Here is a 121,117-nt window from a genome sequence, read left to right on the forward strand (position 1 = left end):
TAATTAACCGATCTTTTACTGAGCACAGGTGAGGATGTAAACTAGGATTGGGTGCATTATATGACCAGGCGACAAAACTTTTGTCTTGCCAAAATCTGACCATTCTGTGTCCATTAAATGATGAATATTTCTGCATTGATGCCAATTTATTTTCTTAACCTAAACCACATTTCGGAGGGTTTCGCCTTTCAAAAGAATAATTTATACAACCAATGGATGAATTTAACGTTAGGTTATAAGCTTTTATTTACATAACATGGATAAGCGACATAACTTCTGTCAGGGAGTGTACTGTACATTATAAGTAACTTTCTACTTTGTTTTCTGTCCCACATGTAGGGATAATATAGTATGAAAGACATCTAATGATGCACCTTAAGTGTAAAGGAAATAATTGCTGTGCAGTGGTTCTGATCCTTACTGCCCAAGAATCCCACCAACATAAACCAAAAAGAAGGAAATACAATTCAGTCTTTAAAATAAAGGTAGGCTTTTGTGTCAGCACAGTTTTAAAAATGAACAATAGTAGTAGATGAGGCAAAGGCTGAGAGAAACTGGGATTTGATCATGTATGTGTTTTACAAGCCATTACTGGGACTGAAATCATTTAACCTCCAGGAATCATTTTGCTTAATCCCCCCTTATTGTTCTGTTTTCTTATATATGTAACAGGAAGCAGTGATACCCCTGAAGAGCCCTTATGTAATATGACATTAGTGAGGAAAGACTGCCCTCTGCTGCAAAACCAGGTGGAACCATTTTGTACCAGAACAATTTCAGGGTAAACAAGTTCTTGTACTGGATCTAGTCAGGTATCTCGCATGAGTGAGTTTTTGGATATAAAAGCCCTGTGCCAAACCGCATAGGGATTTGGCGCCAAGAAAGAACGGAGCAGACGCGGACCAGAGATGGCACCAAGGCCAGCATGACAGGCCTCAGAACAGAAGCCTACGCCATTAAGGTGCTGGTTATCACCTGACAAGGTCCAGACCACACCAGGTGAGATCCAGAGTCCAAACTGCGCCAGTCAAGACCCAGAGCCCAGACTGCGCTGGTCGAGACCAAGACCTATGCCCTATACCAGTCAAGTTCCAGGGACCAGACAGCACTCGATAAGAGTCGAGACCCAGTCATTCCCACCCCAGGCATCAACAGCCGACGGTTTTCCAGTTATAACATATGGTATTGGGGTTTGCCTGGCCTAGGAGCTCAGGTGGGGAGGGGAGGGGACCAGTTGGTGCGTGGGAAGCTCAATGTGCTTTACTAGACAGAAAGACCTGCGGCAGAACTCAGTGACCCCCACTAGGGCCAGAATTGCAGGAAGAACTTAAGTGGTAACTCCCTTGAACGGGCGTAACCTTTTTGTAAAGTGAACATTAGTGTTATATACCAAACAGCTTTCATTTTTATTACAATTGCATCGTTATATGGTTCATTGTTCATATGCATTGTCTCATATCACCAATTGTCTTATAACTACTATAAATTACACCTTTCACTTACTGTTCTTACCTCGTGTCCTCAAATTGTATCCGGTCACCAGCATTACTTATATACCGTCTAAGATCTGTGTGTACATTTTATTGCATTATTTTTCATGTATTACTCTCTGTATGTGAATTTAGACCATTATAATGAGTTAAGTTCTTTCCTAGTCTGTGACTTTTTACCCTACATGTATAAATATGAATTGTATTTTTCTCTACTGGACCCGATCATGAAACATATTCTGGAATACGTATTTCATGCATCTTACTTTTTCTGGACGTTCCTGACTCTCCAGTGGCAGCGCATCCTATTCCAGTATGCTGTTACATCAATTTTATGCCCTGCCATTTTGGTGGACCTTACCTACTGACAATTGTCCGATTGCTGAGCAGATACCTTTACACTAGGAACGTTTAATACTGTTCATACTGTACTATCCTATGGTGCATCTTGTGTTTTATTTATAGCTTGACACAAAAAGGGTATAGAATATCCAAAATATTGTTGCTAATGTCCATTTTTGAAATTTGGTGACAAAATATCTACATGAGAAGTCTAAGTGTGGTTCTTTCTCTTTGGAATAGTATACTACGGATGCAGCTGCTGCTTAGACAGGAGGAAAGTTTCATTGAATCTTTTCATGTTTCTCGAATAGTGTTTGGGATACAATGTTGAATTCTAAAGCTTTGTAATAAAGATTAAGAGAGCCACAATTGCGATCTCAGTTTGCTGATAGCTATATACGCATGATAACATATGTTCTTTTATGTTTTATTTATTTCCAGATGATCGATAAAGGAATTGTATGAGTTGAAATAACAAAACACCGGTCACCTGAGATATTAAGGCCCCGTCTCACATAACAAGATCGTTAGCGAGATTGCTGAAATGTCACCAATTTTGTGACGCAACAGCGACCTCGCCAGCGATCTCGCTACGTGTGACACATAGCGGCGACCGGCCCCCCTGCTGGATATCGCTGATCGTGCTCGAATGTCCTGGGCCATTTTTTGATAGTTGGCGTCTCAGTGGCCAGCATGCATCGTTGTGTTTGACGCCGACGAGCGACCTCGTTGGCGACGCAGAACTCAGGGACGCAGGCGTGTGTCGTCAGATAAGCTGCTGTGTGACAAGGTACCAACGACCGCCGAGGTCGTTATACGGATCGCCGTATCGTTGAAGAGATCTGCCTGTTTGGCAGCTTACTAGCGACGCACCACTGATCCTTACCAGGTCGAATCGTTGTCGGGATCGCTGGTGCATCGCTATGTGAAACGGGACCCTTAGACTATGTATGGGCATTTTGTAAATAAATAAATCAAAATCATAAGTTAATAAAAAATTGTATTTATTTTATTTTGTTTTCAAAAACACATACAAGACATGCCTCATTTTAGAAGTTATCATTTGCATTAGACAGAAAAAATATATTATTAGAAGGAATCTATAAGCTCATTCTAATCCATCCAATGGTTAAACTCTATGGACCTGTGTATCTTTTCAAAGTATACAAGTATATATGTGTATGTTAAAAGAACACATGAATCTATAGCTCTATTATACAATAATACTGCTTTATTGCAGAAAAATCCACTTTAGAAGTGGTTTTCACGTGAGACAGAAAGTGCTCTGGGAGGACCAAAGCACTTCTACTGCCTTGGCTCCCCACTTCTGTTTTCAGCCTTACACTGCCTCCGCTAGTTGATTGACAGAATGCAGCATTGAAGGGCGGAACTAGGCTGAGAATGGAGCTGACTCCGTAGAAGTGCTCCATCCCGCCCAGAGCATTTCCAGGCCTAATTAGCATATCACTTCTAAAGTGGATTTCTCGTAACAGAGCAACGTTTTTGTTTAATAAAGTTATGGATTCACTTGTGTTCTTATAACCTACACACACATGTAATTGGCTTGAAGGGGGGTTACAATGAGCTGACAGATTATTTTTACATTTTTTTTATACAGCTCGATATGAAATTGATTGTTAGGAGAGTGAGAGGGGGTTAGTTTAATCAGAATTTTAGCACAGTGAGAATCAAATAACTTACGTATAATGTTATGTATGCAATTTCTCTCTTAATCACTTCTTTTTATCCTATTTTGATTAACTTTACAATTAAAATTGAGAAATATCTTAGAAAAACATGTTTTTTTCCCCAGGAGTTCAGTTTACAACCCTCCTCTACTTCAGTCCTGTGTCTGCCTACACAACTATTGGCTTCAGCAGGAGCCTCCCCCCTTTGCACTGTCTATAGTGGGACCACATAAATGCCAACCATGTCCTCTCAGCTGTTTCCAGCTGAAAATAGAACAGGTCAGCAGAGTAATCCCTGTATTCTCTGCAGGATTTCTAGAAGATGGTTTCAGGAGCTTGCAGAAAGTCCTCTGGCATACAGAGAGAACAAGTATGCTTCTTGGTTACCTTTATTATTCATTTCTAGGTTTAGTGTACCCTCATAGAGAACCCGTTTGCAAAAGAAATATATATGAAGATTGAAAACAAGGAGGAAAAGGAGTCCAAAGCTACATGAAAAATAATCATTTTATTAAGTATTCAAAAGCACAAGAGAACAGGGTAAGTTCAAGCAGAAAGACAGTCAAAAGAGGATGGTAACCAATGTACCCAGAACAATAGCAGCCTGATTGACAACAGAAGAGGTCACTCATATGTAACAGGTTGGGGATTGAGATAGCTAAAATAACAATATGTACCTGAGATATATAGCTTGTGTGATATACCAAGGTTACCACACTAAGAGTGCTGATTATGCTGAAGATCCCTCAATTCAGCATTCAGATAATTTTATAGAATGTTTTTTACTAAAAACATTCTATAAAATTATCTGAATGCTGAATTGTTCCGGTATCAATACATTTAACCAATGAATTATAACAGACTTGCTTTTATTTTTACTTCCCATTACATGGATTCAACATTCACTCTGCAATGGGTTTCCGCCTCCCCCCTGTGTTTCCCACAGCGCTTTTCGTCGCTATGTTGCAGCTAAGGCGCCGGCTGCTGCATTTGACTCCGCTCTGTGGGCGGATGGTGGGGTGGATGTGGTGCTCATTGCTCTATTGCGCATGTCTTGCCCACTCTCTTGCGATTGGCTGCCTGTGTGTGATGTCATTCTGTGGACAGGGGACAGAGCAGACACGATGCTCACTGTTTTTGTGCATGCGTCCCTCCCACCTTTCTCCTATTGGTCTGTCACCCTCACACCAGCTTAGCAATTGGGTACTTAATGAGGCAATGCACTGATGATAGCCACACCCCCGAGGAAGCGGACTTGCCGCGAAATGCGCTTTGGGGTCTCCTGATCCACACAAAACGAGGTCTGTCATGATGGGTACGATTGTGAGGCACTGAGCCTTTACCTTCTTTTATGTATCGGGTTAGTGTGCAATAATTTGGTCTCACTATTGTGCAGTGTGCTTGACGATCCCCTTGCTATTTCTGCTGCATGAGTGAGCTACAGTCATGGCCAAAAGTTTAGAGAATGACACAAATATTAATTTTTACAAAGTCTACTGCTTCATTTTTTCTAATGGCAATTTGCATATACTCCAGAATGTTATAAAGACTGATCAGCTTAACAGCAATTACTTGTAAAGTCAATATTTGCCTAGAAAATTAACTTTATCCCCCAAAACACATTTCAACATCATTGCAGCCCTGCCTTAAAAGGGTAAGCTAACATCGTTTCAGTGATTGCTCCATTAACACAGGTGTGGGTGTTGATGAGGACAGGGCTGGAGATCAACCTGTCATGATTAAGTAAGAATGACACCACTGGACACTTTAAATGGAGGCTGGTGCTTGGCATCTTTGTTTCTCTTCTGTTAACCATGGTTATCTCTAAAGAAACACATGCAGTCATCATTGCACTGCAGAAAAATGGCCTAACAGGGAAGAGTATTGCAGCTAGAAAGATTGCACCTCAGTCAACAATCTATCGCATCATCAAGAACTTCAAGGAGAGAGGTTCCCTTGTTGCCAAAAAGGCTCCAGGGCGCCCAAGAAAGACCAGCAAGCGCCAGGACCGTCTCTTAAAAGTGTTTCAGCTGCGGGATCGGGCTACCAGCAGTGCAGAGCTTGCTCAGGAATGGCAGCAGGCAGGTGTGAGTGCATCTGCACGCACTGTGAGGCGGAGACTCTTGGAGCAAGGCCTGGTCTCAAGGAGGGCAGCAAAGAAGCCATTTCTCTCCAGAAAAAGCATAATGGACAGACTGATATTCTGCAAGAGGTACAGGGAGTGGACTGCTGAGGACTGGGGTAAAGTCATTTTCTCTGATGAATCCCCTTTTCGATTGTTTGGGACATCTGGCAAACGACTTATTCGGAGAAGACCAGGTGAGCGCTACCACCAGTCTTGTCTCATGCCAACTGTCAAGCATCCTGAAACCATTCATGTGTGGGGTGGCTTCTCAGCCAAGGGAATGGGCTCTCTCTCAGTCTTGCCTAAAAACACAGCCATGAATAAAGAATGGTACCAGAATGTCCTCCAAGAGCAACTTCTCCCAACCGTCCAAGAGCAGTTTGGCGATCAACAATGCCTTTTTCAACATGATGGAGCACCTTGCCATAAAGCAAAGGTGATAACTACATGGCTCAGGGAACAAAACATAGAGATTTTGGGACCATGGCCTGGAAACTCCCCAGATCTTAATCCCATTGAGAACTTGTGGTCAATCATCAAGAGATGGGTGGACAAAGAAAAACCTTCAAATTCAGACAAAATAAAAGCATTGATTTTGCAAGAATGGACTGCTATCAGTCAGGATTTGATTCAGAAGTTGATTGAGAGCATGCCAGGGAGAATTGCTGAGGTCCTGAAGAAGAAGGGTCAACACTGCAAATATTGACTTGCTGCATTAACTCAGTCTGTCAATATAACCTTTTGTTACTCATAATATGATTGCAATTATATTTCTGTATGTGATAAAAACATCTGACAAACACACATAAAAACCAGAGGCCAGCAGATCATGTGAAAATATAATATTTGTGTCATTCTCTAAACATTTGGCCATGACTGTATATGGGCATCTTTTTTTTTTTTTAACCTTTTATTACTTCCATTTGGCTACTTCATGAGGGATCTTCAGCATAATCAGCACTATTAGTGTGGTAACCTTGGTATATCGCACAAGCTATATATCTCAGGTACATATTGTTATTTTAGCTATCCCCAACCTGTTACATATGAGTGACCTCTTCTGTTGTCAATCAGGCTGCTATTGTTCTGGGTACATTGGTTACCGTCCTCTTTTGACTGTCTTTCTGCTTGACCTTACCCTGTTCTCTTGTGCTTTTGAATACTTAATAAAATGATTATTTTTCATGCAGGTTTGGACTCCTTTTCCTCCTTGTTTTCAATTATCAAATGAGTCGGTCCTACTTTTTATATTATTGGGTGCTAATTGTGCATTGCACTGTTTTTTAAATCAACATGCTTGATTGGAGAATCTGTATTCTGTTAAAAGAAATGTATATACCTGCAGCCATAGTTCTAATTTGCAGGTAAATACTGCTTTAAGTCTGTGGCTTTCTAATCAGTAGTGCTGCTGCAGGGAGTAAATGGGGTAATAATACTCCTGCATCCACTCTCTTTTAATCATCGGGGTAGAGCAGAGGTTGTGAACAGTCAGGGTTCAGTATACAGTGAGGGCGCTGTAATTACGCCACTGCTTCTTGATGGACATCATGCTTAGCACACTGACACTGCAGAGCTGTCAGTCAAGGTGCACAGAAAGTGATCACCACAGGCTCACTGCATGCCGAGCATGGACTGTTCACTGCTCCAGCCCTGCCCTGATGACTTGAAAAATGCAGCTACAGGAGAATACAACTTCATTTTCTCAGCTGAGCTGTGTTTCCAGAGCTTTTTATTATTATTTATATAGCACCATTGATTCCATGGTGCTGTACATACCTTTAACATATAGGTACGTCAATGGTCGCGGCCCTGCCTTTGATGCGGCCCTCGACGCTGAGTCTGCATTTTTCCCCATACATAACAGCTGATCTGATCAGCAGCCATGTGCCTCTAACAGATGCGGGTGGATCCGAGTTCTACCCGCTGCTGTTAACCAGTTAAATGCAATCACTGACAGCGGCATTTAACACAAGTCCCGCCCAATCACGCCCCTGTCTTGTGACTCCGATGGATTGTCATGACTGCCTGGCACAGGCTCGGACTGGCCCATAGGGTAACCGGGGAATCTCCCGATGGGCCCCTGTGCAAATCCGGGTCCCCAACCCCACTGTGTGGGCAGTACTCAGCATACTTCACTTGATTCACGCTGTACAGAAAAAAATCAGCATTTTGTCATTCATTAACCAAACTACCCAGTTTATTACTATATAGAGATATAGGTAAATTTGTGAACAATGGTAATGTATTATTTGTATGCAGGTTAAATATTACTGGTGGGCACTTGGCACCTTCAGTCCGATACTGGCCTGGCGTTTGCAGAAGACCCTCGTGCCTGTCATTGTAAATCTCTTATGAATGCCAGCCCATGGCTGAAGTCCTGTTACGTGTAGATAATCACAGCTTCATGTCTCCCTAGGGGACACTATTAAAGCCAGTAAAAAGTTTAACAAAAAAAAAAAAAAGTTATAAAAAATATTTAAAAAAGGGCAAAAAATAAGCCATCACATCAGACCTATTTAAAGTGCATCAACAAAGTAAAAGACACATTTAAAATACATTCAAATTGTTTAGGTAGGAATTTGTTGGGGATATTCTTGAAATTCTTCTTAGGAACCTTAGCGTTGTTTTTCTGACTCACATATTATTTATCTGTGAGAACATCCATGCAATTGAAGATTAGAGTAAAAAGTAGCATTTGTATAATTTATCAATGATAAAGAATGTACTAGTAAAGTATTTTTGAGGATATATTAATATATTATTTAATTGAGAATACTTCTTACATTATTAAACAATATCTATTACACCTGAGGGAGCCAGTGTATTTGCTATTAAAATCAATGTTAGAATGAATGTCTAATCCACATTGAAAATTTAAACTCAATCTCCACCCACCTATCCAAATAGGCAAATGTCTCAATGTCCCTCAATTCTGCTACTGCTGAAGTCTCACACTGCTCAGTATAAGCTGCAGCTTGTCATTAAGGCTGGGTGGGCAGAGATTAATAGCCGCTGTAGGAAAAAAATCAATGTGGTTGGCCACATTAGTTTTAATTTAACAAATGTATTGAGGACATGATCCTCCTGCAATTAGAGAAGTTTTCCCTCGGTCTGCATAGAGCTCCTGTCCATACAATGTCTGGTGGTGGAACAGCGTATGACCAGACCTGTCCATCTGTCCTCCAAATGAAATCAGTTTTTCCCTGTGAACCTTTCAATTAAAGGAGGCTGATGGACTGGTCGGGTCACATGCTTGGCCATCATTAACCATATTTAGGCTAGATCATATATGCCGCCTTTATGGGAGGCAGCACTAACTGGGAGAACCAGTAATACATACTAGCAAGTGCCACAAATCATCTCCCCAATGTAATTCATGCAGTACATGGACGGCCTGGGGCGCCAGAGTGTGAGATGCTCCAACATGCTCAAGCAGATGCTCTAAGCAGCGCCTTTCTTTCTCATTCTGGGGGATCCCAGGAAGAAGTCCCCCTCTATGAAGTCTATATTCTTGTTTTGGTCATGATGGCAGAGGTCCATTATTTCAGAACTACAATTTCATCTTATTCTATATAAATGGGTTAAAAAGCATGCAGAGCGCAAAACTGTAGAAAAGGAAAAAAAAAATGTTCAGAAGCGCTTTCAATTTTTTTTCATCTTCTGGGCAGATTTCCAATTCCTTCTAGCTATTTTAATGTACAGACTGGTGGGAATCCTGATTACAGCCTAACAGAATAGTACACTGAAAAACATGCTCGCCTATGTGCGAGTCAGCTATGCCTTTTTCTTACTGTCGATCACAGCACTAGCAAGGAAAAATAACAATAACTTGTCCAGCGAGATGCTGATCCGATAGCCCTGTATACTGTTCACATTTTCTATAGGCAATCTCTCAGTAGTCCAGTATTGGACCTTATGGGCCAAGAAAACGAGGGTGGTCACCCATGCCAATGGTTTACAAGCCAAGTGGCTACCAGCCATTATTTTTAATGTGCATTACCAGCATGTTTGACTTGGAAAAGTCCATCTGTTGACTATACTGATTGATGTGTGGGAAAAGGCATTCAATTCCAGACACCAGAAGCAGGTCCAGAGACTCAGCTCTGGACCTGGGGACGGTGCATACTACCCCTTAGAGACTGCCCATTCAACAACAATGGTCTCCGTAACAGAGTAACTTCCACAGGTAATGTATGTATCTTACTATAGAGCTTCTCATTCTTGTGTTAGAGCCTCACCAGTCTGAATGTTGTTTTATTTTTACTTTATTTTCCTTTACTGACGATGCATAACGATTGTTTCCAGCCAATTTACTTGTGTTTGAGCAGTAGCCCTTCTAAGTAATAAATTGGTGGATTGATAATTGTATTTCTTTTTTGTTCATCTGCTATTTCAAGAAACTGTTTCAGACCGTACATCGCAAATTATTTTACGAAGCTGAACTCCCATGCCATCCAAGTATTATCTTTCCCAATTGGCATATTGTGGCATGAAACAGTTATCATTTTTACATGTTTGAATATCGGATGTTCCCACAGGAAAATAATTTGTGAGCAGAGTATTCTCTACTGAGTCATACTGGAGGATTAGTTTTACAGTAGAGCAGAAGAAATTGCATTTTTCTTGACTATTGACTGATATTCATTTTTTTTTTTAGAAAATGTCTCAAAGAGTTTCAAGCTTTAGGCCATGTGATTGATTTTTTTTTAATCGTTTTTTAGCTTACACTTATGGTTTATGCATTTTGAGATTCTTAGGCCTCTTTCACACATCAGGTTTTCGCCGTCAGGCGCGATCCGGCGCTTTTGACAGAAACCGGATCTGGCGAAATGCAATGCCGGATCCGGTTTCCCCCCCATTGACTTGCATTTGCGCCGGATCGCGCCAGATGGCCATGCGTTTCATCCGGTTTTCGCCGGATCCGGCAATGTGTCGCGATCCGGCGTCTGGAAAAAACGTCTACTGTAACGTTTTTTGTCTCCGGCGAAAAAGCCGGACACGCCGGATCCGGCGCGTCCGGCTTTTTCACACAATGAAAGCCTATGAGCGCCGCAATGCGCCGGATCCGTTTTTTTGTCTGAGCATGCTCAGTAGCTCTGCCCACAGGAGATATATAAAAGCAAGACAATGGGACCCTCAGCCACACCCAACATGCCACCCAAGCCAAGAACCAGGAGCAGGAGAAGGCAGCAGACATCTGCAGCAGCAGCACCATCAGCACCACCCCAAATGGAGCAGCAAATGGAACATGCTGAGGAGGGGAGTCCAGCAGCAGATGAGAGACGGTAATTATCAAATCCCCCATTCCTCCTAACTAGGGCCATGGAATATCAAGATCCATGGATATCATTGGCCCTTTGTTTCTCTTTATTCAACAGCCGCCAAAGAGATGCAGCAGCAGCAGCAGCAGCAGAAATGGCATCACTAGCAGCAGCAATACCCACAGCCATGGAGTCTGGCCATCAACAGGACAGCACATCTTCTTCTGGGAGCCCTCCCTCACATCGTCAGCGTTTGACGGTAAGTTTTTATTTCCAAAATCCATCATCTCTGTAATATATGTCTATTCATTGACTTTTATTTCAAAACAGGAATCACAAGATGAAGAGGAGCTCCCAGAAGAAGGAAGGGGTGGACAGACACCTGGAGTGGGCTCACAATTGGTAAGTTTTTTGCATCAAACGCAGAAACACAACATCACACTACACACAACACATTTAGAAAACAATGTTCTGCAGACCACACACAGCAAACAAATGCCTACATCCAAAGACATAACATTTTTTGTTTTCTTCTCTAGTCTTCCCAATCTGGTGCTCGGCCAAGAGGTCCTCGCAGTGCCTCCCAGGGTCGTCGGCGACAGCAACGCGGCGGTCACCAGCTTGTAAGTATAAATATTTTTGCTTTGTTTTTTTGCACTTTTTATTTCATTTCTTTTGTGGAGGCTAATTATGTTATTTTTGTCTTTTTCTTTAACAGCCTTCACAGCGTGCTCCCGACTCTGACGGTGAGGATGGAGGGATTGATGTGGACCGCCTCATCGATCTCGTCAGAGAAAGGGAGCCGCTCTGGAATATGGCTGACCGCCGCCACGCTGACCTGATCGTTACCCGACGACTCTGGGAGGAAATCTGTTCTCTCCTTGTGGGCCGCTGGGAGGACCTCGAAGCTCGGGCCCAGATTAAAGAGCGTAAGTATATACAGTACCGGTTGCTTGATGTAAACCAGTGTTTCCCGAACTCCAGTCCTCGTGGTCCCCACGGATCATGTGTTCAGGATTTCTATTTACTATGGAAATCCTGAAAACATGACCCCTGGGGACCATGAGGACTGGAGTTTGTGAAACACTGATGTTGTATACTAACCACTCCTTTCTCGTTTCAGGGAACAGAATTGTGAATCGGTGGCGGTCTGTGAGGGATCGTTTCAAGAAGGAGTTCAATAAAGAGATGCGGGCCCCGAGTGGATCTGGAGGACGCAGGAGCAAGTACAAGTACGCACAAGCCCTGTCGTTCCTCCGGGAAACAATGCTCACCAGAAGGTAAATATTACACACCACATGTGAAAAAAATGTTAGATGTAACTTTTTTTTTTCAGCCAGGGCCATACCATGTCAGTATTTTAATTGTTTTTTTTTCTCTTTATTACACAACACGGTGAGCAGCACTCGGGAGCCTGCACGATTGGACCCTTCTGAGGCGATCCCTGAGGAGACCGGCACCGAGGGACACTTCGACCGCCCCGGTACATCTGCACCTTCCCAGCCTTCCCACACATTCGACCCATCTGTCCCATCCACCAGCACAGGAGCATCGTGGCCGCCTACATTACATGAAGCTGCTGGTGAGGAGATCGCCTTCCCTTTACCCCACCCTTCTGCCCCTGCCACCTCTAGTACACCTGCGGGTACTGGGCGGCAGCGGCAGAGGGGTCAGGAAAAGAGTTATGCGCAAGAGTTCTTGCATCTGAATGCATCTTTCCAGAACTGTCTCAAAGTCTTGTCAGAGCAAATCTCCGCAGGCTTTCAGCAGATCAACTCCAGCATTCTGGAGGTGAAGACACTTCTGCAAACCATGCATTCAGAAGCAAGATTTTCGCCAAACCACACCTTTTTCAGGTCTGTTGTGGAGCGCATGGCAACACTATCTCCTACCCAGCAGATGCATGTAATGCATTCGTGCCACGGTGCTCTACAGCAGGTTACCTCCCAACCTCCACCTCCCACCACTGTAGTTCCTCCACCTGCACCCCCTCCAGCCACTTTCCATCCTCCCCCTCCTATTACATCTGCACCCCCTCCAGCCACTTTCCATCCTCCCCCTCCTACTACATACCAGCAACCTGCCCAGTACCAGCAACCTCCCCAGTACCAGCAACCTCCCCAGTACCAGACATCTCCCCACTTCCAGCAACCTGCCCCGTACCAAACTCCTTCCCCGTACCAAACTCCTTCCCCATACAACTTTCCATCAACATCATCTGCTCCTACAGTCCCTGCCCAACCCTCCACTCCACCGCCCACCACCTCTTCTGCCTCCCACATGTCCACCCATTCTGTAGCTTTTTCCACACCTTCACCTCTAACTGTTCCTTCCCCACCACGATCCCAGTCCTCTCTCCACACACCCAGTGTCGAAGTGTCCCGCAGCCCCTCCAGCAGTATTTCCACCCCACAGTACACAGAATTGTAATGTGTGTTTTTTGTAATAAAAATGCCCATTGGGTTTAAAACCTTTATTAAAAAAGTTTTTTGCACTTTAAAAACATTTTACAAAAAAAAATAAAAATTTAAATAAAAGTTAAATTATCGTTTCACAATGGTTGTCTGTCATTTCTTTCTGCGGCGAACTATGTTTTAAAAAAAGGTTAAATACAGGGTATTTCAAAGGTAAAAAGGTATTCAAAACCAGGTATAACTGTGGGTAAATTTTAGCTTTTTGCCACAGTTGTGTTCCTGGTTGTGTTTGAAGCAAAGTATTTCACCTAAAAAGTTGTGTTTATTGTTGGTGATTTCCTACCAATGTACACAACTTTTGTTAAAAGGTGAAATACTTTGCATAAAACACAACCAGGTACACACCTGTGGCCTAAAGGTAAAAATAGTAAGACCATGACAAGATAGCCAACTTTGGTTGGCAAAGGTATATACTGTTGGTCCAGAAGGTACACAAGTTTAGGGCACAAATCTTTCACACTCTGTCATCCCAGTGTACTCTGCCTTGAGGTGACATAAAGTATAGTGGAAAATTGTCCCTGAAACCGTCACAGAACTTCTAGTGGTAATATTTCCAATGACAACATCCATCTTCGCCAGTAACTTGCTCTTCTCTCCAACCTGCACTTTCTTCTCTACAACCTGTCAAAGAAGGGCTGTAGGAACATGCTATATCTAGTTTTCCAGTAGCCAATCCCGTTCGGAAGGCCACAAGGGTCAATTTTAAAAACCGGATCCGGCGTAATCCGTCGAAAAACGAATAGAAAAACGGATAGAAAAACGGATGAACCGGATGAGACGGATCCGGTTTTGTCTGTCAAGAACAAGACGGATCCGGCAGAAAACCGGATCCGGCACTTCAGGTTTTACAAAACATTTGCCGGATCCGGCATTCCAGCACGACGCCGGATCGCGCCTGACGCCGAAAACCTGATGTGTGAAAGTAGCCTAAGGAAAAACATCATTACCTTTCTTATGAAAGTTCGTTTAGGTATTATTATAATAAAACCTTAATTATTCATGGAGACAACTTGAATTGGTTCCACTTATCCAATAGCAAATTTGTGCATATTTAGGAGGAGTCAATCTGACTGCAACATTATATTCTTTAGGCTCTCCGGACACTTCAACCCACTGGTGTCCTGAGAAAACCCCAATAACTTTCCTTTCCCAGTGGTCACCATGACGTAGTCTTCCATAAACACCTGAACCACTGGCACCTGGGCGTGCATCACAGTGTTGATATAGCAAATGTAAAGTTTGCTGCTGCACTCTGCATGACCGGTAAACCAACTCTCCTGGTCGGTCACTGTCGAAGCCTGAGAAGTGCACTCTTCTTCCAGCCAAGCTCTCCAATGGTGGAGAGGCAGCAAGGTGCATATGAGGTTGGGATTGTGCCCGGCGTAGCTCCAGCAGTGCATAATCATAATCCATACTAAGTTCTGCTGGTGCTCCAATCCATCCTCGAGGTATCCTTGTGCTTTTAACACGTACCCAGCGCAAAGTGGGATGGGCTCCTGGCCTTAGAAAACCAACTCGTAGCTTCCGTGCTCCTTGAACATAGTCATGACCATCATGGATACAATGAGCAGCTGTTAATACATGACGTTCAGTTACCAACACACCTGTGCAACCTGTGGATAGCCGAACAGCAGCCGCAAAAGGGAAATCTGTAAGAAAGCGCTGACCTCTGATGGAAAAGCGGATATCTGGTCCATAGATTTGTCTTCGACCTCGCATGAATTTGACATTTTTCTGCTTTGTGCGCCTTCCATTATTCGGAGGTATTTTTACTGTTACTGTTGTAAGCGTACGGCTGCCATTTAAATATGCAGTCTCGTAGTCAAGGTGATTATCAACAACATCTTCAGGCTGAAACTCATGCCAGATGCACTGCTCTGTGCAGACTGTGCTGAGCTCTCTAGTACCATTGGCAGTAAATTGAGAAGGAGTTAAAGTTAATGTTTGTTGGGGCACAAACTCAATGACAGGGAGTTCAGAAGCAGTGAGTGAGATGTAAGCCAGATACATAATTAAATTTAACAAGTGTTCACCAGTCATCGTATTAATGTTACTGAAAAAGAAGGAGAAAAAATTAGTTTCACATAACAGTACAGCATATCTATGTGATTGTTAGGACAGAGGGACCACATGTGCCAAAGTAGAAAAATGGTTCTTGTTTCCCGTAAGCACCATAGTAAATGTTGGACACAGTCCTTTGTCTGCCCTTATTCACACAGGTAACTTCTAACATATGGTAAGGTTTTAATATTAGACATTGTAGGTGTAAGGAGGTGGCGGAGACCTCAGTGCTCCCTCTCTCTTATGTGCTGGGCAGGTGTGCCCCACGCGGTGCCCTGATAGTTTGGCTATCAATTACTATGTATTACTGTTATTCATGTGCTGTGTCTGTATTGCATTCATGTGCAGTATTTGTCTTGTCTTAATATGTTACTATTGTGCATTGTAATATATAACCTGATGCTAGATTAGGGCTAGTAAGAGGTTAATTAAGGGGGCTGGATCAGCCACCTCAAAGGAACAGGAAGTTCCTGTTTCGAGTTCCGTGCTCAAGGGCAGGACGCTCCTACGGTTAGAAGCAGAAGGTACCCCGGACGAAAGGACAAAGCTGCCGCAAACCTCTGCCTCAGTCTGCCGGGCAGTATAGACAGACCCCGGGACCGTCATCAGAAAGACTAATACTGACTGTCCTCAAGTAGCTGAAGGGACAGAGCAGGAAGCCCTATGTAAAGTTTTCCCTGTAAGATCAGAATTGTGCCTGACGTGTTTTGTTCCTGGATCCTCACCCTCAGTGGCTGCTGTGAGTGTGGAAAGGAGGTAACTGACTGTGCTGTAGGATTGGGACCGCATCTGTCTTTTTCATGTGCAAGGGGTCGGGGTGCTTATGGACTGTTGCTTATGGACTCGATCATGACTACCACCCTGTGCTACGTTGTTACATTTGGCATAGTCGGCAGGATGAACCCCAGCAGCCCTGCAACCCCAAGACTGATGGAAAAGATACCCGAGATTTGTGAGTTGTTGGCCGCCATGGGGGAGTTGGAGATGAGGGTCGATGGTGGCTCTGGGATGGTGCTGAACACTGACAAAAAGATAGTGGTCAGTGACACGAAAATGAAGGAGGGTGCCGCCTTTCATGGGTGTCATGTAAGAGATTTGGCGCCAAAGGAAAGAAGGCCGCATCTCCCTGTGAAGAATGCCCACACTAAATGGGTGCAGGCGAAGAGGAAGAAGCTGCCACCCTCCCAGTTTGACCAGAAGAAATGGGTGGAGCAGTAGAAAGTGACCCCAGCCATGGATAGGTGGAACCCAGAGGGAGAGATGCCATTACCTGATAAAATGCAGAGACGAAGCATGTCTTTCCACGGCGACATCGGGCCGCCAGGACTGGAGGCGATCTGTGGTCTGGGCGGAGACGGGCCTGCGTTTCGAGGCCTGGTGGTCCGAAGAGTTGAAAGAATGGCACCCATTCCGATGGTCAGACAAGTAGCCATTGAATATCGAGGAGTTCAAGGGATTGGCGGTGCCCTGACAGGAACCAGGAGGAGTCCGGAAGACCCTGTAGGCTGCCCTAAGGGGGACTGTTGCAGCCATGTATTGACTGACTCGGTCCCTTTAAAAGGAAAAAAAATGTGTTGTGCTAGTTGCACCTGAGAAAAAAAAAATGAAGAGACTGTTCTGTGTCTCTTAAAGGGCAAGGAGCCCAGTACAACACCAGGACTGAGGTGTCAAGAGTGGCCATCATGGTCACAGATAAAGAACTGTGTTTGTTTTCCCCCTCCTTCAAGTTTATTTGTGCACGTTTGCGCACCCCCTGCTGGTTCACGGGCCTGAAAACCCTATGAGGGTTGGCTGTCAGGATCTGGGCATGTAGCTGCTGCAAGGACTGACTTCTTTTAGCCCGGAACTTTACCCCATTTTAATCTCTGAGTAGCCCGTTAAGCACAGCACATGAATTTGTTAGTAAGCCCATGTCTGCTCCTACGGTTAGGAGCAGTAGGTATCCCGGATGACGGGACAAAGCTGCAGCAGTCCTCTGCCTTAGTCTGCCGAGCAGTGTAAACGGACCCCAGGACCATCATCAGAAATATTGATATTGACTGGCTTCAAGTAGTTGCAGGGACAGAGCAGGAAGCCCTATTTCATGCACAGTAAAGTTTTCCCTGTTGGATCAGAACTGTGTCTGACGTGTTTTGTTCATGGACCCTCACCCTCAGTGGCTGCCATGAGTGTGGAAAGGAGGTAACTGACTGTGCTGTAGGATTGGGACTGCATCTGTCTTTTTCATGTGCAAGGGACTGGGGTGCTTATGGACTGTTGCTTATGGACTTCAGTCATGACTACCACCCCATGCCACCTTGTTACATAGGACTGTCCCAAATAGGGTCACCATGATGCTGGTGGAATGGCTTTTTTTTGCTATTTTTGATCAAAAACAGTGGTCCTAAGAACGCTATGTTATTTAAATGCACTTTTGCTTTTTGCTTATTTAGTTACAGCAGGGTTTATGCTCATTTTGTTTCTTTTAGGTTTTGTCTGTTTAATGGCCAATGTGAACATGCATTTATATGTTGCATGTATACCAGCTCGAACTCCAGTAAGTGGAGTTTAATGTTGTAATAGGTCAACACTATCGGCTTAGAGGGGGACTAACACCCGATTCCCACAGATTAGCCGATGTAAACATTGAACTAGGCTGAACATTGTACAGTCTTGTTCAAAGTCTAATGGCATTGGACCTGTGAACTGTGAGGACTGTGTCTGCTGTTTTAGAAGTATACAAGCCTTTAAACACTTTTTTTTAATGTGGAAAACACCTTTAATAGTATAAGAATTGATATTTGAACATTTATATACAGTATAATAATGTTGAATGAAACTTGAAAAACTCACTTAGATTTGCATCATTCTCAGAATAATTTTTTACATATACTGATTAAAAAGTGTAAAGATACATTTTCTGAAATGTATTAAGGGATATTTATTTTAAATAATCAGTATATTACTTTGGATTTGAATAGTGTTATCGTGAGAAAACTTTGCATTTTAATAATGTTTTATTACAAAATCATACACAACCAACAGGATTACTTCCCATACCCTACAAATTCAACCCATGTATTACTTATGAAATATGCTGCTCAGTGTCTGTTTGAAGTTACTGCATTATTCACTCAATATATACATTACCGGTCAAAAGTTTAGACATACCAGTTCATGTAATGGTTTTCCTTGTTCATATTGGAAAGTGTGCATTGTAGATTCAGATTGGAGGCAACAAAACCACGAAGAAACACATATGGAAACAAGGAGAAAATAAATGTTAAAATTACATTCCTTAAAATACCCCCCTTTTATTTTTATGCTTACATTACACCCCTTTAGCATTATCTCATGCAGCTTCATCAAGTAGTCACCTAAAATGGCTACCAATGAACAGGAAGCCTCAACAAGAGTGAATTTGTGGAATCAAAAGCCCTCAGAAAATGTTTGCGACCATGTCTTAGTATAAAGTTCCTCACAGTGCTGCGCTCTATTCCACAAATGTTTTAAGCCAGAATATGGCAAGAACCACTCAATTAAAGAAAAACAACAATCCACCATTACTTTAAAACATGAAAGTTAGTCAATACAGAAAACTACTAGACTCTTGAAGTTACCTTCAAGTACAGGCTTGAAAACCATAAATCGCTACCACCCCAGGAAAGCTGACCAAGAATTACCACTGCTGCAGAGGATAAGTTCATGAGAGTTACTAGCCTCAGAAACCCAAGTTTACAGCACCTCAGATAACAGCTATTAACATCAACTTTCCATAGGAGACTGTGAGAAGCAGGTCCTTATGGTCAAATTATTTAAATAAAGCCACTACTCAGGACTGTAACAAGAAGAAGAGACTTGTTTGGGCCAAGTAACACAAGAACCAGACATTAGATCAGTATAAATTTGTATTCTAATCGGATGAGTTACAATTTGAGATTTTTTTGGTTCCAACAATCATGTCTTGTGAGAAACACAAAAAATAAGTTTCCTCATGTGTGGTGCCCACTGTGAAGCATGGAGGAGGTGGTATAACGGTTTGAGGGTGATTTGTTGGTGACATAGTTGGTGATTTATTCCAAATTCAAGGCACACTTATCCAACATGGCTACTACAGTATTCTGCAACAACATGCCATCCCTTCTGGTTTGCACTTGTGGGACGGGACCATAATTTGTGCAATTTGGCAATGACTCAAAACACAACTCCAAGCTATGTAATGGCTATGTGACCAAGAAGGAGAGGGATAGTTTGGGATGAGTAGGACGTAGAGTGAAGGCAAAGTTACCAACAAGTGCACAGTATCTGTGAGGACTCGTTCAAGTTTGTTGGGTAGCCATTCCAGGTGATGAGCCAATGAGGCTGCTTGAGAGAATGCCAAGGGTGGGTAAAACTTTCATCAGAGCAGTAGGTAGGTACTATGTAGCGCTATATAAAAATAAAGATTATTATTATGTCTGCACTAGAAAGAGGGGGGAGGAGAGCCTGCTCTATGGTCCGCCTGTAGAGTCCCAGGAAGGAAAAGTCTTACCCCTAGACAAGTATAATGTGCTATGAAAAGAGTGTGTGTTATATTTGTATTGTAATGTGTGTTATGTACATATGTTATGTATGAGATGTGTGTGTATATACTATATATATATATTTATTTAGTCTGAAGGTTAATAGCGTTATGATGCTGTCCGTCGCCAGCACACAGCTGAATGCAGAGGGGAGAAAATTAACTTTATTCTCCCAGCCAGCATTCGGCTTCAGTCATACGGGTGGTTCAGTATCCATTCAGTATCCGTGTAACCATGCCCCCGGCCCTGATGGACAGCTGGCCGATATGTACAGCTAGTGTCAATTAGGCCTGAGGGTGTTGTTACAACAGTCACTTTGTATACTCAGAGCGGTGACTGAACCAGGGCCGCCCCATGACTGAAACCGAAATGCTGAAGGGGAAACTAAAGTCAATTTTCTCCCCGCTGTGTCCTGGTACCGGACAGCATCTTAACACTGTTAACTTGCAGATTAACCCCATATCTGCAACTTAACAACATTATTTGTGGTGACATGTTCCCTTTAATTTTGTAGTACAATACTTCAGTAAAATGGATCAGGAGTCAGCGCGTTCGTATACTGTGCTATCTGGCTCCATTTTTTTAAGACACTGTCTGCAAATTCCTGGGTTTTTTTTAGTCAGTGCAATTTATTTGACAGTGGAATAAAATGGTGTCTCAATCATTTCTCACGCTCTCTGTCTCACTTTGCTGCTACAGCCGACATCTTGGAGATGATAACACCGTAGTGCAGCATGCGCTGACTCCTTTGCAGACACCAGAGGCTTCAGACAGAAGGATACATCTCCAGTTATATATAGATGTGTATATATTATATATACTGTAATATGTGAATATATAGATATGTGTGCGAGCGTGTGTCATTTATAGGTTCCATTGTTTGTGTTGTGTATATATATATATATATATACATATACACAGTGGGGCAAAAAAGTATTTAGTCAGTCAGCAATAGTGCAAGTTGCACCACTTAAAAAGATGAGAGGCGTCTGTAATTTACATCATAGGTAGACCTCAACTATGGGAGACAAACTGAGAAAAAAAAATCCAGAAAATCACATTGTCTGTTTTTTTTTCATTTTATTTGCATATTATGGTGGAAAATAAGTATTTGGTCAGAAACAAGCAATCAAGATTTCTGGCTCTCACAGACCTGTAACTTCTTCTTTAAGAGTCTCCTCTTTCCTCCACTCATTACCTGTAGTAATGGCACCTGTTTAAACTTGTTATCAGTATAAAAAGACACCTGTGCACACCCTCAAACAGTCTGACTCCAAACTCCACTATGGTGAAGACCAAAGAGCTTTCAAAGGACACCAGAAACAAAATTGTAGCCCTACACCAGGCTGGGAAGACTGAATCTGCAATAGCCAACCAGCTTGGAGTGAAGAAATCAACTGTGGGAGCAATAATTAGAAAATGGAAGACATACAAGACCACTGATAATCTCCCTCGATCTGGTGCTCCACACAAAATCCCACCCCGTGGGGTCAGAATGATCACAAGAACGGTGAGCAAAAATCCCAGAACCACGCGGGGGGACCTAGTGAATGAACTGCAGAGAGCTGGGACCAATGTAACAAGGCCTACCATAAGTAACACAGTACGCCACCATGGACTCAGATCCTGCAGTGCCAGACGTGTCCCACTGCTTAAGCCTGTCCGGGCCCGTCTGAAGTTTGCTAGAGAGCATTTGGATGATCCAGAGGAGTTTTGGGAGAATGTCCTATGATCTGATGAAACCAAACTGGAACTGTTTGGTAGAAACACAACTTGTCGTGTTTGGAGGAAAAAGAATATTGAGTTGCATCCATCAAAAACCATACCTACTGTAAAGCATGGTGGTGGAAACATCATGCTTTGGGGCTGTTTCTCTGCAAAGGGGCCAGGACGACTGATCCGGGTACATGAAAGAATGAATGGGGCCATGTATCGTGAGATTTTGAGTGCAAACCTCCTTCCATCAGCAAGGGCATTGAAGATGAAACGTGGCTGGGTCTTTCAACATGACAATGATCCAAAGCACACCGCCAGGGCAACGAAGGAGTGGCTTCGTAAGAAGCATTTCAAGGTCCTGGAGTGGCCTAGCCAGTCTCCAGATCTCAACCCTATAGAAAACCTTTGGAGGGAGTTGAAAGTCCGTGTTGCCAAGCGAAAAGCCAAAAACATCACTGCTCTAGAGGAGATCTGCATGGAGGAATGGGCCAACATACTAACAACAGTGTGTGGCAACCTTGTGAAGACTTACAGAAAACGTTTGACCTTTGTCATTCCCAACAAAGGATATATCACAAAGTATTGAGATGAAATTTTGTTTCTGACCAAATACTTATTTTCCACCATAATATGCAAATAAAATGGAAAAAAAAAAAACAGACAATGTGATTTTCTGGATTTTTTTTTCTCAGTTTGTCTCCCATAGTTGAGGTCTACCTATGATGTAAATTACAGACGCCTCTCATCTTTTTAAGTGGTGGAACTTGCACTATTGCTGACTAAATACTTTTTTGCCCCACTGTATACATTATATACATACATGTGTGCCATGTATAAGGTGCATTATATACATGTGTATGGGGTGTAAATGTGTGTGTGAATCATGTGTATGGTGTAATATATGCAGAGGCACAATGACAGGACAAATTACTATTTCCTCGGATGCATAAATCAGGCCCTAAGTTTATTACAGAAGATTTAGAACTCTTTAGCCTCAATTTAGTAAAGTGGTTGTTCCACCATAATATGTATGCCTTCCCTGTAGGAAGATCTGGCTAGTCCCGTGTTTGAGACTCTTAAATGAGGCTCCACGGACTTTATTTGCATATTCGTATTTCCCAGGGAGCATTGCACCTAGGATTTCACTGATTGTGCAGCCGGCAAAGGCGCTCAGTGTTTTCTGTGACTGGTCTCGCTGAGGTCAGTGATTGTTTCGTGATGTTGGTCTACTAGGCATTGCTCCCACCTAGCCAGAATCCTACTCCACACTGATGAGGGGCGACACCCTGAAACAGCTGTCTGTGGATGGATACCTGGCCTTGGTATTACCCTTGTCATATCTGCAAACTCGTAAAGAGCTGGATATTGACTTAAAGGGCCACTTAATATGGTGGTAATGGTGGTTTCCGAAAGGAGCCACCCCTTGGCTGGGTCCTTCCCTGAAGGAAGATCTGGCTAGTCCCATGTTTGAGACTCTTAAATGAGGCTCCATGGACTTTATTTGCATATTAATATAAATGCTTGTTATATAAATTTGCCCCAGTGCGCCCTGTATTGGTGCCCATTCTGTAATTGCATCCTATAAAGCAATTTTCTATTGAACTAGCGGATAACTTATAACACTGCAGTTTCTGTTTTGTGAGAGAGAATGAAATGTACTCTGCTATAAAGCAAGCAAGAAGTAACTTATTCTGCATGTGAGGCTAGTTTCACATTTGCGTGTCACGGCACAGCGACGGCCTGCGCACGGCCGCAGCTAAGCCCCGCTCCCTGCCGTGCCCCCTCCGATAGCTCCGCCTCCAGGCGCATGACGCTGCATGCGTCCCCTATCTATCACTGAGGACGCAGGCCGTGCGCAGTATGCATTTGGCGGCGCATGCGTCCTTTTGACGGTGAGCCGACCAGCGCCAAACGCAGCCTGTTGCAATTTAGATGCGCTTGGCGCAGTCAAAAGGACGCAGGCGCCGCCAAACGCATACTGCACACGGCCTGCGTCCTCAGTGATAAAGATAGGGGACGCATGACGCATGCAGCGTCATGCGCCTGGAGGCGGAGCTATTGGAGGGGGCGTGGCAGGGGCAGGGCTTAGTGGCAGCCATGCGCAGACCGTCACTGCGCCCTGACACGCAAATGTGAAACTAGCTTAATCCCAACGCTTGCTGGAGAACTAGTCTGCATAGAAATTACTAACACATAGACATCACTAACAATGGCTGTCCTGCCAAGGTATCCGACAGGTAATGCCTTGTTTAAAGGGAACTCACCACAATGTTTTTACATATGGAAATAAGAGAGTATGGCTGTAGAGGTGCTCATCCTCCAATAAAAACCTTGCTGTGTGATTGAGCCCCAGTAGAGGGGACCCCCAAGGTGGGTGGTCCTCACTAATGTAGATGGGACATTGCTAGAAAATATATCCACATTTATAGAATATATGGATTATATTGATTTCATGCTGCTCAGAAGTGCAAAAACTGAATACAGCGTAAACATTCTCTAGTCTTTGCCATCTAAGATCATTAATATAATTTTGTAAGCATTTATCATTTTAAAGGGGTTGTCCAGGGAAAACTTGCTGACATGTGAGACCTGCAGCAAGCAGCAGAACAGGGTATTTTTATCCCTAAGGTCGCATAGCAGAGGTTGGTCATACCCTTCATTCTCTATGAGGAAGCAGGAAAGAAAGAGGACTGCAGTGCTCCACAGCCCCATAGGGAGTGAATGGAGTGAGGTTCTGCAATCTGTCAATCAGCTCAGGCCCCATTGGTTGGACCTCCACCAATCAACAAGTTATCACTAGCTCATGTGCTAACCGAGTGTTAATAATACGTTCGAGTCCCCACGCCTGCATGTATTGTGACTGACAGCCGATACACATGCATGGATTGCCTGTTTGTTAGACAGCCACAACACATGGAGGGATTGTCTAACAGCCGCGAGACGTGCAGCTTCGGGGACTCAAACATATTTTTCGAGCACACCAAAGACACTCTATTAGTACCGGAGCATGACGGATAACACTTTATCAGAGCACATTCATTCATCACTAATTATCACCAATCTTCTTTAAAGACTAAAGGGGGCTTTACAAATAGCGATATTGCTAGCAATATCGATAAAGCGTCACCGATTTTGTGATGCAGCAGCAATATCGCTAGTGATATCGCTGTGTGTGATAATTACCTCCGACTGGCTCCCCCACTGTCTGACGCTGATCGTGCAGCTCCATTTCACATTGGGCGCTTCCTGGTGGCGCCGACGAGCGATGCGTGGACGCGGCCGGGAGGATGTCAGGATCGCCATGTCTGAATGGTAAGTAACGACCGCTAGATCGCTGCTGCATCACTGTGAGATCTGCCTGTGTGGCAGCTCACTAGCGATTATTTTGCGATGCACCAGCGATCTTGACTGGGTCGTGTCGTGGTCGGGATCGCTGGTGCATCGCTAAACGTAAAGGGGCCTTTACCGTCATTCTAACTTTTATTTCCTAAATCAATAGTTCACTTGAAAATAAGCCACTTTATAATATCTGATTCTCTTTTGTCCTGGACTGATCATTCACTCACAATTCATGGGTAAAATCAATAAAATCTGTATTCTGTGGAGACATTTTCCCACTATTGACATAGGTGAGTTAAGTGCTTTTAAAATTTTATGGAGAAAGGGTGGAGCAGGAGGCAGATACAGACACTGTGCTGCAAGTTCTCCATAGAAACTTATGAGCACCAGCTGTCATCTCCTATCTTAGTAATGGGAAAATTGTGTTAATTGAAGACAGATTTGAGAACTTTGATTATTAATAATCAGCTCAGGAGGGAAAAACGGCTTTCTCTGATAAGATGTATGAAAGTTTCTTATATGCCATCGATAAAACAATGGTTACGCTAAGTGTATAGACGTTGAATTTCTTGCTTAAAAAAGTAATTTAAGATCAATGGAAGAAACCATTTCTGAGCTAATACTTGCCACGTGACCCATTATAACCATGACAGAGCAGAGTATCCCATGCACCAGGCAGTAGAACAGAGCAGGCACTTGTTCTTGTAAACCAGATTTCACCTCTTTCCTTATTCCATTGCGCCTTTAATAAGGTTACCAGCCCTGTGTTGGCCCAAGAATTGTGTCCCATGTCTATACAAATGTAATCAGCCTGTGGTGCTGACGTGGAGCGATCAGATTGAGAACATGCGGCTTTAGTCCTGAGGATATGAGACGGGCTGATTATGGCACGGCAGGAATATGGCCAGTTCCTAGTTATCTCATTGTGTAAAGACATTTGATTCCTGCGCCGTTCACCGAGTAACAGAATCGCTTTAATTCACATGAAGTGAAATGATATCTGTCATCGCTAACCATCTTGGGAAGCATATCCGGGATGTAGCTTATCCTTGGACCGCTTATTGCATGATACACGGCTCGAGTCATCCATTATTTGTATCCATTTTTCTCCGAGCCTCCATTGTAGGGCAAAGAATGGAGATCATGCACAACACTTAATATATTAAGTACACTATTTTTGGAGTACAGACGCCCAAGGAAACCTTGATTAAACGTTTCACGTGACAGATTAGTTAATAAAGCATAACGAGGGTCTCGGCGCGTGCAGCCAGCAGCTGGTCACATCACTCTACACCCAAGCATCCTACACCAACCGGATTGTGCAGCTTACCTACCACTGACTTTGCTCCTTGAGTGAAGTTTTCATTCACCGAGGGTCTTGAAGAAAAAGTGGGACAACTATTTTCTTTGTCTCATGTCACCTACTTCCCGCCCCTCGCACACCTTCTAGTCTGTGCGCGTAGGAGGGGGGGCAAGCTTCTGCACGATTGGAATGTAGCAGCCGGGGAAATGGGGAGAGGGAGATCATCCACCTGTAGAACAAAACTCAATTGTCTACCACTTCGAGAGGAACAGCTTGATACAAATTGCAAGCTAAAATATTTAAAAAAAAAAACAACTAAAATACATTAGTGTTCAATACACCATAGTAATTTGGTTACATGACGGTAATAAAACTATGAGCAATATGGATGGCAAATAATTGCACCAGACCAGCAATATGCAGCTATCAATAAGAAAGATTTTTTTTTTTGTATATTAGCAACATTACACTTTTGCACTTCAATATTTAATTCACACATCAATTTTCGAGAAAAAACAATTTTACTTTTAGACTTCGGGTACAGAAAAATGTTGTACAATATTGTATTTTCAATGCCGTCACACATAACATTGAGGAATCATGAACACAGAATCCATTACAAGAAAAAAATGCTGTAAGAAGTCAGACACGTGGAAGTCTAGTATAGAGCTAGGGCCACCAGTCAGGACAACTCAAACCAAATATTGCCCCATGTTATGAAGACAGACTTCCACATTTTATTCATGTCCAGAAACACAACAAGTAGAAGTTTGCTTTGCAGAAATAGCAAAAAAAAAGAAAAAAAAAATAATTTGCCAGATAGTTTCAAACAAGGTGGCATTTTACCCAAATATTTTTTTCACCAAGGATCCAGTTTTGAAAAAAAAAAAAAAAAAAAAAAAAAAAACTTTGAATTTTTTTTTTTGAGAGATGTTTCAGTATCATGAAATTAGTTTCCCTTAGCTTAATTTTCAAAGAATAGCTATGTGTACTAGGAATCGTTTACATGGCAGCGCAGTCTCAGAATTTTCTCAGGCAGAGTCTCTTTAAGACAATGACCGCTGGTGGTTGTTTTCCTGAAGATGCTTCACCGTCATTCTGCAGAGAATGGAAGCCGCCCTAAGAATGAGCATGTCACTTCTTTTAGGGTGACTTCAGGGTTTCCCATCCTTAAAGCGGATAAAAAGTGACATGAGATGGAACGTGCACAGGATTGTCGATTTAACACTTTGTTCATTACATGAGGAACTTTTGTGGTGCAATCTGCCAGAAAAAGACATCATGCCCACATAGAACCAGAGATTGTAGGAGAGTTTTCTGGTACTACAACCACCAAGATGTAACCGTACCCTTTGCCGTGATGCCGATACCAAAAGGCAAGAAATGTCCAAGCAGAAATTGCTGCCAGCACAAATAATTCAGTTGCCATTTTCATTTTCCAAAAGGCTCTAAACATGGAGGTTTAATCTGTTTTATGCTGGGATAACTAATGTATCACCCAAAATGTTGAAACCTAGCATCAAATAGCATTTCTGCTTTTTATGGCCTGGTACACATTGTAGCGAGGGAACCTGTCATGTTGAAAAATGATACTTGATCTACTGTCAGGGTGATAAAGAGCAATAGGGCCAGGGGATTTGAGTGATGGGGTCATCCCTTACCACTCACTTATGCATTGGGAGGTAAGCGGTGCAAAAACTGTCTCCACATACTTGTCAATGGTGCTTTCTTGATTAACAAGTATCATGTACATGTCCTATTCTAATGACAAGGACTGGTGCATGATACTTGCCAGTCATTCACACATATACAACGAGAGAATTACAAAAAAATATGTTGCATTGCTTGAGTGTGCGTTTGGTACAGTAGCTGCAATTCTCAAGAATCTAATAGTGAATAGAACTATGGTAGATTAGCTGCAGTGGAGTTCAGCTGGTCAGTCCATTGTGTGGTCTTCCACTACTGGGCAACATTCAATCCCTCATTGCTTCTCCACCAATTGGCCTTATTTGGGGTCTAAAGTCCTACATTCGTGAAAGAGAAACCAGGCTGCCAAACTCTGAGACTTGGGCTGCATGAATCCGGTGACTGTTTCCTTTTATTAGCAAGTCATTGCATGAACAAGAAAGCTTTCTACTGTTGCAAGACAAGAACATTAAAGGGGTTGTCCATCAAAATGTTTGGCCCCATAAATAAAGCTTATACTCCTCTCCCGTGCCGGCCCTGCAGTTTCGGCAGCCGCTCTCGTGTAATTGCTGTGACACGGCGCCTAGTCAGCACTGGCACCACTGTCGCCTTCGGACAAATCAAACATGAAGAGGAAGTCCGGGCTGCAGCCGATCTCGGACTTCCTCTTCATGCTCAATTCGACAGGAGGTGGGGACAGTGATGCCAGTGCCCCAAACAAGAGCCCTGAGAGAGCGAGTGCCAACACTGCGGGTACGGCACCACCACGGTAGGAGAGTGTAGGCTTTATTATATGGGGGCCAAGCGAGGGGTATGAAAAGAAGTTGTCCAAGTAATAGACAACTTCTTTAATGAACCATCCACTACCAAAGCCTTGTTGAGAAAAAGAATATCAAGGAAGGGCTGCACATATACAAAGGGAAATTGATCTATGACTTAATTATAGACATCCAAGCGGTACGGTCCAAGTACTGACAAGGATATCAGACCCAGCTGCAGGTCCGCTGACCCAAACTCATCAGCCTCATGTATTTTTATAAGGCTTTCGAGTTTGGGTTGGTAGACCCACAGCCGCTCTGAACATCATAGTCTGTACTCTAGATCTCAATTCCAGCCTAGAGAGGGGTAGACTGGAGGGTTATTTAAAGAGACTGGCAGTGAATGTGATTTGGGTAACTACAGCTAGGGACCCTTCTTGTCTGGCACAACCACAAACATGGAGACAGCGGCATCAGTACACAAACTACTTCCCCATTACATAGAGGGAAAAAAACAAAACCGTGGAACACACTAAGGGCAGGAGCAGCCATTTTCCTCACATTTGAGAAAATTGGTTCAATTATGGTGATCAAAGTGGCAACAGAGTGTGATCAGATTCTCACATTTGGAGAAAAATTTTCTTTTTTGATCTGAATATGGTTTGATTTTTTTCAAAGACCCATAGACTTGAATTGCTGAGTAGTGCGATCCGATTATCAGAGGGAAATTATATCCATAGTGTGATTTTTTTTCCTCTGAGCACTTGGTCTGACAAAAAAAAAAAAAAAAAATTGTAAATGTGCATGACCTCATTGAATAACATTAGTGTGACTGCGATCTCTTGTTTTGATAGATCACACTCAGACTGAAACTATGGTCGTCTGCATGAAGCCACCGAGCCTTGAGGCTCATGTAAACTTTTCATTGCACAGAAATCCCAAATTCAGCCATGCATGACTGCAGCTGTCGCAGGCTTTATGAGTAACTTGCCCACATTCTCACTGTATGTTCTGTAACTTGCCATCCAGCCATCAGCAGACTGACTATTTACTTGTCTGACAGTACAGTAACCATTTAGTGGCTTAAAAAAAATAAATAAATTGAACAGTGACAAAAAGGACAAAAAAATTACTTTTTTATTTTCTACAAAAATACATCCGAATAGACATTTAAATCATTGAGGACACATTGTTGTGCATACAAATAAGAAAGACACAAGTTTTAATACCACAAACAATAGGAAGTTACAAATCTTTATCTGCAATATAAAAATGTACAGTTTAAATATAGGAAAAGTTTAGCACAATGAAGGCCGGACATACAACATCAAAACACTATAAAAACAATGTACTGCTGGATTGTAAAACTGTTAACCTAAAATATTTGGTCAAATGAAAAGTAATATCATAAAATACTTCACGCCTCATGAGATCAAAATGTTCAAAATTTCACTCGCACTGGTGTCAATATAATAAAAATAGCCATGAGTTGGCCCCCAGGAGCCGATTACAGTAATGCTCTTGTGCCATCTTCAGTAGTAAACTGGCTCCTATTCATTATACTTTTATCTACAGCCCAGAGATGAGCTAATAGATGAGGGTCACCCAGTTCTAATTTCTGGTCCAGCAACAGAGGATAAGACGTTGAAAGTGGTTTAAGGCGAAACGACGATGAATGCAGAGGAAGCATCACCCACTTCTGTTACATTTATGATTTTATTACCCACAGTATAGATTTACTAGGAGGAACCAGGGTGCTGGTATGTTCTCATTTCATATGTCAGGGGTGCACAACCTTTTTTGGTCCAAGGGTCAGATTGTCATAATGAAGCATGCTCAGGTGCTAACAGACTGTCTTCAGCAGGTTCGGAAAATATGTTAAGAGTTCCTGTGGCTCCATTTATCGTGGCTGTTGACAGCTGCAACACATGTAGGGATTGTCTGTTTGTTAGGAAATCCCTGCATGTGTTGCAGCTCTCTAACAGCCAAGTGACATGCAGCCACATGGACTCAAACATATTACTCGAGCACGCCGAAGTTACTTGGTTAGCACCCAAGCATGCTCAGATAACACCTTATCCCAGCCTGGTCGCTCATCACTACTAGCCACCCCAGGCACTGGACCTACTGATCACCCTGGTAAGAAAGGGTCCGTACAATAAAATGGATTTCTAACATAGGTCTGTATCAAAAATGTGACACTGATGGCCTAGAAATAAGAAAATGTACAACAAATATAAAAATTGGTGGTCAAAAATATATTTAAAAAAATGCTGGTTGTGCAGTAGATGGTAGAAGAAATACAAGAGACTAGGTTGCAATTTTAGATGGAGCGGGAGTATAAAAAGTAATAAAAATACAATAAATATTTACTCTGTAAACATAAAAAGTCAAGTATTGGAATTTCTAAATCATGCCCATCTGAGTACTTTTCTAAAATCTTTCCTTTACATTGAGCCACTTTAAAAGGAAACTTCCATTCAAAAATAATTCAATATATAAATAAACATGTTGGCAGCGCTCAGCCGGAGGATATGCCCAAATCTCAATACATTACAGTGATGAAGCCAAGGCCGAATAATATTTTCATTACAGCGGACAATAGAAGTTGATCGCAAAATTACAGAATAAGAACAAGAATAGAAAAAAAAAATGGAACAATTCGTGTTGGAAGTAGCAGGACCATTATCATACGCCAAGGAGAACGAAACACGCAAAGCTATGTATATTACTGTATTCAGTAAACTGGCTAAACATGGAGCGATCAAGAGAAAACTGCTTATTAACCGTTTGGCAATTCTGGTATTAATAAAGCATTTTCAAATGCTCAATGACCACAGGATTTGAAACTAACCGAGACTAATCAAAAGGAATCTGTCAGTAAGATTTTGCTACGTAGTCTGACAGCAACATGATGTAGGGGCAAAGAGCCTGATTCCAGCAATGTGTCAATAACTGGGCTGTTTGGTGTAGTTTGGATAGAATCCCTGTTTTCTCTGCTGTAAATGTAACAGTGGTCGGAATGCTGAGCTCTGTATAACCCCGCCCACAGCACTGATTGGCAGCTTCCTGTGTACACTGTCAGTTAGCTGCCAATCAGTGGTGGGGGCAGGGTTACACACATTAGCTGGACTGGTATGCACATAACACCTAGTCCTCTAGTGACTCTCTTGCTGAATAAACACTGGTTGTATACAAACTACAGCACACAGCCTAGTAAGTGACACATCTCTGGAATCAGAATCTTTTTCTATATACTGTGCTGCTCTCAGAATAAAAAGCAAAAACTTGGTGACAGATCCTGTTAAGTTGAAAGGACAAAATGAACTAGAGGTTAGTATTCTGTGGTACACATTTTACCTGCATAGGCACAATGTAAAATGATCTAAGTGCATGAATAAAACTAAATGGTTACTACAGAAGAATTGTCGAATGATCCTTGACAGCTGGACTGGATGAGTCAGGGTTTTTCCGATTGTCCTTTCCTTTTGAGCTCTGTTCTTCCGTACTGTTCCTAATGCCATAACTGAAATAGATGATGAAACCTAAAGCACAAAACAGGATCATTACTAAAAGATTATGTGGAGATATTGAGCATTCCATGGTGTTATAGCAGGAAAAACACTGAAAAAATTTGTGCGTCGACACTTTTTCCCCACATTCAATCCAATGATTGAAAAACGCTGCAACAATGCTGAAAAAAAAAAAAAAACACGCAGCAATGTTTCAAATCGGCGAGGAAAAATAAGCAGCATGTGCATGAGATTTGAGAAATCTCATTCACTTTGCTGGTACTTTATGCAGCGGTTTTTACCCTTGCAAAAGCATAGTGTGAACAAGACAAGTCCAAATAACTTTAGGAGTAAACTAAACTATGAATATGATAGAAACGATGATGATAGAAGTCGGGGCTGATTAAAACAAAAACTGAGGCATCATGAATGGAGCACCTGCCTGGATTCCATAAATCAAACAGGAGATGAGAAAATTTGCCTTCACAGCTCCTTTCTACACTGCAGGTGGCCCAGGCTCTCTGTATAATGCATAGTCAGACTAGGTCATTCACAGCCAAAGGCACTCTTCTTTTAAAGGTCCCCCATACATATCAGCTAGCCGAGGACCAATTGCTCTGCTGAACGGCCATCTGTCCCGGCTCACACCAGGAAAGCTTGGTTCACGTCTTGCTAATCGATGTGGGGGTCTGAACAGGGAAATCAACTCTATTCACTCAGAATTCCCCTATGGGTTTTATAAACCAGATAACACCTTTAAAATTTGTTAATAAAATCATAAATACACAAAACAATCCCTTTAAAATAATGCAAGTGATGAGAAATCTGCAGAATATGTTAGTGATATGAAAGAAATAGACTTTACCTAAAGCCATCCAAATAGCAAATCGAATCCAAGTCCCAGCGGTAAACTGGACCATGAAATAAAGGTTGACAAACACGCTGAACAGAGGCAACAGAGGGAGTGCGGGCACCTATTGCACAAAATCATTATCACATGTATTGAAGGGGATTTGCCTTATTTCAATAACTACATTGTAGCATTATGAAAACTTTTTCTTCCATGTAATAATCAGGTGATAACTTACTTTAAACGACAGATGGGTTTTACACTCTGGTTGTTTCCAGATCACAAAAGTAACAGCAGCAGACCCCACAGACAGAAGGATGAAGACAGCGATCCAGATGGGGCTCCCGGCAAGAATGTCATCGAGCTTCTGACCCAGGATCACTGACATGATGAAGAATAAGACGGCTGGAAAACGAGAAGAGAATGGGGTACATAAGTGAGCTGCTCTGATGATCCCTAATGAATATTGCCATCACTACTTACAAATTACTGAGACACAGCCATAAACTATGCGCCCTGAAGATTTGGTTGGGACATCACTTCCGGGAGACACAAGATGCCGGATGTTGAAGGAATCACACTGAGTAAAGGTGACCTGAACATCTGTGTGTGTCTTCTCACTGTCTGCCTTAGTCAGCTTCTCCATTTCAGTGGTCTTCAGGGGGCGGTTCAGCATCTCTGGTTGGTATCTACAAGCCCAAAGACAACTATTTATTGGGGTTTTTTTCAACCAACACATTTGACAAAAGCCTAACGAAGGTTAAATGACCTGCTGTATTTTTCAGACTACAAGATGAACTTTTTTTCCCAAAAAAATTGAGGGGAAAATGGGGGTGTGCATCTTATAGTGCGAACACAGGCTTACCGGGGTGTTGTGGCAGTGGTGTAGCGATGCTGCGGCGGTGCGGAGTGCCAACGGCAAAAATGTTTCCACGCCGAGCAGAGCCGAGTGCATCACCGGTTTCGCTGAGGCCATCTTCCTCAAGCTATGGGCCGCCGGAGGCTTCAGGAAAATGGCAGTGGGGGGCCACGCATGTGCAGATTGAGATCACAGCGGCACTCTGCTTCAGGAAAATGGCCACCGAGATATCAACCTGCGCACGCGCTGCCTCCAGCAGCCCACAGCTTCAGGAAAACCGGTGGGGCACCGGACCGCGGCGTGGGCACATTTCTGCCATCGGCATCCTGACGAAAGGACTCTGCCTCACCGCCGACACTGGACCAGCAGCATTGCACCCCGGGACTGCAGCATTGCCCCACTTCTGCCACCGCCGGCCTCCTGAGGAAGTGACCATGCCTCCTGTGACCTCACTCTACCACCGCTGGCCCTCAGGTAAGATACCTTAAAATCGGACAATAAGACGGATCCCCATCTCAAAAAAATAAAAAAATAAAAAAATTCGGCTATTTTCCACCCCAAAATTTGGGGTGTGTCATATGGTCCAGTGAGTCTTATAGTCTGAAAAATACGGCAAATTAATGCTGTAAGACAACAGGTAACTTTATAGAGAGATAGATTATAGAGATGTCACTATACAACTTGCCTAAGAATAACAACACAGGCAGCCACCAGGGAGTAAGCAAGTAAGGTACCGATGGACATCAGCTCCACAAGAACCGCCAGATCAAAAAGGAAGGCCATGATTGCTGCAAGCAAATATCAACATATTAATTACACCAGTCAAAAGAGCACAAAAAAGGTATAGAAACAGATGCCAGTACAGATTAAAAATGAATTTATTTTTTCTAGACAAAAATCAGTTTTTTTTTTTTTTTTTTTTTATACACTTGTGTGAACTTAGTCTTAGAATGTTAATATCCTAATTCCTTTATAGGAAGCTGTATATGTGCATAAGGCCTCATTTAGACATTCGATTCTTCACAGATCTTCAGTGATTTTCATGGACTTGTATGAGTAATTTTAATACGTAACTCAGATAAAAAAAAAAAAAAAAAAAATGGACAACATGTCCCAGTGATTTATTTCTGTGCACCAATTGATGCACATATTTAAAAAAAAAAAAAAAAAAAAAACACGGAAATGTCAACAGCCCCATAAACTATAATAGATGCGTGTTCTATCTGAAAAGAACACAGAACACAAAGAAGATAAACAGATATTGGAATATGGCGTTAGATAGATACAGAGTCTAACTGGCACAACCAGGTGCCTTTTTTTGCATGGAATCATCCCCGTTTATTCATACATACTCTACAGGAGCGTCAGGAACACTAAATGTATCGTAGAATAGCTCAGTGTGTAAAAGGACATTTACGCACAATGTGACCTGAACACATACAAGCTGTATTGTTAAAAATAAAACCAAAGAAATGAGCCAGACTATAAGCTGGTATACATGCAATATGTAAAAGCACGCTCACACTGTGGCCATTTCACAGACAAAACCCAAGAGGGGGGGGAAAAAAAAAAAAAAAAGGATATATATGAGCACATACCCTACAGCAAGTAAATATGAATAGTACATGTAAATAAGATTAGGTACTTAAAGGGAATTGGTCAGCAGATCTTTGTTAAGTACCTCATCTGAGAGCAGCCCAGGGAAAAGAGAAGCTGCGATGTATCACTTAGATTACCGGGTGCAGCCGTTCTGACACAGAACTTTTAGAAATAATAATAAATAATCTTTATTTATATAGCGCCAACATATTTCTCAGCGCTTTACAGAACAGTTTCAAAACACAAGTCATAAGTAACAACGTTAACCATACAATAATTAAAGCAAAATAAGACGACCCTGCTCGTGAGAGCTTACAATATACAATGAGGTGGGGGAGATACAAAGTACAGGTGTGTATTTACAATGGTGGTCCAGCCATCTTGAGAAGGTTGGGGATGGGGATAGAGATTTAGCATGAAGCAGGGCTGAGGAAGTTGCCCCTGCCCACAACAGGGTCTATATATGTACACAATGTCCGTAGACAGCAAGCTGCTTATCACAGGAGGGTTTTGCCAGACTAGTCTGGCAATGTTAATCTCTTAGTGATAAACCCTTCTAAGTTAGCACTTTGACAAGTGATACCTCCTTGAATTCTGTGTCTCAGCCTCTATCTCCCCTGCTGTCTTCAGATTACATAGCAAAAACCTGCTGACAGATTCCCTTAACATTATTTTGACAAAAAAAAAAAATGCCATCCCACCACGGCAATGTGTACCCATTGGGATGGTCCTAGCCTGTCCTAACTAAAAAATAAATCAGAACACAGCCATAAAGTGAATGCACAACAGATTGATGGCTATACGGGACCAATGAGCACCATGATTTTAAGAATATACACAATAGATGGTTATGAAGACATTCTCACCTGACACAATACCAGACACAATGGTTGCAATCAGTGGAGTCTTTGTCTTCTTATTGACACTAGCTAGGAACCTAAAGAGAAGTCCATCTTCAGCCATCGCGTAGATAACACGCGGCATCGGAAACATGGAACCCAATAAACTGTAGAAACAGTGAAATCAAAACACACTTAATACACCAAGTGCACTTCTACCTCATAACAGATAATCTCCAATGTTTTAATAACAGTTTCTATACAAGTAATATGGATACCAGAATTTATCTTAAAATAAAAAATTATTGGATATACAGTATAGCGAGATCTCCGTAAATACTGGGGATTTCCCCCACTCACATTTTCATAATTGAAGAGTCTCCCTAGACGCCTGAACAATTTTTTCCCTGGCGTTTTAACAGCACCTTGAATATATGTTAAAGAGAACCCTTCAACAGTTTGGACATGTTAATCTGGTCACATCAGGGAATAGTGGCTGCACAGCTGAGTAAAACATCTTTCTTATCTCCATTGCAGAGACATTAGCTTAAAAAGATTAGGGTATAATTTATAAGCCTAACATGGTGTTTCCAGAGATTTGTCTCTGGGGGAGTGAGCCATTATTCCCCTGCTTGGCGCTGCAAAATTATAAGTAGAAGGTCTAGTACAGAGGAAAAAAAGAATATTCTCCCAAAAGAACATACCTGGGAGATGTAATGATATACAGCCCTTCTCTCTGCACCTACTGCATGAGCCGATTACAAATACATTCACGTTTCATCTCATGGCAGTCAGTGAAAGGAGGGGAAGGGGATACCACTGGGCTGACAGTACTGTGACAAGAGAACACATTCAGCAGGGCTGTGGAGTCGGTAAGCCACAGTTGCGACTCCAACTCCTTGATTTTATCAGGCTCCGACTCCTTCATAAATGGCCAATTCATAACAACAAATTTACTGTTGTAAAATATTAAACATCGTGCTTATTCAGTTTCTCACCATCATATAAGTAATCAGACCACTTAGAGCAAAAACTACATTTATTAGAATACAGCAAATAACTTTTATAAACTTTTCTAAACTGTAAGTAAATATGCAATAAACACTTTTATGCAGTTAATAAGAAGAAATCTATAAATTTGTCCTCAGAAAAAGTATTGCCTCTGTCAGATCCTCCTTCATGGATGCCCTCAAATCTGATCTAATTATTTTGAGAGCAGAGAACAACCTCTCTACACTAACTTGTGTTGGTGGCAAAGCAGTAACCACTCGGGCAACATCTCTGACAATGTCAGGATACAGAGGAATCGCTTGTTGCACTGTTATTTTTGATGAACGGTCAAATTTCTCAATTTCTTTTAGTGCACATGAAAAATTCTGCTGAAATGTACTGGCTGTGTTCCTTGATGGGGATGACTCCTCTTCTATGCGGGAACGCTTTGCACGGTCCTTGTGATCCAAATATTTTTCGAAATTAAATTCTTCATCAGTTGACGATGAGGGTGAAGATGTGGCAGGACGACCAAATTCTTCTTGTTCCTCCTGACTGTTCTGCAACCCTTTCATCCTTACTGCTGTTTCAAACAGAGCTTCTTTTCCGTTACTTAGCTGTTGATCATCTAGAAGAATCCGATGCATTGGGTCTACATAAACAGCTGCCAAAAGAATGTTATTTTGTAATAGTAGCTCCTCTCTCCGTTTCATTGATGTAGCAATGCCACTTGCAATTAACCCTCCTCTTTGGGACAGGCGAAACGTCAGGTTCTTCCACTCCTTTAAGAAAATACCTGGAGTTAAGTCCTCTGCTTGTAATTTTTTAGTCACTGTAAATGGGTGCTCTAGCAATTTTTCCAGCTCAGTCACCTGATTCCACTGACTTTCATTTAGCGTCAGTTGAGGGTTAGCCATGTCTACAAGAAAGGTTTTCAGTTCAACCAAGCGCTGAATCATTAAGTAAGTACTGTCCCATCGTGTGGCTTGATCAATAATTGCCCCTTTTCCAGCACATCTCTTCAAAATTGAGTCAACTTTAGGGGTTCTGGCAACAGTAGCCAATTTTCTCACCTTGCCAATCAGTGCAGCAGCATGTCCTTCTTGCAGACTGTCTCTTATAGCCAGCTGTAGCTTATGCACAACACAGCGCATGTGATGAAGGAAAGAACATATTGACACAGTTTCAACAAGATCTAAACTATCATGTTGCTGTTCATCTGAAGCAACTTCAGTTTGCTCCTCAGTTACAATACTGTGTTCCTCTATTTCAAACATTTCTGTGTCTGTGGACCCAGAATGTTCTTCTAGCTGCTGGTCACCATCATTACTCTCACTCATTAGCTTAATAGTACTTATCATATTTGAAGCATTGTCAGTTACGACAGAAAGAACTTGCTCTTTTTTAAGTTCATAGTCTTGCAGAACCTTTTCCACCAAGACCTGGAGAAACTCACTGGTGTGATGAGCTTTGGTGTCTTTTACTGCCAATGTCTTGGTAACCATTTCATTTTTGTCACAAACAAATCGGACATTGATGGCAAAATAGTTCACTCTGTGACGTGAGCAGGCATCCATTTTAAGAAACAGAAAGCGTCCCTTGAGAGTTTTTTTAAGTTCTTCCTTTTGTTTAAAAGCTTCTTCGATTACTAATTTTCTAATACTCTCTCTCTCCAGAGAAACACCAAGCTTGCGGGCCATTTCCCCATTCAGACACATAAAAGCTGGTCGTGAAAATAATGAAATAGGCACACTATCCTTTACAACAAGCTCTATGATCTGTTTTTTAAATGTATCTACTGTCATTGTCACAGTAACTTTGTCACTGACAAAATATCTTGCAACTGATGGCTGCAAAGTTCTCTGCTCCTTTGTTTGGCTGGAAGAGCTGGGCACTGGTTCATTGGTTTGGATGCAGTCTTTCTCATCCACTGCTTTCAGTACTTCTGGATGAAAGCGCTGTAAATGTCTCTTTAGATTAGAAGATCTGGTAGGAGCATTTTTATCTTTGCCTGAATATGCACTCATCTTGGCTTCACAGCATTTGTTTTCGTCTGGATCATTTGTCATACACTGACAGTCATAATGTTTTCTATCTTGAGTGATGGTGAAATGTTCAAATACAGCTGATTTAATGTGATGCTTCTTTGACATTCTCAGGTTTTTAATTCTGCATTCACAATCCAAATGACAATTGTTTTTCCTAAAAACAATTGTACAAAATTATTGCCAGGTCGTACAACTGATATAGTGGTCAGTAATACTATTATTCCTCATGTACTCACAGTTAACTGATGCAAAGTTTGTTGAAAGGATAATACTTCTTACAGTCTTCCTCTTCTGAGTAGCAGGCAGCTGTGAGATGCTGGGAAGACGTACACCTAGTATGATTTAGTCTAGAGGAGGAGCTTTACTACTAAGAATTTGCAACACATTTTCACTTTCAGTTTCATACATTGTAAGTAGGGGGGTTGGGGCAGCATGAGGTTAACCAAGTATAAGATTAGATAAGGGCAGTGGAGAACAGTGACACACAAGAAGTAAGAAATGTCTCTATCTCCAGCAGAACTGCTTATCACTGTTGTTCATAGTTTGATAGAACATATATATTTGAGTAACATTCATAAAATTCATATGAAAGTTCAATTATGAAATATTAATACATTTTTTTAAAGCTGGAGTCGGAGTCGATACATTTCTACCGACTCAGACTCCAACCAAAACTAACTCCGACTCCACAGCCCTGACATTCAGTTCAGATTTAAAGCCCCTCCCCCACGCTGACTGCTGGAAGATAAAAGCTGGAGTTGTTTGTAATCAAACTCAGCTTTGCAGTACATTACACATTAAGTGCAGACATTCGATCTGTCTATTATTTTGTGTCTCATACCAGATGCCATGTTCTTCTGACCTACTGAGAGAAAATTATTTACTTTCCAGCATCATGCCCCCTGCTTGTGGATTGGTCAACGTCATACAGTGTACAAAGTACAAGCCGTCAGAGAAACCTCTCTGTTAAAGCCCCATTGGCATTATCCTAAACTTTACAAGCTAATAATTCCACAATATAGATGAGCAGTTACCAGATGTTTTATTCATCTCAGCAGCCACTATTCCAGGCTGTGGCCAATTTAACATGCTCAAACTGGTGAAAAGATTCACTTTAAGGCTGCCAAAGGCTTTCATGCTTTTAACCATAACTGGCACACAATGCTACAGCTGCATGTAAGCTGTATTTTAAATATGAGTACTTTGCAGCATCGCTATCAAATTTCTCCAGGGTTGAAATCACATAAGGTTTTCTAGAGCAAAAAATACAAGTGGCTCCAATTTAAAAAAAAAAAAAAAAAAAAAAAGGAAAAACACAGACACAGACATTCAATTCAGCCCTGTGTTTAGCTATAAAAACGGCATCAGAAGAACCATGCAATTCCAGCCTTCAATCGGTATTCTACAGACTTGCAAGTAAGGGAAAACTGTAGGATGTGTTCTGTCCGTTGTGGCGTAGTTTCTGCCCCCTGATAAAGACTCGTTTGAGTATCCCAGCATGCACTGTGATTCTCAAATGAAACTGAAGCGTCATCATACAGGAAGTGGGGGGGGGGGGGAAATACGGTAGCAGTTAGATAGTGCAGTTAGGGAAGGATAGGGAATTTTTAATGCAAGCATATTAGAAATTAGTTTTGACTATGGGACTAGACAGATTTAGATTAAAATTTCTTTAGCCTTTGAACTACCTTTAAAAGGGTTCTTTTAATGGTTTCAAAAAACCCCTTTCCCCAAGTAACTGTGCATGATTCATTGTCCCCGAGTCCATCGCAGAGTCTCCGCAGCTACTCCCGGCGTGTTATTGTCCGTATCGCTCTAGCCAGTGACTTCACTGATCATCGATGTGACGTTGGCGCTGCAGCCAATAATACACCAAAAGCAGCAGCGGAGACTCGGTGCCGGAGACCGAAAGAGAGTAAAGCACAGATTGTTTTGCTTTAACTTTTAAATAAACTGTATGTACCTCGGGACAAAAATCTTTTTTTTTTTTTTTTTACATGGTAGACAAAGCTGTGTTTTTCTCCCGTCACCTCCCACAACAGCAGCATCAGAGGATGTCTCCCCGCCCTAATGGGAGACAAGAAATACAAAACAGTTTAAATACCCCCTCCCCTTCCTACAATCTCCAATGTTTTTTCTGTCCCCTATGGGGCATGAAGAGGTTCTAATGGTGCTGCCTTGGCCGGTGATCTGGAGCATCCGACGTCTCTCCGTCCTATCAGCCGGGCAGCTGAGGTTGGGGCTCCGCTCTCCTCCTCTGTGGTCTGCTCCCGTCTCCATGATCCATGCGACTTGGGACTTCCGCCCCTCCTGTGCTCCCCCGGGGGTAAAGCGGGGCGGTGATGTGCGGCCAGGGTCCTCCTGTAGCTCACCGGCATCCTCCTCCCTCTGTGCTGTGGAATCCGGAGTTTGAGCTCAACCGGAAGTGGCGTCAAGCCAAACTTCCAGTTTACTTTGTGCCTTCCACGCTGGAACACACACGCGGCCGGCTGGTGCCCTAAAGAATGAAGCTGCACACCTTGGACGTAATTCAGAGTTCCCCCCACTGGACCTGGGGAGGAGGGAGCGCAGAACCAGCTCGAGACCACAGTTTATTTAAATCCTGGTTGAGGGATCCACCAGGTAAGGCGCACTCTGTTACCCTGTGAATGGACAGACTGACCATGGACGGCGACAAACCCTCCTTATCTGTGTCTGCAGAGCCCAGCATTCAGCCTCCTGCTGTGCGTAGTGCTAATGGTCCCTTGCTAGCCAGACGCCATAACCTACAGGTTACTTAGTATACCTTCTTTCTCTCTCATTAGGGAGAAAAGGTTTCTGCCCTTGAGAGATCAGACACCCAGCCGCAAGTGTAGGATATGTGCCTCCAGGGTTCCCTCTGCATACAGGAAGAAGCTATGCCAGCCCTGCACAGACGAGGTGTTACGTACTGAACCACCCTCCCTGCTGGATAGCATCAAGACCCTCATTAAACAGGAGTTCAATCCTCCATGACTACATTTTCCCAGGGGTCCATGCCACAACCCCTTCCTCCTAAGAAAAGGAAGAGGGAGCCTGTAGAAACCGACTCAGACTTGGGCGAAACCCATACAGTGGGGAAAAAAAGTATTTAGTCAGTCAGCAATAGTGCAAGTTCCACCACTTAAAAAGATGAGAGGCGTCTGTAATTTACATCATAGGTAGACCTCAACTATGGGAGACAAACTGAGAAAAAAAAATCCAGAAAATCACATTGTCTGTTTTTTTTTTAATTTTATTTGCATATTATGGTGGAAAATAAGTATTTGGTCAGAAACAAGCAATCAAGATTTCTGGCTCTCACAGACCTGAAACTTCTTCTTTAAGAGTCTCCTCTTTCCTCCACTCATTACCTGTAGTAATGGCACCTGTTTAAACTTGTTATCAGTATAAAAAGACACCTGTGCACACCCTCAAACAGTCTGACTCCAAACTCCACTATGGAGAAGACCAAAGAGCTGTCAAAAGGACACCAGAAACAAAATTGTAGCCCTGCACCAGGCTGGGAAGACTGAATCTGCAATAGCCAACCAGCTTGGAGTGAAGAAATCAACTGTGGGAGCAATAATTAGAAAATGGAAGACATACAAGACCACTGATAATCTCCCTCGATCTGGTGCTCCACGCAAAATCCCACCCCGTGGGGTCAGAATGATCACAAGAACGGTGAGCAAAAATACCAGAACCACGCGGGGGGACCTAGTGAATGAACTGCAGAGAGCTGGGACCAATGTAACAAGGCCTACCATAAGTAACACACTACGCCACCATGGACTCAGATCCTGCAGTGCCAGACGTGTCCCACTGCTTAAGCCTGTACATGTCCGGGCCCGTCTGAAGTTTGCTAGAGAGCATTTGGATGATCCAGAGGAGTTTTGGGAGAATGTCCTATGGTCTGATGAAACCAAACTGGAACTGTTTGGTAGAAACACAACTTGTCGTGTTTGGAGGAAAAAGAATACTGAGTTGCATCCATCAAACACCATACCTACTGTAAAGCATGGTGGTGGAAACATCATGCTTTGGGGCTGTTTCTCTGCAAAGGGGCCAGGACGACTGATCCGGGTACATGAAAGAATGAATGGGGCCATGTATCGTGAGATTTTGAGTGCAAACCTCCTTCCATCAGCAAGGGCATTGAAGATGAAACGTGGCTGGGTCTTTCAACATGACAATGATCCAAAGCACACCGCCAGGGCAACGAAGGAGTGTCTTCGTAAGAAGCATTTCAAGGTCCTGGAGTGGCCTAGCCAGTCTCCAGATCTCAACCCTATAGAAAACCTTTGGAGGGAGTTGAAAGTCCGTGTTGCCAAGCGAAAAGCCAAAAACATCACTGCTCTAGAGGAGATCTGCATGGAGGAATGGGCCAACATACCAACAACAGTGTGTGGCAACCTTGTGAAGACTTACAGAAAACGTATTGATATGAAATTTTGTTTCTGACCAAATACTTATTTTCCACCATAATATGCAAATAAAATGAAAAAAAAACAGACAATGTGATTTTCTGGATTTTTTTTTCTCAGTTTGTCTCCCATAGTTGAGGTCTACCTATGATGTAAATTACAGACGCCTCTCATATTTAAGTGGTGGAACTTGCACTATTGCTGACTGACTAAATACTTTTTTTCCCCACTGTACCTCGGGTTCAGGGGACATTTGGGAGAATGAGGGTTCCACTTTCACCCACAAGCCTGATAAGAAGTATTACTTCTCTTCCAAAGATATGGGAGAGCTAATTAGTATGGTGAGATGCACTATGGGGGTCGAGGAGGAAGAAGTGAGATACACCGTTCAGGATGAAATGTTTGGGGGCTAAAACCCAAAGATCAGAAAGGGTTTCCCATACACAAAAATGTACAAAGCCTTATTCTACACGAATGGGGACTCCCTGAAAAGAGTCTTCGGCCGGGGTCACACTAACCGACGCAAAATACGGTGCATAGTTTACAGGTGTAATACGGATGAATGACCCCTAAATAGTGATCCGTATGTCATCCGTAAGCAAGGTGTGGTCGCGTATTTTGCGCATGCAAGCATCCGTATGTAATCCATATGCTGAGATTTTCTCGCCGGCTTGCAAAATGGACATCGTAAAAAAAAAAAAAAAAAAAAAAAAAAAGTGTGGGCTCCCGCGGTAATTTGTCAATGCGAGAGCCCACACATTTTTTAACAAAAAATTAACCCCTTAAATTAACACCTACACCTCTCAAATTTTACACATCAACCCTCATCTAATTACTAATGAAAAGACATACAAAAAAAACACATGAAATGAAATGGTTTACTGTATGTAAACCATGTGTCATTTCATGTCGGGTTGAGGAATGATTTGACAAAAGCCGGCAATTGAATTAGCGGCTATTCTGCCATGAAGAACTCTGTGACATATAATAAATATATATATATATATATATATATATATATATATATATATATATATATACACACACACACACACATATACATACACACACACACACACTCACTGGCCACTTTATTAGGTACACCATGCTAGTAACGGGTTGGAACCCCTTTTGCCTTCAGAACTGCCTCAATTCTTCGTGGCAGAGATTCAACAAGGTGCTGGAAGCATTCCTCAGAGATTTTGGACCATATTGACATGATGGCATCACACAGTTGGCGCAGATTTGTCGGCTGCACATCCCTGATGCGAATCTCCCGTTCCACCACATCCCAAAGATGCTCTATTGGATTGAGATCTGGTGACTGAGGAGGCCATTTGAGTACAGTGAACTCATTGTCATGTTCAAGAAACCAATCTGAGATGATTCGAGCTTTATGACATGGCGCATTATCCTGCTGAAAGTAGCCATCAGATGCCTGTTCTTAGCTGAGAGGAGTGGTACCCAGTGTGGTCTTCTGCTGCTGTAGCCCATCTGCCTCAAAGTTCGACGCACTGTGCGTTCAGAGATGCTCTTCTGCCTACCTTGGTTGTAACGGGTGGCAATTTGAGTCACTGTTGCCTTTCTATCAGCTCGAACCAGTCTGCCCATTCTCCTCTGACCTCTGGCATCAACAAGGCATTTCCGGCCACAGAACTGCCGCTCACTGGATTTTTTTTCTTTTTCGGACCATTCTCTGTAAACCCTAGAGATGGTTGTGCGTGAAAATCCCAGTAGATCAGCAGTTTCTGAAATTCTCAGACCAGCCCTTCTGGCACCAACAATCATGCCACGTTCAAAGGCACTCAAATCACCTTTCTTCCCCATACTGATGCTCGGTTTGAACTGCAGGAGATTGTCTTGACCATGTCTACATGCCTAAATGCACTGAGTTGCCGCCATGTGATTGGCTGATTAGAAATTAAGTCTTAACACACAGTTGGACAGGTGTACCTAATAAAGTGGCCAGTGAGTGTGTGTATATATATATGTATATATATATATATATATATATATATATATATATATATATATATATATATATATATATATATATATATATATATATATTCATTCTATGTGTATATATTTATTCTTTCGTTTCTTTATTAAACCTGTCAGTGTGAGTTTACTGTATAGCGCACTGAATTGCCGGCTTTTCTAAAGGACACTGGGTGCGTATTTCTCGCAAGTCACATGTGTGGTCCGTGTGTAATCCGTATTTTTAGCGCACCCATAGACTTGCATTGGCGTACTACGGGCGTAGTACGCTGACAATCGCAGCATGCTGCGATTGGCACGGACCGTAGAATACAGACGAGAAATATACGGCTGATGGGAGCTGCCCCATAGAGAATCATTTGTCCGTGTGTAATGCGTGCTTTTAACGCCTCTCACTCGTCCATATTCCTCTCTAATGTGACCCCGGCCTTAGGGTCCCCTCGGAGTTTATATAGAAAAAAAAAAAAAAAAAAAAAAATTGCTTTCCCCTGGAAGGTGATAGTTCCCTATGGGAAATCCCTAAAGTACATGTGCAGGTGTCCAGAGTAGCCAAAAAGATGACCCTTCCTCCCAGCTCAAAGATCCAATGGACCAGAAGATCGAGAGCTTACTAAGGAAATCATGGGACACCTCCACCAATCTGCTTAAAACAAACCTAGCCGCCACATGCATCGCCAGATCTTTATTTTTGTGGCTCCGCACGTTGGAAGATCACCTTACCCAGGGTACTTCTAGAGAAAAGATACTTGATTCCCTTCCCCTCCTCCAAAATGCATCAGGGGTTCTGGCTGATGCCTCAGCTGAGCCTGGCCAGATGGCAGCAAGATCTGCAGTCCTTTCCAATTCATCTAGGAGAGCACTATGGTTGAAGTCATGGGGAGGAGACTTTACCTCCAAATCTAAACTCTGCGCTATTCCCTTTCAGGGCCACTATGTGTTCGACCAGCCTTTGACGATATCCTAGACAGACAAAGGACAAAGCCACGGCTAAAAAGAAATCCCTTCCAGAGCAAAAAAAATTCCTAGGAAACAGTTTTTTCATCAACCCCCCCCAGCCCTCCTAGAGGGAGTTCGAGGGGAAGGGCAAAACAGGGATGGAGTTACTTCAAAGGTGGCAAAGCTAAAAAAAAATTCTGGCTCCCCACCCCCAGCAAAACAAGGACTGTCCTCAGGTCGGGGGTCAACTGTCACACTTTCTCACCCAGTGGCAATCCATCTCCACAAACCAAAGGGTTCTCCATACCATTCGAGACGGTCTGAGGTTAGAGTTCGAGAGTCCTCCCCCTCATTGCCTGAGAACTACCTCCCTGCAATTCCACATCTCGGAGAGTCCCTGCTAGCAGACCTGCAGGGTCTGCTTCAATCAGAAGTAATCTCTCCAGTGCCACAACAGGAGATAGGCGAAGGCCATAAGGGTACCGTTACACTTAGCGATGCACCAGCGATCCCGACAACAATATGGATCGCTGGTGCATCGCTAAGTGGTCGCTAGTGAGCTGCCACACAGGCAGATCTCACCAGCGACATAGCAGGGGTCGGGGGTCGCTACTTACCTGTCAGACGCGGTGATCCTGACGTCCTCCCGCCCGCGTCCACGCGTCACTCGTCGGCGCCACAGGAAGCGCCCGACAAGAAATGGTTCAGGACATTCTCGCGCGACCAGCGATGAGCAGCGGGGGGAACCGGTCGGAGTTAAGTATCAGACATAGCGATATCGCTAGCAATATCGCTGCTACGTCACAAAATCGATGACGTTACAGTGATATTGCTAGCGATATCGCTATGTGTAACGGGGCTTTATTCTCGTCTATTTTTGATTAAAAAAAAAAAAAAAAACACAACTAATCAGGATCATCATAAGCCTGAAACCCCTGAACCAGGTAATCAGATACAGATGATTCAAAATGGAATCAGTCAAGTCAGCAATTCCATTAATTAGACAGAAGGGTGTGATGGCTACAATAGATCTGAAGGACGCATATTTTATCATGTGCTGATCCATCCGGACCACAGAAGATTCCTTAGATTCGCAGTGGCCAACGGACATCGAGCCAGCCACTTCCAATTCAATGTCCTGCCCTTCGGGATCTCATCCGCACCTAGATCATGGCAGAAGCAGTGATCTTCATCCGACGCCAGGGAGTCTGTTTTATCCCATATGTAGAAGACTTCCTCATCGTCGCGCCATCCGTCCATCAGCTGAACCTGGATGTGGCGAAAACCCTGGAATTCCTGAAAACCATAGGCTGGATCCTGAATTTGGAGAAGTCGGATCTCCATTCTTCCACAAGGAAGAAATTCCTAGGAGGTCTTTTGGACTTGAAGAGGACATCCTTCTTACCCAGGGATCGTCAGTTTGACCTCGTCCAGAAGATCTCGAGGATCAGAGACCGGAGGTCTCCAACCTTAAGAGATTTGATGTCCATCCTAGGATCTCTTAAGGTACTGTCACACTAAGCAATATCGCTAGCAATATCGCTATAACTTGTGACGTTATAGCGATATTGCTAGCGATATCGCTGTGTCTGATACTTACCTACAACCCGCTCCCCCGCTGGTTATCCCTGATCGCGCGAGAACAGGCTGGACTGTTTCTCGTCGTCAGCTTCCTGCTGTGACGACGAGCGACGCGTCGACGCGGGCGGGAGGACGCAGGATTGCCTGGTGTGACAGGTAAGTAGCGACCCCCGTCCCCAGCAATGTCGCTAGTGAGATCTGCCTGTGTGGCAGCTCACTAGCGACCACTTAGCGATGTACCAACGATCCTGACCGCGTCATATCGCTGGTCGGGATCGCTGGTACATCGCTAAGTGTGACAGTACCTTTACTGTGTGTATCCAGACGGTCTCACGTACTCTGGTAAGCAAAAGTGCATCAGAATACACTGAACAAGAGAATTCCACTTCCAGGTCGTGTGAAATCAGCCATGTCGTGGTGACTAGACTATCAAAAGCTCCAGAGGGGGAGCAGCTTCCCCTGAATGGATAAATGAAAGCGGTCTCAATGGAGCGCTGGCGTGAGCCACACCAGTGGGGAGGACGGTAGATGACAAGCCCAAGGCAGCACCAGCCGCAGACCCTCGTTGAGGGGCAGTAACTGTAGAGCTATGAACCGTGGTCAGGAGGGCGCTATGAACAAGAGGGAAATCTGTTTGATGTCTTTATTCCACAACGCGTTTTGACAGCAGGACGCTGTCTTCCTCAGGTGGGTACAACCTGAGGAAGACCGCGTCCTACTGTCGAAACGCGTTGTGGAGTAAAGACATCAAACATTTCCCTCTTGTCCTTGGCGCCCTCCTGACCGCGGTTCATTGCTCTACAGCTTCCCCTGAAGACTCAGTTCAGATTCCAGTCAAAGGGGCTGGGGTGCAGTTGTAGAGGGATCTTACTTCCAAGGGTTGTGGCCCCTGGACATCAGCTCCAGCTCCTCAAATCTGAGCGCTGAAAGCAGTGGAGAAGGCGTTAAAAGCTGCATCAGCTCTTATCCGGGATCATCATGTACGCATCTACTCAGACATGACCACAGTGTCTTACCTCTGACATCAAGAAGGCACGAGATGCGTCAGTCTAAAATTGATCGTGGAAAGGATTTTTTCCTGGGCAGAAAGACATCTGTTGTCCATATCAGCGATTCATCTGAAGGAATCGGACAACATCCAAGCAGACTTCCTCAGCAGGAAAGACGTCATGGATCTGGGAGAAGGATGCCTGGATCCAGCGGTCTTCATGTGTCTAACTTCGAGATGGGGGGAGTCCAGATGTGGACCTGTTTGCAAATGGTCAGAATGCAAAGGTGGAAACATTTTTTCCCCTCTGTCCGGCAATAGGAGCAAGAGGAATAGATGCCTTCTCCCATCCATGGACCTTCAGCCTGGCATACACCTTCCCACCAATACCACCAAAAACACTACAGAAGATTCGGATGGATCAAGTCACCACAATCCTAATTGCTCCCATGTGGCCAGGGAGAAGCTGGTACGACGCTTTACTGGACATGGCTCAGGAAGGTCCTTTGCTTCTGCCCCAGAAGGTCGACCTATTGCATCAGGGTCCCCTGCTGCATCCGAACCTAAGCAAATTGAACCTTGTGGCCTGGCTACTGAAGCCAAAATCTTAAAGGCTAAAGGGCTCTTGGATTTGGCAATTCAAACCCTCCAGAGGAGCAGAAAGCCAGTGACTAATGCCATCTATGTCCAAGTATGGAAGAGGCTCTCATCTTGGTGCTTCCCAAGTACTCCTGATCCCTTCCATCCCAATATGGCACAAATTCTGGAATTTCTCCAGAAGGGGTTGGAGCTAGGGCTTACACCCAGTACACTGAAGGTTCAGCTATCAGCCCTAAGCTCTTTCTTTGATCAAGACTTGGCTGGCCACCTTTGGGTTAAACACTTTATGACCTCTGCAGTTAGAATTTGCCCGAGGCTCCATAGTCAGGTCCCCCTTTGGGATTTGAATCTAGTCCTTAATAGTTTAACCCAGGATCTATTCGAACCCCTAACATCCATAAGCTTAAAGAACCTGACCCTTTGAACATAGGAGAATTGCAGGCCCTGTCAGTACAGGAACCTTACCTGACTATCACGTCAGACAGCATTATCCTTCGGTTAGACCCCTCCTTTATGCCTAAGGTAGTCTCGGACTTTCACAAAGGTCAGGATATTGTGCTATCCTCATTCTGCCCAAATCCTTCCAATACGAAGGTAGAAACCTCTCACACCCTTGACGTCCACAGCGTAGTTCTCCATTACCTCCAACAAACTGATGAATGGAGGATTGACCAAGACCTATTCATTCAGTTCACAGGACGGAATAAAGGCAAAAAGGCAGCAAAGAACACAACTGCGAATTGCATCAAGCATGCAGTCTGGCATATTCATCACAGAATCTTCCTCCTCCTGCTTCACTGAAGGCTCATTCCACCCATGCAGTTTCCACTTCATGGGCAAAAAAAGGGAACGCATCTTCTGAGCAGATATGCAGAGCCGCTACTTGGTCATCATGGTCAACGCGTGGATAGACATTACCGACTAAATTTCAATAAGGATTTATCCTTTGGCAGACAAGTTCTGCAGGCTGTTGTCCCTCCCTAAAGAAATTAGTTGTTGGTATTACTCCGATGCTGCTGTCGTGGAAGGTGACTGGAGAAAATAGAATTAGTCTTACCGGTAATTCGGTTTCTAGGAACCTTCCACGACAGCACTAATTTCCCCCTCTATCTGATGTTCTAAGTTGGATGATTCCTGCACCTTGGTGGTAACTATGCATGCTAGGGTGTCCAGAAAAAAACACTGGAGGTTGTAGGAAGGGGAGGGGGTATTTAACCTCTTTTGTATTTCCTGTCCCCCATTAGGGCGGGCAGACATCCTCCGATGCTGCTGTCGTGGAAGGTTCCTAGAAACTGAATTACCGGTAAGACATTCTTTTTTTTTTTCCTTTTGTGCAGGTGCAAGATGTAGTTTTCAGTGCTGACATTTTTGGGATCAGAAAGCTTTTTATTGAATTCCTTAGGTAAGGAAATAAGTAAATAAATCTGGAATTACCCACATCACCCAGCTTATGCACATGAAAGTCCTAACGGAATAATCTGTGGCATTATGAACATGTACGCCATTTAGCGTTTAAAAGGCTTGACATCTATACGAGATACAGGTACACAACCAAGAGGATGAAATTTTAGAATTTTATTTTAACCTTAAAAAAACCAAGACAGACTATACCTTGTTGAGAGGGCACATAGAGACCCAACAGATACAACGTATCGAGCAGGCTCCCATTGTATGTGCCCAAACGCTCCAGGGATGGGGCTTTCTGTATTCAGTAAGTAGTATGGCATCATGAGTGTAAGTGCAGCAGATACTCCGAAGTATGCCAAGAAGCAGATTAGGAGTGAGGCAATGATACCGATTGGAATAGAACGCTTGGGGTTTTTCGCTTCTTCACCTGGAATGAAAACATTTTTAAAGTGGTATATAGTAATATGGTGATTAATATGAAACCATTGTGATGCGCAAGCATGCTCCAGTCCTAAATCAAGTATTTTCGTCGTGCTTGAAAAAAAAAAAAAAAATGCCTGACTCACCGCGGCTGCATGTCTCGCACTGTTCGACAGCCGCAACACATGCTTGTCAGGCAATCCCTGCATGTCTTGCGGCTGTTGAACAGCTGCAGGACATGCAGCCACAGCAAATCAGGCATTTTTTTTTTTTTCGAGCATGCCAAAAATACTCAATTAGGACACGGGCATGCTCAGATAACTCCTCGCTCATCACTACCTGTCAGCTTTCCACGAGTAAATGCCTGCAGTCCCTTTACATTCTGGAGCCTTGAGCCTTTCCTGATACTCCTGAAAATGTCTGAATAAATTCACAATCTGGCATTACATCTGCCCTTGTCAGTAGTTTGCACATGGACACAATCTGACATTGTCAGCTAGTATAGTGACATACCCAATTTATTCATACTTTTCGGGGAAGAATACAAGAGCAAAGGTACAACGCACTTCTAAGAAACGTTCAGAAATATTTCTTGGGAAATGCAACTTTCCATTTGCCAGAAAGTGGCCAGGTTCTTTATAAAGAATAAAGGCACGCTGCTTACAAAAAGCAGGATTGGCTACGTTCTTATTGTCTCTTGTGCATGTTGATAAGGTTTAGTGGTCCCCCCAAAAAGCAAGATTAAACTTCCACTGCAAAAACGCAATGTGTCAACATAACCTAAAACTTAACGCATCAATGGAAGGAGTGGGGGGCAAAACTAGAGACAAACTGAAAATTTACATGGCCAGTCACCAATTCATTATCTACAACAATCAGTTTACATGTGTACACTTACCTGTAGTGGCAATGCAGTCAAATCCCACAAATGCATAAAAGCACGCTGCAGCTCCAGACGCAACACCGCTAAAACCGAAAGGAACAAAACCTCCAGAACCAAAGGAACCGACTTTTGTGCTGTTAAAAAAAAAAAAAAAGCAAGCAATGGTTAGGAAAAAGTTTCCAGCATTACTGATCTATTTAAAAGTGCCGCTAAACCTCCAGTCCTGCAAAAATATTTATAATGCAGTAGACCTCACAAAGGAAACAGGTCACTTGGCAATAATCAGTTTTTTTTATGTAAAACTGACATTGAGCCTCCAACATAAACACGCTTACCCGTTCGATACATTAAGATGATGATAATCTTCCTGAGTAAGACTCCAGTTTTTGATATCACCCTTTAGGAAGCCCGACAGGATGACAAAGGCCAACACCAGAAGATTGATTGCTGTGAAAATCTTGTTAACCCATGCAGACTCGCTTACACCAACAGCCAACAACACTGAAACAAACAAAACAAAACAAAAAAAAACACACCAATATATATGTGACACGTTGAAAAACATAATCTGAAATAACGTCCAGTAAGAGGAAAAAAAAAATTAAATAACTTAGATCTTCGGCATTTACCATTGACAAGTGTTCAGATTTGACCAGTCCAGACTTAAGGGTGACACTGCTTGAACAGTTGTTCTGTGCTTACCAAGCACAGGTGCTCGGTGCATGATGGGTGGCCAAACCATTAGGTGCACCTTCCCACCTGCTTGTTTTCCATTTATCTCCACCCATGTCTAACTATAAAGCCAGAGCTGTCAATCAAAGGAGAAAGGGTGGAGACAAAGGGATACCAAGCAAGTGGGAAGGTGGAGTTAAAGGTTTGATCTCACCATGATGCACCGAGCGCCTGTACTTGGCTTGTTCATTCTGTGCCAATAGTCCCTTTAAAGATCTTGTGAAGATATTCACGGTTCTCATTGGCGATTATGAAAAACTAACATGCAAAAGGAATATAGGCCTATCTCTGATCAACCGTAGTCTTCATAATGTAATGTTGGGCAGCACTGGCTCAGTGATTACACCCCAACACTTCGCAGCGCTGGGGTCCTGGATTTAAATCCCACCAAAGACAATATCTGAGTGGAATTTGTATGTTCTCCCCGTGTTTGCGTGGGTTTCCTCCCACTCTCCAAAGACATACTGATAGGGAATCTAGATTGTGAGCCCCATTGGGGACAGTGATTATGTTTGTAAAACGCAGTGGAAACTAATGGTGCTGAAAGTTGGACAGCCATTAAAAGGCAGGATAGAAAAGTCACCACCCAGACTAGGTTCACACCAGTGTTATTCAAAAGGATAACACTGTAAAGTATAAAAAAACCCGGAAATTTTAAATACGTTGGGGTGAACTTTGCTTTAGGGCATGTTTCCACTGTCAGTAAACGCTGCGGGTTGGATGCTGCGTACATCCGCAGCGGCCAGATGTTACAGCATAGGGGGGGCGATTTCATGAAATCCCGTCTCCACTATGCGTGCAGGGACACCTCCAGCTTCCCTGCGTAACCGGACTTTGCCGACCACAGCATGTCTATTTATCTTGAGGAGACGCTCAGTCTCCGCAAGATAAAGTCACCCGTACAATGTAAAGGGACGTGGTGATTCCACATGGTACAGTGAACACATGCAGAATCACCTGCATTCAAAAGCCGGCAGCGCTTTGGACAGAGCGGACATGTGCTGCGTCCAAAGCGCTGCCGGATACTGACCGTGTGAACATACCCGTACGGGCTAGGGATTACAGCTCGGACCTGCAGAAGCGCTGGGATAGACGCGAAACGGCTGTTGTCCTCTTTCACTTCCCCGATCCCCTGTATGTTAAAGGATTGTTCCACCATATGGAATAAAGGACATTAACCCTTTTTAAGAAGCAATGGCGAGTGCTGTGATTTGATGGCCAGCATCAGGAGAGAAAAAAAAGAAAAAAGGACCAGAGAAATATGTAGAAAAGAAAATTACATAGGATGTGTTATGATAATTGGAAAAAAAAAAGGTCTTCATTCAAATGTTAAAATTAGGAATTTTGTAACTTGCTTAGTAAAAAAAAAAAAAATTTGTTCAGGCACAAAGTGAATCCCTAATTCTCTTTACAGGAATATCTTCTTTTTTTTGCATTTGGTTTCTGCAATTTTTTTTTTTTTTTTTTTTTTTTTTTTTTAATTTAGACAGCACCAATTACACACTCAATCTTCAATTTGTCAAACACACCGACTGACCGAAAACTAGCACACGGGAATAGCCGTCATTAGCCTAATGAGGTCATTAGTCCTCATTAACGTTTGCTGAAGAAACAGAAACAATTCGTCCCATTCAACGTCTATGCACAGAGCTCCGCGTCCCCCCCCTCCCCATCGGTACCTACAACCGAGATCCTTTGTTTATTACTTGATAATAGTTGGATTATGGCACCTCGGTGATCGGGCAGTTATCGCCCTCCTACTCATTATTTATCTGTCAACATGACAATCATTAAGTCCTTCTAATATTAAATAGATTGGAGGCCATTTACCCCCCATTGTAAAACCTATACCTACCTGTTAGTAAGATCACGAGTAAAAGGGCAAAGAAATCCGGGTAATCTGACAACACATTTTCCACTTTAATGTTTATTCTCGCTGTGAAGAAATTCCTAATGTGATTGCCGATGATATCATCGAAAGTAGAGCTCCAAGCTCTGGCCACGCTGGCGGTACCTGAGTCAGGGCAAAACAGAAGGGGCAAAATCACTAAAGGTTTCCTCTTTACAAGACCCAAGGGTTGGGACAATGACCCCTCACCCAGAAGCGAGCCTGCCCATATCATGCCACCCCAGAGACTTCCTCAGGAGGTAGACGCCTAGGAAGGACAAAGGCCTCTGTGTGCAGCCGAAGCTCCGGGAGGAGGATGTCTTTACTTAATCATCAGTAAAAGCTGCAGCACAGGATTTTTCGGCCATGACTCAATGTGTATATTTTAACCAAGCAGAATAATTCCAGTTACTTAAAAGCAGATTTTCCCCATCGGCAAATTAAGCTAAAGGAAGTAAATAATAAAATGTGATGCAAGAACCATTACTTACCTGGGAAATCCCCTGCAGGTGTCTGCACAGGTGGCCGCTGGCCCCAGTGGTGTACAGCACTATCCATAGAGAAGGGGGCCGACTGACTGGCTTATCTCAGTAAGCCCTCTTCACGGTCAGGGCATTAGCTGCGACAGAGGGGACTGGCTTATTAATCTGAGCCGCCAGCCAGGCCCCTTCACACACTGCACTGATGAGGCAGATATCGGAAACCCTGTGATGTGTTGGCTAGATCCAAAGTTGGAGGCATCTTAACATGTGGGCACCTTTCTTAAAAGATGAGGTCAAGAACACCTTGTTTTGGTAGATACACAATTAGAAGCAATTCGAGTAATGTGTATGTGTTCTGGGAATCAGTCAATTATCCCACAGGACCTTAACGACCACGTGTGTTTCACATCTACAGGGTTATTATACAGTATATAGAAATGAGGGAATCGATTCACAGGACCCTAGCCCAGCAGCCACAACAATAGTCCATGGCTGTTAGCCAGGAGTCACCATGTACCTGCCACCATCCCTGGTGCCTCTTGCTTTGTAGGCCCAGGGCAACATTGTTTTGGCGTGGTGCACAATTGATGTGGCGCTGGGCCTACTCAAGTGGCCATTGGACAAGGAGCCCAAGTACCAATTTGCTTATTTCTAACAGTGCATAATTGCAGCACATTATTTAGGTGATCATATGGTCAAGGAATCAACAAAAAGTGAATAAACTGTTAAGAAAAATAAAAGTTACAAAGTGATATGTAAAAAATTAGTACACATAATTGGTATAGTCACATATGCAACGACCTGCACGATAAGACAAATGAGTTATTTATTCCACTAGTTCAATAAAATGAAAGGATTTTTAGGCTTTTGTGACCAAAATCAAGACTTTGAATGATTCTATACACCAACACTCAAAGTAGAACAATTGGTAGGATAGGAGTAGCAGTCTGCGGCGCTGTGCTAGATTTAAGAAATTTGAAAGATGTGATGGCGGGATTCGACGTGTTTTGAAGTTGAACCAACATCAGGAGAACCACAATATCTGATGTTCTCCTGATTAAGAAGTCAGTTCAACTTCGAAAAGCGTTGAGAATAAACCATATGGCTTCATCCCTCATTGTGTCCTCCAGATGTCTTGTATCTAGCAGAGCAGCTCACACTACTTACTCCTATCCCCTACCACTTGTTCTACATGGTGGGATTTCCCGACCTGAGGGTACTGAAGCAGGACTCATACCTTGATTCGTCAGTTATGAGTTAGACAAGACCTAAAAGGTCAGCAATTCCTATACCTCCCACCTAAGACCAATTTCTCCACCAGATAAGACCTTATTTCACACTCTCTATGGTCACAATATGACACTTATAGCGAATCCCTCAGATCCCAGGGTGTTATTCGAATTCCTCTACATCCACAATAGAGATGCCCACTTGGATAAAAACTATACACCTCGGGATATAAAAGTTTTTTTTTTTTTTAATAATTGGAGGTAAATAATCGACTGTAAAAGAAAAAAATCAATAAAGGGTGCACATTGATGTCAGCATAACCAGTGAAACCATAAGCCGCAGCTAGGAAGCGGATGTTAAAGGAAAAGATAAACTGAAGCTTGTTAAAAAAAAATAAATAAATAATAATTATATAGCAAAACTTACCCAAAACGTACGAAAGTATTAAATTCCACCCAGTTGTGAATGCCCAGATCTCTCCAACAGTGACGTAGCTGTACAGGTAGGCAGACCCAGTCTTGGGTACCCTGGCACCAAACTCCGCGTAGCACAGACCAGCTAGCACCGAAGAAAGAGCGGCAGCAAGAAAGCAGAGGACAATTGAAGGCCCAGCTTTCTCTTTTGCAATTTCACCGGCTAGGACATAAACCCCAGCTCCAAGTGTGCTACCAACTCCGAGTGCAATAAGATCCAATGTGGTCAGGCAGCGAGCAAAGCAGGATTCTTCATTGTTCAAGTCTATGACTCTCCTGCGGATCAATTTCTTGCCAATTGTCGTCAGTCCGCCACAAGTCATCTTGTTAATGCAATACCTTTAAAAGAAAAAAACAAACAAAAAAAAAAAAACACACACTACGTCAAAATGGTCTGAAACTGGAAGTGCAGCGACACAGGCTGCACAGGATCAAGGGAAAACTCAAGCGCTCCAGTGATCTCAGCCAAACTCAATGCTGTGCTTACAAGCTCAGTAAAGAGCTTATAAGCATGGTGCATGGTTTGGCCACCGCCCCTAGACAACCAGTCCCCTATGCAAGAAGTTGTAAAGAATTAGAAAAAAAAAAAAAATGAATCTTAAAAATGGGGCCAGATTTTAAGAATGACGAAATTGAAAAGAATTTTTGTAAATCCATCTAAGGAGATAAAAACTTCTCGCTCAAAGCAGATCAACAAGTAAGACAAGGTAGCACGATGTAGTGACTATAGATGGCACAGTCCTTTCTCTGGCTGCAGCCACCTCCATCACTAATACACAAGTCTTCTCCATAGCTTGAGAGGCACAGGCTTCATTGAAGACAGGCACTATTAAAATGCTGTACAAATTTAGATTTCCTAAACATAAAGGAACTTTTGTGACAAAGGTTAGGCATTTTCTCCATCAGTGTTAGAAATCGTGGTTATTAGAAATTTTAGGAAAAATAGATTTCTTAGTTGCGCACGACAAGTAGAGTAGATAATAGAATTATTGATGGCGTCGTCAGAACACTGGATATAAACTACATGTCAGACATTGCTACAGACCTAATCTATATCACTTAGGAATAAATGACCATACACCGCTGTGCCAGGGGGCGATCAATAGGCAGCGGAGAATCACACACAACCTTCTTCAAGTCTGTGCCACAGGATACAGGATATAGTCAAACAATATTAGCAGGGTGTCAGATTTATTCCCAGACTTCCTCATAGCATTCAATATATACTTTATCTCCTGTGTGTGGAGATCAAAGTTTGCATTGACACAAACAATGCATCCCAACATATAGTGAATTACAATGGGGTTCATCAGGGTCCTGAAGTCTTAAAGCAAGACTACTGCAGCAGATTCTGCCGATCTGGTCAGAAGGGCGGTGGAGACTCCTCTTTGGGGTATTCGGCTAAAATGCTGGAGCTTTGCAGAGTATAATATATATGACTGGGCGCCATTCTGCCTATAGAACGGGTGCTCGATCCAGCAAGAGCACAGACTGTATCATATGAAAAAAGAAAGAAAGGATGGCACTCATCGTTTTGTTGTGATTCTTTTTATTGGATAAGAAGCATAGGCTCGGGAGGAATGTACAAAGGGTGGACGACGGCAGTTTCACCCACTTGCGCTTCAACTGGTCAACATACATACACACACGAACACTGACAAATCCCATGAAAAAGAAAATGTTAAAAAAAAAAAAAAAAAAAAGTCTAAAGGATGAGCAGGTACTAGACCTCATGAAATGACCAACTAGTTGTCAATAATTTCAATGGCCATATAAGCCAAACAAACAACAAAGTCACATTGTTAGTGGGACTTCTTGGTCTCGTGATGCTGCAAGATAACAGAGTACATAAGGGCAATGTTCACACTGGGATTGCCAAAGATACCCAAGTACAGTGCTCTGCCACCTGAGGCAGTTTCACATAGCATGAAAACTGCAACAGTGAACATGTTCCTCTATTCAAATAAATGACAAGTGGATGTTTTAGGTAACATTCGTGAGGGTTCAATCGCGGACACCCCAATGATCTCTAGAAGTCATCATCTATCCTACTGGATCCCGCTTCCATCCCAACGCTCACAGCAGTTGCAGTTATAAGGAACCAGTCGTTTGATTCATGCTGCCAGAAGGGGATGTGAATAAGAGCCCAAACATAGATGAAAGCACATCTGGGAACGAGGCAAACCAAAAGACTAATCATTGAGTAGACCTCCACCCTGCTCTGCTTGATTGACAAGTCCCCCCGTGTGTATAGCTCAGCGGCACGTTTCCAATTACTAACTTTCCCAGTTACCGTAAAAGTACATCTTTTTTCCTTTAAAACGTTACTATTAAACATGGCACATAAATGAAAAATTTTTAATTTTTTTATATTAAATGCAGAACAGAAAAAAAAAAAAAATCTCATCCAAAAACGTAAATCTAAAATATAAGTTACTACAGAACGGCCAATTTATGGAGAGCAGTTTTCAGCCTCATTCCCTTAATAAATGAGGAATGCCGTGCTCCAGTAATATAGACATCATGGCCAATTCATTTTACAGTTCAATGAAGAAAATAGGATTTACCCAATCTGAAAAAGCACCCTTAATAGCAATAGGCAGGGTGGATAAAAATCAATGTTTTTTTTTAAAAAAAAAAAAAAAAAAAAAAAAAACACGGATTTTTTTGATTTAAATCGGATTTTTTTGATTTAAATCGGATTTTTTTCAATAAACTGCTTTTTGAGGAAAATATTTTACCATCCAAAGGTTCTTCCATCATGAGATAAAGCTGAGTTGTTTAACTCAGTAGAATAAAAGCTGTATATGTGTAACATTCACAATGCCATGCTCTTCCAGAGGTTTCTGTAGGATTAGTGGGCAGTTTCTCTCCTATATTATCACAGACGCTCGCTTTACTTACGCAGTTCTCAAAACTGAATTTGACTCCGCAGAGGTCCCAGCCTCTTCTTCACGGCAAAAATGTTACAACATGAACAGAGTTGAGAAAAAGACCTTAATCCTATTGTTCTACAAACCTATGAATACAGAATCAACCCCTTCAGTGCCAAGTCCAAGAAGTTAGACAATATGTTTCTGATTGTTTGGAGTGGAATAGATCTGCACAACACAAGAAGAATGTGAATCTAAGTGTGAGGAGGAGGAAGGGCAAGCAGACAAGAAAATGAAAGTGAAACTTTGAGCACAGTACTGCAGCATAGCCACAGACAGACAAGTCTGGATCTGTTTGTGTGTACGATCTGAGGTTTATTACATTCTTTCCTTATAATGGCAGCAGGCCGTAAAAGAGACCCAGTTTGGGAATATTTTAATGAAGCTCCTTCGCCTATCGGTAAGGCAGGCATGCGTGCAAAATGCAAACGATGCAACAAAGAGATGCAAGGCCTGGTGGCGCAAATGAGGCAACATCATGAGAAGTGCGGTGATGAAGATGACCAAAGAAACACTTCTGAACAGGCAGGATCTTCAGGTTGGTAAACATTTTTATTGAATCCTATTTCTAAAGACTGAACTGTCATGTGTGAGAAAAATTATATTTCTTATTACTGTCATTTGGTACAGTTATGAAGAAAAACAAATATTCCTTTTGGGGCAGGGGCAGTGATGTGTTGTGTACAATAAGCAGAAATTGTATAAACAATAAAATAACAGCATTGACTTTTTTTGTTTAAGGGAATTCATGGATTCTGGAAACTATCCACCTCCAAGATCACCATCATCCTGTTCTACAGTTTCAGAGTTATCCATCCAGGATAGTGCTTCATTAGCAGCAGCAGCATCATCATCATCAGACACCCACATATCACCATCACCCAAAAGGAAGAAAAAACCTTTACCTCCTGGAACCACCATAGATAGGTTTGTGATAAGAACTAGCAGATTAGAAAAAAAGTTGATTGATGAAAAAATTGCCCAGTTTATTTATGCAACGAACTCTTCTTTCCGTCTGACTGAGAACCCACATTTCATTAATATGGTTCAGTCACTGAGACCAGGATACAGTCCACCCAGCAGAGCTGATGTTGCAGGGAAACTGCTGGATCAAGTGTATGACAGAGAAATGGAGCAATGTGCAACAGCTCTGGAGGGTAAAATTGTTAACCTAAGTATTGATTGGTGGAGTAATGTCCACAATGATCCTATTGTATGTGCTTGTATAACAACAGAAGAAGGTAAAGTCTTCCTTGCACAAACAACTGATACGTCAGGAAATTCACACACAGCAGAATACTTACAAGAAGTGGCAGTAAAAGCTATAACGACATGTGAACAAAAATTCAAATGTCTAGTACACAGTTTGGTCACTGACAATGCTGCAAACGTATCCAAGATGAGAAGAGATTTAGAAGAGCAGGGAGGGAATACAAAGCTGCTAATAACACATGGTTGCAGTGCTCATTTGCTGCACCTCTTAGCCAAAGACTTAAGTGTTCCAGAAATAAAGGCTAATGTTGTTGAAATTGCTAAATACTTCCGTAATAATCATTTTGCTGCAGCAGCTCTGAAAAGGATGGGTGGAACCAAGCTAACGCTCCCACAAGATGTTAGATGGAACTCTGTGGTGGACTGTTTTGAGCAGTATATCAAAAACTGGCCTATTCTGATGACACTTTGTGAAGAAAATCGAGATAAAATAGATGGCACTGTCACGGCCAAAATCCTCAACATTGGGCTTAAGAGAAATGTTGAACATATGCTGAGCTTCCTGAAACCCATCTCTCAAGCTTTAAACAAAATACAGAAAAATAGCTGTTTTATTGCGGATGCTGTTGAAATTTGGAAGGAACTGAGTGAACACTTAAAAACAGAACTACACATGGACAGAATTAAATTACAAGCAGTAAACAAACGAATGGGACAAGCACTGACTCCAGCTCATTTTTTGGTAAATATTGTCAATATCAGGGTCAAAACCTAAGTGCTGAGGAAGAGGAGTTAGCTATGACATGGGTATCCAGCAGTCATCCATCTTTAATGCCAACTATAATAAACTTCAGAGCTAAGGGGGAACCATTCAAGAAATATATGTTTGCTGAAGATATTTTAAGGAAGGTCACAACAGTAAACTGGTGGAAGTCACTTAAGCGCTTGGATTTAGAGACTGTTCAAGTAATGATTTCACTTTTAACAGCAGTAGATTCTTCTGCAGGCGTTGAAAGAATATTCTCTTCCTTTGGACTCATTCATTCTAAATTGAGAAATCGGTTGGGACCCAATAAAGCAGGAAAGCTTGTTTTTCTTTTCCAGATTATGAATAGGAACAAAGAAGAAGATGATGAAGATGACGACAAGTGAGCTGCAGGGACAGTAGTATTTAAGTTTTTCATGTGTCGGCTGGGCTGACTGTCTAAGTTTCTTAAAATATATATATATTTTGTTTAGCCAAATTAGTTAACAAACATGGATGTTTGTTTAAGCAAATAACTTATGCTGTAATGTTGTTATTGTTTCAGTTGAATAAATCTATTTAAATTGTTATTAAGGTCAGGATTATTTTTCTCCTTCCTAAGTACAACAGAACAGTGGTGTCCAAATATGAATGATTAACCCATTAAACTGGGGAGAAAAAAGGAATATAAAAAGTGATTCTAAAAATCTTCATCTACTTGCATGTTAAAGTAGCAAGAACTAGTTTAGGTAGAAACTTTGATTTAAATCACTGATTTAAATCAAGCCTTACTGACTAGTGATTTAAATCGTGATTTAAATCAGTTAGATTTAAATCAAATCCACCCTGGCAATAGGTTAAAACATGAAAACCCAAGGGGCTGCACAGTCACACTGCAAAAATATTCTCTGTACTATCTGGAAATATTGGCTACATGGGTTTAAAAGTTAACATTGCCCATTTGCTCTCTGGCTGAACAGTTGGATCACGTTTCCAATATGTCTGGGGCCATTAGAAAAATCCATGTCCTCCGCCTGCCTATGGTCTTGGAAAAAAACAGTGACTAGTGATGAGCGCAAGTGCTCATTACTCGAGTTTGCCTGGGGTGCTTGGTATGCACCGAGTAGCGCGGATGCTCAAGTTCCCGCACCTACCTAGGCCAGCAAATCCCTGTTTTTTTGTGGTTGCCCAACATTCATGTAACATGGGGGCGCGGGACTCGAACATGTCACTCAAGCACCTGTGATACTCTGAATATCCGTGCACCCTAGGCAAACTCAAGTAACAACCACTTGCACTCATCACTATCAGCGACCTACCTCCTCTTCATATAGAGGAGGCCGACAGAGGGTCCAGAAATCAGGGAGGAGACCCCGTTTTCAGTCCGGCCTCTGTGCACCGAAATCAAACTAACTAGCAGAAAACTTCAAGTGGTGATTAGTTGGGGGTGGGGGATGGCTTTGCTGTAATTATACAGTAGGTACGGAAAGTATTCAGACCAATTAAGTTTTTCACTCTGTTTCATAGTAGCCATTTGGTAAAATCAAAAAAGTTCATTTTTTTCTCATTCATGTGCACTCAGCACCCCATCTTGACAAAAAAAAAAAAAAAAAATGTGTAGAAATGTTTGCAAATTAAAATAACTGAAATATCATATGGTCATAAGTATTCAGACCCTTTGCTCAGACACACATATTTAAGTCACATGCTGTCCATTTCCTTGTGATCTTCCTTGAGATGGTTCTACCACTTCATTGGAGTCCAGCTGTGTTTAGTTAAACTGATAGGACTTTATTTGTAAAGGCACACACCTGTCTATATAAGACCTCACAGCGCATGTCAGACCAAATGAGAATCATGAGGTCCAAGGAAATGGCCAAGGAGCTCAGAGACAGAATTGTGGCAAGGCACAGATCTGGCCAAGGTTATAAATGAATTTCTGCAGTACTCAAGGTTCCTAAGAGCACAGTGGCCTCCATAATCCTTAAATGGAAGAAGTTTGGGACCACCAGAAGTCTTCCTAGACCTAGACCTGGCTGTCCAGCCAAACCGAGCCATCGTGGGAAAAGAGCCTTGGTGAGCGAGGTAAAGAAGAACCCCCAGATCGCTGTGGCTGAGCTCTACAGAAGCAGTAGGGAGATGGGAAAAAGATTCACAAAGTCAACCATCACTGCAGGCCTCCAGTCGGGCCTTTATGGCTGAGTGGCCAGACGGCAGCTTCTCCTCAATGCAAGACATATGAAAGCACGCATAGAGTCAGCTTAAAAAAAAAACAAAAAAAACAAAACAAAACACATGAATGACTCCTAGACTATGAGAGATAAGATTCTCTAGTCCGATGAGATGAAGGTAGAAGTTTTTGGTGATAATTCTAAGCATTATGTGTGGAGTAAACCAGGCACTGCTCATCACCTGCCTAATACAATCCCAACAATGAAACATGGTGGCAGCTGCAGGGACAGGACGACTGGTTGAAATTGAAGGAAACATAAATGCGGCCAAGTACAGAGATATCCTGGATGAAAATCTCTTCCAGAGTACTCTGGACCTCAGACTTGGCCGAAGGTTCACCTTCCAACAAGACAATGACCCCAAGCACACAGCTAAAATAACAAAGGAGTGGTTTCAGAACAACTCTGTGACCTAAACCCAATTAAGCATCTCTTGAGAGACCTGAAAATGGCTGTCCACTAACGTTCACTATCCAACCTGAAGGAACTGGAGAGGATCTGCAAGGAAGAATGGCAGAGGATCCCCAAATCCAGGTGTGGAAAACATCATTCCCAAGAAGACCAACGGCTGTACGAGCTCAAAAGGGTGCTTCTACGCAATACTGAGCAGAGGATCTGAATACTTATGACCATTTGATATTTCAGTTTTTCTTTAATAAATTTGCAAAAATTTCTACATTTCAGGTTTTTTCTGTCAAGATGGGGTGCAGAGTGTACATTAATGAGAAAAAAAAAATTAAACTTTTTTGAATTTACCAAATTTCTGCAATGAATCAAAGAGTGAAAAATTTAAATGTGTCTGAATACTTTCCATACCCACTGTATACAAGGTATAAATGTAATCAGTATTACAGCACCATTACAGACATGTCTTTACAAAATCGTGCTGCCAGGTTCTGTGTAAGGCTTGTTTCACACTAGCGTTTTTTAGTGCTGTGCTTCGTGTGTGTCCATTCGCATGCGTCCCCATCTTTAACATGGGGGCGCATGGTCTATCGTATGCACGCATTCGTACGCGTTTTCACGCGCATGCTGTTTTTTGTAGTGTGCGCCTAGGCGCGCCGGACGCAACCTGTTGCATTTTTGGTCTGTCCGACCGGTCTCAATAAAAACGCATGCGCACGCTTGTGCACGGAATGCGCAAAAAAAAAAAAATCACATTACAGTCTATGGGAACGCAGGCGTGCGTTTTTTGTATGCGATAGTGTGAAACTAGCCTAAGTGACCTGTCACATTGTTCATGCATTCCAATTTGTGGGCAGTATGGAATGCAGGGGTGCACAGAAGGAAAAGAAAAACTGTTCCAAAATCAGTAGAGGCCAAACAATTAGAGGTGGCACTCAATTTAAAATTAGAAAGAAAACAACCAATGAATGACCCTCTAAGTGAAGCAGGAAAATAGTCTTCAAAAATTACACAAAAAAAAAAAAAAAAAAAGATTTTACTACAGTAGTAATGTCACTACTGGAAGGGAAGCAGAACAAGTTAATAAGGAAGCACAGACAAGAATTAAAAAATAAATCAAGTCAGAGTATCCAGGAAAACTGGATTAAAAAGAAAGCATGATGATGGGCATCATCCCGACATCCATGATCTGTTGGACTAAGAGCCTTACAACTTGGGCAGCCACCAGATTGACTAACCAGTCCAAAGTAGATGTAACCTATCAGAATATTACTTTATGCACACTGTTCAGGACACCGTATGGAACAGAAGACTGTTGTACACACACGTTGGCGCTACCGAGGGGGAATATTGCTGATATACGGGTAAAGTTTCTCCTTGTGGAAAGCGCAGTGGTGACGTAGAGACCTACAGCTCTCCTGGGAGCTTATACATGCAAATACCATCTTCAAAAGGGATACTGAGGCCGACATCCCATCCATAAACATCAGTGGTGACTGAAGTAGATTAGATCTTCAAACACAAGGCAGCTGCTTTAAAAAGACTACAGTTTTTTCAGCTTTGTGCTTTTTTCAAAATAATTGTTTTGTTTTTGGGTGGCTTTTTCTTTATTCAGACACCATTTAAAAATCTCATAACTTACATGCGCTCTCCCAGCCATGGCTGCTCTTCAGCTGGCCACATCCCAGGACCCAGCTGGCTTCAATGCCCCTGCGCTCTTCTGATGCTGCAGAGACAAAGCTGGAGAGGGAGCACTCCTAATAAGAGGAGAGCAACCCTGTAGAAGGATTTTTTAAATTTAAAATTAAAAAATAAAATAGATCTGGGTGTTTGTTTTGTAAACCACATTTTCCACAATTTTAAGAATACAATGAAATTGAAAATCCAAGAGCAGCAGAGCATGAGACAGGCAGATAAATCTGACATTCATCTCAACAGCAGGAACTCCATGGTCAGCACCTTGAAAAGCGATTGACAGGAAGGATTTTTCCCGAGCATATAGCAAAATAAAACAGTTTTATGCCTCATTTTTCCGATATGGAGCTCATCCATCCTAACATGTAATGTCATTATTTACAGCCATAATATAAAAAAAAAAAAAAAAAAAAAAAAAAAAAAAGTTGTTTTTCATCCCTTTATTCGAGGTTCATGCAGTGGAGCTTCACATGCATGTTCTTGTAGACATAGGAGTGGGATACAAAAAGTACTATATCTTTAGCAACCCTCTTTTTTAGAACACGTTTAGTTGTACGGTATATACGAGAGACAGATCGGCACTTAAGAATTCGAGATGAACCTGGCAAGAGTACACTCAGAAAAACACAAGGAGCTCAGGGGAGATGGGAGTCAGACAAACGTTGTACACTTAAACAAAAAATGTACACAAAAAATAAAGGGAACACTCTTAAACAGACTATAACTCCAAGTGAATCAAACTTCTGTGAAATCAAACTGTCCACTTAGGAAGCAACACTGATTGACAATCAATTTCACATGCTGTTGTGCAAATGGAATAGACAACAGATGGAAATTATTGGCAATTATCAAGACATCCTCAATAAAGGAGTGGTTCTGCAGGTGGGGACCACAGACCACATCTCAGTACCAATGCATTCTGTCTGATGTTTTGGTCACTTTTGAATGTTGGTTGTGCTTTCGCACTCATGGTAGCATGAGACGAACTCTACAACCCACACAAGTGGCTCAGGTAGTGCAGCTCATCCAGGATGGCACATCAATGCGAGCTGTGGCAAGAAGGTTTGCTGTGTCTGTCAGCGTAGTGTCCAGAAGCTGGAGGCGCTACCAGGAGACAGACCAGTACACAAGGAGATATGGAAGGGGCCGTAAGAGGGCAACATCCCAGCAGCAGGACCAGTACCTCAGCCTTTGTGCAAGGAGGAACAGGAGGAGCACTGCCAGAGCCCTCCACAAATGTGCATGTGTCTGCACAAACGGTTAGAAACAGACTTCATGAGTATGGTCTGAGGGCCCGACGTCCACAGATGGGGGTTGTGCTCACAGCCCAACACTGTGCAGGACGCTAGGTATTTGCCACAGAACACCAGGATTGGCAAACTTGCCACTGGCGCCCTGTGCTCTTCACAGACGAAAGCAGGTTCACACTGAGCACATGTGACAGAGTCTGGACACGCCGTGGAGAGCGATCTGCTGCCTGCAACATCCTTCAGCATGACCGGTTTGGCAGTGGGTCAGTAATGGTGTTGGGTGGCATTTCTTTGGAGGTCCGCACAGCCCTCCATGTTCTCACCAGAGGTAGCCTGACTGCCATTAGGTACCGAGATGAGATCCTCTGACCCCTTGTGAGACCATATGCTGGTGCGGTTGGCCCTGGGTTCCTCCTAATGCAGGACAGTGCCAGACCTCATGTGGCTGGAGTGTGCCAGAAGTTCCTGCAAGATGAAGGCATTGAAGCTATGGACTGGCCCACCCGTTCCCCAGACCTGAATCCGATTGAGCACATCTGGGACATCATGTATCGCTCCATCCACCACGTTGCACCACAGACTGTCCAGAAGCATGCCCAGGCATTGTCGGAAGGTATTACAGGCACATGGAGGCCACACACTACTGAGCATCTTTTCCTTGTCATGAGGCATTTCCACTGAAGCTGGATCGGCCTGCAATTTGATTTTCCACTTTGATTTTGAGTATCATTCCAAATCCAGACCTCCATGGGATATTCATTTTGATTTACATTGATAATTGTTATGTTTTATTCTTCTGAACACATTCCACTATGCAATGAATAAAAATTTGCAACTGGAATATTTCATTCAGAGGCATCTAGGATGTGGTATTTTAGTGTTCCCTTTATTTTTTGAGCAGTTTGTATAGGGCCTATAGCAGAAGACAATGGAGGCTAGTGGTCTATCTCGGTGCAACCGATTCCAACACTCATCCTAGAATGGCATCTGCCCGGTGGTGTAGAAAAGCTGCACAACAGCAGGGGCAGAAGGCCAGTTTAACACTAGGAGTCTTCATTACACACAGTTTGTTCCAGAAACTATTTTGGATTTAAAATGAAACAATTGAGATGCAATTGAATTGGAGACTTTCAGGTTTAATTTAAGTAGTTGCAATTCTAAATCTTTCACAGGATTCTTTTGTTCAACTATTTTTCAACAAAGCCTCATCATTTCAGGGGCTCAAATGTAATTGGACTAATTAACTTTACCATAAATAAAATGTTCATTTAATACTTTGTAGAGAATCCTTTGCAAGTAATGATTGCCTGAATTCTGGAAGCCATGGACGCCACCAAACACTGGGTTTCCTCCTTTGTGATGCTTTGCTCAGGCCTTGACTGCAGTGACTTCAGTTGTTGCTTGTTTGTGCGTCTTTCTGCCTTCAGTTTTGTCTTAAACATGTGAAATGCAGCTTCATGGGGTTGAGATCTGGTGAGGACTCGACCATTGCAGAATATTCCACTTTGCATTAAACTCCTGAGTTTCTCTCACAGTATGTTTTGGGCCATTGTCCATCTGTCCAGTGACACGTCGTCCAATTAATCTAATAATAATAATAATAATAATAATAATAATCTTTATTTATATAGCGCCAACATATTCCGCAGCGCTTTACAGTTTTAACAGTTTCAAAACACAAGTCATAAGTAACAACATTAACAATAATTAAAGCAAAATAAGACGAAATAAGGCAACCCTGCTCGTGAGAGCAGAAATTCAGACAAAAAGTCCAGAAAGTCAATTCAACCAAATCTTGTGGCATTTGGTTGAACCTGAGCAGAAAGTATAACCTTGTACACTCCAGAATTCATCCGGCTGCTTCTGTCTTCATTCACATCAATAGACACTAGTGACCCAGTGCCATTGGAAGCCATGCATTTCCGCGCCATCACACTGCCTCCGCCACATGTTTCAGAGGATGTGCTGTGCTTTGGATCATGAGCCGTTCCAAGCCTTCCCCTTGCTGTCTTCTTCCCATCATTCTGATCTTAGTTTCATCTGTCCAAATGCTTTCCTAGAACTGAACTGGCTTCTTTATATGTTTTTTTGGCAACGTCTAGTCTGGCCTATTTTTAAATCTGATTAATGGTTTTGTACCTTGTGGTGAACCCTCTGTATTTGCTCTCATGATGTCTTCTCTTTATGGTAGATTTAGATACTGAAACACCCATTTCATAGAGAGTGTTCTTCACTTGGGTGGTTATGAGGCTTTTTTACCCTTGCCATGGGAAGGCTTCTGTGATCATCCACTACTGTTGTCTTCTGTGAACATCCAGGTCTTTTTGAGTTCCCAAGCTCACCAGTGCGCTTTTTTTTTTGCAGCATGTAATAAGACTCCCAACACTTCTGCTCTTAAATGGATGATCTGTTTCTCTTCCATTGACCACATGTTGTGGGTTCAGCATCCAAAAGCAAATGCCACACTTGGAATCAGCTCCAGACCTTTTATCTACTTACTTGATGATTGATTAGAAGGGACCAGCCCATGCAGTCCATTAATGAGCTTTTGAGAATTGCTCAATCCCTTTAAAAAGAGGCAGCAACATATTAAAGTGCGGTGAATACCAAGACTCTGCATTTTAAGTCCATATTGATTATATAGGTAACTAACCATCTTGAATATGATTTGGTAAACCGCTAAAATGCCAAAACTTGTGCAGCTGTCCAAATATTTCTGGACCTATCTGAATGTGGTACAATGTTCATCTTCTGAAGCATTTACACTAGTGAACAGTTCCCGTTACTTAGAAAGTAACATTAATATTTATCGCCCAGTATGTCCCTGCTTAGGCCTGTTTCACACTTCCGTTTTTGTGTCCGCCAAACGGATCCGTTTCCGTTTTTTTGACGGAAACTGATGCAAACGGATCCGTTTTTTTAAAACGGATCCGTTTTTTTGACGGATCCGCGGTAACCGTAATGGAAGTCTATGGGACCAAAAAAACGGATCCTGCAAAAAATGGCGGATCCGTTTTTTTACGGAAAACAACGGATTTTGACGGATTTGAAAAAACGGAAGTGTGAAACAGGCCTTATAGGTGTAGACAATGTGCTCTAATGTACATATCATTAAGGAAATCTGCAAAACCGTTTCCTCCTGTTTGTAAGCCATCTTACTCCTCTGACCTAAATGTAGGACTGCTTCAATTTACCGCCACAAACATATTTTACGAAAATGAAGCCTCCGTCTCTCAAGAGAGATTGCCATCACCTCCAGGTGTCAACAGCGAGAAAATGATCACTACAAGCTGCTTAATGGGACTGCGAAAATAGCTCGCCGGAATCATCCAGGTGCCGCTCTATAAAGAGCCCATCCACTTCACGACATTCACAAGGTAGGACAGATGAATGGCACACAGACAGGGCAATCACCGTTACATGCTGCACAGGGCACCTGCTCTCGGGTGGTTGCATCACAATATTGGACGGCTGTTTTGCCATTTCCTGATGAATGTGTCTTTCATCATGGTAAGGCCTACGGAAGCTGCAGACGTTATATTGGAGGGCCTTTGTCAATGTCAACAACACTAATTATATATGGATATATCCTGCACAGCTGCTGGTTATGCATGAGAAAGGGGGCAGCGTACAGGAAACAGGACCGCGATACGTCACTGGAAAGAAAACATCACACCAAAATCAAGATGGATGAGTTGATTTAACAGGAAAAGTGGAGCAAGCAAAAATAGAAGAGAAAAAAAAAAATATAAAATAAGATATCGGCCTCAGCCATGCCAAAAGAGTTCTCTATAGAATCTAGAAAGGAGGGAGATCTTAAAGGCTGGATACAACTTTGAAAATCATATTGCTTCAAATGTATCAAAAATGAAGGAACTTTGCAGGCTTTGAGAAACAGATATGCCATAGTCACCTGTTTTAGGTCCACAGCTCCACTGCAGATTTGCATTTCTCCTTACAAATAGTCATCTCACAAGGAGATGTGTACTGGAAAGATTACAGTTGTTTTGTTTGTGGTCTTGTCATGGAAGCGCACAGGAGCTGGGAAACAAAACGGTAGGGGGGGGGATTTTTAAGCTACCTTCAGGTGTCATTTTACAAATATTACATTCCTCAACCAAGAATCTGCAAAAACCCTAGTCCATGCCCTCATCAACTCCCGCCTTGACTACTGCAACCTCCTGCTCTGTGGCCTCCCCTCTAACACTCTCGCACCCCTTCAATCTATTCTAAACTCTGCTACCACACTAATCCACCTGTCCCCCCGCTATTCCCTGGCCTCTCCCCTCTGTCAATCCCTGCACTGGCTCCCCATTACCCAAAGACTCCACTTCAAAACCCTAACCATGACATACAAAGCCATCCACAACCTGTGTCCTTCATACATCTGTGACCTCGTCTCCCAGTACTTTCCTGCACGAAACCTCCGATGCTCACAAGATCTCCTTCTGTACTCCCCTCTTATCTCCTCTTCCCACAATCGCATACAAGACTTCTCTCGCACATCCCCCCTACTCAAACACTCTACCACAACATATCAGACTCTCGCCTACCATGGAAACATTCAAAAAGAACATGAAGAACTACCTCTTCCGACAAGCCTGCAACCTGCAGTAACCACCAATTGACCAAACCGCTGCACGACCAGCTCTACCCTCACCTACTGTATCCTCACCCATCCCTTGTAGACTGTGAGCCCTCGCGGGCAGGGTCCTCTCTCCTCCTGTACCAGTCGTGACTTGTATTGTTTAAGATTACTGTACTTGTATTATGTATACCCCTCCTCACACGTAAAGCACCATTGAATAAATGGCACAATAATATTAGATATTGCATAAATTAGTTGCAATTCAAATTTTGCCAGCACTTTAACAAAGGCATCCAGTAGATTGCATAAAGAAATCACATGAAAAACAGTTAGTAAAGCATAAATGTGGATAATTGAAGAGATAAGTTCAAGGGCTCCATTACACGTCTGAACTGCAGCCATAAATGACCGGTTATGGGCTACACAGATGCTGACTGGAAGCCGTGTAACAGCCCGTAGACAACCTGCACTTATGATGGGCACAGAATGACCAGTAGTGGATCCTTCTTCGCTCATAGGATGTAACTTGTTCTTGGCAGCACAGATCCTGCTTACACAGGACTATGTGCTGCCGAGAATATTTTTAAGCCAATCAAAAGCTCATTTTGCCCAACTAATTAGAAAACCACTGCCAGACTCCTCGTTTTGGGGCATATCTCGGAGAACATGAGGATTAGCAGTAAGAAATTGTACATGCTGAATCCTTATATCACTCGACATGTGTTGGAGAACAATCGTGAGGCCCCCATACACAGATGACAAATTGTGTTACCCTAATATGTATGGGGACCTTTATCCTTATTTCACTGCCCCACAGGAGGAAGAAAAACCATCCGCACTGTGAATGCTGGCTGACAGACTGGCTCTGACGACAGTCTAATGTATAAGGGCGCCCTGGACAATTTATTGGCAGGGGAAATATCGAACCGCCATGTCTGATTTCATTGCCTGCAGGCGATAAGCCGCGGCCAGATATGTGGAGATGGCCCTCTTATAGGGAACACAGGAGCACTCTGTTGAACAAGCTGTCCTGTATATTGGGGTGTCTGTTGAGACGGCTGATTGGACTGTTCACTCGACAACCATGTCGTAAAATGTGAGTTTGAGTCCTGCTGTAGGGTAGAATGGTGGCTCAGTAGTTAGCACTGCAGTCTTGCAGCGCTGGGGTCCTGGGTTCATATCCTGCCAAGAACAACATCTGCGAGGAGTTTGTAGGTTCTCCCCATGATCATGTGGGTTTCCTCCAGTTTCTTCTGATACTAACAGACAGATGGGAATCTAGATCATCATCACTGTCCCCATTGGGGCTCGTAATGTCTGTAAAGTGCTGCAGAATATGATGGACCTATATAATAGAGCACAATAAATAAGGTTTGTCTGAGGTTAGGATATTCAGTCAATGTAGACCATGGACAGGCCTCATGATTACAGCAGGGGAATGAAAGTTGATAATGACATGATCGGGATCGGTGTATCGTCAGATCGCCACCTGATCTGGGTCATTTCCCACGATTGCAGATTCTTTATCAGATAGATGGATTCCGTGCGGGTGCTGAACAGATGCACCAAACAATACGTTCCGAGATTAACAATACAACTCGCTAGTTACAAGGAATTGGCCACCAATCCTTGCGGTTCCTACACACCCAAGGCCTAATTGTCAGCATTAGTTAGTAGGATTTGTATATGGCACCCCCCACCGTGCACACAGGTGTGCGATCCTTGGCTCCAGTGTGCATGCGCCCGTGGTCACCGGACTCCGACAGTTGTTACATGGGCGCGTTTGTAACACTAAAGTCCAGATACATAATGGTCATTCAGTGGCCCCCAAAACATAACAGGTTTATTTTAATCTGGTTTCCAATCCATGCCACGATCTAATGCCGACTGCCCAAAAACAAAAACGCTCATTTTACTGGTGAAGTGATCGTCTGTGCTGCACAAGAGCATCATTTTCGGCAGCACGTCACCCTGTGTAAACTAGACTCATGCTGTCAAGAACAACGGCAGCCTGTGTGCGTGGAGTGATCGCCTACAGATTGATCAGGGTAACATCTAAAGCCGGGCAGCCTTGGGTAGAGAGCCGGTTGTGGCTGGTCATCATCAGGCGCCAAATTGCGGATGAGATCCGAGTGCTGATCCCTGTGCTCGTCTGTATTGGGGATGAGCAGGGGAACCGTCTCCAATACTGGAAACCATTAGAGCCGAGATTTGTGGCCACACGGAGCTCAGTGGGGAGCGAAAATACGCCACGGCTGTAGCCCAACACTGGTCTGTGCGGCACCCGATGGCCAAAGCTATAGGACAGGGATAGAACTCTATCAATGGGGAGAAGGGATAAACAGACATCAGTGGGAAGGGGAGGACCACACTTTCCAAGGAGGACAACCGCGGCACCCGGCTGAGTGGTGTAGGCTGAAGGCGATGTCCCCACCAGTGTCACCACGCTCACATGGGGCCGCTCGGTGGCACGGCGCAGAGCTCAGCGCTGTCAACGAGACCTCACATAACAGACACTGACATTGGACCAGAGGAGGGTGAGGAAAGCTCCTAATGTCAGGAAATTTTCTGCAGGGACCAAGCCCCTGTAATATAGAGAATGGGGCCGATACTGGGGGAGTCCTAGAAGATCGGTGCAACCTGACAGGTGACGACCACCTGAGAGATTCTACTAGACTGGCAGACGTGATGGGAAAACTCCAAAGACCCCTCTGCCCAGTGCACACTGGGGGATCACCATGTAGCAGATCACTAGATCCCCAGGACGCGCGCCTTCCGAAGCGCTCAGTCCCTGCCAAGAAGTTTATGAGAGGGAAACGCACGCGTCGGTGCCGCCACCGAGCCCCAGTGCCGCGGCCGCCCGTGCCCCTCCCTGGCCATGCCGGCAGCACTTACCGGCGCCTCTGGGTTTCCCGCTCAGCTCTGACTAATGAATTGAATAGAAAGTCCGAGTCGGGGGCTCGGCTGCAAGACTATATGATGTCAAGGTCATGTGACCAGTCGTGGGCGGAGTCCAGCTCCGTGGCCAATGACAGCCCACCGCCCCATCACATTCACATTGCAATTTACACGGGACGTCTGTTTTGCTGCGTTTTTATTTCGCGGTATTTTCGTGAAGCGCACGGGGTTTTAGGAAAGACAAAAATCAGGACGAAAACTCATCAATGACAGAAAGCGACATTGCCGGAGCGGAGGAGTCCCGTGTGGAAACGATGGCGGACATCTCATCACAAACAGGACTGCATACACACGGCCGTGGATTTCTGCACGGATCGCAGGGTGCACAGAGGTTTAGGGGCAGAAAGGCTCCAAATCCTCCAAAATGTGCAGTTTCTGCTCCACAAATGCAGCAAAAACACCGCGGCCCCGATGCATCACAGGGATCAATAAACGCATTAAGAGTCACAACTTTTTGGAACAATGCAGAGTCTCTAAAAAAGGAAAAAAAAAAATTGCAGCTTTAGAAGTTTCTCCAAGACAGATTTAACTACCAGGACGGGTGCGAACGGTCATGGCGACATCTCATCCGATTCATGATCAGGACCGCGGCGCTTCATGTGCCACAAATCTTACTCCAGTCACTGACCAGAGTAGGACGTGTCCTGAGGCCCTTTCGGAAGCACCAGATTCATTAACAGGCGTGCACCTCAAAAAATCAGATGCCCCTCATCAAGACCAAGGGAGAAATGCTCAGTGTGCACATGCCCTAAGGGAACGATTAGGGTGTGTGCACACGTTGCGGATTGCTGTGCAGATTTTTCCACGCAGAAACTGCAGGTCAAAAGCCACGCGTTTTTCCTGAGGTTTTTACACCTGCGGATTCCTATAAAGGAACGGGTGTAAAAACGCTGCGGAAGCCGCACAAAGAATTGACATGCTGCACGGGTTTTTCCGCAGCATGTTTCCCATAGATTAGCATTGTACTGTAATCTGCAGCGGCAAATCCGCAATGTGTGCACATACCCCTATACAGGAGGTTGGTGGAGCAGTTTCTGCTCATGGACAGCAGCTTCAACCCACTTCCTATTCCTTTCCATGAAATAACAAAGTCGCAGATGACGCACATCCTGCTGTTTTACCCCAAGCAGCATGTGGGTTCTTCAGGCATTTCTGCCAGGAGAGAAAAAAAAAAAGAAAGCTACATGTGAACAAACTGTTATGTTGTAAAATCTAGAACCCAGAAAAAATTTTAATGTGACGCACAAAAAAAAAAAAGCTCATAGGATGGGGACATCATACCAAGAAACCTATGCTGTGTATTGGGGACATTTACCTGCCTATTGGGGACCAATGCTGCCTATTGGGACATTTACCTGCCTATTGGGGACCTGTGCTGCCTATTGGGGACCTATGCTACCTATTGGGACATTTACCTGCCTATTGGGGACCTATGCTGTGTATTGGGGACATTTACCTGCCTATTGGGGACCAATGCTGCCTATTGGGACATTTACCTGCCTATTGGGGACCTGTGCTGCCTATTGGGGACCTATGCTACCTATTGGGACATTTACCTGCCTATTGGGGACCTATGCTGTGTATTGGGGACATTTACCTGCCTATTGGGGACCTATGCTACCTATTGGGACATTTACCTGCCTATTGGGGACCAATGCTGCCTATTGGGGACATTTACCTGCCTATTGGGGACCTATGCTACCTATTGGGACATTTACCTGCCTATTGGGAAATTTACCTGCCTATTGGGAACCTATGCTGGGTATTGGGGACATTTACCTGCCTATTGGGGACCAATGCTGCCTATTGGGGACATTTACCTGCCTATTGGGGACCTATGCTGTGTATTGGGGACATTTACCTGCCTAGTGGGGACCTATGCTGCCTATTGGGACATTTACCTGCCTAGTGGGAAATTTACCTGCCTATTGGGGACTTGTGCTGCTTATTGGGGACCTATGCTACCTATTGGGACATTTACCTGCCTATTTGGAAATTTACCTGCCTATTGGGGACCAATGCTGCCTATTGGGGACATTTACCTGCCTATTGGGGACCTATGCTACCTATTGGAACATTTACCTGCCTATTGGGAAATTTACCTGCCGATTGGGAACCTATGCTGCGTATTGGGGACATTTACCTGCCTATTGGGGACATTTACCTGCCTATTGGGGACCAATGCTGCCTATTGGGGACATTTACCTGCCTATTGGGGACCAATGCTGTGTATTGGGGACATTTACCTACCTAGTAGGGACCTATGCTACCTATTGGGACATTTACCTGCCTAGTGGGAAATTTACCTGCCTATTGGAGACCTATGCTGTGTATTGGGGACATTTACCTACCTAGTGGGAAATTTACCTGCCTATTGGGGACCTATGCTGTGTATTGGGGACATTTACCTGCCTATTGGGGACCAATGCTGCCTATTGGGGACCTAAGCTGTGTATTGGGGACATTTACCTACCTAGTAGGGACCTATGCTACCTATTGGGACATTTACCTGCCTAGTGGGAAATTTACCTGCCTATTGGAGACCTATGCTGTGTATTGGGGACATTTACCTACCTAGTGGGAAATTTACCTGCCTATTGGGGACCTATGCTGTGTATTGGGGACATTTACCTGCCTATTGGCGACCAATGCTGCCTATTGGGGACCTATGCTGTGTATTGGGGACATTTACCTACCTAGTGGGAAATTTACCTGCCTATTGGGGACTTGTGCTGCCTATTGGGACATTTACCTGCCTATTGGGGACCTATGCTGCCTATTGTGGACATTTACTGGCTTATTGGGGACCTATGCTGCCTATTGGGGACATTTACCTGCCTATTGGGGACCTAGGCCGCCTATTGGGACATTTACCTGCCTATTGGGACATTTACCTGCCAATTTGGGACATTTACCTGCCTATTTGGGACTCTCGCATCACACCAGTCTGAGCCTGAGGTAAAAGTGGAGTGCCACCAATATGGGCACTGGTGAGACTGCATTGATGGGCACTGATCAGGCTGCATTGATGGGCACTGATCAGACTGCATTGATGGGCACTGATCAGGCTGCATTGATGGGCACTGATCAGGCTGCATTGATGGGCACTGATCAGGCTGCGCTGATGGGCACGGATCAGGCTGCATTGATGGGCACTGGTCAGGCTGCATTGATGGGCACTGGTCAGGCTGCATTGATGGGCACTGGTCAGGCTGCATTGATGGGCACTGGTCAGGCTGCATTGATGGGCACTGGTCAGGCTGCATTGATGGGCACTGGTCAGGCTGCATTGATGGGCACTGGTCAGGCCGCATTGATGGGCACTGGTCAGGCCGCATTGATGGGCACTGATCAGGCTGCATTGATGGGCAGTGCAGTCTGTATGTCTCTGTGTGGGCAGTTTTATTGCTGGTATATTGTTTTTGTAGCGCTCTATATATATTGGTATTTTACTAATAGCAATTTGGAATCCCTAGGAAACAATGATATCAAGAAAAAAATAAATTTGACTCGAAGTGTTGGATATTCAAAGAACCCTTTGAAAACTTGGTAAGTTTCTTGATTTAACTTTACTTCTTCATTTTAAATATTGTATTTGTTCCTGTTTTGTTGTTTTGCTTCAAAATAAGTTATGGTATGTGCAGTGGGCATAGGAATTTGTTCATAGTTTTTTTTAAACTATATTCCAGCCCTCCAATGGTCTGAGGGACCATAATCTGGCCCCCTGTTTAAAAAGTTTGAGGACCCAGCCATAGTCTCTGGTTCTGTATGGGGTGGTCCCTTATGTAGCGTCCTCTTATATACAGTGCTTTCTAATTATTACATAGGATCATGTCTTGTTAAATATAGCACCATCCCTTACGTAGCGTATTCTCGCTATTATTAATCACAGCACTCCATCTACAGATATACCATAATATATATATATATATATATATATATATATATATATATACACACATATACACACATATATATACACATACATATATATATATATATATACACATATACATACATACATACATACACACACACACACACGTCTAATCTCTTGGTTGCCATAAAAGGAGGGGGCCCAAACACATTTATTGCATGGGGCTCTATGCTGTCAGTGTCCGCCCCCGATCCTAGGTAATTTTTTTTTTTTTACCCAGGTCAGGGTAAAAAGAAAATTTATATATGATAAATGTATATAAGGAGAGGGGAAGAAAAAAAAAAGTTTGCCTTTTGTATCATTTTGCTATGGCCAGTCAGCATTTGTCTGGCCAATTCGCACTAGTTTTTACAAATCTCCCCACTGAATTCTGTACACAATAATGTATAATTCTGTAATGCAATACTCCCAATAGCATCTAATACCTTACACCTAATTTTTAAAGCAGTGAGTACACATCTTTTGGTCAGGACCTGGGGCTGTGGTAGTAAATGGTCCAGCAGGGCTGTCCTCCTCCCTTCCCAACCACACTACGCTACGCTCCGGCCTCCTGATGACACCAGGGGAAGGGTTGCATCATGCAACTTGCACAGAAGATTGTTGCATCAGATCTTGAGGAATAACTTTCGGCCGGCTATGATCTTGTCTATTTTTACGGCACCTTAAATAGAAACAGACGACCATTTACAGATCAAGTATGGTAATCCCTAAACAGTTACTTACAACATATCGGCAAGTTACTAGAGCAGCCCCAGTGTGATTGTTTTTTGTAACTTCAGCCTATTTAGGTAACACTGACCGCTATATAGATATTGCAACACAGGAGAACTAAAGAAGTTATTGAGAAGAACGAAAGTTCAATTATACACACTTTACCCCTTTACAAAATGCATCATTAAAAGGGGATTTCTGATCTAAGGGATCGCTCACACTAGCACATATAATCGGTATGCTTCAGTGGTTTACAGAGCATGAGGGGAACTCCGTTTGGTTAGTTAGTTAGTAGACATACTGTACATATATACAATGTTGGTAATACATGTTATTCCAGTGGTATACTGAAATACCCTATACATGACTACTTCTGTAATTAAGTTTTGTTGTAATTTTTTGGAACACCCTGTGAGTCAACAGTGTGCCATCCACCAAGGAAAGGTGAGAAGGGAGGGAATAAGGAAGGGTGCGGTCTTGGTTTCGGAAAATCCGATTTCCAGTAAGTAATCATCATTTTTCCCCCATTCCCCACAGCAGCACCATGAAGAGAGATTAGAGAAATTAGCGCTGCTGACACTTGTAGTTTTGCACATAAAAACTTACGGTATGCATAGGGCGGCTCCTCATTATTTACTGCAATGGAATATGAGTTCAATACTGGTTTATGATCATTTTGGCATTTTTTGCTTTAATATGAGTGGTTGCTTTTATGCTATAGTCAAATTAACCAGTGCTTGTTGCATGTTTTTGAGCTCATCTGCTATTGCAGTAGGTTTAAACTAGCTGCTATATATAAATCACCAAGTTTCACATTGATATAGACTTTTTCCTGTTATATGTCAGCCACAGCCACTGGTGTGACTAACTAGCATCCATTATATTGTTAAGTATTTGTATGTAAATAAATTTTATTTTGATACATTCTTTATACATTCCTTGTATCCTTGTTTTTTTTTATAAGGGTATTAGGGTTTTCAGTTTTCACGGAATGTGACCCAGTTGTGAGGTTAAAGGGGTTGTCCACTACTTTACATTAACCCCCCAATGTATCTCCCCGGGTCTCCTAATGAATTTTGTAAATACCTCATGTTGCCTATACTGCCTATGAGTGGTGCTATCGCTGGCCACTCACAGGCAACACGTGATCCCCGGTTGCAGCCGGCTCTTGCTTCCGCTGACTTACCGACAAGTGCTGGCAGCAGCCGGGGTCCCTCTTCATCCTTACGCGCTAGCTGCCAGGCTGTGGGCGGAGTTATCCCCCCTTGTTACACTCGGCATACACCGCACGCCCATTTATTGAGAAAGCGCGCGATGGATGCTGGGTGTGAGTCACGCCTGACTTGCCGTGACGTCAATGCTGGGTCACGTGCTTCCCGTGAGCGGCCGCGGATCACGTCGCTCACAGGAAGTATAGGCAGCATAAGGTGTTTGCAAAATTCATTAGGGGACCCCGGGGGGATACATTGGGGGTTAATTTAAAGTAGTGGACAACCCCTTTAAAGACTAACATGTATGTAAACAAGCAAAATGCTGCCTGTTCATCAAGTGACTGGATTGGTTATGCCAGAACAAAAATCATTGTTCTCAGCAGCACATCACCCAGTAAATACTGCAGATATGCTGCTGATAACATAGTACTGTATGGGGACAGATTGATCTACTAGTGACTGTTCTGCCCCCATCATTGTTCCTCAGCCGATGTAAAGAGGCTGGGAAACAAGCATCGAACATCTTCAAAATTGTCGATCACTCTCGTTTAGCGGCCTTAACTCAGCGCAAGTGTCTGTGTGATGGTACAATATGTTTAGTATTTGGGGCCCCATTTTAAACTTTTGCCCAGGGCCCCACTGTCTAAAACTGGCCCTGCTCATATGAGGAAGAGTTAGATAGGATGGTAAGGCACATTTCCACATATTTGGCACTATCCATTACCACATCACCTTTATCCGATGGTTTGATGACAATTGCAATATTGTCATTCAAACCATCTAAATACCTCCTTACTGCAGATGACAAATTGAGACGAGTGGTAGCATATTTAGGATCTAAATCGTTCATTTCTTTAGTCACTAATTTCTGAAAAATCTCAATACTCCCAAACTCATTTGATGGGGCAACAGTGTATTTTTTGCCTTTAGGTCAGAGAAGGCACCTTCTCCAATGGCCCCACTTCCTTCCTCCAAAAGTTCCGTAAGTAGCTAATTATGTGGAAATGTTTCCGTTCCATTTTTTTGATCAATTCGGAAACAGATCTTCACAATTTCCCTATCTTTTCTTCAGCAAGAAAATAAGTTTGTCTCTTTTGCATCCAACAGAATTCCTAAGAAAATCTGCCTTTATTCTGGTTTTAATTGTGATTTTTTTAAAGTTTATTATCCATCCTAGAGAGCACAGTATCTCGCTGACATGTTCCACAGCTTGTTTGCATTTGGCTTCTAACTTCCCCGGGATGAGTAAAATGTCTCATATATTCTGACATTTCTGCCACTATCTTTGTGAAGGCTCTTGGGGCCATAGATAGGCGAAAGAGGAGTACCTGTAATTGTAAGTGTGTTAAGCATCCCTGTACGTTGACTACCACCCTGAGTTTGTTTTGATGGCTTTGAAAAATAGGCTCATGGTAGGAGTCTCTGAGGTCTATAGTAGCCATAAGCCATCCTGGAAACAACAGTTTGACTGTTGACTATAGTTTCCATTTTGAAGTGTTTGGGTACTAAAAATTGATTTAGACCTTTTAGATTTAGGATTGCCCTGAATGATTGGTCTGTTTTTTTCCATTGAAATAGGGGACTGTAAAACCTCTTTCTTTCTTCTCCTTTTGGCACACAAGTTAGAGTCCCTTTCTTTATAAGGGACCTTATTTCCTCCTCCAGGGTGTTTTTATTTACCCCTAGATGCTGATCCTTCATAATTGCAAATCTTTCTGGGTGGGCGAGAGAAAGTCTAGTTTTAGACCTTCCCTTATGGTGTCTAATATCCTCGGGCTTACAGAAAAACTTTCCCAGATGTAAGGTTCGGCCAGGACCGTAGTGACGGCCGAGGACACCTGGGCATCAGTGTCCTGGCCTCCCCTCACAGAAATATATTCTCTTTTAGTCGGCATATCTGCACCTTCAGGTCCAGCTCCTTCATATTCCCTTTTCTGCTGTGGGAGATTCCCTCCGGATGAGGCAGGATAAACTGAGATAGTCTAAATCAACCTCAACAATAACATCTTTACTGGTTCCATTACACAGCACATCCAAAAACTTCACATTCTTTACAATAGGCTTCACAAAACAATTTTTTTTTTTCCTTTCCCTGTGTTACTCTCGTGATCACAAATCGCTGGCCCGGTTCGGACCGTCCCTGATGGTTCCTCAGCAAGCTCTCTGTGCAGCTCTACTACAGGTATCCTTCTCTCAGTCCGTTTCACCTCGGACTCAAGATCACTAATCTCCGGAGTTTAGAGCCACTGAAAGAGTACTGCCTTTGCACCACGTTTTTGCACCGTCCGGCCACATTTTACCCCCATTTTTTCTTTTAGGGAGTCCTACAGAGCTTTCTTTCCCACAGTGACGCAGAACAGTCCCACAATTTTTCAAGATGGCGCAACATTTTTTTTTTTTTTTTACAGTTCAGTTCAAACGAATCCGCGACGGGTCTCACACCGCTGTAAACATGGCCTAGTTCCATGCCCGGTTTTGGACCATAGACTACTCTGCAGCTACAGAGCCCTGGAACAGCCCCAAAAAAAAGGCAGCATAAGACTGCAACATTGACGGAAGTGGGTTCTGTGCACTTGGGCCGAACAAGGAAAGTCCAACTTTGCATTACTACTGGCCACAGATCCGGTTCCCTGTACCTGGTGGCTATACGACAGGTCTAGAGGACCACTTTCTGATCCATACAACAGGAATACGGGCCGACCCCTCCGGGACAGGAGCAGAGGTGTACTTACCACTTCGATACAGCATTCTGCAAGCACCCGTCCAGCGACTTATCTTCTTCCGTGCCTGCAGCTGCACGGTCTGGTTCCCAGAGATTTAGTGCCATTCCAGGCCTTTCTTCCAGCACGGGTCCCTCCGGGGCAGTCACTACTTCCGGTCCTCCAATTTCCGACTCCCAGCAACTTTGCTCCAGTCTCTGATAAGACTGCATCTCCCTCTGCGACGACCCCGGTTGCCGTAGAAGCCCAGACTCCACCGGGAAAAGCTCCGCTCCCTACTGATAATCTGACTCCGGAAGAGGGTGTCCTGTTCATATTTCTCCAGTCCTCCGGCCTTCTCTGGTAAGTGTTGATGTACACAGCTGTACTTAGACCTTTCTTCAATGCCCCACCCATGTCTCCGTATAGCGAGGTAGTCGTATCCTGCCGACTACGCCAAATGTAAGGTTCGGCCAAGACTGTAGTCAAGGTCGAGGACACAGAAACATATTCTTCTTTAGTAGGCATACCTGCACCTTCAGGTCCAGCTCCTTAATATTCCCTTTTCTGCTGTGGGAGATTCCCTCCAGATGCAGGATACACAGACACAGTCCAAATCAACTTCAACAATAACATCTTTACTGGTTCTGTTACACAGCACATCCAAAGACTTCACATTCTTTACAATAGGCTTCACAAAACAATGTTCCTTTTCTTTCCCTGCATTACTGTTGTGATCACAAAGCTCGGGCCTGGGTCGGACCGTCCCTGATGGTTCCTCAGCAATTTCTCTGTGCAGCTCTACTACGGGTATGCTTCCCTCGGTCTGTTTCGCCCCAGACTCAAGATCATTACTCTTCGGAGTATAAAGCCACTGAAAGAGAGTACTGCCCTTCTCTTCTGCACCACATTTTTACTGTATGTTCTTACTGTTTCCATGGGGTCCCTTGACCGTTTCTCCCCGGTTCTAAGGGTTTCTGCCCAGACAATGAATTGCCACATACCGAGTCTTCCAAACTGTTCTAACCCCCTGCTTTTCTATACCGTAGCTGTGGATGGCTGAGGTTCACTCTCCTAGTTGCGTGACTGCTGTGCCGTCCTGGGCCTATAGCCCACGTGGACGGTTAGGGCACCCCTAGCCCTCTGAAATGTACTATAACTATGCACAACCTTACCATGCAGCAGCCCCTCCTACAATTAACCATGTGTTTACTTGGTGTTCTATCTACGAACTATGTGCACTAAAATGTCCCATCTAGTGGCCAACAGGTGAACTACACTTTCCCTAAAACTAGTGCAAATAAAACATACTTTACTAAAAAACACAATACATATTTACAAGAAACTAATACACTCAAAGTGTAGCAATACCATTATCGCAAGGCAGTAAGTGGTAGCACGTGATCATCTGGCAGTACCACTCAAAAAAAAAAAAAAAAAAATTATATATATATATATATATATATATATATATATATATATATATATATATATATATATTGGCACATTAGTATATGGGAGGGGGGAAACATTTCAAGATAGGTGGTGACCATGGCGACCATTTTGAAGTAGGCCATTTTGGATCCAACTTTATTTTTTTTCAATGGGAAGAGGGTCATGTGAGAAACTTATTGAGAATTTCCCAAGAAAAAGTATTAAGTTACGTACCGGTAACAGAGTTTTTCAGAAGCCCATGACAGCACCACGAGATAGGGGATCCGCCCTTCAGGAACAGGAAACCTACAGACAAAAAGGCGGCACCTCTCCCACGCATCAGTTGGATTACCGAGCTTGAGAGGCTACCATGGTTAGTGGCACAGCATATATACAATATATACAATCTATACATCCTATTTACAATTTATATATAAACTTTGCTCCAATCTAAGGCAAATCCGTGAAACAAACTTCTAAGAGGAAGGAGTGCACCCCTATACGTGAACAAGGGAGGGAACTAAGGGTGCAGTCATGGGCTTCCGAAAAATACCATTACGGTACGTAACTTAACACTTTATTCGGGCTCCCATGACAGCACCACAAGAGAATTACAGAGATGTAAACTAACTTAGGGAGGGACTACAGCCTGCAGCACCCTTAGCCCAAAGGAGAGATCTGACGAGGCCCCCATATCTAACCGATAGTGGTTAAAAAAGGTGGAAGGAGATGACCAGGTGGCCACCTTACATATCTGGTCAATTGCCACTCCAGATCTCTCCGCCCAAGATGACGCCATGGCACGAGTGGAATGCGCCCTCAGGTTCTGTGGAGCTGGACCGCCACCTGCTGTGTAAGCCAGAGAGATAGCCTCCCTAATCCACTTTGCTAACGTGCGTTTTGATACTCTAAACCCTTTCTTAGGACCTTGGAAGGATAAAAATAATGCGTTCTTTCCTCCAAGGATCAGTAGCCGCTATATATTCTAGTAGGCATCTTTTAACATCTAGCGCATGAAGCTTCTGCTCTTTAGGGTTGGTAGGAAGGAAGGGAGAACTCTCTTGTGTCCTGTGAAAGTGTGATGGTACCTTGGGCAAGTATGCTGGGTCTGCTTTTAGGATTACTCTATCATGTAAAAACTCTGTATAAGGGGGCAACCTGGAAAGTGCCTGTATATCACTTATCCTACATGCAGATGTTAGTGCCACCAAAAAAGCTGTCTTAAGGGATATTATCTTTGGCGAGGCCGAATCCAGAGGTTCGAATGGCTTCTCTGTCATAGCTGTAAGGACTAAATTTAAGTCCCATGGTATACATTTATCCCTGTGTATGGGTCTGGATCTACTAGCAGCTTTGATGAATCTAGTCACCCAGTAGTTGCTGGCAATAATAGGGCCCCCAGGGCTGAAACCTGCACTTTTAAAGTAATCGTGGAAAGACCCAACTCTAGACCCCTCTGAAGGAATTCCAGAATTTGCTTCGTGGGTATTCCATCCCTGAGATTAAACTCAGAGGTGGACAGGAATCGCCTCTGGGTTCTAGCATAGATCTTTGTAGTAATCTGCTTCCTGCTCTTCAGAAGGGTATTAAATTTTGGGAGAAACCTCTATCCCTCATCAGTGCCCTCTCAAACTCCCCGCCATCAAATGGAGTCCCGTTACTTGCGGATGGTTGACTGGCCCCTGGTAGAGAAGATTCGGAAGGTTTGGCAGTACCCAGGGATCGCATACTGACATGGTATGCCGAACGTCTGTGGAGAAAATCCTATCTACATGAAGATTTCATCCATTATAAGTTTATGCTTCGAACATACAACACTGCCCTTCACATCTCCAAACAAACCTATTTCAACACCCTCATCACCTTACTGTCTAATAACCCAAAATGTCTCTGACACTTTTCATTCTCTACTCAACCCAAGAGTACAGGCCCCAACCACGGAGCTCCGAGCTGACGATCTGGCCAATTACTTCAAAGAAAAAATTGACCAGATCCGACAGGAAATTATCTCCCAATCATCTCATACCATGCACTGTCCTCCCTCCCCCACTGCATCTAGCTCGCTCTCTGATTTTGAACCAGTCACAGAAGACGTAAGCAGGCTCCTTGCATCTTCATGCCCAACCACATGCACCAGTGACCCATGTCCGTCACATCTCCTCCAGTCCCTTTCCCCTGCCGTCACCCCTCACCTAACTAAAATATTGAACCTCTCTCTCTCTCTTCTGGTATCTTTCCCTCCTCATTTAAGCATGCCATCATACATCCACTACTTAAAAAACCATCCCTCGACCAAAACTGTGCCGCTATCTATAGACCTGTCTCTAATCTTCCCTTCATCTCTAAACTCCTGGAACGCCTGGTCCACTCCCGTCTTACCCGCTATCTCTTTGATAACTCTTCTCGACCCTCTCCAATCCGGTTTCCGCTCTTTACACTCTACTGAAACTGCCCTCACTAAAGTCTCTAATGATCTACTAACAGCTAAATCAAATGGTCATTACTCCATGCTAATTCTCTTGGATCTCTCTGCAGCATTCGACACTGTGGATCATCAGCTCCTCCTCACTATGCTCCGTTCCATTGGCCTCAAGGACACCGTTCTTTCCTGGTTCTCCTCCCATCTCTCTGACCGCTCCTTTACTGTATCTTTTGCTGGCTCCTCCTCCTCTCACCTTCCCCTTACTGTTGGGGTTCCTCAAGGATCGGTTCTAGGTCCCCTCCTCTTCTTCTTGTACACTGCCCCTATTGGTCAAACAATCAGTAGATTTGGTTTCCAGTACCATCTCTATGCTGATGACACCCAATTATACGCTTCTTCTCCTGACATCACGCCAGCCTTTCTAGAAAACACCGGCAATTGTCTAAATGCTGTGTCCAACATCATGTCCTCACTATATCTGAAACTGAACCTGTCAAAGACTCAACTCCTTGTGCTTCCTCCCTCTACAAATGTACCTATACCCGACATTGCCATTTCTGTGTGTGGTTCCACTATTACTCCCCAGCAACATGCCCGCTGTCTTGGGCTCATACTTGACTCCGAGCTTTCCTTCGCCCCCCCACATTCGATCACTGGCTCGCTCTTGTCATCTGCACCTCAAAAACATCTCTAGAATTCGACCTTTTCTTACTTTTGACTCTGCAAAAACTCTTACTGTTTCTCTTATTCATTCTCGTCTCGACTATTGTAACTCTCTTCTAATCGGTCTCCCTCTTACCAAACTCTCCCCTCTCCAATCTGTCTTGAATGCTGCAGCCAGGATCATATTCCTCACCAATCGTTACACCGATGCCTCTACCTTGTGCCAGTCATTACACTGGCTAGTCATCCACTCCAGAATTCAGTATAAACTTATTACCCTCACCCACAAAGCCCTCCATGGCTCAACACCACCCTACATCTCCTCCCTTGTTTCAGTATACCACCATACCAGCACCCTTCGCTCTGCTGATGACCTGAGGTTAGCATCCTCAATCAGAACCTCCCACTCCCTTCTCCAAGACTTTACACGTGCTGTCTCAATTCTTTGGAATGCACTTCCCAGGTCAATACGATTAGTCCCCAGTCTCCACAATTTTAAGCGTGCCCTGAAAATGCATTTATTCAGACTGGCCTACCGCCTCAAAACATTAATCTAATCTATCCCTGTGTGGCACAGCCAAAAGTTTTACCATAACCAGGTTCCCCACATCATGTTCCCACATGCTTTATGCATCCATTAGCCCTCTGTGTCTGTACTGTTACACACTTAACATTATGGCTGGTCCATACATCAGGGCAACTGTTACCACCCACCTTTCATGTCTACCTCTTTCCTCAGACTTTAAGCTTGCGAGCAGGGCCCTCATTCCTCTTGGTATTTGTTATAATCTATGTGATTGTTATGCTGTAATGTCTATTGTCTGTACAAATCCCCTCAAACGTAAAGTGCTGCGGAATATGTCGGCGCTATAGAAATAAAAATTATTATGGTCCTTAACCATGCGAACCAGGTCCTCCTGGGCCAGAATGGGGCAATTAATATGACCTTTGCTTGATCTTCCCTGATCTTCCTCACCACCAGAGGTAAGAGGGCTAAAGGGTGGAAAGGCATATGCCAGGGCAAAATCGCATTTTATTAGGAAAGCGTCCACTGCCAGCGGATTTTCCCTGGGGTTCAGAGAGCAGAAGTTTTTTACTTTCCTGTTTTCTTTGCTGGCAAAGAGGTCTACCTCCGGCTGACCCCATCTTTGGACAATCTGATTGAAAACGTCCGTGTTTAAAGCCCATTCTCCTTGCCTTAGTGCCCTGCGGCTTAGAAAGTCTGTCTTTGTGTGGTCTTTCCCTCTGATATGGAGCACAGTTAAAGATTGAAAATTTCTCTCTGCTATTTGAAATAGACGTTCTGTTATCCGCATCAGGGCCCCGGAGCGTGTTCCACCTTGGTGGTTGATATAAGCTACTGCTACCTGGTTGTCCGAGAGGATCCTCACATGATGACCCTGTAGGTACATACACTGTGTTCCAAATTATTATGCAAAAAATAATTCCTCATATTTTCTCTAAATTACCTATACGAATTGCAGACATTGTTATTTTCCAGTCATCTAATATTTTAGTATAATTGCAATATTTTTGAACAAACTGCCTATGAAAGTGTATTTTTAAAAATAATAAACACCCAAAATGCATGTTCCAAATTATACACAGCAGAGTTTTCAACCTTTTTATTTTGACCAAAAAAATGGTCAATTGTGAAATTATAAGCATTATCAGCTTATTATTTTCAAGTCAAAACTTTATTCTAGGTGATGTTACATTTGCACATAGGACCCCTTGTTCGAAAGAAGCTTCTGAACTCTCTCGTCCATTGAATGTCAGTTTTTGGATGGTTTGTGCTTCAATTGTTTTGCATGTGGACAGAATACCCTCCCAGAGCTGTTGCTTAGATGTGAACTGCCTCCCGCCATCATAGACACTCCTTTTGATGATGCTCCAGAGGTTCTCAATGGGGTTGAGGTCAGGGGAAGATGGTGGCCACACCATAAGTTGTCCTCCCATAGCAGCCAGAGATGCAGATGTGTTATTTGCAGCATGAGATGGTGCATTATCATGCATGAAAATGATCTTGCTGCGAAAAGCACAGTTCTTCCTCTTGAACCATGGCAGGAAGTGCTGTTTTAGAAACTCCACCTAGATTATGGAGTTCATCTTTACCCCTTCAGGGATCCTAAAGGGGCTGACAATCTCTCCCCCAATGATTCCAGCCCAAAACATTACTCCACCTCCTCCTTGTTGGCGCCTTAGCTGTGTTTTCATGGGGTGTCCATCAACCAGCCATCCTCCACTCCATCCATCTGGACCATCGAGCGTTGCACGGCACTCATCGGTGGACAAAACAGTTTGGAAGTCAGTCTTCATGTATCGCTTGGCCCACTGGAGCCGTTTCTGCTTGTGTGCAGTGGATAGAGGTGGTCGACAGGATGGCTTATGCACAGCTGCAAACCTCTGAAGGACCCTGCATCTTGTTGTTCTGGGGACATTGGAGGCACCAGCAGCTTCAAAAACTTGTCTGCTGCTATGACAAGGCATTTTTGCAGCTGCTCTTTTAACCTGACGCAATTGCCTGTTGGAAAGAGTCCTCAATTTTTCCTTATCAGCAAGCACACATGTGTGCTGGGAATCAGCTACATACTTCTTGATTGTGCGATGATCGCGATGAAGTGTCTTGGCAATGTTGATTGTAGTCATGCCTTGACCTAAATACTCCACAATTTGTTGCTTCTCAGGAGCCAACACATCCTTTTTCTTTCCCATTTTGGCAAAAAATGTAGGCTGCTTAATAATGTGGAACAGCCTTCCTAAGTAGTCTTGCCTTTATTTGGACACACCTGCCAAACTAATTTGCACAGGTATCTGCAATTGCTTTCAGTGATATAAAGAGCCCTGACACACATCACAATCAATGACTTTAAATGACAAACAAAAAAATTCTAACCTTATCACTCCTATATTCTTTTTGCATAATAATTTGGAACACAGTGTAATGAGTTTTTTAACTGTCAACTCAATCGTCAACAGCTCCCTCTGGTTAGACGAGGTCTCCATTTTAGAGTCCCATTGTCCCTGGACCACTATGTCCCCCATGTGGGCCCCCCAACCCGAGGGGCTAGCACCTGTGGATATTATACGGGTTATCTGCGTCACCCAGGGCACCCTGAGGATAAGTTGTTCTTGTCAAGCCACCATCTAAGATGTTAGGGTCAAAGGGCTCAATGATATCTGACCTTGTAAAGACCCCTCTAAGGCCCTGTCGCTAACTAGGACGTCCTTCTGAAGGGATCTAGTGTGAAATTGTGCCCACCTGACTGCTGGCATACATGAGGTCAGAGAACCTAACAGTGACATGGCTTGCCTGAGGGTCATGGAGGGTTTATCAAATCGCCCGAAGTACCTGCTGTTGTATGTGTTCTAACTTATCTGATGGCAGAAGACACTGCTGGGTTTCTGAATTTAACAGTAAGCCTAGGAATTTTTGGACTCTTAGGGGCTGAAATCGGGATTTCTCGTAGTTTATTATCCACCCGAGGTGTTCTAGTCTGGACTCAGTCCTTTCTATCTGAGATAAACAATGGTCCACCGAATTTCCCACAATCAAAAAATTGTCTAAGTACGGAACAATCAGGATATCAGCCTCTCGTAGATGAGCCATGACTTCGGCCACTATCTTCGTAAATACCCGGGGGGCTGCTGAGAGACCAAAAGGGAGAGCCCTAAACTGAAAATGATAGATTAAACCGTCCACTGACACTGCCACTCTCAGGAACTGCTGGAAGTCTGTGTGGATAGGCACATGATAGTACGTGTCTTTCAAATCCATGACTGCCATGAAACACCCTTTAAACAATATCTTTATTGCTGAACTGATCGACTCCATCTTAAAGGTTCAGTTAACCAAGAATTCATTAAGGGAACGTAAATTAATAATGGTCCTGAATGATTTATCTGGCTTTTGGATCAGGAAAAGGGGAGAGTAGAAGCCTCTACCTCTCTCGGATTCCAGAACCTCCACCAGGACATTTTTTAGGCGTAGACTCAAGACTTCTGCTTCTAAAGCAGTTTGTTCAAGTGGCGAACATAAGGGAGTTAGTTTAAAGCTATCTCGAGGAACATAACTAAACTCCAGCTTGAGTCCGGTGGATATTACGTTCCGCACCCAGTCACTATTGGTAATCTGTAGCCATGCTGGAAGGAAGGCTGACAGTCTACCCCCACGGGAATCGCTAGTCATTGTCCAGGTTTCTTTCGCTCTCTTGAAGAACGCCTGAACATAAAGCCCGTACCTCTCCTTCTATTCTCCCATCTGGGACGGTCTCTATTAGGTGATAGGTTGCGCCTTCTTCCCTGACCGAATCTCCTTCTATTGAACCAGCATCGGTAGGATGCAGACCACAGGTTCGGGAACTTCTTGTCGTCCCTGGCTTTATCCAGCAACTCATCCAGGACTGTTCCAAACAAATATTCTCCTTCGCACGGGATAGTGCAGAGTTTTGACCTAGATTGGATGTCTCCCGGCCAGCACTTTAGTCACAGGGTTCTACGAGCCGCATTAGAAAGTCCTGCTGCCGTAGCGGCCATTCTAACTGCATCAGCTGAGGCATCCGCTAGGAAGGCTGCGGCCTCCTGGATTACTGGTAGGGCACCCAAAATTGTCTGTCTAGGCATCCCCTGTTTTAATTGAGACTCCAGTTGGTCCAACCAGACCATCATGGACCTGGCCATACATGCTGAGGCTACTGCTGGTCTGAGGGAACCGGCTGCCATCTCCCAGGTTCCTTTAAGGAAGGTGTCTGCCTTCCTGTCTAGGGGGTCTTTAAGGGTCCCCATGACCTCGAAGGGTAGTGAGGCTCTTTTTGATGCCATGGCAATTGCCGCATCCAATTTAGGGGCTTTGTCCCAAGTGCTAGCTGTCGGATCATCAAAGGGGTATCTACGTTTGAAGGCTGGTGGTAGTGAACCTCTCTTATCTGGTTTCTTCCATTCTCTACGAATTAGTTCCTGAATCTTTTCGTTCAAAGGGAAGACCCTTCCCCTTTTCTGATCCAGCCCTCCCGAACATGACACCCTGCATGGATAACTGTGGTTTGGGCTCCTCCACCTCCATTGTTCCTCTCACGCCTTTACCAGCTTGTCCACCCGGTCTAGCGGTAGACAGAACCGACCGGAATCCTCTTCCTCCGAGGAGGACGAGGGGGATGAGCCAGAGGAGTCCTTATGTCTCCTCCATTCCACCGAGGAATCTGACTCCAAAGGGTCCACAACCCTTGAGCTTCCCGCCTGGGACAGGGATTTTAGGGTTTCTCTCATTTCTGCCCCATGTCTTTTAGGCTTGCAGCGATTTTAGGCGATTCGTCTGCCACCATCTGCTGGATACAGGGGGGACACAACTTTTTTGGGCATGAGTCCGGTAGTGGGAATGCACAGAGAGTGCATTACCTGTGTTTTGCCTTACTCGTGGCCTTCTTCCCCTGAGAATAAAAAAAATAGAGGGAGGCTCTATCACTGAGCGAACATTCACGTAGCTCACTTACCAATGCAGCAGTCAATGCTCCCGTCCGTCTGGAGGAGCTCTTACGACTGGACTGGTCACTCCATTTGGCATGCTCCTTGCTGTCCAGTGATTCTTTTTTCTTTTGATTGATCTGCCGAAGGTCTTCTAGGGGCGGCAGCGATGCTTGTCGCTGTCGCTCTTCTTGTTCGCTCTCCATCATTGCGTGCAATAATGTGGCCAGAAGCATGGAACCCCCCTTGGGCCCTGCTTAAATACCCCTCCTCCAGTCAGCAGACATGCCGCGCCCCCCCGATTGGTCTCCTACCCCTCAGCTGGTGCAGCTATCGGTTGCTGAGTCGGCATTTACCGGGCGCTTGTTCCGATGGGCGCCACCATCTTGGATTCTTCGCGCCTGCGCAGTGGCGCCGCTGACCCGGAAGTGTACGCGGCTCCGCCCCTGATGTCACCGCGGCCCAACCCCCTACGTCACCTCAGCCCGGCCCCTAACGTCACCGCGGCCTCGCAGACACTTCCTGTTTATCAGGGAGTCACGCGGGACGCCCAGGCATCTTCCTGCAGCGCCTCCGGGTCCCGGACCGCTGGCAATACCGACCCCAGCTAGGAAAAGCAGCACATCATCTGCGTATAAAGCTATTTTTTCCTCTATAGGTCAATATTTAAACCCCCTGACCAAGGCTGCCTTTCTAATGGTCTGTGCCAGGGGCTTCACCGCCAATGCAAAAAGCAGCACTGACAGTGGACACCCCTGTCTGGTCCCCCAATGAAGAGCAAATTGTCTGGATGTCTGCCCATTAACCCTGACCCTAGCAGTTGGGGATGTGTACAACAGCCGTATCCACGATATGAAGGTTGATCCAAATCCCAAGCACTCCAACACCTTCCAAAGATAACTCCATTCGATACGGTCACATCCAACGATACTACTACTCTACGACCCCTGTTATCCGACAGCAGCTGCATGTTAAGGTAGAGTCTACGTATGCTTATCGCTGTAGACCTATTCGACATAAATCGAGATTGATCGGGGTGGACAAGGTCTTGCACCACACTCATTAATCGATTGGCCATAATTTTGGCCACAATTTTTACATCTGCCGTCAGCATCGAAATGGGTCTGTATGACTGCCAAATTCAGGTCTCTTAGGGATGACCACTACCACAGCCTCCCTCATGAACAACAGCAGTGCACCACACTCCAAAGCCTCCTCGACGACTGCCTTTAGTTTAGTTGCTACCATCTTAACCAACTGTTTATAGATCTCTCCCAGAAGGCAGTCTGCCCCCGGAGCCCTATTTGTCAGACATTATAGCTATTTCAACCTCCTCTTGTGTTACAGGCTCTTCCAATCTCCTCCTGTCACTCTCTACAATCCTAGGGAGTCGACCGCCCCAAGAAACCATTCCATCTCTGTAGATGAGGCTCCTGACTTAGAAGTATATAGCTGCTTGTAAAACCGACTAAACTTCCAGTATATCTTCTGTATCCACCACCTACATCCCCTCATCCGTCTTCACCTTGCATACAAATGAGGATTCCCTCTGTGCTGTCGCCACTACTGATAGCAAATGCCCCACCCTTTCTCCCTCATCTTAGAATTGTGCCTTTTGGAAAGATAGAGATAGATATATATATATATATATACACTCACTGGCCACTTTATTAGGTACACCTGTCCAACTGTGTGTTAAGACTTAATTTCTAATCAGCCAATCACATGGCGGCAACTCAGTGCATTTAGGCATGTAGACATGGTCAAGACAATCTCCTGCAGTTCAAACCGAGCATCAGTATGGGGAAGAAAGGTGATTTGAGTGCCTTTGAACGTGGCATGATTGTTGGTGCCAGAAGGGCTGGTCTGAGAATTTCAGAAACTGCTGATCTACTGGGATTTTCACGCACAACCATCTCTAGGGTTTACAGAGAATGGTCCGAAAAAGAAAAAAAATCCAGTGAGCGGCAGTTCTGTGGCCGGAAATGCCATGTTGATGCCAGAAGTCAGAGGAGAATGGGCAGACTGGTTCGAGCTGATAGAAAGGCAACAGTGACTCAAATTGCCACCCGTTACAACCAAGGTAGGCAGAAGAGCATCTCTGAACGCACAGTGCGTCGAACTTTGAGGCAGATGGGCTACAGCAGCAGAAGACCACACTGGGTACCACTCCTCTCAGCTAAGAACAGGAAACTGAGGCTACAATTTGCACAAGCTCATCGAAATTGGACAGTAGAAGATTGTAAAAACGTTGTCTGGTCTGATGAGTCTCGATTTCTGCTGCGACATTCGGATGGTAGGGTCAGAATTTGGCGTAAACAACATGAAAGCATGGATCCATCCTGCCTTGTATCAACGGTTCAGGCTGGTGGTGGTGGTGTCATGGTGTGGGGAATTTTTTCTGGGCACTCTTTGGGCCCCTTGGTACCAATTGAGCATCATTGCAACGCCACAGCCTACCTGAGTATTGTTGCTGACCATGTCCATCCCTTTATGACCACAATGTACCCAACATCTGATGGCTACTTTCAGCAGGATAATGCGCCATGTCATAAAGCTCGAATCATCTCAGATTGGTTTCTTGAACATGACAATGAGTTCACTGTACTCAAATGGCCTCCTCAGTCACCAGATCTCAATCCAATAGAGCATCTTTGGGATGTGGTGGAACGGGAGATTCGCATCAGGGATGTGCAGCCGACAAATCTGCGCCAACTGTGTGATGCCATCATGTCAATATGGTCCAAAATCTCTGAGGAATGCTTCCAGCACCTTGTTGAATCTCTGCCACGAAGAATTGAGGCAGTTCTGAAGGCAAAAGGGGCTCCAACCCCTTACTAGCATGGTGTACCTAATAAAGTGGCCAGTGAGTGTATATATATATATACACACACACACACACTCACTGGCCACTTTATTAGGTACACCATGCTAGTAAGGGGTTGGACCCCCTTTTGCCTTCAGAACTGCCTCAATTCTTCGTGGCAGAGATTCAACAAGGTGCTGGAAGCATTCCTCAGAGATTTTGGACCATATTGACATGATGGCATCACACAGTTGGCGCAGATTTGTCGGCTGCACATCCCTGATGCGAATCTCCCGTTCCACCTCATCCCAAAGATGCTCTATTGGATTGAGATCTGGTGACTGAGGAGGCCATTTGAGTACAGTAAACTCATTGTCATGTTCAAGAAACCAATCTGAGATGATTCGAGCTTTATGACATGGCGCATTATCCTGCTGAAAGTAGCCATCAGATGTTGGGTACATTGTGGTCATAAAGGGATGGACATGGTCAGCAACAATACTCAGGTAGGCTGTGGCGTTGCAACGATGCTCAATTGGTACCAAGGGGCCCAAAGAGTGCCCAGAAAAAATTCCCCACACCATGACACCACCACCACCAGCCTGAACCGTTGATACAAGGCAGGATGGATCCATGCTTTCATGTTGTTTACGCCAAATTCTGACCCTACCATCCGAATGTCGCAGCAGAAATCGAGACTCATCAGACCAGGCAACGTTTTTCCAATCTTCTACTGTCCAATTTCGATGAGCTTGTGCAAATTGTAGCCTGTTTCCTGTTCTTAGCTGAGAGGAGTGGTACCCAGTGTGGTCTTCTGCTGCTGTAGCCCATCTGCCTCAAAGTTCGACGCACTGTGCGTTCAGAGATGCTCTTCTGCCTACCTTGGTTGTAACGGGTGGCAATTTGAGTCACTGTTGCCTTTCTATCAGCTCGAACCAGTCTGCCCATTCTCCTCTGACCTCTGGCATCAACATGGCATTTCCGGCCACAGAACTGCCGCTCACTGGATTTTTTTTCTTTTTCGGACCATTCTCTGTAAACCCTAGAGATGGTTGTGCGTGAAAATCCCAGTAGATCAGCAGTTTCTGAAATTCTCAGACCAGCCCTTCTGGCACCAACAATCATGCCACGTTCAAAGGCACTCAAATCACCTTTCTTCCCCATACTGATGCTCGGTTTGAACTGCAGGAGATTGTCTTGACCATGTCTACATGCACTGAGTTGCCGCCATGTGATTGGCTGATTAGAAATTAAGTCTTAACACACAGTTGGACAGGTGTACCTAATAAAGTGGCCAGTGAGTGTGTGTGTATATATATATATATATATATATATATATATATATATATATATATATATATATATATATAGTTCGTTGACTCCCCCCTGAGCTTCCTTGAGCCCGTTCTGACTCTCCACTGATGGGTTCACTATCAGTTCTCTTTCCGCCCCTTCTAAAGCTTCCATCACTGCCCTGTCTTCCGATCTAGTCTTAAACTTACATCTAGAAATTTCTCAAAACAGAAGACCCCTCAAATATGATTTCATGGCATCCCACACCACTCGCCTGTCAGCATTACCTTCATTAATCTGCCAATATTCATCTAAATCCCCCCTTTATTGCTTCAATATTTATATATTCCAGCCATTGTGGATGGAGCCTCCACCCACTCCCCTGTCTAGACCTTCTCCATGTCTTTTTAACCCCTTCCTGCCATCCGACGTACTATCCCGTCCACGGTACCCGGGCCTGTATGACCGGGGACGGGATAGTACGTCGGCGCGATCAGCGGCGCCCACGTGGTGAGCGCCGCTGATCGCGGCCGGGTGTCAGCTGATTATCACAGCTGACACCCGGCACAATGTGTCAGGGGCGGTCACGGACCGCCCCCGACATGTTAACCCCTTGCACACCGCGATCAAACACGATCGCGGTGTACCGGGGGTTAAAGGGGAGCATCGGCAGGGAGGGGGCTCCCTCCGTGCTTCCCTGAGCCCCCCACGGCAGCGCAATGTGCAGCACTGCTGCGGGGGACTCCCTTCCTCCAGGCCCCCGAATCCAAGATGGCGACGGGGGCCTTCGGGGGCCTGCGGAAGCTGGCTTCCTCAGTGCCTGCAAAGCGCAGGCATGAGGAAGCCTTCTGCAGTGCCTGTGTCAGATCGCTGATCTGTCACAGTGATCTGTGATGTGACAGATCAGCGATCTGTCACAGGACAGTGATGTCCCACCTGGGACTATTTAATAAAGTAAAAAAAAAAAAATCGCCAAATAAATTAGAAAAAAAAACAACAAAATATTCCCCCAATAAATCCATTTTTTGGAATAAAAAAAAAAAAAAACAACAATAAAAAGTACACATATTAGGTATCGCCGCGTCCGTAACGACCCGCCCTATAAAACTGTCCCATTAGTTAACCCCTTTAGCGAACCCCTTAAAAAATAAAAATAAAAAACGAAGCAAAAAATAATGATTTATTATCATACCGCCAAACAAAAAGTGTAATAACGCGCGATCAAAAAGACGCATATAAATAGCCATGGTACCGCTGAAAACGTCATCTTGTCCCGCAAAAAACGAGCCGCCACACAGCATCATCAGCGAAAAAATAAAAAAAGTTATAGCTCGCTGAATAAAGCGATGCAAAAATAATTATTTTTTATATAAAATAGTTTTCATTGCATAAAACCGACAAAAACATAAAAAACGACCTAAATGAGGTATCGCTGTAACCGTACTGACCCGAAGAATAAAACCGCTTTATCAATTTTACTGCACGCGGAACGGTGTAAACGCACCCCCCCAAAAGAAATTCATGAAACGCTGGTTTTTGTTCATTCTGCGTCCCAAAAATCGGAATAAAAAGCGATCAAAAAATTTCACGTGCCCGAAAATGGTACCAATAAAAACGTCAACTTGTCCCGCAAAAAATAAGACCTCACATGACTCGGTGGGTCAAAATACAGAAAAATTATAGCTCTCAATATGTGGTGATGCAAAAACTATTTTTACAATAAAAAGCGTCTTTTAGCGTGCGACAGCCGCCAAACATAAAAACCGCCATACATAAAAACCGCCATAAATAGTAAATCAAACCCCCCGTTATCACCCCCTTAGTTAGGGAAAAATAATAAAATTAAAAAAAATGTATTTATTTCCATTTTTCCATTAGGGTTAGGGCTAGGGTTAGGGTAGGGTTAGGGTTAGGGCTAGGGTTAGGGTTAGGGCTAGGGGCGTGTTGGGGTTCGGGTTGGAGTTAGAATTGGGGGTTTCCACTGTTTGGGCACATCAGGGGCTCTCCAAATGCAACATGGCGTCTGATCTCAATTCCAGCCAATTCTGAGTTGAAAGAGTCAAATGGTGCTCCTTCCCTTCCAAGCTCTGCTATGCGCCCAAACAGTGTTTTACCCCCACATGTAGGGTATCAGCCTACTCAGGACAAATTGCAAAACAATTTTTGGGGTCCAATTTCTCCTGTTACCCTTAGGAAAATAAAAAATTGGGGGCAAAAATATCATTTTTGTGGAAAAAAATGATTTTCTTATTTTCACGTCCGAGTGTTATAAACTTCTGTGAAGCACTTGGGGGTTCAAAGTGCTCACCACACATCTAGATAAGTTCCGTGGGGGGTCTAGTGTCCAAAATGGGGTCACTTGTGGGGTGTTTCAATAGTTTAGGTGCATCAGGGGCTCTCCAAACGCACATGACACCCGCAGACCATTCCATCAAAGTCTGCATTCCAAAACGTCACTGCTTCCCTTCCGAGCCCCGACGTGTGTCCATACAGTAGTTTTCTCCCACATATGGGGTGTCAGCGTACTCAGGACAAATTGGACAACAACTTTTGGGGTCCAATTTCTCCTGTTACCCTTGGGAAAATGAAAAAATTGGGGACTAATTGATCATGTTTGTGGAAAAAAATACGATTTTTTTATTTTCATGCCCTGGCATTATAAACTTCTGTGAAGCCCTTGGGGGTTCAAAGTGCTCACCTCACATCTAGATACGTTCCTTAGTGGGTCTAGTTTTCAAAATGGGGTCATTTGTGGGGGGTTTCCACTGTTTAGGTACATTAGGGGCTCTCCAAAGGCAACATGACACCCGCAGACCATTCCATCAAAGTCTGCATTCCAAAACGTCACTACTTCCCTTCCGAGCCCCGACGTGTGCCCATACAGTAGTTTTCTCCCACATATGGGGTATCAGCATACTCAGGACAAATTGGACAACAACTTTTGGGGTCCAATTTCTCCTGGTACCCTTGGGAAAATAAAAAAATGGTGATTAAAAGATCATGTTTGTGGAAAAAATACAAATTTTTTATTTTCACGCCCGGGTGTTATAAACTTCTGTGAAGCACTGGGGGGGTCAAAGTGCTCACCACACATCTAGATAAGTTCCTAAGGGGGTCTAGTTTCCAAAATGGTGTCATTTGTGGGGGGTTCCACTGTTTTGGTACATCAGGAGTTTTCCAAACGCGACATGGTGTCCGATCTCAATTCCAGCCCAAAACGTCAAATGGCGCTGCTTCCCTTCCGAGCTCTGCCATGCGCCCAAATAGTGGTTTACCCCCACATGTGGGGTATCAGCGTACTCAGGACAAATTGCACAATAACTTTTAGGGTCCTGTTACCCTTGGAAAAATAAGAATTGAGGGTGAAAAGATCATTTTTGTGGAAAAAATATGATTTTTTAATTGTACCGCTGTACGTTATAAACTTCTGTAAAGCCCTTGTGGGTTCAAAGTTCTCACCACATATCTAGATAAGTTCCTTGGGGGGTCTAGTTTCCAAAATGGGGTCACTTGTAGGGGGTTTCCACTGTTTAGGTACATCAGGGACTCTCCAAACGTGACATGGCGTCCAATCTGAATTCCAGCCAATTTTGCATTGAAAAAGTCAAACGGCGCTCCTTCCATTCTGAGCTCTGCCATGCGCCGAAACAGTCGTTCCCCCCCACATATCAGGTATCTGCGTACTCAGGACAAATTGCACAATAACTTTTGCAGTTCAATTTCTCCTGTTACCCTTGGTAAAATAAAAAAATTGAACCTGAAGTATTTTTTTTATGAAAAAAAGTTAGATGTTCATTTTTTTTTTAAATATTGAAAAAAAAATTCCTGTGACGCACCTAAAGGGTTAATAAACTTCTTGAATGTGGTTTTGAGCACCTTAAGGGGTGCAGTTTTTAGAATGGTGTCACTTTTGGGTATTTTCTATCATATAGACCCCTCAAAGTGGCTTCAAATGTGATGTGGTCCTAAAAATAAAATGGTGTTGTAAAAATGAGAAATCGCTGGTCAACTTTTAACCCTTATAACTTCCTAACAAAAAAAAATTTTGGTTCCAAAATTGTGCTGATGTAAAGTAAACATGTGGGAAATGTTAGTTATCAAGTTTTTTGTGTGCCGTATCTCTGTGATTTAAGGGCATAAAAATTCAAAGTTGGAAAATTGCGAAATTTTCAAAATTTTCGCCAAATTTCCATTTTTCTCACAAATAAACGCAAGTTATTTGATTGAAATTTTACCACTAACATGAAGTACAATATGTCACGAGAAAACAATGTCAGAATCACCGGGATCCATGGAAGCGTTCCAGAGTTATGACCTCATAAAGGTACAGTGGTCAGAATTGTAAAAATTGGCCCGGTCATGAACGTGCAAACCACCCTTGGGGGTGAAGGGGTTAATAAGCAACTCCAGAGGCTTATGGTCCGAGATCACTTTTGGAAGATATTCCACTCCACAAATCGATTGTGTCAACAATTCATAACCTAGCGCCAGATCAATTCGCGAGAAAGATCCATGAGTAGCAGAATAGCAGGAGTAACACACCACATCCTCATTTCTCATCCTCCACAGATCTTTCATTCCAAGCTCTTTTACATAGTTCCCAAATTATGTCAATTTTCTGTCGCCATTTCCTATTCCCTGTTTATGTCTGTCCCATCCCTCATCTATCACATTATTAAAATCGCCAATTAACAACAGTAATCCCACACCCCTTTTATACAACTCTATCACCTCCTGGATCTTCTTCCCCAAGTACGGAGGTGGTATGTACATGGCCACTATACATAGCAATTGTTTATAAATTTTACAAATTAAAAAAAACGTATTGGCCTTCACTGTCGACATGGCTTTCAATTTCCTCAAAGGATGTGGACGCTTCCACCATCAATGAGACCCCCCTAGTGTATGAGTACGTGGAGTGATATGCCTTCCCGATCCATTTTCTCTTCAATATCACATTCTCCTTAATCAAATGTGTCTCTTGAAGGCATATCACATCCAGCCCCCCCTTCCTAATATAGTCCATAATCGACACTCTTCGCTTTCCATCAGACAATCCCCTCACATTCCAGTTAATAATTTTAATCTTATCACCCACCATATTCTCCTATATGTATACATTCCCAATCCCATAGAGGACAGTTCTCCCTAGAACCATCCCATAGCCTGAAGGGCCTCTCCCCTCCCTCCCCACTGTTTATGAACATAAACCATTACCAAAGACTCCCAATGTGTTTCTCCCCACTAAGCCAGAGAGTGGATAACTCTATACCTAGCAAACTCACAAACGTTATCTCAAAACTTTAAATTACTTTCAATCCCTCCATTTCTCCTCCGCTTATATGTGCCATTATCTACAGTCCCTTCATTAACCATGATAGCTAGAATGCAGGAACAAAAAGTCTCTATATAACAGCACCATCCATCTTTCCTCTTTCACAAGTCTACGACCCGCCAGTGTCTTCTCACTTATCCCTTCCTTTACCAGCTCTGATCCTTTTCTCGTTCAAGTCCAGCCACTTAGTTGCCTCCTCCGGAGTTGGAAAAAAAAGAACAGATCCCAGGGCCACAACCCTGAGCTTAGCAGGATACAAAGTAGAGTACACCAGTTCCATTTCTCTCAATCTTTTCTTCACCCCACCATACCGCATTCTTTCCTTCAACCGAGTAGTTGGGGTATATGGACACTTTTTGTGCGTAAATACTCATATCCTTAGCCGTTCTTGCCTTCCGTAGAACAATGGCTCCATCTCTATAATTAAGGATCCTGGCCAGGATTGTATGGGGGAGGAACCCGGAGGGAGGGGCCTCATGGGGACTCATGTGCTCTCTCCACTGCAAACAGCTCGGTCAGATTGTTAGCGCCAATTTTATTGCGGAGCCAGTCCTCAACAAATGCTGCCTTTTCAGGGATGCCCACAACCGCACATTATTCCACCTTGAGCGTTTTTCTAAATAATCACCTTTATCAGCCAGGATGGCATATCGCTGCAGGCATTGAGTGTGAGATTTGTGCAGCTTAGAAAGTTGGTCCTCCAGCGGGCTCACTCTTTCTTCCTCTGGTATCAGCCTTGTTAATGGCTGCCTTCATATTGATCATTTCCTCCTTTATACCATCCACTCTCTTTGTAAGGGTAGTTAGTGCAGTTTTGCAAAACTTAAAGGGGTTGTCCGGGCTTTTCACATAATCTCAGTACATATCTGGGCTGCACAATTATGACAATAAGTAATTTACTTTTTAGTTTGCACGGTTTTCTAGATATTCTGAACAGAATGTCCAAGGGGGGGGGGGGTGTTATGGCATTGAAATAAGAACTAGTCGTAACCTCCTACTCTACTCCAAACATGCCCTCTATAGCAACAACCCCACCCTCCATAGCTACAGGCCCTCCCCGTCCACATGAAGCAGCCCTCATCACACAGTAACAAATTCTTCCCCTCCAGCAGCCTCAGTGCAGAGAGCTGCTCCTCCCCCAGACACACACTGAACAGTTATCTATGGAAAGTGAAGGTAGTGAGGAGGGAAAATCGTCCTGTATTCTGGGCCACTCCATGATTACAATACATAACTCATTATCAGTAATTCCTTCCCTCACTGTCCCAGGCTGCTGGCAGCAGTGAGAACAGACTGTGTGATGGCCATTGATGGGGGTCTGCAGCTTGTAATCTGCACAGGGGATGGCAGTCACTGATGTAATCTGCTGTGTGACAAAGCCTCTGCTGTGTGAATGAGACAGCTCTGTGTCACTGATGTCTTCACACAGCAGCAGATTTGGTGCAGTGTATGTGTGAGCACTGTGTCTCTAATGACACAAATACTGAGGGGAGCAGCCTGTCCCAGAATACAGGACGATTCTTCATTTGGACGGGGAGGGCCTGTAGCTATGGAGGGTGGGGTTGTTGCTATAGAGGGCAGGTTTGGAGTAGAGTAGGTGGTTACGACTAGTTCTTATTTCAATGCCATAACACCCCCCCCTTGGACGTTCTGTTCAGAATATCTAGAAAACCGTGCAAACTAGTGACAGAAAGTAAATTACTTATTGTCAAAATTCTGCAGTCCAGATATGTACTGAGATTATGTGAAAAGCCCGGACAACCCCTTTAACCAGATCATATGTCTCTCATTGTAAGCTCCCCTACTACAAGTTACTCAGAAGTCTTTTGCATCATGCTTTCCTGCTCCTGCCTTCTCCCCTCTCCCTCTGGCCCCTCCTATGTTGCACAATCCTCCATATCTTCTCCATCCAGCTTCTCCCCGGCCCCCTTCTCACCTCTTTCAGCCATCTCTTGTGCTGCTGCATCCACCCATGCAAGTCTTTCAAGTTTAGCAGCAATTTCCAGCCGCTTTTTGTATGCTGTATTAGCTGCATCCGATTTCTCCATTGCCTCCACATTGTTGGCACCATCATGAGCCTGGCTCCCTGCTCCTGCACTCGCATCCTTCTGCCTTCTTCTGACCATAGCCACAGTCCTCAGTTAGGCTGGGTTCCCATTTGCGGACGGAGGAGCTGCGGACTTCCTCCATGAAGCTACGCCCCCTGCTGCGCCTCCTCCGGTCAGCTCCGCCTACCTTTAACATTGGGTACTCATCGTGCGGATGGATGCAGATAGCTCCGCATGCATCATTTTGAGGATGCGGCAACCTGCGCTGAACGCAGCATGTTGGAATTTGTTTTGTTTGCCGCATCGTCAAAACTACGCATGCGGAGGCATCCACATAACCTGCAAACCCAATGCTAAAGATAGGTACTCAGGCTGCATGCAGGAGTATGCGGCCATAGGCAGAGCTGACCGGAGGAGGTGTGGCAGGGGGCGGAGCTTCATGGAGGAAGTCCGCAGCTCCTCCATCCGCAAATGTGAAACTAGCCTTATACCGCAGGTCAGGGCTGGTTCCTGCAATCTTCTGCCACCGGTATAGGGCAGTACTGGTACTCTGGAGGCATTTTAAACTGGATAAAATCAGAATTACAGCAGAGCAGTCCTGAGAGCAGGCTGCTCACATGGAGTGCTAGGCCACGCCCCCGTGCTCTCTTCTTTGACCTGTCTACCTCATGTGCTATCCCCCTTGTCTGCTGTCTCTCTCCTTCCTGTGCTGTGTTCTCCCCTCATGTGCAGTCCCGTTTGAGCTGTCTCACCCCTGTGCGCTTTCTCTATCCCCCATCTGCTGTCTTCTCCTCTCATGTCATCTCTTGTTTGACCTGTGCACCCCATCACTAAACAGTCAGTGCACAGCATGTCAGGAGGAATTTCTATTTAAATGGGTTTTCCCACAAATGAAAGCTCATTTTAAAAATTGTCTGTGTAGGACCATGTACAGAACATACCACAGCTCCTGGGCAGGGGAGGAAGCAAAAGACAATACTGACATTACAGCAGGAGATCGCAGAGAATACATTTTGTGAGGTAAAGTATTGTTTAAAAACAATCAGTGAAATATTTTACTTCACAAAATGAATCCTCTGATCACCTGCTGTAAAGTAAGTATTGTCTTTTGCTTCCTCCCTTGCCCAGGAGATGTGGTATGCTCCGTACACTGTCAGACACAGACAATTTTTAAAATGAACTTTCGTTCGTGGGAAAACCCCTTTAATGTGACCGGCTTCCTCTGTCCGTAGACACATCGCACATCTGCCACCAGGATCAGCTGAATAATTCACTGCTCGGAATTCGCGCAGGCGCTGTGTGACTGTGTTCCGCGCAAGAGGCTGCGTGAATGTATGAGTGAGAGTGTGTGTGTGTGGCACGACAGTGTTCCACTGGTGGTACCGCGCAATAGGTTGGTATCAGCAGCAGTTTCCATATAGAGACACCCATCAATTGGGTGTCCCAATATGGTGGTCAGTGAACTTCCTCCGCTTGTAATTCTGGGATACATCTGGACAGAACAGGAAGTGAAAACATTACAAGGCAATTATATAGATACACACATACATATACATCATAGACAATATCAGGACCTGGAAAGGAGGACAAACACAAGGAACAATATTCCTTCATCCCCTTACACAGGCACAAAGACACTGACTCAGCCTTCCATCTACCTGGGGCCTGTCATTGTATCCCTGTTTTTTGGAAACCCAGATAAAAAAAAAAAAAAACGATTCCCTTGCGAGATCTTTCCTTTATTTCTTCCATCTTGTGTCTTTTTGCTTAGGAGCCCCTACATTTGGCCGCTATATTTAGTTTAAATGCTGCGGCCCCAGATTCCCGGGTTTTTTTTCAGAAAGCTCTGTGCTTTCCTATCATGTCGGTCCTTAATCATGTCGTATTGCAGGACACCTTACACACAGCCACATCAACTTTGGGTATTTTATCCTAAATTTCTGAATCCTCTGTTTCAAAAGGGGCGTCTGCTTCGGGATACAAGTCTTTGTCTGGTTTCTTCCACTCCTTCTTAAATTAATGAGGCTATATTTTTATGTACAGGAAAACATTTGCGCTTCCTGACCTCTAGCCCCTGAACATCAGATCCTGTACAGATCTGTGCTCCTTAACTTCCTCTACATTCATGGTTGCTCTGGCAGACTTCACTAGTTCCCTTGCATCTTCCGGTGGGAAACAAGATGGATTCCTGCCGCTGTCAGATGATGGATGATGACGAGTTTCATAATAACCCCCTAATTCTTCATTTTCTATCTCCTCATCAGGGGCGTACATAGAAATCATGGGGCCCCATAGCAAAAGTCTGAATGGGCCCCCCCAAATAAAAAAAAAAAAAAAAAAAAAAATCAACAGGTGCTCCTTACAAAACAATCTATACTGATCCTCCTGTGAGCATAAGGAATGCCAAAATGGGCTATCAGCTATTGGCCAACAAGTAGCTGATTTTCTATATATCACAGACATTTAGTAAGGCAGAATAAATCATTGGTGGCTCAGTGGTGTGTGTATATAATATATACACACACACACACACACACACACACACACATACACACACACACACACACACACCTGCAGTGCATGCAGGGCACCCTCCACCCTCCACCGTGTGTACAGCCGGGCCCCCCTCCCTAAGGTGCCAAGTGCAGCCAGAGCCATTGTAAATGTAAAGTGCCAGGCTGCCAGCACAGTGAGGGGACACATTTAACAAAAAAAATCCACCCCCAGCCGGGCTCACCGTCTTGTGTGTGTGTCCCTCTCCCTGAGTGAGAGAGGCTCATGAATGTTTTCCGCTTCCTGCAATGCATGTGTGCTGCTCTCTGGCTGCCAGGAGGCGTGGCATTCTTATGCAAATCCAGTCAGAGACTTCAGCCAACTGCTGACCAGGAAACAAGGAAAGGGGAGCTTCAAGGGGCCAGGGGGTATACATCGGCCGGCGCTTACATTTAAAGGAGATAGTACTGTGTCAGCACAGCATAGCTGCCAAACTGCAGCGGCAGTCGCAGGCCCCCTCACCCATCCAGGCCCCCTCACCTGTCCGGACCCCATAGCAGCTGGTGGTCTGCTACTATTGACGGTACGCCGCTGCTCCTCATCTGAACAGGAGTTTACGCTAGCTGCTCTTGTTGAGGTGCCGGCTTTAATCCCTTTCAGAAAATTCTTAATCTCTACCCTAATCATATTCCTCATACTATCCATGAGGGAAAGGGACTATTCCGTCAGGGTTTTTGTCAATACCATCCTTACACAGTCTTTTAGTGTAAGTGACCGCTAATATATTTTTACATATTGCACATTCATTGTGCTTGGCTTTAGATTATACTTTCCTAGGCCTGTCCTATGAAACGTATAAAAGAAAAATACAGACATTTAGAAAAAGGTTTTTCTCCAGGGATTTAACCTTGACTCACCCCACGTGACGCAGGACTACCAAAGTCAGAAGGGCCGCTTTCTTAAGTTTTCTAGGTTGGTTGATGTCCTCCATCTGGAATATCTCCCGCAGCATGGTTCAGATGTGTGGGCGCGTGTGTATGTTTATTTTGCAAACTTCCTGGGTCCGCCCCTGGATCAAGCCAGGAGTAGGGAGTTGCTCCAGCCTTATCCCTGGATCTATTGTTGCTGCAGTGGTTTTTGGGGATGCACTATGCCATTTCAGACCATGCCCCTAGAAGATGCTCAGCGCCATTCCACGGACGCACCATGACATACCAGTCCATGCCCCCAGAATGCATAGCTATGCCAGCTGACAGCGATGCACCACGCCACCAGATGTGACGTCAGACTCAGCTGGGTTCCAGTGGAAGAACCGCGCAATATCAGCGCCCGTGCCACAGAACTGATGTCAGTCTACTTCTGTCGGCTCCCAGGCATAAACTGCGCCTGGTCTAGCTGTGTTCCTGGGTAGATGTCCCCGGATGTCATCCGCTCACCTGCCAGAGTCTCTGCTTCCACTGCTGGGACTTCAGCCCAGGTAGGATCTTCACTCCCCTGGGAGCACTGGGGAGCCGCATGGTCTCCCTCAAGGACAGGAAAGCTGTAAGATTTCCTATCCTTGAGGGCGGATCCTCTCTCTCAATGGTGCCGTCGTGGGAAATAGGAAAAACCGCATGCCGCATGGACCATCAGTATGGCATCAGATTTCTACAGATACATTACAATTCTGTAGCATAGTAAACTGTAAATAGTTCTGCAAATGATTAATAGCTACTGAGTAAACAAATGGATTGTATACGGACAGCGCATAGATGACAAGTGAGGAAAAAAAACAAAAACATCCCACTCTCCTGAATGAGAATAGGATCGTTTTTATTTTTTTTTATAAGCAAGTGTGAGAAAACTAACAAGAGAAAAGGTCTGCAGACTGCTGAATACAACGCAAACCTAGAAGAATAATCTGCACATAACACTCAGCATGTCCGCAAGAGAAATTGGCATGATGCATATCTGAAACCATGCACCACGTCCTGTTTACGCTGCATTAAAAAGAAAAAAAAAAAAAAAAAAGAAAGCAAAGTGGGCATCAGCCCTCTATAAAGCCAATACACTTTGTTGGAACTGTAAGACACTGTTTTCTACACATTGAAAATACGCAGTGCGAAAAAGAACATCACCAAAAACTTATTGTGGGTACAAAGCCAACAACGAGTTTCTGATGTTGCAGATTTTCTGCACCTATTAACCCCTTCCTGACATGCACCGTATATATTCACAGCTCAGCGGGAGTTGCATATATACGAGCGAGTGTGGGTGTTAACTATGTGAGAGCGGACACACTACAGCAATGCCCATGATTGGTGCTAGCACTGATCACAGACATTTAACCACTGTGATGCCACTGTCAATAGTGACAGCGACATTGTAATGACAGCTCCACAGATACTCTATTTGTAGCCACTTACACATTGACCAAAAGATGAGAATTCTGACCACAGGACTCCTTATAATAACCCCTGTGATGTAGTTACATGTAGTGCATAACAGTAAACACTAATAAGGCCCCCTGCACCGTCCTTCCTAAACCACCCCTTCAGCTCCCACCCTACCCCCATCTTATCACATACACCCCACAGTGATCATTACATACCTAAATTTAATTAACATAATACATTCTGGCCGCCCTCAGATGAAGTTTGCAGGGGCCCTGGCAATTTCTGATCCCGTGCTGCAGGTGATGAGCATGAGATGAGGTCAGGCCAAGGCAGTGTCAGAGGAAACTCAAGGGTGAGCACCAAGACCCAGTGGAGCGCCAGTGTGCATGAGCCAAAGCAAGGATCGGAGCTGACTGAGCTGAGCGGAGCCTGTCAGAAAGTTATCAGGTCAGCTCGGTTACACTACACTGAGGACTCTGCCACTCTGCTAGCCTGTGTGTAGATACTCAGGAAGATAGGGGAGCAGGCAATTTGCCATGCTCTCTCTCAATGCAGCCTTATGACAGAAGTGATCATGGATTGTGGGGCCCCTTCATGGGATGGGGCCCGGGGTGACAGCCCCCTCTGCCCCCTCAGTAGCTATGCTACTGGTGCAAACCATTTTAAACCATTTTAAAAAAGGATAGAATAGTGTTCCATACTACCATTCCATACAACCCAGAACAAAATGGCATTGCAGAGAGAAATAACCATACTCTGTGAAAGTGGAAAATGTATGTTGTTTGATGCGAATCTACCTACAACGTATTGGGGAGAATCATGACAGCTTGCTATCTTCAAAACAGAGTGCCATGTAAGGCCACAAATAAAACTCCATATGGGCTATGGGACTGCGAGAAGCCTAACCTGAAGTACCTCAAGATTAGAGTTGAGCGACTTTTGTTTTTTTAGGGTCGAGTTTCGTTTCATGAAACCCGACTTTTCCAAAAGTCGGGTCGAGCAAAATCGGCCGACTATAGGGAAAAGTCGGGGGTCCGACCGAAACATGAAACCCAATGTAAGTCAATGGGGAATTAAAGTCGGCAGTGAGAGGACAGGAAACACACCTACAGTGCCCATTTGAATGCCAAAAGCATCAATTCTTATTACTTAAGCTTGTCAACCTTAATTTACTTCATAATACTAGTTACGTACTGAAAAATGGGGGTTATTTGGCTACAGTTGTGGGGGGGGTAGGGCTGGCTCCAGGTTTTCGTGGGCCCAGGGCGAAAGAGCGCCCCTTTAACACATACCACAACTCATGATGCTCCGATACGGCAGAGAAATAGCAGTATAGTACAATGAAAAATACTTCACTTCTTACATCTCATGACTGATATCCATTTTAAAATTCTCAAATACCTCCAAAAACGGACAGTATATAACTCCATACAGTATTATGGCCAGCGCTTAGTGCGCTATACAGAGTAATGAGGCCCATATATTTCTCCATATGGAATCATTGATCCCATATAATGTTTCAAACCGTATATGATGAGCTCCACATAATGCTATAGTATATGTTGGTCCCAATGGATGAAGCTCCACTGTCTTATGGGCCCAAATAATGCTCCATATATAATGGGCCCCATTTATACTGCTCTAGTGTATAATGGGCCCTGTAAATGCTGCTCCAGTGTCTGATGTCCACCTTTGGAATGCTCCAGTGTATGGTGGGCCCCATATATCATTCACCAGAGTATAGTGCTCCCCAAAAATTGCTGTCCCAACCTTGAAAACAATTACATAAGTCTCCTTGATAGGGAACCCCAGCACTACTCTGAACTCCTTGTTGTCCCCATCTTCCATCTCACTGCACTTGGCTGTTTAGGCCCTCCCACCGGCAGAGACACTTTTGCGTACTATGCGGTGCCCTGTGCCATCGCCCATGAGTATGCCACCCCCACCTGCTCAAGGAACCTGCACTTTCATCTGCACCTTCCTCTTTGTCACCGTGTAAGGTGATATAGTATGTGGGAAGGGGAACCTGAGTTTCCTCTGGGTCAGATTCTGGCAGTGTAGAGTGCGAGGGGAATGTAGTGGTCTGGGTCAATGTACCAGCAGCATCATCCAGCAGTGGCTGGGCCTCTGTGCACTTGTGGCATTCCCAAGAGTACAGTCGCCACTGTGGCATTACCTTCCTCCTAGGGAGTGTGTTGTCAAGCTTGGGAGCAACGAAGGATCTCTCTAGCAGTGAAACCAACACCCAACACATTTCCCACTCCAGGCTAGCAGGGAGACCTCTGAACCTGACTGCTGAGGAGCTGCTCTCTGTGGTCGGGAGGAGGTAAGTTAGGGCACTCTGTGCAGGGAAGGGGAAGTGTGTGGACGTGAGAAGGGGAGCTGGAGGATGAGCAGAGTTAGGGCTCACTCCTAGCTGGAGCGCATGGTCCCGATTCCGGTCTCCGAGTTTGTAGGGACACTGACGTTCCTGCAGCAGAAACCGGGGGAAGTCGCAGCTATAAATGCTCTGTACCCAACTAAGGCTCAGAGGCCCCAGCATCGACGTGTGGGAGCCAGAAGGAAAAGGCTACAGCTGTCTGCCATACAAGTAAAGTCTGAGGAACATCTGTTAGACAGGAGGCGCTTCAGTGAACCACGGTCCTGTGAGTGCTTCCCCCACAAGTGCTAGAAAGGAGACGTTCAGGAAGGTACATGTTGGCAGAGTGTTGGAAGAGAGCTTTCCATTTTGGTCCCGGAGGTTGGCTGAGGTCCTGACCCGGAGGACACAGCACGGAGGCAGGCATCTGTGTAACCTGCAGACTGTGAGTAAAGCTTTGGAACTGCACGCTCTGGTGTCCTACAGTTATTCCAGCACCGCTACATCTGGGTACCAGCACCTACACCGCCTGTGCCTTTCCCCCATCACTACATCTACACTTCCCTGGGACTCCAGCTCCACCTGTGGGGAGCTTCACCATCTTTGCTGCACAACACCATCAGTCCCAGAGGATCTGCATGCAGCGTCGACCTAACATCTATGTTGCCGAACACCACAGGTGGAGTCAAACTATCTATATAAACTCTACCATTATACCACGCCATTTACATGGGCTCCCAGGGCCACCGTCCAGGTCGCCGCTGCTGTGACACATCCCACTGACACCGGCCCGGTACAGAGTACCCTACAGCCCTGGGAGGGCGACCCATATGCCGACTGCTGATCGGGCGGCGTTATTCCCACGAACCTCCAAACAGCATCCATGAAGGCAAAGTTTTTAGTTTCCAGGGGCAGTATGATTGCAAAGCTGAACCTTAAAGGAATGTCCAAAAGGGCACCACCAGGAGAGGAGCCTGTGGCTTAATTGGACTCCACCCGGGAAACCATAACCATGCCACCTAAAGAAAAGATGCACACTTTGAAAGCTTTGTCGATTCTGTGTGTGGTGTGGTATGTGTGTTTGTAGTTGTGCTAGCGATTTCTCAGCTTTATTCCGTTAACAACCAAGACTCCGGCATGCCCCCGCAGTACGAGTCAAGCTTACTAGAGGGATAAGAGAGTCTCTGGCACGTGAGATCGAGCAATAACAGGTCTAGCATTCCCATACATGTCCAGGGCTGCATGCACACTACACTGAAAGGACCAGCTTTTGTCGCTTACAGGTGCAGATAACCTGCTGAACTCCGTTAGTGATGGGGATCTGGGATTCAGATTATTCCCCACGAACGAACGATGATTTCACAGTAAGTTCAGGTCAACCGCAATTCCGGAGTTAGGCCTAACCGTCATTCCGGAAAAAATTACGTGTCCAAACCACAGGTGCTGTAGCTTGCTTAACAGCTCGGCAGCCGTTCTCAGGCCCAGTATGGATTCAACAACATTGTAGAAAGTTGATAAAGGGTACAGTTTCACCGGATAACACGTATATATGTAGCCTAGTTTACACATTAAAAATATATGTCTAAAGATCAGGAGGCAGACTCAGATGTTCTCAGGCCCAGTATGGATTTGACCAGATTGTACAAAGTTGAGAAAGGGTACTTTATCACTGGATAGCAGGTATATATAGCATAGTTTAAACATGTAAAATCTCCATGTTCTCAGTATGGATTACACAGCAATCTAAAAAGTGGAAAAAAGGAAATGCATTTGAGGCGTACACAACTATATACTTTTGGTGTTATTTTTAAATCTTCATATATATTTCTGTCTCAGCAATACAGTCCAGCCTCTTCGCAATAGGAAATCAGATGCATACAATTACTGACATAAAGGCTAGTGATTGCAGAAATCTAGGAATTACTATTCACGGGAAAAACTTCAGTCACAATTCTCATAGGCGATGCTGACCCTCAATTAATTTGTGTGTTGAGAAAGTGAAAACATTTTTTTGTGAATAAAGTCTTGCTGTATCGCACTTCCATTGATTCCATCACTGTTACTCATCTCAATCAAATTTTTATCACAGGGAGCGATGTAAACATGGTGTTCACTGGCTATCATGATCTGTCACGTAACTTTGGAGTGCAAAAGACAGAAGCCACAGGCCGTAGGCGATTCTATTTGATTGGCATGAGAGGGCACATATTAAAATGTGCACCGGAATGTCACACGTTTGTGAGTAGGAAAACTGTGAAAGCTGATGATAAACCACCACTGCATGTCATTGTGAGTCGACGTCCATAAGAAATGGAAGCCATTGATCATCTGGAGCTAGAGCCCGGCCAGCAGGACAGGGCATAGCTACATCTTAACCATCATCTTTCAGTTCAATTTGTAGTGGCACTCCCAGTGAAGGGTTTGACAGCCCAGACTACACAGCGGAGGAGCAGGGAGAGGTAAACATTGCAAATGCTGGGGCCCTGCCCAAGCAAGGGGGGCACAATCGTGGGCGTCGGTACTGGCACTGGGCCCCTCATAGTACGGCGGTGTGCCTGACGGCGGGTGTGCACCACCACCGTCAGAGACACTTGATTGCACTATGAGGGACCCTGTGCCAGTGCCCGCGCCCAAGAGTCGGCCTACCCACCTGTCCAGGGCAACTGCACTCGCACGGTTTCGTGCGCTAGGTGGTGACCCCGGCCATGGGGGGGGGCAGCCCAGTTAGGGCGGTTTACAAAGTGGCATATGTTGATGTGGGACATTCAGCTGCTGCAAAAGCGAAATAGGTCAAGTTCGCAGAATAGGAGGAGGACCAAAGCAAGCCATTTTTCTGGCAACCTATGTGTCATCAAGGGAAGGTGGGACAAAATCCTTGGAAATCCATGCATGGTTCATTTTAATGAAGGTTAGATCATCCACATTTTGGGTTGACACACGGGTCCTTTTTTCTGTCAGGATTGATCCAGCTGCACTGAAGACTCTTTCCGATAGCACACTTGCAGCTGGGCAAGCGAGCTCCTGTAAGGCATATTGTGCCAATTCAGGCCAGGTGTCCAGTTTAGCAGCCCAATAGTCAAAGGGGAATGACCTGTGCGGGAGAACATCGATATGGGAGGAAAAGTAGTTTGTAACCATAGTTGACAACTGCTGTCTCCTGTCACTTTCCATCGATGCAGTATTACCAGTTGTGTGAGCGGTACTTGAAAAATCAGTCCACAACATTGTCATGAAACCCCTGTCTCCGACACCACTTCTGCTGTGTGCACCACGAACACCTCTGCCAAGCTGCCCCCGGCCCGTACGGCTCGTGTGAGAACCATGACCGCTGCTGTGTGCTGGGAATGCCTCAACCAACCGGTTTACCAGAGTTGCTTGTTTATTAGCCAATATTAGGTCAAGGTTCTCCTGTGGCATGATGTTTTGGAATTTGCCTTTATAGCGTGGATCCAGGATGCTGGCCAACCAGTAGTCGTCATCGTTCATCATTTTGGCAATGCTGGGGTCCCTTTTTAGGATCTACAAGGCATAATCTGACATGTGGGCCAATGTTCCCGGTGTCAATGATGCACTGCGAGTGCTGGTTGGAGGAGCACTTTCTGGCAAATCCACATCCCTCCAGTCACGCACAAACCCTGTACCAGACCTTGCCATGCCAACATTTTCACTTGCCCCACGAGATGCATCCTCCTCCCCTAAGTAATCATCCCCATCATCCTCCTTCTCCTCCTCTTCTTCCTCCACCTCGTCCAGGAGAGGTCCCTGAGCAGACAATGGCTGAATGTCATCAAGGATTCCCTCCTCCTCGTCAACATTGGCTGCAGACGCCTGCTCCTTAAGGTGCGTCAAAGTTTGCATGAGCAGACGCATAAGTGGGATGCTCATGCTTAGGATGGCGTCGTCTGCGCTTACTAGCCGTGTGCATTCCTCAAAACACTGAAGGACTTTACAGAGGTCTTTCAGCTTCGACCACTGCACACCTGTCAACTCCATGTCTGCTCTCAAAGTGCCTGGCCGTGTATCCTCCCACAAATGCATTATGGCCTGCCTCTGTTCGTACAGCCGCTCAACCATGTGCAGGGTGGAGTTCCACCTTGTTGCAATGTCGATAATGAGGCAGTGGTTGGGAAGGTGGAGCAATCGCTGCAGCTTCTGCATACGAATGGAGTGTACAGGCGACCGGCGGATGTGCGCGCACAGTCTTCGCACCTTCTGGAGCAGGGCTGTTAACTCCGGATAATTGTTGAGGAAGCACTGCACCACCAGGTTCAAGGTGTGAGCCAAGCAAGGTATGTGGCTGAGTTTTGAAAGGGCTATGGCTGCCACAAAATTACGGCCGTTATCACTAACTACCTTGCCTGCCTCAAGATGAATACTGCCCAGCCATAACTCAGTTTGACGCTGAAAGTACTCGGCCAGCACCTCCGCGGTGTGTCTGTCGCCCAAACACATCATCTGCAACACAGTCTGCCGACGCTTTCCACTAGCTGCTCGATAGGGGGGACACCTCGTGTGCAATAGTGGCAGCTGTAGATGGAGTGCTCGTCCGACTGCGCTCTGTGGACGACCTTTCACTTGAGGAGGAGGGTCGAACGCCTACAGCCAACTGTTTCCTATACCGTGGGCTAGGCAGCACTGTCCCACCACTGCTGTCCCCTGTGGACCCTGCATCCACCACATTAACCCAGTGATGGACACGTAACGGCCCTGGCCATGCCGACTGGACCATGCATCTGTTGTGAGGTGCACCTTTCCACTCACTGACTGCTTGAGTGCATGGACAATGCGGTCTTTCACATGATGGTGGAGGGCTGGGATGGCTTTGCGAGAGAAGAAGTGGCGACTGGGTAGGTCATAGCGTGGTACTGCATAGGCCATGAGTTCGCGGAAAGCTGCGCTTTCGCAGGTGTGAAAAATGTCACTATAGGACAGGGGAGATGTAGAATTTCTGAACACACTTGTGGACACTGTTGGATTGTGTGAGGCCCAGTGAATATCACACCGCTATGTCACAGGCAGAAATTGGCTAGTGTATGACAAACTACAAGGTGTATATAGAATTGGGCAGAATAGGAATCTCCCTAGAGTGTAGGTCTGTAAGAACGGAACATGTCCTCGACTTATTCTTAGAGTCACACACAGATAGCTTCACTGTGGCCGTGATAACAGCCGTTACACGGTACTGTGTGAGGAGCGTACACCGCTGTATGGTGTGAAAAAAATGCACGCTCAGTACCTCACCAGGACAAGAAAGAAAAAATTTTGATTGCTTTTAAAAAAGCAGTTTGCAGAGCAGTGGGAAAACAGCAATGCAGCTATCAGGAAGCCTTATAAGGCAGCCTAGCAACCAACACAGCTGATCCAGCAAAATATAGCCTCCACTTGCACTGCACACACAGTGACTGGTGTGTTGTACAGGCAAAATCGCTAGCAGCAGAAGCAGTTTTTGGTGTCTTCTTCCCTGCCTAACGCTCTCCCTACAGAATCAGCAGCAGCTGTCCATATTCTGAGATCAGCATGAGTAACATGGTGGTCGGCGTGCACGCCCTTTTATACCCCCTGTGATGCCCCCCAAAGCAAGCCAATCACTTGCATGCCCTTCTCAAAGATGGTGGTGATCCCTGCCTATGTCATCACGTTGCCCACAGTGTCCGTGGATCCTGATTGGCTGAAAAAGGGCGGAAAACAAACTTTTGAAACGCGACTTTGGCGCTAAGGTCGCCGAGCTCGTGGCCGACCTCACCCTAGGGTCGGGTTTCGTTTCATGAAACCCGACTACCAAAAGTCGGCGACTTTTGAAATTTTTCGACCCGTTTCGCTCAGCTCTACTCAAGATATTTGGAAGCAAAAGGTTTACGTATGGTCATGAAAACTCTGTATCGCTCAAATTCCATGAAGTTACACCAGTTGTACAACCTAACAAGCAAGAACAGAATCTCAATCACCAAACCCAGATGCCGAAAAGGAAAACACTGAAGTGTGGATAAGCTCTGAAACCTCCAAGGAAGACACAGAAGAACCAAGAGAACCAAGTCAGGAGATCAGAAAGGCCAAACAAAGGTATCCCAGCTAGATGCCTTTCATATATGGTCAGAACACTTCCTGAACCAGAGCCACAGTCATGGCAAAAGATGCAAAAACAGCCTGTTCATGAGAAGAAGTGAATAAATGCTGCTAATGAAGATCTGAGTCCCTTCACTAAATATAGACATGGGAGCTTAGATGTAAGTGGGTCTTCAAAAACAAATATGACTCAGACGATAAAGTTCACCAGTTTAAGGCAAGATTGGTCGCAAAAGGTACTCGCAAAAGTATGGTGAAGATTATGATGCTACATTTTCTCCAGTTGCAAAGCAAACCACATTCAGAGTTTATGTCTGTAGCTGCAGTTCAACAGATGACCGTGAGACATTTTGACATCAAAACAGCCTTCCTACATAGTGACATTGAAGAGTTGTACATGAGCCAACTCGAGGGACATATTAAAAATGGTGACGAGAACCTTGTTTGTAAAATGCAAAAACCTCTCTATGGACTTTAGCAGGTGGCAACAGCATGGAACTCCAAGATGAACAAAGTTTTGATGGATGAAGGATGTAACAGATCTCAAGCTGATCCATGTTTGTAGAAGAAAAATGTAGCGAAGGAGTGGATGTATGTTTTCTTATATGTAGACGATGTAATCATGTCTCCTCAAGATGAAAAGGAAATTGCAAAGCTGGGTGAAATTCTCAACCAGCACTTTGAGGACCTTGGAAATGTGACATTATTTGGGAATCCAAATCCAGAGAGAGGAAGATGGGAGTTTTCTTCTCAGCCAAAGTTCTAAAATTTCCACAATCCTAAACCAGTTTAGATGTCAGAATCCAAAAGGTGCATCAACACCAGTGGATCCGTCCTGCTTAAAGTTGGAAGGAGAAGATCTGCTACCCAGCAATGAGATTTACAGAGAAGCAGTTGGGGCGCTTCTGTACATAGCAACCACAACTCGTCCAGATATCACAGCCAGTTAGAATTCTCTGCCGACGCGTAAGCAAGCCATGCCAAAGAGACTGAAATGTAATTAAAGTGAATTATTCAATATCTTAAAGAAACTCAAAGGATAAATCTTAAGATATCTGCATCAGGAGATCTCACTCTCAGAGGTTATGTGAATGCAGATTGAGCTGGAGATTCAACTGATCGGAAGTCAACAAGTGGTTATGTGGCGCCCCTGAGGGTTCAGTCGCCACAGAGGTACTACACCTCATCCTGAGGTGTGGTACCCAACCATCCAGGTAAGGTGGAGACTCCTGACCACACTCCAACACAACATAGTAGTGTAGCAAAGCACCCTTTGGTGGCTCCCTGCTTGGAACACGAAGCGCGCCAGGAGGCGGGTGGAGTTTAGTTTTGCATCAAAAGAGCGGGAAGAGTTTAGGATTCAGTTTGTCACAGGAGTCTGTGAGAGGAGATCTCCGAAGTGAGATGGATGAAGGGAGTGCTGCAGGCGACTTGAGTGATCTGGGTCCACTGGCACAGGAAAGGAACTTTGATAGAAAGCCTGACTCTACATAAGAAGGAAAGGATTAGTACGGAACGTGAGGAGAAGAAGAGAACTAAGGATTAGGGTTAGAGGAGAACCCTTCCCAAGTTCTAAGCGCAAGGCCGGGATCCGGTCCCCGAGGTTGTACGGATACTAATGGTCCTGCAGCAGACACCGGAGGAATAGAAGTTGTCACCACTTTATTCCCACACCAGACTTGGGGGCACAACAGCATCATGAGAGAGCTGGGACTAGGTAGTAAGGAGTCCCCAAAGCAGGCTACAGCTGTCTGCCGTACAAGTAGAGTTCATAGGAACATCTGACAGGAGGAACTAGAGTGTAACTCAGTACTGTGAGTACTTCACTAAAGGCGCTAAGAGGGAGACGTTCAGAAAAGGCACATATGTTGGCAGAGTGTTGGAAAGGAGTACTTCATCTTGCCTGGAAGTTGTCTGAGCTCCTGACCCGGAGGACACGGCATGGATGCGGGCTCTTGTGCCACAACAGACTGAGTAAAGCTTTGGAAATACAAGCCCTGGTGTTCACTTATTCCTGCGTCAACCTGCCCGGCACTGCTACATCCCCTGCGCCCGACACTACACCATCTAAGTGTCACTTCACCTACTCTGCCCTGGGACTACAGCCCTGCCTGTGGAGGGCTATAACATCATTGCTGCACCACACCATCTGTCCCAGAGGATCTGTCTGCAGCGTTGGCTTAACATCTTCATTGCCAAACACCACAGGTGGCATCACAACTCATTCATTCTAATCATAAGCACACTGAACATTTCCCCTTTTAC

At 44.2% G+C, this 121,117-nt stretch overlaps 2 protein-coding genes across 5 annotated transcripts; both read right to left on the minus strand.

Moving 5' to 3' along the window:
• Positions 1-13,364: 13,364 nt before the first annotated feature.
• Positions 13,365-26,470, minus strand: LOC141059928 (serine protease 23-like). 2 transcript variants are annotated; one of them, XM_073556143.1, is made up of 3 exons: positions 26,372-26,470; positions 18,592-18,611; positions 13,365-15,433 (listed from the first exon to the last, which is right to left on the minus strand). In XM_073556143.1, exons 2-3 carry the CDS (start codon positions 18,597-18,599, stop codon positions 14,374-14,376), a joined length of 1,068 nt encoding a protein of 355 aa, XP_073412244.1. In that variant the 5' UTR covers positions 18,600-18,611; positions 26,372-26,470; the 3' UTR covers positions 13,365-14,373. The 2 variants fall into 2 exon arrangements, with proteins under 2 accessions (XP_073412244.1, XP_073412243.1); XM_073556142.1 differs by lacking the exon at positions 26,372-26,470 and having other exon boundaries at positions 18,592-18,669.
• A 3,433-nt stretch (positions 26,471-29,903) lies between these two features.
• On the minus strand, positions 29,904-75,605 carry SLC7A3 (solute carrier family 7 member 3). Of its 3 annotated transcripts, XM_073556145.1 has the most exons (13): positions 75,481-75,552; positions 71,911-72,038; positions 57,480-57,865; positions 55,309-55,467; positions 53,057-53,222; positions 52,737-52,855; positions 51,623-51,845; positions 36,471-36,610; positions 34,691-34,793; positions 33,630-33,835; positions 33,385-33,551; positions 33,162-33,270; positions 29,904-32,329 (listed from the first exon to the last, which is right to left on the minus strand). In XM_073556145.1, exons 3-13 carry the CDS (start codon positions 57,847-57,849, stop codon positions 32,199-32,201), a joined length of 1,893 nt encoding a protein of 630 aa, XP_073412246.1. In that variant the 5' UTR covers positions 57,850-57,865; positions 71,911-72,038; positions 75,481-75,552; the 3' UTR covers positions 29,904-32,198. The 3 variants fall into 3 exon arrangements, with proteins under 3 accessions (XP_073412246.1, XP_073412245.1, XP_073412247.1); XM_073556144.1 differs by lacking the exon at positions 71,911-72,038 and having other exon boundaries at positions 75,481-75,605; XM_073556146.1 differs by lacking the exons at positions 57,480-57,865; positions 71,911-72,038; positions 75,481-75,552 and adding an exon at positions 55,552-55,591.
• Positions 75,606-121,117: the final 45,512 nt, after the last annotated feature.

Source organism: Dendrobates tinctorius, unplaced genomic scaffold (genome assembly GCF_039654945.1).
Source record: "Dendrobates tinctorius isolate UK_male_01 unplaced genomic scaffold, ASM3965494v1 ptg000231l, whole genome shotgun sequence".
Taxonomy (NCBI): Eukaryota; Metazoa; Chordata; class Amphibia; order Anura; family Dendrobatidae; genus Dendrobates; species Dendrobates tinctorius.

What these genes read in the sequence shown, in the direction of transcription:
- LOC141059928 (XM_073556142.1), bottom strand. Translation starts at nt 18,620, where the DNA reads ATGAACAAGGAAAACCATTACATGAACTG. An exon ending in GAAAACCATTACATGAACTG is followed by an intron (nt 15,434 to 18,591) that starts GTATGTCTAAAC and finishes CTTCTTTTTCAG; the next exon opens with TAACATTAATACGATGACTG.
- SLC7A3 (XM_073556144.1), bottom strand. Translation starts at nt 57,849, where the DNA reads ATGACTTGTGGCGGACTGACGACAATTGGCAAGAAATTGATCCGCAGG. An exon ending in ACTCGTGATCTTACTAACAG is followed by an intron (nt 53,223 to 55,308) that starts GTAGGTATAGGT and finishes TGTTTGTTTCAG; the next exon opens with TGTTGTTGGCTGTTGGTGTA. An exon ending in TGTGTCTGGTATTGTGTCAG is followed by an intron (nt 34,794 to 36,470) that starts GTGAGAATGTCT and finishes ATTTGCTTGCAG; the next exon opens with CAATCATGGCCTTCCTTTTT.